We start from the raw sequence: 139,776 nt of genomic DNA on the forward strand, positions 1-139,776 counted from the left end.
TCTGAAGTTCCAAGACAGAAAAAACTAAATGTACCACCATATTGAAACAGGCAACGCTGCCTCTCGGAGGTCAGTGGCAAATGGACAGTCCACTGGTACTCAGTTACATGCCTAGTCACTGCGCAGAACACATGCCGGAGCCCTCGGACGGGGTTGTGGGCAAGCTTCTGTAAAGGGCCAGGTAGTAAACACTGAAAGGCCTCTGTTGCAGCCACTCAGCTCTGCCATCATAGTGCAAAAGCAGCCAGAACCCTATGTAAACAAATAATGTAACAGTGCTCCTATAAAACTTTATTTATGAACCCTGAAATTTGCATTTCATTCATAGTCTTCAGGTATCACAAAATATTATTCCTATTTTGACTTTTTTCAACCGTTGGAAAGTATAAGGACCATTCCTAGCTCGCGGGCCATATGAAAACAGGCAGCTGGTTGGATCCGCCGGGCAGGCTGTGGTTGGCTTACCCCTGCCCTCGGAGATGAGCTCGCTTTAGTCCTGGTACTCGGTGAGGTGGTGGATGGGGGAACACAGCAGGAACCTGAGTCCTCAGGTGCTGGGTGCAGAGGTCAGGCACCCTGGGGATTTGCCCAGCTCTGGCTGGAAGCAAAACTGACAATTCTCAAGTCTCTCAAATAGATGTTTAAAGCATCTAGAAGATTCCTCCAAACTGGTTACACAGTGAGTTGGAAAGATTGCTTTTCCTGAGATGATGGGAGGGGTAGACTTACCCTTTTCTAATCAAGGCTCTAAAAAGCGACATAAGTCAAGGTCTTGCTCGGTTCTTCCTCTGCTGCTTGAAAAGGTATTCGTCCTACCTTTCTTCCACACCTCAGCCTGAGTCTCTACTTCGGAAGTAAGATTTTGTTCCCAGTCTAGACTAGACTGCAAGGGAGCAGGAGGCCAAGGAAAGCCTCAGTGTCTCGCTGGGCAGAAGCTGCCCCTAGGGCAAGTCTGACCTTCTGACAGACAGAGGTCCCCCTGCCACATTGATTTCAGGAGTTGACTCTTCAGATTTTTTAATGTGACATTGTTCTTCTGGAAGCAATCCAATGGAACCGGTTAACATTTTTAAAAAGTGTCTTCCTAAGGAAAAGGGGGAGGTGGGTAGAAGATGAGGGGGTAAAGAATTACACAAAGATTTAGTCTAACGGCGTAAAAATCAAAAAGCTCATTGGACAGATAGATATCGAGCGTAATAGGAAACACGCCGATCCTGGCGAGATGACTTAATATGGGCCCTCCAGCCGCCCTGGAGCTTAAACAATTATCTACGATTTGGAATTACTCTTCAAATTCCCACATCAGTGTGTGTTCTGGATCCACTTCTCAGGATGCAGCCAGCAATCTTGAGTTATCTAAACCAGGCTGAAAATTAGAGGCCATTAATAGCATCTCATAAAATTGCTTCTCAGATTTTCTTAAGCAGAATTTGATGAGGACCACAGGGATTCAATAAGAGGAAGGAGCAAAATGCTGCTAGTTATTTTTCCAAAGCTTAATCTAGGGATCTTTTTGAAGAGCTCCCTACCCAGCAATGAAATGAATGTCAAGACCAATACAGACTGTTTTTCCCACTTAGAAGTGGTGACCAGACACATCATCCATGAAGAAGTTTCTTGGGGTTCCCAGAGGTGAGTCTCTTAGCCACTTTTCATAGCCACCCAGCCCGCCATCTTGTTATATCCTTGTCCAAAAACTTCCCAGGCATCCTAGACTGAAAGCTGAGGGCAATTTGGCCAGTGAAGCTCCAATTTAATACATTTATTTTTCTCATATTCTCTTGTAAACTGTTGGAGTTGTATGACCAAGGACTCTCTCTTTTTGTTTTCTACAAACCAAATTAAAAAACCAAAACCCCGAAAACATATTCCGAATGTTTCTCTGTTCTTCTAGGATCCAAGAGCGTCTGCTTGGGGGCTATAACTGTTTCACATTGAGCAACAGCCACTCCAGGGGCCCAGCAGGCAGGGGTCAATTCATCATGGACTTGCCAGAGGAGACTGGCTAGAGAAGCCTCTGCTCTCAGTTCAACTGAGAAGGATGAACCAACAAGCTGGCACTAATTAAGGGCTAATGGCTTTACAATGGAGCATTGCCAAAGGATATCGACCCTCTGGCTGCAGCATAAATATCAAGGCACTTGGGGTAGAGCCAAGACATATATTTCCAGAGTGCATTAGACACTGCCGCAGCCTTCCTCACCATGGCCCTGCTGAGAAAAAGGGAGGATTTAAGATGGGTGGAAAAAGAGCTAGGTCTTACTAGGGCTGCCTTCTGGTCAGCTGGTCAGAAAGCCTCACAGTGCCTTGTGGGAAAGACTTTGCTTTTCAGGAGATCTCAAACTTTTGTGCATACAAGAATCACCAGAGGAGCAGGTTAAAATGCATGTTCTTTGGGCCCCACCTCCGGAAGGTCTGATTTAGGGAGCTCTGGGGTAAAGCCCAAGATCCTGCATTTTCAACCAGTTCCCCCACGTGGTTCTGATGCTCGTGGTCCTCAGACCACACTTTGAAAAGAAGCTGCTGCTGCTTGCCCATTAGATCCCAGTGAAAACGTCTTTACAGAATGAAGAAGAAAGTGAGGTCAAGATTCTCTTCTCCCTGTGAAAATACCAGTCCATTCTTTCCCTTTAGAACTTGGCACAAGGCTGTTGCAGAAAGGTGGCATTTTGAGCCAACTCCTGCTGGGGTCTTCCCATTCACCAAAAACCCTGTGGTTACAAGGAGCAAGATTCCAGGGAATGAGGAGCCAACTATGAGTCGGGAGGAAAAGAGAAAGCATCCTGTCTACATGGGGTGTACCATTTCTGCTATGCTTTCTTATACCATAATTCATATGATCACACCACAGTCTTTCAGGGTAGTTAAATTAATACATCTGTTCTAAAGTTGAGGAATTGTAGGCCTGGAGCATGTCTTGCTTCCTCTGGTCACTATGGCATCAAGAAGGAGAGAAAAAATCTGCTACAATTGTGATCAGCAGGGCAGGCAAACCAAATCAATAACTTCAGCTTTACCTGTCTTGATCAGGCTTATTATCAGCTGGTAGAACTGAGGTTGGTTGTCAGGATCAGCAAATACTGTCGTAAAAGGATTGATGGATCTGATTATAAAAATAGATGGAAAGTTCAGATGATAAACGCAAGCTGAGTCTGAGAACAGGAGAGAAACAACCCACCATATCATCTGGGAAAATGAAACTCCTTGGCAAGACTTCACAACAGCCTGATTCAAAATTTCATAATGAAATTATGTCTCTGATCAAAGCCTGAATGAGCTCATGGGCTGATTTTTGCCATTCGTGTTTATTCTGGTTTGAACCAAACTGAGGCATCAGAAACACATTATCTTCGTCTTTTCTCCAGGAGTGGGCCATTGCACCCTCGCTTAGGGGACCAAAGGGACAGTGTGAGGCAGAAGGGGATATCTTTGGATCCTCACTGGGCATGAAGTTGTTTCTGACTGGCTTTCAGAGACCCCCTCCGACACCTTGTCAGAGTCAGGGCCTTTCTAGCAAAATTGTGTTAAGTCTCACGATACTTGCCCTTGGGGCAATAAAAGTGAGTCTCAAGGGGGAAAAGATATTTCCCCCTCTTGTCTAGGACATGGCCTGCTTTTGCTCTAGAAAGAATGTTTTTCAGTTTGTTTCCGACTCAGAAAAATAAAGACTCACTCCCCCCCCCCCCGCCCCCCCAATTAGAGTTCCTCACTTTATACCAAGTTGTTTGTTTTTACTGAATGAGCTACACCACAACCTGGATTCCACCTTCTTCCTGCCTAACCACCTCTTCTCTGGACCTAGGCACAGTGATGGGCAACCCCTAACAACCTGAGGTGCCAACAAAAGAGAGAGGGCTTCTTGGTTGAAACACTGGCATCTAGAGAGTTTATTTTGACTAATAGAAACAGAAATCTTTGGGTCTTACCACCCTCGTTTCCCCTCAAGGCAAGAGGTATTCCCATCTACTATTGATTAAATGTTTGTGTTCCCCTAAAATTCATATGTTGAAGCTCTCCTCTCAATGTCATGATGTTTGGAGATGGGTCCTTTGGGAGGTAACGAGGTTTAGATGAGGTCATGAGGGTGGAGCCCCCTGGATGGGATTAGTGCCTTTATAAGAAGAGACCAGGGTCCTCCCCCGTCTCGCTAACATATGAGGACACAGTGAGAAGACGACTATCTGCAAGCCAGGAAGAGAGTTCTCACCAGGAACCCAACTGTGTGGGAACACTGACCTTGGACTTTCCAGTCTCCAGCACTGTGAGAAATAAATATTTGTTGTTTAAGCCACCCAATCTATGGTGTTTTTTTTAGAGCAGGCCGAGCTAAGACACCACCTATTCATCCTTCATTCAATGAATATTTATTGAGTCCTTACTGTCTATGTTTCAAGTGTTGTTCTAAGTCTTGGAGATATAGCAGGGAACAAACTTACAAGGTCCCTGCTCTCAAAAAGTTTATGTTCTAGCTTTGGAGAAGTAGCCAATAAACTTGTAAATAACAAAGTTCAGCTAGTGATAAATGCCATGAAGTAAATAAAACAGAATAATGTAACAGAATAACTGCAGAAGGATGGGAATTGGCTGATTTAGATAGATTAGACAGGAAAGACTTCCCTCAGGAGGAAGAGTCGCCAGATAAAATATAGGATGCCCAGTTAAATTTAAATTTCAGAGAAACAACGAATTTCTAAGTATAAGTAGGCCCCAAATATTGACATATTTATACTAAAAGTTATTCATTGTTTATCTGAAATTCAAATTTAACTGGGCATCCTGTATTTTTATTTGCTAGATCTTGCAACCCTACCAGTAGGTGACATCTGAGCTGAGAACTGAATGAGCAGAAGGAACTAGCCATGCAGATTTAGGGAAAGAGTGATTCAGCCAGAGGGAACATTCAGTGTAAATGTCAAAATAACCAGAGGGAGGGAAGTATGCATGAGGTCAGATAAATAGCAGGGGCCAGATCCTGCAGAATTCTGTAGGCATGGCAAGAAGTTTGAGTTTCTCCCTCTCTGTCTCTGTCTCTCTTGAACTCTAAGAGTGACAATAAATTATTGGAGTTTCAAGGAGATGGGTGACAAGATCTGATTGATGTTTGGCTGCGGTGTGGTCAGCCAGTTTTGGAAGGGCTTAGAGGATAAATTCAGAAGATAATTAAATGGACGCTTGTGCCATTGGCCTGGGAAGAGGTTTCTGCGTTTACGGGTGGGCCCATCTGGGAGCTCTGGGCCGCGCGTCCAGGGTGACCAGGCGGTTGCTATGGACGGGCGGCTTGGCGGTTGCTAGGGAGAGAGAGGGGCGTGGGCCCGACGCAGGGCGACTGCTAGGCTGCCGGGGCGGGGGCGGGGCCAGGAGTGTGGCGGCGCGCCGCGCGCGTGCGCAGGAAGTCGCGCAGGGGAAGGCTGGGGCGCGAGCGGAAGTGACGTAGCTCTGCACACGTGGTCCGGTGTGGTTCGAGCGGGTCCCCTCGGCCGGGCCTGGGGCGTTACGAGCTCTTTCCCTTTACGTAGGCCGGACCTAGAGCTCCGGTCCCCGTCGCGTCGGCAAGATGGTGAAGCCCAACTACAAAGGACGGAGCACCATCAACCCGTCTAAGGCCAGCACAAACCCCGGTACAGGCGGCGGGGCTCGCGGAGGGTGGAGCTTCGAGAAAGCTTGGGGGGAGGGCTCCGGGGAGACCCAGGGGGAGGAGGGACACCCGGGTGGCATTGCTTGGAGTGACCTCAAGCCGAGTGGCTATTGGGGGTGAGAAGGGAGAAGCTGGTTGCTTCATTCGGGGCACTAAGGAGTGCTGACATGTTGCTCGCCAGTCAGGGCCGGGTGCCAGGCACCGGGTCTAAAGTCGGGGAGAGTGAACACTCAGGCCTGGCCGGCATGGGGCGTCTTCGCTTGTGAGATGCAGAGACTGGGAAGCTCTGAGCTGGAAGGGGCAGTTAAACTTGACCTCTTCTTATGTTCCTGTGTGGGTCGTGTCGAAGCCCCTCCCCCAATATATTTCAGTCTTGTGTGATTCCAGCTCTCCAGCTCAAGGATTGCTAGAAGTAAATTAGATAAAGTCAGATTAAAAGTGGTGTAGGCCGACCCACCTGGCCTTCTACACTTGACCACACTTGCTCCCACCTTAGCTTTGACTGTTTAAGTGAGAAAGGGATTGTAAGTTTGGCTCTTGGAGTCATCCCTTCAGTTCAAGTGTATAGAAAACCCTACAGATAAATAAACACGATCATTTCAATAAAGATGTTTTTGGAGATGTTTATGAGTTTTGTCGGGGTTCCACCTACAGGAGGAACAAGATAGCCTTTGGGGGAGTCCCTTCCATTCGGGTTTAGTTAATAAAATTTTGTTTTTAAATATGGTTTAAGTTTTTTGTGACTTTAATTCACGTTGAATGTTTACCCTGGATTGCTGATAAACTATTTGATTTGTGTAGACTGGAATCTTAGAATGTTAGACCTGAAAAGCTCCTTAGAGATCATGATGTTATAGGTGAAGAGACTGAGCCAAAATAGGGGAAGTGGCTTGTCACAGGTGGCACAGTTAGTGCGAGTAGAGCCGCTGGTCCTGTGATTTCAGCCTGTTTTCTGCTGCATCACTTTAAGAGTAGACAGGTGATTTGAAGGGATCCCCAAAGGAGAACCTAGGCTAGTTTTACTGCATTTATTTGTCCTTCTCTTTCTCTCTGAGATGTAAGGCCAGAATTACTGCCTGTCTTGTTATTGACTAAACTAAAGTCAAACATTCGGAAATTAAGAAACTGGTACATCAGAAACACTTAGGTACCAAAACTGTAGTTTCTGTGGTGCCCTGCATGTAGCAGGCCCTCAGAATTTGTTAAAGTGAGACCCAGAGGTAGATGTCTTTGTGGTTAAGAGCACAGGTGGTGATCGAATGCTTTTGTTAGCATTCTGGCTCTGCCATTTGTGACTTAGGGCAAGATGTCTGGCCACTGTGCCTCAGTTTCTTAGCCTGCAGAATGGGGATAATGTATCCCTCTTGATAGGATTATTGTATGGCTTACATGAGACGATACCTATAATGTGGATAGCACATTGCCATAATTAGAGCTCAAAAATATTAGTTCTTATCGTTATCAAACACAGTCCTGTTGAGAATCAAAGGTTAGATCAGCTTTGTCATACCATGTAGCTTCTAGTAGTAATAGTTTTGTTGGAGGAAGTAGAGATTTTGCACTGAGGCGGCAGCTCGCCTACTTTGAGTGAACTAGTTGATGCGTTTGAAGCAATGACCATACTTAGATTTGTTGGTTATCAAATGATGTGCGGTCTGTGTCTGTGTTTCCTAGATCGAGTACAGGGAGCAGGAGGCCAAAACATGAGGGACCGGGCCACGATCCGGCGCCTGAATATGTACAGGCAGAAGGAGCGCAGGTGAGCCCTGGGCACTGGCATCCTCTCTTCTTCCTTCATGCCCTTGACTTGTAGCTGAGACCTATTAAATTTTTGATATTCCCGCTCCTGCTTTCCCCACAAAGGAGTGGTGTATTTTCAAGTATCATTTTATATAGGGGTTGTTATGATAAATTGTGAATTTTTGGTTAAAGACATGAGTAGTGGGTGGTGAAATCGTGATTGTGTCCCAGTACAACAGTTAGAGGTCTTGTTCCTCACAGCCTCAGCCTCCACCAACGACATATTAAATCTCAAGTATCCGTCAGATAGAAATCTGGTTTTCTTTTTTTTTTTAAGATTTTATTGTTCCTTTTTCTCCCCAAAGCCCCCCAGTACATAGTTGTATATTTCTAGTTGTGGGTCCTTCTAGTTGTGGCATGTGGGATGCCACCTCAACATGGCCTGATGAGCGGTGCCATGTCCGCGCCCAGGATTCGAACCGGCAAAACCCTGGGCCCCCGAAGTGGAGCGCGTGAACTTAACCACTCAGCTACAGGGCCAGCCCCGAAATCTGGTTTTCTTTAACAAAACATGTAGGACTGTAGTCCTGAAAGCAGCCGGAAAACTTGTTTTTGAATGCCGGACTTTAGATCATAACATTGGGGCACTTGGAAACTCAACCCCACTCTGAGTTCTGCTGAGGCAGCCTCTGCCACAGGGACTTGCTGAGCGTGGCATTTTGCTGGCTGCCCTTAATTTGTTTGGTAATTAGATTCTCCATCCGTTCTAAAAGATGTGTCTAAAACACGAATGTCGATGAACTTAATGTGCCTTAGTCACCTACCCTGCAGTTTGTTTTAGAGTTTTGAGTTCCAGCCTTACCCACCCTCTACTTAAAATTCATTTAGACCAGCCTTCAAATAGTTACCCAAAAAACTCAAGTATGTGATTTTTTTTTTTTTTAAAGCAAGCGAACAGTAAACACATTTTTGAACATCAGTGTTATTTGTTACTCATCCAGCAGAAATCATTACGTGTGCTGTTGCAAGAGGTTAAATGGCTTTTGGGCAATCTGTTTCAAATGTAGAAGTACTTTTTGTTTACTGAAATCTGTATTTCATGATCATTTAAAAGGAAAAAAAAAAGTCCTTTTGATGGAAAGGGTATTCTGTAAACCAGACTTTGCAGTTGTTGCCTTTCTTCTGTCATCAACCCAGATCCGTTATTTCCTCCATTTAGGAACAGTCGTGGTAAAGTGATTAAGCCTCTGCAGTATCAGTCAACAGTGGCTTCTGGCACAGTGGCGAGAGTGGAGCCAAACATTAAATGGTTTGGTGAGTATTGTCCTCTACTCCTTTTCCTCTACAGAATGTGTGCTGTGTGGAAAAGGGTAGAACGTTCAGGTGTCTAAAGGGCAGGGGTTTTTGAGTGAGTGGAACTGTCAAGGATTCTATGAGGAAGGGATGAGATAAGTACCCGTGGTTGAAAAAGGGCTGAGAAAAGTAGTGGATTTCGTAAATAAGCTCTTTTTAAAAGAGCTCATCATCATTAACTGTAAGAGAACCCTCTTAAACCGATAGGCATCCTTAATGACTAGCATTCGCAGACCTTCCAACTGTCCTCTCTTAATTTCTGGTTGCCTGGAGAGACCACTGTTTGAGAGGTGCCCTGCAGGTGTGTTTGTGCCCTTAGCTTGTGCCTTAGCATTTCCCTGAAGTTCCTCTGAAACACTTTTTCTGAATGGAGTTGTATTTGAATTGAGTGACAGTGAAAGTTTTCTCATTGGTCCTTCCCAGGAGTGATGGACTGTCTCCAGAGTCACAGGGGGTCAGGGCTCTTCCTTTGGAAACTCCCCCTTCATTTCAGTCTGGACTTCCAGCCTTTCCCTTGGCCACCGCTAGTTGTGCGGGCTCATCAGACGGGCAGACCCCAGTGCGTGCCTGGTGTTTGATCTCTGTGCTTGGGGGCAGATGGCAACTGCCTTTGAATCTCTCTTACATCTTTTGATGGGATACCCCCTAGGAAGCTGCAACACAGAAAAGTGTCAAAGAAAACGCCTTAGAGAGGCATTTAGCATGGTGGCTAGGTACTGTGACTAGATTCAGACCTCCTGGGTTTGAATCTTTGTTCTGCCATTTCTGTGACCACGAGCAAGTTAAGTCTGTTCATCCGTTTCCTCACCTCTAAAATGAAGATAAAAATAGTACCTATCTTGGGCCCAGCCCTGTGGCCTAGTGGTTAAGTTCCGCATGCTCTGCTTCTGCGGCCTGGGTTTGCGAGTTCATATCACAGACATGGACCTACACCACTCATCAGCCATGCTGTGGCTGAGACCCACATACAAAATAGAGGAAGACTGGCACAGATGTTAGCTCAGGGCGAATCTTCCTCAAACACACACACACACACACACAAATAGGGCCTATCTGATAGGCCTGTTGTGGTAATTAAATGAATATCTCCATGTAAAGTGCTTAAATAATGCCTAGCTAATGGTGAGTACCATATAAGCATTAACTGCTATCACCATCACCATGGCCGTAGTCATTGTCATCCTGAGTTTTGCATTTGTGCTCAAGTTGCCGTTTAGTTGACTGTGTTCTTCAGGATCTCTCACTTACAAGGTGTTCTCCAGGTAGTGTTACATAGCTTTAATTCGTTCCCTTGCATGCGTTTATCGGTTAATTTAATATTCCCTTCAACCCCTCATAGCCCTAAAAACAGTAACTGTGACCCTGGGGTTCTGTGCTTCAGGATTCTCTGTTTTGCTAACCGATCAGCTGTGATTGGCTCCCAGTTTTCTTTGCCAGATCTGTCAGGAGGTAGGACATTTGTCGGATCTCAGTTCTCTTCGGTGATGTTTATTTTTCAGTTTCATCCAGTCAGGAAATTGGGCTTGGACAGCTATCGAAACCCTTTGTGTGTCTGGGCTGATGGATTAGCTCAGAGCGGATGAGTGCAGGAGAGGCAGTTTTTTTGTTTTTGTTTTTTTTTCCTCTTTTAAGTTTGGAGATGGCTACATGGAATGGATGTATCAGGTGTTTGGTAATTTAAAGTCTTGCCTTTTGCTGTTTCATTGGGAAAATGGATACAGAAGCAAAAAAGAGTTGGTTATTAAATGGGAACATTCTTTTGTAAAACAGGAAACACACGCGTGATTAAGCAGTCATCATTACAAAAATTTCAAGAGGAAATGGATGCAGTTTTGAAGGATCCATACAAAGTTGTCATGAAGCAGAGCAAGTTACCCATGTCTCTTCTGCATGATCGGATCCGGCCTCATGTAAGGTGGAGGACACCCCTGGCCCTGGGATTTCTTTGGCAAACTCCGTCAGATCCCTCCCTGACATATTTGTCTTTTGGTTTTCGGTAGGGAACGGTGGCTGTAATGACATCCCGATGAGCTTTCTGAGACTTCTCTCTCCCCGTTGTTTGGGTCCCACCTTTAGTCTGGACTGGGTTCTGTTGGGGACGCGGGGGAGCCTGGTGGATCAGAGCCCAGGCTTTGGAGGGAGACCTGACTCTTAGTCTTTGCTCTGCCTCTTCCTGTGGCCTTAGTTAGGTTTCTCCCTGACCTTTTCACTTCTGTGACTGTGAAGTCAAGACAACCCCCTCCTTGGGTGATTGGGTGGAGATGAGACGTCTGTGTGGCACCTGGCATGCAGTGAATGCATAGCATGCCACCTATGAGAGCTCCAGAGAGCGTAGCTGCTACTAACATTGTTTTTTGGTAGGCAAACTTGTTTAAGTGGTGATTCCATCAAATTTTGGGGAAATGTAGAATTAGGATTGGGTGGTAGGAGGGAGACCTTTGGTGCTGTGTGCTTTCAGCCTCTATGAGATCCTTGGGGATTGTTTTCAGCTGAAGGAAAGGCGGCTGGTCAGATTCGCTGTTAATGGCTCAGGTTGGAAGTCCAATAAGGACTGAGTCAGCCTCGAGTGGAATATTTCACACAGAACCCAAGAAATGGCCTGATTTTGCCTGCACGTTTTTACTTGCGTTGAATAATAATTCCCAGAAATGTAGCTGGGACATAACCTCCGGTTCCAGTATAAGGAGGGGAAGAAAACATCGACATGCATCCATGGGTTAAACAGTTCAAAGAGAAGTGTTTACTTGCAGAACAAAATAAAAACCAAGGCCTGTCATTGCCTCAGGTTTTGTCAATTATGCTTTGTTCAATGAAGGACGAGAAGAATGGCGCCTATTAGTGGAATGACTGTTTTCTTTCAGGGAAACACATGAGCATAATTCATGAACCACAGACAAGTCGCTCATTTCCCTTGTGCTCTTTGTCTGTTCTCCCTAAAGCCATCTTTTAACAAACGATTGAATCCTGTTTATGAGAAGAACAGAGAGGTTCTATTATGGATTTAATGCCCGTTCCAGTTGTTCAGTGCTTCTAAAATTCAGTGCCTCACCGTCTGATGGGCGGGGAGAAGGGTCTGCAGCGCCAGCCTCGGCTTGTATTTCAGGGCAGATGGGGACTCGGAGTAGCTGAGGAGTTTCTGCTTAGGACTTGAAAAACCTCACCTGTTTGAATTTACTCCCGTCTCTACGCCTTGTTGTAAAATCTCGTTCTGAGATTGCTGCACAGTGGAGTCAACTCAGATAGGCTTTTAATTGTTTACATTCCGCTCTATGTGTTGTGTAATTAGTATGTAATATACTACAGTATAATTCTCTACTACTGTAGCAATACAGTAAACATACTGTAACTTATTCTCTCTGTGCACTTTATTATATACTGCGTATTACCACATTTTATTTACTAATGTATTGGTTTACATACACAAATCCATGTATACTGTACTTCATAGGTTATTTAACAGATTTTTAAGGATCTTTCTTTTTTTTTTGGTGAGGAAGATTTGCCCTGAGCTAACATCTGTGCCAGTTTTCCTCTACTTTGTGTGTGGGACGCCTCCACGGTGTGGCTGACAAGCAGAATAGGTCTGCACCTGGGATTCGAACTCGCGAACCCTGGGCCGCCGAGGCGAAGTGTGTGAAACTTTAACCACCCGGCCACGAGGCCAGCCCCTTTAAGGATCAGTTTGATCATAATTTTCCCAGTGACACTGGAGAACCTAGTTCCCATGTAAAATGTGACCCCTGTTGGAGGGTAGTGAGTAAAACTAAACTAAGGTGGGTTAGAGAATCTGAGAAAATGATACTGCCTTAAGGATCTTTGGGAGTTGGACGGGGGATCTGTTAACGTTCTGAAGCCATGGGGATTGCTGCGTCCGTGTTTAGTAGCTGGTGCTCACAGAGGAGCTGTACTGAGGGCCAGAGGCTGCTCCTCTTTGAGGCGCTTCTCCGCCGCTCTTAACATTCCGTTACGTGATAGATCCTCGCTCAGACTTAGGCTTTGATCCGGCTTCAAAAATTCCTGTGCCCGTAACTCCTTTACAGGCACGTCAAGTTCTCGTTAGTATCAGGTTCCTTTTATCACATCTAAGCTATTATTTTGGACTTTTGCTCGATGTTTTTCATCTGAAGACTTTCCATGTGCATTTAATAAAAACGTTACCTAAATTAGGGAGAATGTTATCTGAAACTAAAATGCATCTTACAAAACAAGCAGTTCCTTTTAGCCATGAAAGAAATTAACTTCCAAGAAAAAGTTGGCATTTACAGTTGGTTTAAAAAAAAACACAAATTTGAGCATGAGGCCTTGACAAAAATCTGTGAATCTGGCGAATTTTATGCACTTGTTTGAAAGCTCAAAAAAAAATGGTCAGAAAAGATAAGTCAGTTTTCATCACTGGAGGCTGAATTACATTTGACTAAAGTTTATGATAAATGAAATAAAGCAGAGTTTTTGGCAAGTCTTAACACAACTGTTCATATTTACTTTGACTCTTTGGATTGCTTTCGCATTTCTCCAAGGAAGCTTACAGAACGTCCGAGTCAGAGAACAAGTGCTTTTGCTATGTACGTCAGCGTCTCTGATTTGAAACCCAGCTGCATCTGTGTTGTAGACTTTGGTACGGTCTGAGCTCTGGAGAAATGAAAGCAGAAAGCCTTCCTCGGGTAGTTATGAACCTTTGCTCGCTCTCAGTGCCGTCCTTAGTCTTACCTGTAATTCCTCTCTTTTCTCTTTAGAACTCAAAAGTTCACATTCTTGATACGGAAAGCTTTGAAACTACATTTGGCCCCAAGTCACAGAGGAAGCGACCAAATTTATTGGCGAGCGATATGCAGTCTCTGCTAGAAAATGCGGAAATGTCCACTGAGAGCTATGACCAAGGCAAGGACCGTGACTTGGTGACCGAAGACACCGGTGTGAGGTACGGTTTTGAAGTTCGTGCAGGTTCCGTCATTTGCGCCTCTGCCAGAAAACCTTTTCTTTGTGCTTATTTTACCTCAGAAGCTCGGGGATCTAACTCATAGATGGAGAGTTACCCTCTTCCCTTAGAGTAGCAAGATTAGTGAAACTGGGACCAGACTGAAAATAATTTAAGGTGGTTTGTTTACTATAGGTCTCTTTCTTTGTCCCCAAAATAGAAAGAAAGAACATTTTCTTCTTCGTAATAGTGGTGTATTCTATCGTACACAAATTAGAAAATATAATTGGAAAAGTTAAATTGGAAATGCAAGAAAAAGAAAACAAGACCTCTTCATCCCACTACCTATGTTAAGCATTGTGACTATCTTGATGACTATCAGGGCTTCCTTAACCGGAAGTCTCTGGACCGCTGGGGAGTTCATGGCTGGCTGTGAGGTCTCTGTGAGCCTCTGAAGATAATATGTGGAAAATTTATGTACCTGCATAAAGGTGATGAGGTTTTTATTTTGTTTTGTTTTGCGGAGAAGAAAAAGGATCCATAACTTTCATCATATTCTCATAAGGGTCCATACCCAAAAGAAGGTTGAGAATCAGTCCCTGATAGATATATTCTTCTAGATCATTCTTATACTCGATTTTTATTTCCAAATATAATGTGTTAAGACTGTATTTTAACTTGCCTTTTAATATATTTTCCTAAATTATCAAGAGTAGATTTCCACGTCAGTAGTTAACAACGATGTGATGTTTAATGTCAGAGTAGTATTTTGTAGTGGCCAGTCCCACTGTTGGCTATTCAGCCTCTTTATAGTTTTTCCCTATGATACACAGCGCTGGAGTAAAACATCATTGTGGCTGAATGTTTCTCATCCTTAATCTCCAAAGACTAATTCCTGTGGGGGAAGTCAAGTGTCAGAGGGTATGCATGCTTTTTGATAGGCAGCTGCCCCATTACCCTCCAGAAAGGGTTTACCAGTTTAGTTTACCCCAGGCAGTACTGGAGGGCCCCCCGTCTCTCCCTAGTGTCCCTTAAATGCTTCCTTGACAAAGAGGCGTTGTCTGTTGGCCGCTGCAGTGCCACCGCGGTGCTGTCGTCAGCCTGTCTCAGGCTCTGGGCGTCCCAGACAGAACGTCAGGCCATTTGAGGCCGAGCAGAAAGGCAGCAAGTTCATTTATTTGTGGAATTATTTGGACTTTCTAGCTGGCTTTGTATTCTACTGATTTAAATTTTTTCCTCTTCCAAAAGGCGAAACTATTTTTGTTTCAAAGACATTGGGTAAATGTCATTGAGGCTTGTAAATAAACAAATTCTCAAGCTTATCAGAAAAATTTCTCTTTACACAGGAACTATGGAATGTAGCTTATGGTTCAGGTCCTGCCGGTTCCTTTTTGTAATTCTCTGTGACATATCGCCTGATTACAGTTGCTTTTTTTTTAATAATTTTTTTATTGTGGTAAAATAGACGTAACATAAAATTTACCATCTTAATCATTTTTAATCACACAATTAAGCGGCATCAAGTACCTTCACCTGGTTATGCAACCATCACCACTACCCACCTCTAGAATATTTTCACATCATTCCAAACTGAAACTCTGTACCGGTTAAACACCAACTCCTCGCCCGCCCCAGCCAACCCCTGGCAACCACGTTCTACTCTCTGCCCCTCGTTTGACTCCTCTTAGGAGCAGTACTTCCTGTAAGTACTGTCATACAGTATTTGTCCTTCTGTGTCTGGCTTGTTCTCTTACATAATGTCTTCAAGGTTGTCCCTGTTGTGGGGTATATCAGTACTTTAGTCCTTTTCGTTGCTGAATGATACTCTATTATGTGTACACCACACTTTGTTCCCTTGATCAGTCAATGGACATTTGGATACAGTCACTTTTTAAATTGTTTGTTTTTTGGTCCATCCGCAACTAGTTTTGATAGTATTTTCCTTTGGTATGGGGTTGATTTTTCCCTAAAACATCCTTTTAATCTTCCTAGTGCTTCACTTGCTCACTTTGGGTGCTTTCTTTTTAGAAACGAAGCCCAGGAAGAGATCTATAAAAAGGGACAATCCAGAAGAATATGGGGTGAGCTCTACAAGGTAAGCCTTTGAATGCTCTCTCGTTGAGTGGTTCCTTTGATTTTCGCCATCTTATAGTGAGAACGTGGATTCTGATGTGTTGAAGCTCTGTCAGACAAAGTCACACTCTGCTGCCCGTTCCATCTCTTTCCCCCACAAAGAAGTGGGGTCGATGTAGTCATGCACGTCCTACCATTGTCGCGGATAACTACATTTTGTAATTGCTCATATAATAGTCACAGCTCCCATGTGTACGTTCATTTATTCTCTGTCAGTGTTTGTTTGGATTACCTGCTAAAATGGCATTCCTGTTTAGATTGATCATACATGGTTAGAGCTCCGTGGGAAGTTTGAGTCCAGGCCTTTCATTTTATAGAGGAGAACACATGTCTGGAAAGGTTGTGCTTACCCAGCACACCCAGCGGGCTAGGGGAGGAGTCCTTGTGCTTCCTGAGTCCTGGTCCAGTGCTCTTCAGCTGGGTCAGGTTCAGCTTCACACGCTAGTAGTATTCTCAGTGGCAAAGACCTTCAAGCCTAGTCACATAAACAGTGACATAATAGGAAAGTAAACTTTGTAAAATATGCAAAACCTATAAGAGTAGAAACTTTTAGAAGTCTGAGAAGTACATGATTCTGCTAAATAACGTGCAGTAGTTATGAAATAAGATGGATTTCGTCTAAGCTAGTTTCCTATTTGAAATTTGACAAGTTTCAGATACCCACAGGATGGAAAAACTTTGAGTTCTGCTCCCTGGGCGTTGGGATTGGCTACAGCCTGCCCTCCTCATAAGACTGCTTTGAAGCTGTCTCCATTGTTACTGTATTTCCTAGCCTCCCTTAAGTGCCACCCCTTTCATCTTGCAGTTGTAGCAAACCTTCCTGCCTCTTTGAATTTGCAGGTGATAGACTCATCAGACGTCGTGGTACAGGTTCTTGATGCTAGAGATCCAATGGGGACCCGTTCCCCTCACATCGAGACTTACTTGAAAAAGGAAAAACCCTGGAAACACCTCATTTTTGTCCTTAACAAATGTGACCTTGTTCCAACCTGGGCAACAGTAAGTATAGCTGCTTATCCAAAGCAGACCACAAGGCCACACAGCTCGTGTGGGCTTTGAGTTCTCCATAAATCGTGGCTTCGAGGATTCGGGGCATCATTAGAGTGTTGCACTCTTGAGGTTGTAGTCATAGACGCGTTCTCATGGAAAACAAAAGTGTGCTTCACTGACTGTGGCCAGAGGTACCGTTTATCCTCTGATGGTTGGTGAGGGGACCCCTGCAGGGCCCACAAGATGAGTGATGTGTGCCCTTCGGAGGGAGACAGGCCACAGCCACTGGCCTGTTTCATATTATGTTGCATTAATTGCATTTAGTAGCAATGAAGTCTTTTGGGGGTTGTTGTTTTGTGAGACAAAGCATTAACTATCATACTTGAAAGAAACACTTCAGAGAATTACGCTTAACCTTTTCCTTAGACAGCTGTGTATGTGAGGCACAGTCCTGTGATTCTCGCTCTGATTGTTCCCGTATTGGAAGTAAACAAGGTGCAGTTGACCGGCCTCTTTTCTTTTCTCCCTGCAGAAACGCTGGGTTGCCGTCCTCTCCCAGGAGTATCCGACCCTGGCTTTCCACGCGAGTCTCACTAACCCCTTTGGCAAAGGAGCATTTATTCAGCTTCTCCGGCAGTTTGGAAAGGTGCTGAGTCCTGATCTCTGTCTCCTGGGGTTGTGTAGCTGTGGGTTTGTGTAAGAATTTCTCTTGCCAGGGTGTCAGAAAGTTACTAGCCTCGCTTCCCACATCTTGGTAATGAGAAATGTGTGTGCTAGAGATGTAGAAACTCACGAAGCCTCAGGATCTCGAGAGATTCTGAAATATTTTTAGCTCAACCATTGCCCCCATCCCTAACCGATGTTGCTTCCCTCTCTGCCATATCCCGGGCATGTGATGGTCCAACCTCTGCTTGAGGATGGACCCCTTCCCCCGTGTTCCCCACTCTGGGCTTTCCAGGCCTGCCAGGCTTCCTCCACCCTCGGGGCCTGTGCGGTTTCTGTCCCCTCTGCCTGGAAGGCGCCCTGCCAGACTCCAGCTTCAGATCCCAGGTAAGATGTCAGTTCTTCGGGGAAGACCTGCAACCAGATCGCCCTGGCAGATGTTCTCAAAGCTTCCTGTTCTGTACCTGCAACTTTGTATTTGTGTATTTTGATTAATTCTACCTGGCTTCTAACAAAAGATACATGTCCTCTGCCCGCCCTTTCCACTTCCCAGAAGTGAACACTTCCAACTGGTAACTTACTTCTGTTACTTCCTCCATATTTTTAATATATGCACATGATTCTGTTTGTTGATTTTTCCCCATCAGTTTTAGATATTTATCAAGGTCCTACCATGGAAAATGAGGATGAGGTTTCCTACAGCCATCCTCCCTCCACGAACGCTACCCTCCCTCTGTTCTTGCCATGGTGTTATACTGCGTTTGGCTAAATTGTTACTCATTCACTGTTTACGTTATTATGACTAAAATACCAGCCACAGCTAATCCACACAATGCTATGAGTATGATTCCTTTCTAGTAGAATCTTCTGTTCTCTCTGATGTTGATAGCTCTATTTTATTTGTCACTAACGTATCACCAAATCTTCTGGTAGAGTGGGAACTTTCACACCATCCGGGGACCTCCCTTCCAGCCGGGCCTGGCTGCTCCCCTGCTGGCTGCAGACTCTTCTTCCTGGGGTTTCCGTTCATCGTCATCTCAAGAATTCCCTCAGCTGTTTCCTGTGTTGGATCCCTTTGTTCATTGGGTCCCTTTTTTTCTTTACTCCTTCCTTGTGATGGAACATATTTTCCAAAAGCTGAGAAGGAGTGCTTAGAAGGAACGTCTTTTGAGACTTGCATCCTGCATCTTGCATCCTGGGAATATCTTTGTTCTACCTTCATACCGTCCTCCTCAGAATGTCAAAGTCCTCGCTGCGTCGTCTTCTGTCTTGTAATATTGCTGCTGAGAAATCTGAGGCCATTCTGACTCCTAATCCTTTGTGGCTGGGATCCCTTAAAGAATTCCTCTTCTAAAATTTCACTGCTATGTGCTTTAAGATGGGTCTTTTATTGTTCAGTGAGCGAGGCATTGTGTGGGACTTTCAGTCTGATTCTGTCCTATTTTTTGGAAATTCTCCCTCCCATCATCTCTGTTCTTGTTCAGGAATTTGGTTTTATCTCCTTTTTTAATTCTTGAATTTTCCTATCTTTTTTTTATTTCAGTGTGTTTCAGACATTTTGGTCTATTTTCTGGACAGTTTCCTTGACTTCATCATCTAGCTGCTCTGTTGCAAAATTTATTTTGCCTCTCACTTTTAATTTTTAAATCCCGAGAGCTCTTGTGTAACTCTGAGTTGTCCTGCCCCCTTTCACAGCCTCTCTTGTTTCACAGATGGAACGTCTTCTGGTTCTCTGAGAATGTGATGATGATAATGGTATTCTGAAATTTCCTCTCTCCCTACATTGACTCTGTTTCCTCTCAGTTTCTTTGTGTTTTCCTGTCTTTTCGGCTAGAGTCACACTTCAAATGTCTGGTTATTCTTGGCTCTCCGTTCATATTTAAGAGGGGGTCCTTTAAAAAAAAGCCAATAGAAGTTTTATGTGGAGGGTGGGCTTGTTGACTGGCAGAGTTCTCTGTAGGGTGAGTGGACAGAGCCCAGCGTTTTTTTGGAGGCCACCCTAGATGGCAGTGTGTGTAGGTCTTTACTCTTGGGCCTGTGAATTTCCCCAGGAAAGAGTCTTCCAGTCTCCAGCTCAGGGCTGCCAGGGTTCTGGGACTGCAGTGGGCATAAGGGCCTGGGGGGGGTCTCACCGTTCAATATTTAGACTTTCAATTAATCACTCTGGGAACACTTGCCTTTAACTCCCGTTATCTCTAGATCTAGGGTCCATTTCAGGTCTGCAAATTGAAGATATTTTCAGACATTTAGGGTTTCAAAAAAATCACTGCCTCCTAAGGCTCTGGGGTGGAGGAGTTGGTGCCCGTGCTGAGTGGAGGAGGGGACAGAGTGTGTGACTTCGTACACACCTTCCACCAGTCTCCTGGATTTCAGTCCCGCCCCTAGAGGCATCTGTCCTGCCCACTCTGGAGGTCTTTTGTGATTCATTGGCAGTGTTTTTGCTGGACTTTTAGGTTTTCTACCTTTGCAGCCACTTAGGTTTCATAATTTGTGGTGGGCCAAGGTCGATACTACCTTTTAGCTGCTAGTATTTTGTTAACATCACATGTTGGTTTTTATTGTCTCGTCTCTAGCTTCTCCTTTGGTTTTATGTATTTGGTTCTATGGGTTGACATTTGTTAATTCTAGTGAGGTTCCCGGAGCGAGTGGGTAGGCATGGATGTTCAGTCCACCATCTCTAATCAGATGCCCCCATCCATTCTAGACTCTTCTAGAGCTCTGCCTCCTTGAGACTTGCACCCAGTGGTCTGACTTTTGAGGTTGCTTTTTTTCTTTTGTTGTTTATTTTTGGCAGTGAAAATGCAGACTGTCTTGTGCAGAGAAGCAGAGGAGTGGGGCATGGGATTGCCAGTTGTTGCATCGGCCAGGGTTGTCTTCCGTGAAGACATTTATCAGTGGATAATGTTCTCCTAAACTGACTAACAAGCTGTTTCTTCCTTTGTTTCTCGACCTACATACTTTTAACCTGAAAACATTCGAGAATAATTTCACGTGGATGACTGAGGAAATGACTCAGCCCTGGTTTATTAAGTATATGTATCCACCCCATGCAGACTGTGTGGGTGGTGTGTGTGGGCTTTAAATCAAGTCGTAGCAGCAGCTTTGCATTGTGTTCTTTATCTTCTCAAAGTCACACAGCCTGTTTGTCCGGAGAGATATTCACGAGTGCATGTGTGTTGTGTATCCTTCTGTGTGAACAGTTGCACACTGACAAGAAGCAGATCAGCGTCGGCTTCATTGGCTACCCAAACGTCGGCAAGAGCTCTGTGATAAACACGTTGCGCTCCAAGAAAGTTTGCAATGTGGCCCCCATTGCAGGTGAAACGAAGGTATGTCTGGCTCGAGGGATCTTATTTACTTCTACGTATTTCCATGGAAGGTGATTGTTTCAGATGTGGAGATTTCTGTCTGCTTCTCTTGAATGCAGACCACCATTGGGAGTGTAGTCTCCATATAATAGTTTGGAATAAACCAGCGTTGTTTCTTTCTCTTTTGATAAGGCTACAAGTACTTTGTATGCCACTGTGTGGCGTTGGCATGATTTGATAAGTGCCATTCATACTTAAGTCTGTCTTAAATTGTGACTCCAACCTTTTCCTTTGATAAACAAAACTAACCCAGGAATATTTGATGCCTGGGTTAAGAAAGCAAGCTCAATGTTAGGGTAGATTCTGACAGTTGGGGGTCATACCCTGGAACACAGGATGTTTGGGGAGGCCAGCATGATTCTGCAGAAAAGCAGGGAGGCCAAACATTATCAATCTTCCAAGAATACTTTTAAAAATCAGGGAAAGATTTGCTGGGTCTTATTGCACAATACTGGATGGAGATCTTGCCTCTGCATTATTTTTAGACTCTTCGCTGCTGGAAACTATAGTTTATACTTAGTGCACATGCCTCATGCATGGCGCAGGGGGAGCAGGGGCTTCCTAAGTTCCTTAGGTAGCAGGTTGCTTCTCTTCGTTTCCCCCGCTTTCTGGCTCACGAGCATCAGGGGTTTGGGAAATTAGACTCTTGATGTTTGACCTGGGAGAGTTTCAGGCTTTTTCTGTCTTCAGGTCTGGCAGTATATTACCTTGATGCGTCGGATATTCCTCATCGACTGCCCTGGCGTGGTTTACCCTTCTGAGGACTCGGAGACGGACATTGTGCTAAAGGGCGTTGTGAGTGTTCTCATCCTGCTGGGCTCTTTGTTTGCCTTTTAGGGGAAGCGTTCTGTGGGAAACACTGGATACCTTTGCGTTTTACTCATCTGGAAGGCAGTTTGGGGTCAGCCTGTCTCACCAAGCTTCAGGAACATGATGCTGTGCAGGGCGGCCTCTCCATTCCACTTAAGCCTGTTTGAGGAGTTAGTGGAACCATGGGCGTATCTGCTCAGTGTCATCCCACAAAAGAGTTTGTAGTTTCAGGATCCAGAGGGAAGCAGGGCTTGTGTATGTTTAGTGACAATTCATCTTCGTGGGTTTCTGGGTTGAGTCGTTTTGGAACACAGTCATTTCCTCACTTGTTTCTGAATACGACCGAAGACTTTCAATGGTTCCACTGAACCTTGGCCAGTGCTGCTGGCTGTGCATCCCGTGTGTGCTCCTCCTCTCCTTTCTTAACTAGCCCACGTTCTCCTTGTGTCCTGGGGTTGGCAGGCTTTTAACCATTTCTGCAAGCGAGTAGCATGAAACATTCCAACTTCCGGCTGCTTACAGAAGCCACACAGTCAGTTTGTGGTGAGCTGGGATTAGAGCTGAGTTCTGGGCCCCACGGCTGTGCTTGGCCTTCACTGGTGCTCCTTTCAGCTGACCATGTCTAGTCGCCTTGGAGACGGGCTCCTGCCAGGCTCCACTTGGTTTGTGGCTTGGAAATCTATTTTCAAATATTGTTAACGAAGAACACTGGGAACTTCACTGCTTCCGTAATGAAATTTGTAAGCAGGAGATTTCCTATTAACACCTAGGTTCAAGTTGAAAAAATTAAGAGTCCTGAAGACCACATTGGTGCTGTCCTTGAAAGAGCGAAGCCAGAATACATCAGCAAGACATACAAGATTGATGCTTGGGAGAATGCTGAGGACTTTCTGGAGAAACTGGCCTTCCGGACGGGGAAGTTACTAAAGGTGAGCCGGGGTTCTTGAGCATCTAGCCTGGGGCATGCCGCAGGTGTGTGCGCACAGAGTGTGGACCTTGTTATGTATGCGTTGTGTGGGCACTATAAACTTGGCGAGTAGATGGTGGTGAACAACAGGGACGGCTGAAATACCTCCAAACTGGGAGGTGGTCTGGTTCTCTGAATTTAACTGGGAGTCTTTCTGTGACATTGCAGGGTGGAGAGCCCGACTTGCAGACTGTGGGTAAGATGGTTCTCAACGACTGGCAGAGGGGCCGGATTCCTTTCTTTGTCAAGCCGCCCAATGCAGAGCTGCCTGCAGCCCCCCAGGTAAGAACAGGTGGACCCACCAGTAAGCATGGTTACTGACCTTTCTAATTGTCTCCCTTTATGGAGCGTCTTTTTTCTTTGGGGTAACTATCTCGGCTGCAGTGTCCCCAGTTCCAGAGTGCCATTGCTGTGACCTTATTGGGAGGTAGCATTTGGAGACCAGGAAGTAGATGTATGATAGAAAGCCAAGTTGAAATACCAGTCGTTAGGGCCTTGCAAAAAGGGGCTCACTAAATGTAAGAGTTCTTCCGGTACTTGAGTCTTCCTCCTGCTTGAGGAGCAGAGGCATTGGCAAAATGCTTTTGCTTAGCAAACACTTATTAGACCCAGCTGTGTGCCAGGCACAGGGAATATGAGAATAAATATCCTAGCCCTTGCCCCCCAGAAGCACGTGATCAGGTGGGAAGGAGAGTGGTACCTGATGCTCAGGGGAAGAAGTCCTCGACTGGGGCCCCAGGCTGGACTGAGATGCTGTCCTCCTGTTCCGATCCCCTCCCCCTGCACCTGCCTGGGGCTCCAATTGGAGCACTTTGTTTTTCCATTTCTGGGGTCTTTTTCAGAGCCCAGCCAAGTTTCTTAAAGAGATGGCTTTAAGGATCACTTCCATGATCATCTTTTGGGTCCGTATAGCTCTGGTTTCCTCTCACCTGAGCTCTATTCCCAGAGTTTCAGTTGTCAGCTAGAAATTTCCAGTTGAAGATTTTCTCCAGTATTTCAAAAGCAACATACGTGAAACTGATGCTAATCAACTTTCTCCCCCCTAAAACCACCAAACAAGCAAACAAAGCAATTCCACTCCCACCTTTGTATGTTAAATTGTTCATTCATTGATTAATTCATTCAGCAAAAATGTATTGAGTCTCTCCCATGTGCCAGGCGCTCTTCTGGGTACTGGAGGTCCTGCCCTCTTGCATTTTTATATATATGTGTATATATGTGCCAATGGAGGAGTGTGTGGGTTTTCTCATATCAGATATGTTTTGGTTTTCAATACCAATTTTGCAATTCTCTGACACCAACTGTGTGTCCAGTAATTCAATTCCATCCTGACACAAACTCCCAGAGTTAGCGCAGACCCCACAGGTCAAGGGCTCAGCCCCACCAGACTACTCCCACTTCAGATGCCAGCTTCAGGTCGCGTTCCCAGGCTGCTCACACTTCTGCCCCACTGACTGCAAGTTCAGGGGTTCCCAGGTTTGATAATCTGCTAGAACTCAGCGAAGTGCTTTGCTTACGATCACCGTTTATTATAAAGGATATGACTCAGGAACAGCCAAGTGGAAGAGAGGCATGGGGCGGGAGTTTCCCTGCCCTCTCTGGGCACACCACCCTCCCAGCATGTCAGTGTGGTCACCAACCCAGAAGCTCCCCAGACCCCATCCTCTAGGGGTCTCTGGAGGTTTCATATTACACGGGCGTGATGGATGACATCATTGGCCGTTGGTGATTACACTCAGTCTCTGGTCCTCTAAGCAAGTGCTTGGGCTTTCTGGTGACCAGCCCCCCTCTGAAGGCCCCACCAGGAGTTGTCTCATTAGCATAAACTGGTGTGGTGGGAAGGGGCTTATTATGAATAACAAAAGAGACCCTTCTCTTTCCTTAGGAAATTGCAGGGGTGTTAGGAACTCTTGTGCCAGAAACTGGGGTCAGAGACCAAATACATACTTTTACTATACTGTAGGGAGACAGACAGTAAACGTGAACATAGAACGTCAGGAAGAATTGATCGCGGTGAGGACGCTAAAGCAGGGGAGGGGCTTGGTGGGAGACAGGAGCGTTTCTGTGTGTGGGCTGGTCAGGGGCAGCCTCTGAGGAAGTGGCATCTCAGAAGAGACTTGAATGACGTGAAGCAGGAGCCGAGCGAATGTCTGGAGAGGAGACCGCTCCCTGAAAAGGGTACAGTGCACACCCCCCCCCCCGCCCCCGCCAAGCACCTGGGGCGGGAGCACGGGCGGTGTGTCCATAGTACGAAACAGGTCATGGGGCTACACCCTGCCGGGCAAGTGGAGGGTGACGTGGTGGGAAGCTGCTGGACGATTTGAGTTAGCAAGCAGCTGGATCTGAGGACGTCCATCCCAGCTCTCTTGGGACCCTGTGAGGAAACGGTGGCGTGATCCTTAACTCCTCCTCCTCATCTGGTCGTTATGTTTAGATAATTACCTCCCCCAGCTCTGTGGTTCTTCTCTTTTCCTTTTCTCTTTCTGGTGGTGGCAGAACCCCCCTTGAGAATCCAGAAGCTGAACTATTTCCCTTACTAGAAAAGTGTCTAAAAACGTACATACAAATTTTGTGTACAATTGCCTGAATTTTATGGATTCCTGATTTTTTTAGCACCTCGCTTAGCCACTCTTGCCTTTGGAAAATCACTTAAGTTCTGTGAGTCTCAGTTGCAAGGATAAAATGATACTACGTATGTGAAGCACCAGTATAAAGCCAGGCACACACTCTCTGCAGCGTCACCTAAAACAGGCCAGTCATTTTGGTGCTCCCGAACTCAGTGCTCCTTCTGAACTCTGCTCACGAGGTTCCCCTCCTCTTACGTTATGCTCTTCCTTCAGGATGCCTGCTCCTTCGGGATGCCTTCTCCATGCCTCTCCTTAGTACTCGGACACTTTCTACACTGGTCCTGCTTCAGTCCCTCATTCCACTTGGCTTCGTTCTCGTGTGGCTGTGTGCTGATTTTGGGTTTTTTTGTTTGCTTGTTTTATGAGGAAGCTTGGCCCTGAGCTAACATCAGTTACCAATCTTCCTCTTTTTGCTTGAGGAGGCTTGTTGCTGAGCCAACATCTGTGCCAGTCTTCCTCTATTTTGTATGTGGGGCGCTGCCACACCATGGTTTGATGAGCAGTGTGTAGGTCTGTGCCAGGGATCCAAACCCACGGACCCCGGGCCACTGAAGCTGTGTGCGTGCACTTAACTGCTATCCCGCCGCGCTGCCCCTGGATGTGTGCTGATTCTGTATGTGCTTATCCCAACAGCCCCCTTCCTACAGTCCTCGGAGAAGGTGGAGGGAATCCCATGTCTCTACAGTAAATAGTTGATTGCTTTTAATGATTAAATCCTCTCGTGGTTGGTGCATCCTTTGGAACTGCAAATAAATTTCTTTGCTCCTTGAATACTGGGTTCTGGATTTAAGGCACCTTGGTTTACGTAGATTAATGACGTAATGCGAATTTGGGTGTTTTCAGCACTTGCCCTTAGTGCTGAGGAGAGGACTGCCTCATGTGAGAGCAAGGTGTAAGTTCAGAAATTCAGTTTTCATTTTCTAATTCCATTTCTCTCCCCCACCCCACCCCTTTTTGGCTTGAACAGCTTCCATCCTCCTCATCTGTGCAAGTTGCCACAGAAACAACCCAGAACAACCCAGAAGAGGAAATCACAGACACTGGAGGTGAAGAGTCACAGTCTGTCACCGAGAAGGAAAAGGAAGAGAAGGGTCCCTGTGACGCCAACTCAGAAATGCAGCAGATCCTAGCACGGGTCCGGCAGAACTTTGGCAAAATCAATGTCGTGCCTCAGTTTTCTGGGGATGACCTGGTTCCTTTGGAGATGTCAGACATCGAGGAGGAGCTCGAGAGCGTTTCCACAGTGGAGGAGGAGGAGCAGAAGGAGGAGGAGCTCCAAGGAGACGAGGAGGAGGAGTCTTACTCAGAGTCCCAGGAGGAGCACGCTGGAAACGACACCAAGGCGGTCATTAAAGCCCTGGATGAAAAGATCGCTAAATATCAGAAGTTTTTAAACAAGGCAAAGGCTAAGAAGTTTTCAGCAGTTCGGTAAGTGCGCTCATCTTCTCACGAATTGCGGTTTGCTCATTCCTTTCCCAGGAACTTGCCACGAGTATGGGAGCAGCACTTTTATTCAGGGAGTCATTGCCATTTTCAAAAAGTGGTCTGTAAATTTTTAACATGGAGCTACAGCCTTTCCCGAAGGCCCAGGAGCTGCAAAGACTGCTGGACGGGGCCCTCCCAGTGGTGAAGGCTGCGTGAGGAGGATGGGGTTTCTGCAACCTGCGAGGCGCCTCGGTGTCCACGCGGCACGGCACGTGGGCAGGCAGGGACTGTGGGCCAGCTTCGTTACGTGACTTTTCTGTTTCAGAATATCTAAGGGACTCACTGAAAAGGTGTTTGCAAAAGCTGAAGAACAAAGGAGAACAGCTGAAGAAGATGTAGAAGATAGAGGTAAAGTTAAATTATTTCAGTCATTTAGATGTGATTGTATCTTCAGAACTTTGGGACATCTGACGTTAATTTCCAGCTTCTCTCTTGTACTATCATCCACATGGGTATTTATCATACTTCGCCGGTTACCCTGGTTCCACATACTATTTATCATACAAACTGGATTATCCACTTTTCATTCTGTACACTTCTTGGGTTTAAATGGGTAATTCAGGAAACTTCCTCTGAAAAGAGTACATTATTAACCTCATAATCCAAGGGTGGATCCACAGACCAATTTTTTGTCGTGGGGAGGGGGGTGGTGGCGAGGTGGTTCTTGTGCTTATTCTTTACCCTGTTGGACTGACAGGTTCTATATCGAGCGTGTTTTCCTGACCTAAATGCACACCCCGCTGTGGCCCACGAGGCCCTGCCTGGTCCAGCGCCCTCCCAGCCCCCTGCTTTACTCGGCGCTTCCCTCGCCGCGCTCCGCCCACGCTCGCTCTCTTCCCCAGCACATAGGCTCATTCACACCGTAGCGTTCATAGACACATTTTAAATAGAAAACATCTCTTTCTCTTCTGTGTGTTCATGTATCGTTTCCAGCACCTACCAAAAAGGGAAAGAAGAGGAAGGCACAGAGGGAAGAGGAACGTTCAAATAAAACTCGCAGGATGCTTACATCGAAGGAAGTATGTGTTTTTGGTCTTAAATGTCACCCGGGTGTAGAACGTAAAGAGGAGAAACGCAGTTCTTAAGACGCGCTCTTTCTGAAACTAATGGTCTGGAGTGGATTCCAGTGACCCCAGTTCTAAGTGACCTGGTTGAGGCCAGTGCAGTAGGATCAGGAGCTGGCCCACTGGAGGAAGTCATGTTGGAGGAGTTCCTGACTGCTGTCCTCGATGTGGCCCCAGGGAAATGACACATGGTGAGCTGAGCTGTTTAGGCGGACAGGTCGCTGCCCTCTGCGAAGTTCAGCTTTGTAACTGTGTCCTTCAGAGCTGGAGTGGCCCTCTCGGGAGGTGAGGAGTCTGTCAGCAGTGTTCAGCCTTAGAACGGAGGACCACTTGTCAGGAATGCTGCAGAAAGGATTCAGGCCATGGATGAGGGTTGGACCAAGTGACGATCTGTAACTTGGAGTGGTCACAGGTCACAGTGGAAGAGCACTTGGGTCTGTCGCTAGCACTGTCTCCAGTAGTTGTGGAAGCAGCCTGAGGAATGCAGCACAGAGAAACGGGGGCCTGGCTTATGACTCTGATTGGTTTTTTGTCTTCTTTTTTCTCCCCCATCTTTTGCAGCGGAGGCGAGCAGCCCGGCAGCAACAGTCTAGAAAAGTTGGTGTACGCTACTATGAGACACACAACGTGAAGAACAGGAACAGGAACAAAAAGAAGACCAATGACTCAGAGGGGCAGAAACACAAACACAAAAAATCCAAACAGAAGCAGTAATGTTTAAAAAGTTTATTAAATTATACAAAAATATGCAGTTAGAAATTGTGTTGTTTCTTCATGCCCAGTTGGCATTTCTAAGGTCATAATGCATTTGTTCTGAGGTTTGACAGTCAAAACTCCTCCCCTGTGCTAGCGAAAATAAAGATAAAGCCCGCTCACCCCCAAGGAGTTCAGTGATGGAGTCCGTTGGCACGTCCAACACTTAAATTAGCTCTTAGTTCCAGTGTTACTGTCCCGTAAATGTCTGACAGAAACAGGGATGAGGTCTATAAAAGGGGAAATCTGGTATTTCTTTTGTACTTGTAGTTAGCAATTTGGAACAGAAGCCATTGGGAACAGAACTGTAAAAAGAAAACTTCAAGGATGTAGTGTACGCGGCCTGGGCTTTAAAATAAGAAGCAGCTCCAGCAGCTTCTGCTATCCTCCCTTGAGTCTGTTCAGTGGAACCATTTAGGATGTAAGTGCTTTACTGTCGAGTCGTGGAACGAGCACATCTCGGGGAACAGAGTTCTTCTCCGTGAAATGACAGCACAGACAGGTCATGTTAGTGGAGTCTCAGAATTTCTCAGGACACCTGGGTGGGGTGAGAGCGCTGCCTTCAAGCTGAGGTTGGAGTGTCGGGCTGTCTGACTCGGTGGAGCACAGCTCTCGTCAGACTGCAGTTCTTCAGGGAGCCTCAAAGCCCCAGCAGGGCAGGTGTCAGGTGAGGTCCCCGCAGAGGGGAACGGAGTCCTTCGTGCCTCCTGGGGGTACTGAGCCCTTGAGGCGTTCCACCTGGTGGGGCTGTTAGAGCCTTCTTCCTAGGTATGTTCTTGTGAGATGTGGCTGAATGATGGACGTCACCCAGCTTGTCGCCCTAGCCCACCCTGGTCTGCCCTGGATTAAAGGTTTATGTCGCTAATTCATATTCTGGGTCTACAAAACCAGAAGAGTCCCGAGCCTCTACACTTTGAGTCTAACCTAAGAGGAACAGTAAAGTGCAGTTGTCCACAGGCCGTAGCCCAACTGCAACCATCGGAACTGCATTTGAGTTTTGGGTGCCTCTGCAGTTGTTGATTAAACATAGCTAGTCGAGGGGTAGTGGTCGGGGTTTGACTTTCTGCAGAATAAGGCGACCACATGAGTGGTGGAAGAGGAGCTGAGGTGCAGGCAGCTCACACTGGACACTGGGACTCCTTTGCAGCAAGCACTGACTTTCTCAAAAGCCAGGGGTTTGCCTCTGCCATTGCTTCCTCACCCAGGCAGTCTGAAACTGAGGAGGGGGTCCGGTTGACTTGGCAGGTGGGGACAAGATGATACAGTATAAAACCAAAGCTCCAAAATGAGTTACTAGAACTGCATTGGAGTGGGGGCGATGAAAAGACAGCAGATAAGGGAAAGACGGGCCTGAGAAGCCCAAGTTAAGGTGCAAGATGAATTGTAGACCAAAAATGCCGGGGAGAGGAGCAGCTTCATTTGGCCAGAAACCAGGGACGGTGTGGAGTGATGCTGAGAGAGCAGCTGCTTCACCTGAGGGATGCGGCAGAAAGGGGTGAATTCTAAGTCTTCCTATCTGAGTTGGCAAATCCCAGGGTGGGCGAGGAAGCCACATACTGAGAGTACCTGGGCAACACCTTCCACTGCCAAACGAGGAGCCTGCCAGCCAGAGCTGAGGTGTTTCAAGGCACTGGGGCAATGGCGTGACTTCTGACAGACAGGTAGGTGGTGATCAGGGGAGGGGGACAGCTTGTTCACTCAGGAAACTAGCTTTTTATTACAGAGGGCTTATGATGGGGCAGTGGTGCTTGCTGAGAACCATGTGGAAATTATCACTTCTTTGGTGCAATAATGCCTTCCAGTTGGGCCTGAAAAACAAAACAAACTCTGTTAATATTTGAAACTTGCAGCCTAATGCAAATAGCTGAGAGGTGATAAAAGCCTCTGGGAAGGATAATCTAAATGCTGCCACTCCAAGTGTTCTTTCCTTTCATTCCCAACTCCATATTTTCTAGATTAGCTGGTTCTGGCTTGGCATACAGTCTTGCTACATTATGAGAAAGCAGAGCTGTCCTGGTTTCCGTACAATAATGGCTCAGTGTATAACATAAAGCACTGAAAAGGAAATTGAATAAAACTTGTTGAAATAGTGGTTTTTCATGGCTCAGATTTCAGGCCTGAACACGTCCGCTGAGTTAAACATTTGGCTCTCTGGTTTGGGATCCCGGGAGCTCTGTGCTGGGACAAGAGGTTTGGGAAACAGCAAATTTGCAGCCACTGAGACAACTTGACGCCCAATTAGAGAAAATTGCTACCGGTGAGTAGGGAGCTGTCCATCTTGTATGTAAAGCTTAAGACGCTTGGGAGTTATTTACTCTGCTCCTCTGACAGCCAGTGAAATAATTTACCATCATGGTGTGTGGACAGATCTTTAAGTAGGTCTATCCTGGGGGTTGCAAACACTGCTTTATTTGCAGTACAGCTTTGAGCCAATAAAAATCACTCACTTCTAAAGAGTCGTTCACCCTGGGGATTACAGGGTTGCTTATAAATGTTTGAAAGATGCCAAGTTGTTCTGCTTTGCTCTTGCTGCCAGTACTATAGGAAGAACTGAGGAACTTGGGCTTGTGATAAAGGAACATGGAAGATAAGGGAGGCAGCTTCAGGGGCTGCTAAGTAAACAGATTCACATCTGGCTGTGAATGTTTCTAGCTTTTCTTTGTTTTTGTTAAACTTCTCAGCAACAAGAAAATCTATGTCATCCTTCACCAGCCGTTAATCCAAGCCCTTCTTTATCTCAAATGCCCGGCCCTCTTGGCTATATAGCGCCAACAAGCCTGCCAATTGCAAGAATGTAAGCGTTCTATGAGACTAGGGAGGAGAGGGAGATAAGACACGTGGCGGGGGGGGGGGGGGGGGGCGCCCCTTCTGGCCAGGGCCATGGGAGAAAGCCACTAAGTGTCAATAGGCCACATATCTAGAGCAGTGGTTCTCAAACTTCAGCAAGCATCAGAATCACCGAGACCTGGTTAGAAACAGACTGTTGGACCCCAGCCCAAACTTTCTGATTTAGCAGATTGGGGTGGGCCCGAGAATTTGTATTTCTAGAAGTTGCCACGTGATGAGGATGATGCACGTCTAGGGCCCAGCCTTTGAGAAGCTTTGGACCAGAGAGCCTGGAGTCTGAGAGGCCCGGCCCTCTGCCCACTGCTTTTGACCTGTCCCCTCCCTCCCTTCAGATCAACTGGATAAAATACCACCAGCAAAAGGGACAAACACCTGTAGCAACTTCCTTTCACCGCACACCTGGGGAAGGTTCCCGATCTGAAATAGTTCTTCCCTCTCAAACGGCCTTCCCTGGGCGCCCCAAAAGCTGTGCCTCGGAGGGACTGCCCGGGGAAAGCACTCCTATGAGGCCCCGCTGAAGAGATCCAGCCCTCTAGGAAGGCTCCAGAACATCAGCCATGACGGGAGAGAAGTTCCGCTTTTTGCCATATCCACCTCTCCTAAAGGATGGGCAACTTTCCTCCAAGAGAAAAAAAAACTCCACTGGAGAGCCGGGCCGCCATGTCACGGGGATTCAGAGCTGAGAATAGAGACCCTCTCCAGAGCCAGATGGATGGAGAATCTGGGTAATGAACTCCCACCTCCCCCCCACCCCCTAAAAGAGTCAGCTTCCTCTACTCCAGTGCATGTGGACACGGTATCTAGAAGTCCTCTGTAGGGAAAGGACCCAAGTGCCGGGCCTGCCTGGCTGGGGGCGGGCGTGTGGAAGCACCTCCACCTGGGCCTGCGCATCAACTACCTTTAGCTGCTGATTCGTCCGCTTTAGGAACTGAATCTCCTCGTTGTGCTTCTTCTCCTCCACCTGCCTCCTCTCAGTCTCCCGCTTCTCGGTGGCCTCACATTTTGCCTTCTGCTCGTTCACTTGCCTCTCCAAATCTCTCTTCTCCGTTTCCAATTCTGTAATCTGAGGACAGAACCCCAAAGTCATCCTGGGATGTCACCAAGTGGCAGAGTGATGCGAGTGCCTGGGTGGAGGGTTCTTGGGACACAGCTGTCCAACCCAAGACATTGCCAGGGTCTGTACTGCCACCCAGTGGGAGATCAGTGACTGGCATGGCATGTCCAAGGGGAGAGAACTTGGCCATGACCAGGGTGGCTGTTAGACTTTGAGCCCTGGGGTCCTCACTGAGGTGGTGGGAGAGCACCCCAGGAGGCCAGACTTGAGTGCTGGAATGACAACCATGTGGCCCCGAGATTGACAGAAGAGTCACAGAGGACCAAAGTCTCGTGATAAACCCCACTCACTTTCCTCTCCATGTCTGACTTCCCCTGTTCGGCCTGCAGCGCCTTCCTCATGCCAAACGCCACGCTGCTCTCATACAAGGTCTGGTAGGCAGCGATGGTCATGCGGATCTCGTCCCGGACCCGCAGCAGCAGCAGCCCCCTCTCCGCGCAGTTGATGGTGACCTCCCGGATCAGCTCATCTTCCAGTTCACATACACACACAGTGAGGTCAGAGAAGACAGACAGGAGGGAAATCCACCATGTCTACTGCAAACCACCCTTCCCACTGGGAAGGGCGTAGGGGGTATCCTCCTCACTTGGAGACAGGCCTCAAGGAGGGGCCTTGAATGGCCCCAGGAGCCTTGCCATACAGCCACTGCTCTGAACTTAACACTTGGGAGAACACGCAGTCGGCAAGCCCGGCATGGCCAGGGCAGAGGCAGGCAAGAGTCCCAGGTCTGCTTGCAGCGGGGGGCCCTTCTCTTCTGTCCTCAGCCAGCAACTGGGTACCATTCAAAGAAATCTGACTTTTTCAACTCGAAGATGGTGGCTGAGAAATCCTATGGGCCCCCTTGGCTGGACTGGTTTGGGGCTGGAAACAGTAGCATCCAGAGCTTGCCCACCCATCTCCTCCATAAATGCTGACCTGGAGGGCCAACCATAATAATACGCAGACTGAAGGGAGCTGCTAGACCCAGCAGCTGCCTCAGGGTTTGGAGGTGATTTGCATGTCGGTGTCCACACCAGCCAGTGAGATTGGGCCGAGGGACAGCCATCTGACACCAGCACTTGCGGAGTGAAACCTTAAATCCCTTGTGTCTGTCGGTTAACAACAAATTACCCTGAAATCTTTTTCTGGACCAAGGGCCGAATGTTGATAGATGGATATAAATATAGAACATTTTTCTAATAAAAAAATTAACACATGCTTATTATAGAAGTCTCTGAAAAAACAAAGATTTACAATGGCAGTTCTCATCTTACTCCAAACAACTGCTAAGGGGTGAGGGACCAGGTTGTCAGAGATACTGGGACTGGTAAGAGAGGGACTGGTAGGAGAGGCGCGGCTGGCGGGGGAAGGGGGTGCAGGGAGCACTTCCTGGGGGGGTAGAGAGGGAGGAACCAGATGATTCCAGGATGGGGTGGGCTGTGGCTCGGGGATACTCAGGGCTTGGGTCTGTGCCGAAGAGGAAGGGAAGGAGGCGGAACTGTACCGTACCCCACCCCCGGGCCACTCACCGAAACACTGCGAGTAGAGCTCCCGGCGGACAGGGCAGATGCCAGTCTCCCGGGCCTGCCGCTGCTGCAGCTTCAGGTCCAGCTGTTCCTGGAGATGCACCACATCCATCCGGGTGCTGGGGGTGCTGGACACCTGCTGGATCCATAGCTGCGTATCTTCCACCCACTCCCTGCGGCACAGACACAGCCAGGCTGAGCGAAACCCATTGACCAGAGAGGGTCCTCGAGACATGAGCAGAGATGGCCCTTTGAGCCCTCTGCCTGAGAGGAGTGAGGGGCAGCTCTGTCCTCAACCCACCAGAATCCTCCATCCTTCTCTCTTCCTTGGGGAGCGTGTGGTTCCAAGGCCACACCCACTATGCTGCCTCCACAGGGCCCCTACCTTGGGGCTGGGCCATCTCCTCTCTCCCACAGCCCTCCATGAAATCATCATCCATGTTCCAGATCTTACCCTCCTAACATGGTGAGGACAGATATATGGTCATTGCTGCTTGATCTGAACAGAAGGGACAGTGGGAATTCCCCCACTGACTTGTTGGGGGGGACACACAAGGCACCACAAATCTTGTGCCAGCCAGAAAGAGGCGAATGCATATACTGGGGAGTACGGAGGTTCTTGAAGGCGTGTGCCTCTATGGGCCTCCCCATAGTGAACCTTGTGTCAGAGGCATGGCCAGGTTCCAGAATCACGAGGAGGGAGTCTGAGGGCAGAACCGCTACGTGGGGAGAGAATTTCCATGCATTGGTGGGAGGGCATCAATTGAAAAATCCCCCCTCCTTCGACCTCCATCTCAGAGGAAATCGCAGTCCCTCTTTTACTGTTTCTCCTTTCCATCATAGCTTTAAAAACTGTGCTATCAGCTTACTACATAAAAACAGAAAAGGCATGCCACATAGTGATGAACGTCACTGCAGAAGAAAGAAGCAGGGGAAGGGGATGGTGAAGAAAGGAGAAGGCGCTCTTTCATATGGCTTCTCAAGGAAGGCCTCCTTGAGGAAATGACATTTGAGCAAGACCTGAGTGAAGAAACGAAGAGAACCAGGTGGCTATCCGGGGAAGAGTATCCTCAGCAGTGAGAACAGCCAGTACCAAGGCCCTGAGATGGAAGAGTGGTGGAAGTGTTTCAGAAACAGCCAGCAGAGGTCCCTGTGGCACTAGCACAGTGAGCAAGGAGGAGAACAACATAAGGTCCCGGGTCTATCAGGGGCCAGATCGTGCCAGGTCTCCTAGGCACTGTAAGGACTTTGGATTTTAGTCTGAGTGAGCTGGGAGGCCGTTAAAGAGTTTCTGGCAGAAGACTGGCATGATCGGACTTATGATTTCAGAGCTGTGTGGAGAATGGATTGAAGGAGCAAAGAGTGGAAGCAGGGTTTTCAGATGGGAGGCCATTGCAGTAATGCCAGTGACAAAGAATGACTAGGAACAAGATGGTGGAGACAGAGGTGGTGAAAAGTGGTTGAATTTGGAATATAATTTGAAGGTGGAGCCAAAAGAATTTGATGAAGGATAGGACATGTGCCATGAGAGACCAAAAGGAATGAAAGGTGGCCTGAGCCAGCCCCAGCAGCCTAGCAGTTAAGTTCAGTGTGCTCCACTTTGGCGGCCCAGGTTCACTTCCTGGGTGCGGACCTACACTGCTCATCTGGTCAGCAGCCATGCTGTGGTGGCGGCTCACATACAAAAAGAGAAAGATTGGCAGTGAATATTAGCTCAGGGCAAATCTTCTTTAGAAAAAAAAAAAGAAAAGAAAGAAAGGTGCCCGAACCCCTCGTAAAAAGGAGAAGATTGGGGATGAGCAGGTTGGAGGAGGAAGAAATTGTGATTTATTGCGGACATGTTGAGTTTGAGATGTCTGTTAGACATCTTCATGAAGGTAATGAGGAAGCAATAGAACATACGGGTCTAGAGTTTAGGGGAGAGGATGGGGCTGGAAATGCACATTTGGGAGCCATCAACATACAGATGGGCTTTAAAGCCATAAGCCTGGGCGTGAGCACTCAGGAAATGAGGATGGATAGAGAGGAGGGCTCCTCCCACCCTCTCAGCATCCAGCCATCTGCACACTCTAGGAGCTCGGGGATGCTGGCAGGAAACCCCAGCCAGGAACAGAGACAGACTGCCTCTCCCCACATTCCCAAGCTGTGGGATGCAAAGGCCTTCTCCCAGCCAGTGTTCCTGCTTTGTTACCTTGGGGGCAGGATGGCATTCAAGATTTCTTCTGCCTGCTTTGTAGGATCCGGGACACAGGAAGCTGCGAGCTTGGTCTTTGGTGGCTGTGGGACTGGACCTGAGGGTCCAGGCTGCTGGGGGCTGACTTTCAGTGGCCGAGCCTGAGAAGAAGGGACAAGTCAGGGCAGGAGGTGATTCAGACATTCAGTTCCACACATTCTGGCCTTCTAGATTGCTCCAAGTCTCCTACACACCCTCACCTATTCCCAGTTCCCTTTCCCCATCCATCTTCTCAGCACAAGTTATGCCTCAGAGCTGAAGGAGGCCATAAAGAGTCTCTGATCCCACAGCAACCCAATGCTTGTATCTCCTTGAACGGATATTTCTGGTACAGGTGCTCAAGCCTCTGCTTTCACACCTCTAGTGATGGAGCAATCACTACCAGATCTATTTGGGACCCATCCACCATGAAAAAGAGCCCCATTCATCTCCCTGTGACTTCCTTCCGCAATCTAACTCTGCCCTCGGGGGTCACCCAACATCTGGGCTTCTTCTAACGCTCTCACACTCTCCTTCCCCCGGCCCAATTCCCTTTACTCCCAGTCTCTGTCCCTCGAGACTCCCGATCCTCAACGAGGGGATCTCTTTCCGCATCGGAGTTTCGCGGCTCCCCCGCCCCTTGAGACCCGTCCTTACTTTGGGACTCCGTTTCTCCGTGTTCCGGCTCACCAACACCGGCGTGTCATACTTGAGCAGTGAGTCCGCGGGGGGGATCATGGCGGCGGCGAGAGGAGTAGCCCAGCTGCTGCCCCTCCGGTCCCGGCCTTGTTTGCCGTCACCATGGAAACCTCCTCTCCCAGCCGCATGGCCTGGGCGGGGCTTCGCGGTGGGGCGGGGCCAGCGGCGCGCGAGTTTCTGCACAGCTTTTCCGGTGCTTAACTTGTCAGGCCTCCTGCTCCCCGGGTCGCCTCCGTAGTCTTGGAAACTGGGAAAACACGGGTTCGAGTCCCTGCGCTGCGTCTAGCTCACAGGTTGAATGAGGCGGCAGATGACCTTCTCTGACCTCTGATTTTGTCACCTGCAAAATGGGAGTCATCTGACTCCTCAGTGAAAGGTTGGGGAAAAGTCCCGGAGGAAGGCATCTGGGATTCCCAGGTTTTAAAAAGTATTTGTTTTGAATTAGATGGAGAAATGACAACATAACAGAAAGTTCAGGAATAGAAGGGAAATACCGATGATCTGCCCACAGGCTACCATCTAGGATTGCATTTGCTTCTCTTCTTTCCTAAACGTATTTCTAAACGTGAATGAAACCAGTTTGCGCACAATTTTGTATCCTGCTTCTTCCGTTTAACAAGTCAGGGTTTTTTCCGTTTGTCATACAGAGTTCGTAAATAGCATTGCGAATGGCGACATAACATCCATCGGTTCGGTAAACAGTTTCCTGCTACTGGGCATTTCGGTTGTCTCAGTGTTTAGTAATTACTAACAACGCGGCAAGAAGCAGCCTAGAGAGTAGCTTTTTCCCAGAAGTTTGCTTTTGAAACCTAAAACTCCCGCCACGGAGACGGCTCCCTACGGCCCCGCCCACTGCTGCGTCATGGTCACGTGTTCAGCCCCTCCGCCGCGAGGGTTTCTGGGAGAGCGCGCACCACGGAAGCGGAAGTCCAGGGGTTAAACGCGTCACTTCCTTCAGCCAGAGGAGTGCAACGGATCTCTTTTTGCTTCGTTCAGCCGATATCTCAGCATGAAGGAGGTGAAGAGCGAGCGGGAACGGGGGAGCCGACGACGGCACCGGGACGGGGACGTGGTGGCGGCGGCGGCGGCAGTGGTGGTGAAGCAGGAGCGCCTGAGCCCGGAAGCCGCGCCTCCCGCCCACCGCCGTCCGGACTCCGCCGGTGGGAGCCCGTCCCCGCCGGCCGGCGAGCCGGGCCGCCCTGGTCACCGCGGGAACCGAGCCCGGGGAGGTAGCCGGTAAGTGGGAAGCAGCCCGGGGTGGACCTTGGGTCGGGCTCGTTGAGAAGGGAGGACAGGGCTAGCGTCAGAAACACGCCTGGATGCTGGGCGCGGCAGCTTGGACTTCATCGGAGGGCGGTGGAAGTGACCCGCTCGTGCTTGGGTGAAAGGTTTCCTCTGGCACCTGTCACTGGTGTTATAGCGGGGCCTTAAGCGCCTAATGGGCAGGATCCGCCCCTTCCTCTCTGTGTGCCCAGCACTTCGCTGAGTATGGCCCAGCGGGTCGCACTGATCATTTTAAGTTGAAATGAAAGATTTTCCCCATCTGCCTGTCTTTTCAATCATCTGCTCCAAAAGATTTTCACATCGAGGGCCTAGGTAATCTACCTGGTAGAAATTCTTGAAAAAGAAAATTGTCTCTTGCTAGACTCGTTCATTTATTCATTCATTCAGCATAGTTTTACTGAGTACTATAATGTGCTGAAGACTAGGGGCCGCAAGCGTGAACAAGGTAGATGGCCTTTACCCTAGCGAAGGTGACGTCCAGCCCTGAGACAAAATGGCAAGCAAAGAAAATCGTTTGCGTTAGTGATAGATATTAGGGATAGGTTAAAACATTCATGTGATAGTGAGAGACTGGAGGGAAGTGGGAGAAGGCCTCTTTGAATAGGAGCCATTTGAGCTGAGACCTGAATGATAAGAATAATCCAGCCTTGTAAAGATCTAGGCATAGGAAACAACACGTGCAGAGAACCTGAAGTGGAATTAATTGTGATCGTTCCAGAAATAGGAAAAAAAAAACTAGTGATCAAGCAGAGTGGTGGGAATGAGGTGGGAGAGGGAGGAGATGGAGCCAGAGAACTTGCTGATGGATTGTATGTGGTTATGGGGGAAAGAGTAGCGGGTGGTTGTTGGTGGTGAGGAAAAAAAGAGTCAAGGGCGACTTACAGGTTTGGCTTGAGGACCAGGGTGGATGGTGATGCCCGTTACCAAGATGGCAGAGACTGAGAGAGGAAAGGTTTTTGAGGGGTGGAAATCAAGCTATGTTCTCTAAGCAAGAAGGTTCAGTAAGCAGTTCTATGTGTGGGTCTGGAACACAAGGGAGCTGGTAGGACTAGGCAAGGGGAGCTCCTGCCCCCTTGGTGTGTCAGCAGAGACCTTCACAAATGTGGTGTTGGTGTTAGCAGGTGAGCCTGATACTTGCAGCTAATTTATAAGGGGGAAGGGAAATTGAGATAAAATCCTGTGTGTCCCATGCTCTGAAAAGGTCCCCAGCCAAAAAGAAAAACAAGTCCTCAGGGAGAAGAAGCAAGTCTCCTCGGAGTAAGAGAAGCCGAAGCCCTCACCACTCAATGGTCAAAGTGAAGCAGGTAAGTGGATTGAGATGTTTTGATACTGGGTCCGAATCTGGAGCCTCTTCCCCTCCTAGCTGGAGTGTCGTGTACCTGTACCTGCAGTGGGCTTTTCTAAAAACTGGTTTTGGGTATTTTTTTTTTCTGCTTGCTTTTTGTTTTGAGGTAGTTGTCAATTCACACGCACTTGTAAGAAATCATACAGAAGTGTACTCTTTACCCTGTTTCTACAATGGTAACATCTTACCGAAGTATAGTACAATATCAAACCAGAATATTGACATCAACACAGAACACTTCCATCGCCACAAGGATCTCTCCTGTTGTCCTTTATAGTCACACCCACTTCCCTCCCACCCGTACCCGTACTCTTGGCAGCTTCTAATCTGTTCTCCATTTCCATAATTTTGTCGCTTCAAGAATGTTATGTAAATGGAATCATACAGTAGGTAACCCTTAGGGTTTGGCTTTTTTTACTCAGCGCAATTCTTTGGAGAGTCTTTCAGGTTGTTGCATCTATCAGTGTTCATTCTTTTTTATTGCTGAGTGGTATTCAATGGTATGGATTTAACAGTTTGTGAATTAACAAACATCTGAGTTGTTGCCCGGATTTCACTGTTATGCATAAGGCTGCTACATAAACATTTGTGTACAGGTTTTTGTGTGAACATAAGTTTTCATTTCTCTGGAATAAATGCCCAGAAGTGCAATTGCTGGATCATCTGGTAGTTGCATATTTAATTTTTTTAAGAACTTGCCAACCTGTTTTCCAGAGAGGCTGTATTAGTTTGCAAGGATTTCCATAACAAATACCGCAGATTGGACGCCTTAAACAACAGAAACTTATTTCTCACAGTTTCAGAGACTGGCAGTCGAAGACCAGGGTGTCAGCAGATTTGGTTCCCCCTGAGGCCTCTCTCCTTCTCCTCTCTCCTCCTGTGTGTCCTCACACGGCCTTCCGTCTGTGTGCTCATGTCCCTGGGGTCTCTTCCTCCTCTTCTAAGGGCACCAGTCACACTGGATTAGGCCCTCACTCTCATTTTAACTTCATCAGTCCTTTAAAGACCTTATCTCCAAACAATGATTATATTCTGAGGTTTGGGGGTTGGGATTCAACATAGGAATTTTGTGGAACATAGGGAATTTGATCCATAACAGTGGCTATACCTTTTACATTCCCACCTGGAATGCATGAATGATCCAATTTCTCTGCATCCTCACTAGCATTAGTATTGGCACTGTTTTTTATTAGCCGTTCTGATAGGTGTGTAGTGCTATCTCATTGTGACTTTAATTTGCATTTCCCTGGTGGTTATTGTTGTTGAACATCTTGTCCTGTGCTTATTTGCCATGTGTATATCCTCTCAGAGGAAATGTGTCTTCGTGTCTTTTGCCTGTTTTCTAGTTGGATTAAGAATTCTTTGTAGAGTCTAGGTACTAGGCCTTTTTGGGTGTGTGGTTTGCAAATATTTTATTCCAGTCTGTACCTTGTCTTTTTATTCTCCTAACAGGGTTTTTCTCAGAGCAAAAGTTTTTTAATTTTGATGAAGTCCAGCTTATCCCTTTTTCCTTTTCTGGACTGTGTTTTTTGGTGTCATGTCTAAGAACTTTTTGCCTCGCTGCCCTAGATCCCGAAGATATGTTTTTTCCTTAAAGTTTTACTTTTAAGTCCATGATCTATTTGAGTCCGTTGGGCTAAACCTCATGAGCCTTAGGTCGAAGTTTATTTTTTGGCTTCTGAATATCCACTTGCTCCAGCACCATTTTTCCTTGCTTGAATTGCTTTTGCTTCTTTGTCAGGAATCATTTGGGCGTGTGTGTGGGTTTATTTCTGGGTTCTCTGTTCTGTTCCATTGATCTGTCTGTCATTCTGCCGATACCACACAGTCTTGATTACTGTGGCTATATAAGTCGTCTTAAATCAGATAGACTGATTTTTCTCACTTTCTTCTTTTTTAAAATTGTTTTAGAGCAATCTTGTCGGTATCTATTTAAAAAAAAAAACCTTGCTAGAATTTTGGTAGGAATTGTGTTAAACCTGAATTTTGGAGAGAATTGGCTTTCTGATTATGTTGAGTCTTCCATTCCGTGAACACTGTGTGTCTCCATTTATTTAGATCTTTGATTTCTTTCATCAGCGTTTGTAGTTTTCCTGGACGTGTTTTCTAAGACTTACACTCGTTTGGTTGGTTTTTTTTGGAATGATTATAATTGATATTTTAAATTTCGCTATCCACATGTTCATTGCTAGTATATAGAAATAGAATTGATTTTCATGTGTTTATCTTATATTCTTTGACCTTACGAACTCATTTATTCTAGGAGGTTTTTTGTAGATTACTCAGGATTTTCTGCTTAGAGTCATATCTGCAAATAGGGACAGTTTTATTTCTTCTTTACAATCCGTATGCATTTTATTTCCTTCCTTGTTGCACTGGCTGGGACTTCCAGCACTGTGTTCAATAAGAGTGGTGAGAGCAGACACCCTTGCCTTGTCCTCAGTCTTGAGAGACAAGCATTCAGACTTCTTTTTAAAGAAACTCTTATGTTACAAATGCCAGCGGGGTCACCCATGGTGCACAGGTTCAGTGGAGCTTCCAGACTAAGACAGACTAGGAAGAAGGACCTGGCCACCCACTTCTGAAAAAAACTGGCTATGGAAACCTACGAATGGCAGTGGAGCATTGTCTGATACAGTGCCGGAAAGTGAGAGGATGGTACAAAAAGACCAAGCAGGGTTACGCTCTGCTGTCCACAGGGTTGCTAGGAGTTGGAATTGACTCTCTGGCACTAACAGCTGTGTTTCAAAATGCCAGTAGAGACACTGGCTTTAAGAAAAGGGATTTTCCTATAAATTTGAGAGACTGTAGGCCAACTTTCTACTACCTTGAAGATGTAAAGCCAGACAGTCTTGAGGGTCTGTCACATGAGTTGGTCAGGCACTGCTTTGGCTATCTCAGAATTCACCCCCTGGAACCACAGCACCCAGATTGAGCATCTCAGACCACTTGGAGTTGTTTGTTTGTTTATGTACAACTTGCAGCTGTTTTCCTCTGGTTTCTAAATCAGCATTGTACAATGACTCCTGGGGCCTTTAGCATGGAACTTTTCTGTGATTATTATTATTTTAAAGTGTTTTGGTTTGCTAACTTCCCTCCTGACCCCAAATTATGTCTTTAAACGCTGATTTCTGTGTATTAATTAGCTAGAAACTTGGAAATGGCTCTCAAGCAAAAGGGCTTGACAGGCAGTTGAAATGAAGTGACTTTCACGTGGATCGTAGGAGTGCACGCAGCCTCTGACTGAAGCATGACTTGTGCTGGCAGGTGTTCTCTTCTCCACCCCTGCATCGCCGCTTAAAAAGATTTATTGATTGCATGCTCATTGTGATAACACGGAAGTATGTAAAATAAAAAGTGAGAGTATGGTGCGTGTAGTATATGGTTACTCCTCTCCTTATCCCCCACATTGCACCCCTACCCCCAAACAAAGAATCACCTCACTCCCCAGAGGTAACCATTTTAATAGTTTGATATTTCTACTTCAAGGCTCTATTATACTTATGTTCTCTTCTTTTCCTTTATGTTTTGGGGTGTGTGTGTGTGTGTGTTTATATGTATTCCATACAAAGATTTTAGTTTAAAAAAAGCCATGTTATATGTAGTATCCCACTTGACTTAGCAATGATTGAGAGAGTATATTGGAATCTTGGTTATTTTGTGTTATCTGATTATTTAGTTTGTCATTTTCTCTCCATAGTTTTTACTCATTTTGCTTGGCATACGCTTATTTAAAATGAAGACTGAGAATTGGCTGTTGGCTTTAGTGATGTAGAAGTCATTGGTGACCTTGACCGGCAATTTTAGTGGAGTAATAAGAGTGAAACCTAACTGGTGGGTTCAAAAGAAGATGGGAGAAGAATTGGAGGCTGGTTTAAAAAAACCTAACTCTTTTGAGGAGTTTTACTGCAAAGAGGAGTGAAGGTATAGAGTAGAGGCTGCCTTGGGAAGTGGAGTCTAGAGAAGAGCAGATTCCTGTGCTGATGGGAATGATCCAGTAGAGAAGGGGAGACTCTCGATGAGAGGGGATGGGATCGAGCTGCCAGTGTAGGAATTAGCTTTAGATAGAAGCACAGTTAGTTCACTCAAGGTGACGGGAAAGGAAGGCAGAGTATAGGGGTGTAGGTACTGGTAGGTGGGGAGGTGTCACTCACTTCTGACTGAGTGAATAAGGAATGGGGAGACCATGTAGGAGATTTGAGGAGAGAGAAGGGGTGAAACTGGGAGAATGAATGGATCGGGGGATGTAGGGTGGTTGCTGGGTGTCATGGGACCAGTCAGAATGGTGTTTCTTTGCTCCAGGCATTTTTATGTGCTTCATTCTCGTTGTGGTTTTGCCAGGAGCCTGCAACAAAATGGCATAGGGGCAAGGGATTTGAATGTGTCTGCAAGGGAGAAGTCATGCCGCTTGACCATGAAACTTAAATTAGACAGGAAGGGAGAGAGGCCTGCAAGAGGGTGAGGGACTGTGCAAAGGTAGTCGGATCAAAGGCTTGGATGTTTTATTGGGTTAAGGATTGTGAGAGCTGGGGAAATGTGGGCTGGAAAGGGGGCCAGAAAGAGGATGGCTTGAGACTGAAATTAGAGAGGGGTTGCAGTTACTAGAAACAAAAAGGTCTGAGCATAAGTGTGGGAGTGAGTGGTTGAGGTGAAGGGAGGAGACAAATAACATCGCTGGAAGAGAGGAATTCAAAGGACAGAGAGGCCAGCACAGTAAGGGCCACCTATGTGTTACTGAAATCACCAAGAGTAATGTTGGAGAGAGTGACTTGAGCTAGAAGTACAATTGGCAAGAAGTGAGGGGACATGATTGAGGGAAATGAAAGTAATGGGTCATAATGGTCTTAGGGGTGATTGAGAGCTGGGGTTTTCTAGGGAGAGAGGAGAGCTTGGGGAGTGTTCTAGAACTGGCAGTGAGAAGCAAGGAGGATGCCTGCCTTATGTCCAGACCCAGAGATGATGGGGGCTGGGGGAGTCTGGGGAAAAAACTGCTCCCGCTGAGAGAGCTGCAGGGCAGCAGTGTGCTAGGGCAGAGAGCATTCTGTCAGAGCACAGGGGAAGGGAACGCACAGAGACAACGTTAAGGATGTAGATTTCACTGAGCTTTCCATTCCAGGGGGCCTCATAAAATGGTTTCAGGAGTTGAAGTAGGGTGGGATTTGGGGACAATAGTGGATGTACAATGCCGTATGGAGATTAGAATACAAAGGAGGTGGGGGTGATGGCTGGAGTCTGTGGCTTCTTATAGTGACTCCTCTAATCAGGGATAAAGGGTATAATGAGATTAGTCCTGGTGAACTCAAGGCAGATGGTGGTGGCAAGCTTGTGAATATCTGACAGTAGGAGGGATGGGGGTCTGAGGCTCCCTCTGGATGCTTGTCTTTGCAGACTAGGAAATCTAGGAAAACTGAGTCCTGCTCCGAGCAAGCAGGCCCCAACTTGACCCCTGGCATGTCAAGGAGAAGGCTTGGTGGGGGAGGGTGTCTCAGTCCCAGTGCTCAGTGTTCCCTCTGTACCCCTTTCCAGAAAGGGCAGCCTTGCGCATAGTGTACTGGGCTCCCTCTTGAACTCTGATGCTTGGGTTATTAAGGATAAATTTATTTCGTGTGTTCATTAGATATTTATTCCTTCTGAAAATTGGTTTTGAAGATCCTTTGCTCATTTTTCTGTTGGATTGTTTTTCTTATTGATATATTAATATATGTTATGTGTTGCAAACATTTTCTACCAGGCTAATTTTCAGTGCTGTCTTTTTCAGTAATGAAACCATGGTCTATTTTTCCATTTTGTCAGATCTTTAAAAAGTAACTATTAGTACATTTTCACAGGTTTCTTCTTATATGTCCTGCATATTTCTTAAGTGTATTTGTAGGTAGTGAATAGTTTTTGTTACTGTCGAGATGAGCTCTTTTAAAACTCCTGTTACACTTTCACTTTGGGCATAAGAGACAGCTAGCTTTTTTCTTTGCATATTGGTCTCATACATGACTGCTTAACTCTCTTTGTTACTTCTGTTTTCTGTCTGTGCTTCCAAGTTTGCCTGTAGGCGCTTGTTTCTAGGGCTCAGCACACGGGCTTGCACAGTCAGAGCTCTGGTTGGGCAGCAGCATGGGGTATCTATACTGCGTGGCCTTGCAAGGGAACATCACCACCACTGATGACCTTGTTTCTGTGGGACGTTTTGCTCTGAATGCCAAAGTCCACATTACAAACGACTTTTTGAACGCAGCTTGTTCATAGATCGTGGACTGCCTTTAGTTGACTGAGTCTCTTTGAATTTCAGGAACGTGAGGATCATCCCCGGAGAGGCCGGGAGGACCGGCCGCACCGGGAACCTTCAGGACAGGAACACAGGCGAGCTAGGAACAGCGACCGAGACAGACACAGGGGCCACTCCCACCAGAGGAGAACCTCGAACGAGAGGCCTGGGAGTGGGCCGGCTCAGGGACGGGATCGAGACCCTCAGAACCTGCAGGCTCAGGAAGCAGAGCGGGAGTTTCATAACGCCCGGCGGCGGGAGCATCGCCAGAAGAATGAAGTCAGTGCTGGTGGTCTTGAGTCTCAGGAGTTGGTTCCTCGACCTAGTGGCAACAACAAAGACAAAGAGGTGCCTGTTAAAGAAAAGCCAAGCTTTGAACTTTCGGGGGCGCTTCTCGAGGACACCAACACTTTCCGGGGCGTAGTCATTAAATATAGCGAGCCCCCAGAAGCACGTATCCCAAAAAAACGGTGGCGTCTCTACCCCTTTAAAAATGATGAGGTGCTTCCAGTCATGTACATCCATCGACAGAGCGCTTACCTCCTGGGCCGACACCGCCGCATCGCAGACATTCCAATCGATCATCCTTCTTGTTCAAAGCAGCACGCGGTCTTTCAGTATCGGTGAGTTACATTTGCAGAAAGAAACTGAAGCGCAAACAGGAAGCTGAATGTCTCAGTTAGGATGACTGAGGTTTGTGTACATGTATGTGCAGAAGAATCCCCTACCCCTCGTGTCTACTATTAGTCTTAAGTATTCTTATTAACCTAACTGCCCCTTGAATAATCACTTACATCTGCATAAGAGCAGTGAACTTGGTGTCAGAAATCCAGATTCTGAATCCCGCCACTGCCACTTACCAGGTGTTTGACCTGGGGCACGAGCCACTCTGGGCCTCAGTTTCTACCCACGTCATGGGGCTCTTATGAGGGTTAAATGGAAATATAACTGAGAATGCCTGGCACGTGTGTTAGCTGAATCTGTATCTTGACAGTTTGCCTAGTACATCTGTTATTGTTTGATCCGTGAGGAGGATAGGACAAGTGTTAACATCCCCATTTGACAGATGAGAAGACTGAAGCTCAGCAAATCAATGATCACCATAGTAGAATTCTGGCTTGAATCCAGCTCCCATGACTCTGAAGTCCAGATCTACTCCTTTATTCCCACTGGGACAGGAGCTAAATTATATTGAAATATAGGTGAAAGAAGCATTATATTGATGATAAACAACACAAAAAATGTATTTTCTTAACCATAGCAAGAGGCCTTTGGATCCTGCATTTTAAGCTTTTGATCTGCCGTGAACTCCCCGCTCCCCCACCAACGACCAGTTCTCACCGTTTCTACTAAGTATATTTAACTTGCTCCCAATTTCCAGGTCATGCCTTACCCTTGATTTCCTAGAGTTTGAACTTGACCTGTGCTCAAGCCAGGTCTGCCTCATGCAGGCTGTGTTGGCAGAGAGGTGGATGCTCTGAGGCAGTTTGCTCAGCTCTCTCTCCCCTTTGTCTCTGCCAGGCTTGTGGAGTACACCCGTGCCGATGGGACGGTCGGCCGCAGAGTGAAGCCCTACATCATCGACCTTGGCTCGGGCAATGGGACGTTTTTGAACAACAAGCGCATTGAGCCGCAGAGATACTACGAACTGAAGGAAAAGGATGTCCTTAAATTTGGGTTCAGCAGCAGAGAGTATGTTCTGCTTCATGAGTCCTCTGACACCTCTGAAGTAGACAGGAAAGAAGATGAAGATGACGAGGAGGAGGAGGAAGTGTCTGACAGCTAGCAAACTAGGAAACAACCCAGACTCTTAGCGACCTTTTCTTTGTGCGAAGGCTTTGGGATTGACTCACGGAGCACCGTGGTGCTCTCCGTAACGCCTCTTATTGCCTTAAGTCTTTCCTCTGTTGCTGCCAGCTTATGTTGCAGTGTAAGAACACTGACTTCTGTTCGACTGACCTTTCTCTCTGGCACATCAGCCACATGCCTCTGGGCATTTGTTTTGAGAATAGTCTCACCAACACACCGTGTTTTAGTAGAAGCGTTGTGGCTTTAGTTGGTGCTTTCAGAACTGCTGCCTAGGAAACTATAAGCCCTTGGTTAAAGGGAAACTGTGGTTTGTTCTCTTTGTACAGTTCCTTTATTTATATAGCTGTTAAGCTTTGTGGACCGGGTTTGTTTGTGTTTTTGTTTTTGGGGCAGACCCCTGAACAGAGAATCTTCCTAAGCTTTGGTTATCGCCAAAACAGCCTCCAGTATATACCAAAGCTTTGACTGGTTGAGCTCTTGAGTCACAGAAGTTGACTTTGCACTTCGTTTTTGGGGGGTGGGAATCTACCACATGACCTCATTGTCGACTGTTGGACTTAAACAGATGCTTTATGGAGCCTGCTTAAGCAAACAACTGTCCGGGAACATCATGGCTACTGCCAGAGGGCGCTGATGTAATGTCACGAGAGGCTGAAGTGGGTCGTGGATCTGTTTCCTGTGGAAGAATTCTGATTTCTCCATGGAGCATGTACATAACAATTTTGTTCATCTTATCTGTTCTTCAACTTTGCATTTTTATTCAAATGTGATCTCCTTTCTGCTTTCTTTAAGAAACACACTGTCCTTTATGTGGCAGGGTCCTTGCTTTATTCTAACAACGTGTGTATGTGTCTAAAGGAGACTGTGTAGTTTACATGTTTCATCCTTTTAAAGAACATTAAGAGAGGTTGTATTTACCTTCTCAAGGCTAGAAAGCATAGAAATTGCCCAGTTTCCTAATTTTCCACCAGAGGAATGTGTGTAAGTAGAAAAGTCGTAACTACTTACATATATCGTGTGTGTGGGTGTGTATATATATGTATATAAAGTGGTGTGTGAAAGAGCTGCATACTGATTTTCATATGAGAATGTTTTGTGATGTCAATGTAATACTACATTATAGGCAAAGGCCTCCCTGCATTTGAAGAGCAGGTTTTCATTTATATGTATTTTTGGGATAAAAAATAATAAAATTTGTAAATATAGCCTCACTTCAAAGAGTAATACTTTCCTAGCATAAAGGACCTTGTGTTGATAAGGCTATTTGCTGCTAACGGAATCTTTGTATCAATATTTTTGAGGTAACAATAGGTAGTTGTGGAGGGTGCCATGGGAGCAAGACGGGAAATAGTGAAGATAGGACCCACACTTGCATTGGAATCCAGATCTTCAAATCCCAGCGAGTGAGTGTTGGTCCTGTTGAAGCTGCAGTGTTTTCTAAATTGGCAGGGATGGGGTTTTTCTTCTCAGGATAGTCAGAGTTGGGGCAGGTTATACGCAGCGGGCCTCATCCCAGGTTACCCCTGTGGCTGTGGTGGTGGGGGCTGGGAGGAGAAGGGAGAGAGGACGCAACGCAGTCAGCGCTGCTGCCAGCTGCTCCTCTTGGGTTGAAACGTATGATGCTGTCATGCTGTCTTCTTTACCGGTGTTTTTCCTTTAAGGTTTCACATACCCACGTGTACTCAGGGCTGAGTGTTGACTAGCGTGGGGAGGGTTCAAAAGAAATGGAAACATCCCCTTTGAAGAGTGAACATGAACGAGGTCAGTTAGATGAAAAGTAAGATGAAGGGAAGCTACAAGGATGTAAGAGCAGTTAGCACTCCCTCCCCCAAGGTGTTCTCCACTGGCCGTGGTAACTGCTGTTTTCCTAATTTTGATGTGAGCCTGGATCACATGCTACATATATGCACATCTGAAAGGTAGGTTTTGTTTTAATGAATTTTCCTCTTAATCCAAACTGATGGTTTTCTCTTTCTGGGATCAGGTGCTAATCTGGCATCTCTCTCCACGGCCTCCTACTGCAGTCCGAGCTCCATCTCCTGCCTGCCAGCCTTGGATTGACTTCACACCCCATCGTGGGGGGCACTGAGCTACATGAGCACTTTTCCCGCGTGTTTCAGTAAGAGGGCCCAATGTGTCGTGCACTTTTGCCACCTGCATTAAGAGATTCTTCATGCCAAATACCTGGGAAAGTGTTCTCCCGCCCCCCCCCCCCCCCCCCCGCCTTTTCTTTTTTGAGAAAGAGTGTCAAAGACATTAACCCATCTCCAAAGCCGGATGTCGCCAGCAGAATTCTCATTTGAAGTTGACATAATCCTAAAGCTTTCTTCTTGAGTTAATTAATTGCTTAGAAACTCAAGTTTATTTTAGCTATTTGCAACTTCTTTTTCCTCCCCCCTGTGCAAATCCTTGCTGTCAAAATCAAGCCACCTGCGAAACCGCCCTTTGCTGCCGAGCCCCTCCCCCAGACCCTCTGGTGGTCTGCAGTTCTGCTGAGGTATGGGACAGAATCTTCCGATTTTCCCAGCAAACCTCTTCCCAGTCATCTTCTAGTTCCCTCTTCCTGACATTGACAAAGGACAGCTCATTCAGTGCAACGGGTGATGTAACTTTCAAATGCTTTTATTGTATTCTGGTGACAAGTGAAAGCAGAGTCAATTTTTTAAATTTTGTATTATTGTATTGAATACGCCAGTATACAATATAGCTTGGTTTTAAAAGGCTTAGAACTGAAAGATATATTGCAGGTTGATTATCATTTGGTGCACAGATGCTTCATATTTTTTAACATCCTTCTCTTTGTGGAAATTAGTTGTGGATGTGAGGAACGAAATGCTATCATGTTAATGAGAGCCTAGGAGTGACAGACACACAACACGCCAGCAATGCCTGCTTGTGTGATGTTCTGAGCCCACGATGTTCCTGGGTGTGTGGGTTTATAGCAAGTGAAGAGGCTTCTTGATTTAAATTAAAGCTTTGGAACTTAAAGCTTCATTTGGTCTCTTGGTAAAGTTTCCATTTATCAAATGTGAAACAGTTGAAAAAGACAGTTGATTTGTTCACATTTACTCTAAAGTTAAAGCAAATTAATCCAATGAGTCAACAGTTGCATAAGCTTATTATGCTAACAATTGGTTTACAATCTCCGGTTGGAAACAGGAACTGGTAATGTGGAGGTGGGCTGCACCTGTGCAAGAGATGGCATTTGAGGAATGCCTCAGAGAATAGGTTGATTCTTAACAGTAGTAGAGGAGGGCATTGTTTCAGACGGAGCAGTCCAGGAGACAGCAGGACTGGAGTGGAGTATGTGGAAAGGATCCTGTAAAATTAAGTTGTTTGCCTGAAGTCCCACAGCAACGCAGTGGTAGAGCTGGGATGAGACATCGCCTCAGTCCTGGTTCAGGGGTCTTTCCCTGGGCTGTTCCCTCCCGCCTCCTGTGCAGAGCTTAGTGGAGAGATCGGAGGAGGGAAAAGAGCTGGTTCATTAAGCTGCCTGATTCATAGTGGGTTCAAAGAAATCACAGTGGATGGGACTTCCGGAGGTAGAGAGTGGCTCAGGCAAATCCTCACCTCACCAAGGCATAGAGCTGCTTGGAAATCATGCTGACTCATAAAAATAGACATTCAATAATCGGGCGCCTAAGAAGTGCTGTGAACCGAGACCTCAATGATAAAACTGGCTGATACTTAGGAGGACTTTCTATGGACAAGGCACAGTTTTAAGCATTTTACATGAGCACTAATGCATACACTAACTTATTTCATCCTCACAACCCTATGAGGCAGGCTTGTATTATCACTCCGCTTTGCAGATGCAAAAACTGAGGCACAGAGAGGTTAAGGTCACAGAGTGGTAGGTCAGACCGGGATTCAAACTCAGTCACTCTGGTTCCAGATGCCACATTCTTAACCACCATGATATACTGCCTCTTACAGTCATGAGATGTACAAGGTCCGGCCCTCCCAGAGCAATAGAGACAGTGCTAGATAGGAGAAGCACTGGGATTGTGGAAGCACGGAGAAATAGGATTTAACAAATCCTACTGAATTTTGTCAAATGCTTTTTCTGCATTAATTAACATGACCATGATTTAATGATTATGAGGGGTCACTGATGAGGAAAGAGGGAATGAGGGAAGAGGAAAGAGGAATGTTCCTAGGCAGAGAGACTAGCCCCTAGAAACGCCAAGGTGATCAACTAATGAGGCTTGGGAAACCCTCGTAGGGGAAAGGGGGTGAGTGAGCCTTCTGGTTTCTCATAATGATGGACAACGTTATTTTTCTGACTCCTCCTGAAAACAGCCAAAACTTCTGGATAAAATATAAGCCAAAAAATTTCTTAAAGCATCCAAGAACGGACAAATTAGTAAAAAAGTTATCAGGCCAAAAGTGAAGATAAATAAGAATCCAGAGAGAAATGGAGCAATGATGTCTGGAAACCACATTTCATCTAAAGGCAAACCGTATTTGATTCTAGCAAATCAGCCCTTACTCTAGGTTGAATGGGACAGAAATCAAAACTCAAAGCCCATAAACAATGGGTAGACTAATAGAAGTGCTTCCCACAAGAAGTGGGCATGCCCAAGGGCTATACTTTTCAGAAGAAAAGAGTGGATCAGAAATCGAATCCTAGGGGCTGGCCCGGTGGCGCAGCGGTTAAGTTTACACGTTCCGCTTCAGCAACCCCGGGGTTCACCGGTTCAGATCCCGGGTGCGGACGTGGCACCACTTGGCACGCCATGCTGTGGTAGGCATCCCATGCATAAAGTAGAGGAGGATGGGCACGGATGTTAGCTCAGGGCCAGTCTTCCTCAGCAAAAAGTGGAGGATTGGCATCAGATGTTAGCTCAGGGCTGATCTTCCTAAAAAAAAAAAAAAGGAAATCGAGTCCTCCCAGGGATTTGCAGCCAGGGCGCTCCAGAAAACTCAAGCCGTGAACTTGGTTTAAGATGACCCTGTACTATTAGTGTCTCCAGGTGTCTCATAGAAATAAACAAAATTTCTCTTTGGAGGAAGGTACTTTTTTTCTCCCCCCCAGTTATTTCCACATTTTTTTCTGCAAAGATACAATTATTTCTTTAAAGCACACAAGAAAAGGCACTGTAGGTGAGAACCAATAGAAATAGATAACAGAAACTGATTCTCAAAGACTTCACATACTTGCATTATAAGATACTATAAAATGTTCGTGGCTCCTATTTTCAAAGAAATAAATGACAAATTTGAAAATACGCACAGGGAACAAGAAATGGCAACAAGTGAAATGGGAGTTATTTAAAAGAACAACTAAAACTTTTAGAAATGAAAAATACAATAACTGTAAACCCATCAATGGATGGCTTTAGCAGAAGCTTCAGGGAGAATTAGTGACCCAGAAGATAGATCAAAAGAAATTATCGGGGCTGGCCCCTTGGCCAAGTGGTTAAGTGCACGCCCTCTGCTTCGGCAGCCCAGGGTTTCCCTGGTTCAGATCCTGGGTGTGGACATGGCACCACTCATCAGGCCATGCTGAGGTGGCATCCCACATGCCACAACTAGAAGAACCCACAACTAAAATATGCAACTATGTACTGGGGGGATTTGGGGAGAAAAAGCAGAAAAAAAAAAAGAAGATTGGCAATAGTTGTTAGCTCAGGTGTCAATCTTTGAAAAAAAAAGGAAATTATCCATGCACATGAATTTAACAACTTAGCTAAAACGATAAAAACCGATTTCTCAAAAAACACAAACTAGGGGCTGGCTCAGTGGCATAGCGGTTAAGTTCACCTGCTCCATTTCTGCAGCCAGGGGTTCGCTGGTTTGGATCCCGGGTGTGGACCTACCCACTGCTTATCAAGCCATCTGTGGCAGGCATCCCACATATAAAGTAGAGGAAGATGGGCACGGATGTTAGCTCAGGGCCAATCTTCCTCAAGAAAACAAGAAAACCATAAACTACCAAAATTCTCCTGATATGAAAAAGATCATCTGAATAGTCCTATAATTATTTAATGTGTCATTAAAAATCTTCCAAAAAGAAATATATAGGCCCAGATGGTGATGGTTTCACTGAAGAATTCCACCAAACATTTCAAGAATTAGCACCATTCTGTACGATCTCTTCCAGAAATCAGAAAAGCAGAGAACACCTCCTAACTCATTTTATGAGACCAGTATCACTTTGATATCAAAACCAGAAAGGAGAGTACAAAAAAAGGGAAACTACAGACCAATATCCCATGAACTTAGCCACAAAAATTCCCAATAAAATATTAGCAATTTGAATCCAGGACTAGATAAAAAGAATTACACAACATGGCCAAGTAGGGTTTATTCTAGATATGCAAGGCTGGTTCAACACTTGGAAATGAATTAATCCACTGTATCAAGAAGGTCGAGAAGAAAAATCATGATCATGTGAATTGATGCAAAAAAAGCACTTGACAAAATTCAATGCCCACTCATGATAAAAATTGTCAGTAAACCAGGAATAGAGGGGAATTTCCACAACTTGATAAAGAACATCTGCAAAAACCCTCCAACTAACATCATACTTAATGGTAAAAGACTGAATACTTTCCTCCTAAGAGAGGCAACAAATCAAAGATGTCCGTTCTGACTACTCTCACTCAACATAGAACTGGAAGTCCTAGCCAGGAGAGTAAGGCAATAAAAGGAAATAAAAAGCATACAGATTAGAAAGGAAAAAATAAACCTCCCTATTTGCAGTTGAAATGATTGTCTACATTAAAAAAACCCAAGGAATCTACAAAATTCCCCCCCCCCCCAGAATTAATAAGGGGGGTCAGCAAGATCCCAGGTTACAAGGTCAACACACAAAATTAATGATCCAGCATGCATGAGAGACAAAAAGATGGAAAAAAGACAATGGATAAAAAAATAAAGGATTACTATGTTTAATCTGGGTTCCAGAAGGAGAGAAAATAAGACAGAGGCATGTCTGAAGAAAAATAGCTGAGAATTTCCCAGAACTGGTGAAAGATACCAGTCCACAGATTGTAGAAAATGAAAGACATCCAAGTGAGGAAGGCAAAAAAAAGGAAAAATGAAAAAAAAACTCCCATTGATGATAGTGAAATTGCAGAACCCCGAAAAATGGAGACAGCTGAGGCTGGAGCAGTAAGCGAGGGCGAAATGAAAATAAAGCTAACGATGATGGACTTAAAGATAAAAGCTAATGCTTAACAGTCCTTATTACTTCCCAAGCCTCTACATTAAGTGATTTACTTCTCATAGCAATTCTATTAGGTGGGTACTATCATTACTTTCATTTTACAGATGAGGAAGTTGAGACAGGTGAAATTTAGTTACCTGCCCAAGGTGGCACAGCTTATCAATGGTAGAGGCAGGATTTTGAACAAGGCAGTTCTGGCTCCAGTTTGTGTCCTTAACCACTACACATGCTTGTCTCTCTAAAGGGCAATGGGAAGCCATTGAAAGTTTTTAACCAGGGAGTGACACCACCTACAGTGCCTTTTCCAAAAGCAAATCGTCTAGCACCACTGTGGATAATGGATTAAACGGAGCTAAGAGTGGAAACAGGAGGCTGTCAGAATAATGTAACCAAAAATGGGGAGGGACAGGATGAACGAGGGGAGTGGCCGACAAAAGCAAATGGATCTGCGGGCTTCTGGAGTCGAGTCCACCGGACTTGGCTTTGGATGGGGTTCAGGGCGTGAGGGGGAGTAAGGATGATACTCAGGTTTCTGACTTGGGCAACTCGGTGGACAGTGAAAGTCATTCACAGAGGCGACTCAGGAGGAGTCTGGTTTTGGACACGGTGAATTCGTGGTGTCTGTAGAGCACAGACTTCCACCCAGGGGCGGAGGTCATCTAGGACCAAGAGCAGAACGCCACCACCGGGGACCCTTCTGCCAGGCGCGCGAACCCGAGGCCCAGCGCGCGGCGCGGCGCGGCCCCGGAAGCCGGCGCGCAGGCGCAGTGCGGCGCGGGCGCCCCCTGGCGGGCGGCGGCGCGCAGGGCCCGCCCCAAGCCCGGCGCGCCGCCGCCTGCCTGAGCCCAACATGGCGATGCACAACAAGGCGGCGCCGCCGCAGATCCCGGACACCCGGCGGGAGCTGGCGGAGCTCGTGAAGCGGAAGCAGGAGCTGGCGGTGAGGCTCTGGCCCTGGAGCGCCCGGGGGCCCGCGCCCGCCCCGCCGCCCGGCCCCGGCCCGCCGCGCAGGGCCGTTACCCCGCGGGCGCAGCGCGGCGGCCCGGAGTCCGGGGCCCGAGGCCGGGCTGCGCATTCCGCGGCCCGCCGGCGCCTCGGCTTCCCGGCGGGGCGGAGCCGGCGCTGGAGCCGGGCGAGCCGGGCGAGCCGGGGCGGGGGCGGGCGCGGAGCCGGGGGGAGGGGCGTGGGGGCGGGATGGCGCCTGGGGTGCGGGTCGGGGTGGGAGCCGGGAAAGGCGAGTGTCCGTGAGCTCTGCGGGGTGGGCGAGAGCGAGCGGGGCGCGATCTCCGCGGGGTGCGGGCGGGCGTGTCGGCGGGCTGCAGGAGATCGGGTCGGGCTTGCGGGTGGGCTTTGGGGAGGGTGGGGCAGCAGGCGTGGGTGGGAGGGGCACCTTGTTATCCAATCTGGCCTTTGGAGGATGGAGGGGCGCATGTCCTTTTGGGGACTAGGAGTAGATCCGTTGGATGGGTGTTTTGATGGGCAGGGATGTGATGCGTTTGGGAGCATCTAGAAGGTGACAGGCGAGGGGAGCGGACTCAGTGTAGGGGATTGTGAATCGTGACATGCAGCCAGGGTCCCAAGCACTCTGGTGGCCAAGCCCTCCCTGCCCCCCGCATTTTGGCTTGGGCGTGGGGAGGCGCGTCTCACCTGAAGCTGCCCTTCCACGTTTCCATGGCAACTGGCAGCCCAGCGCAGGCGGCCTCTCTGAGCCTGCGGGGAGGGGAGTGCGTTGGCGCTGGAGGCTGCGCGCCCTGCCTTCTCCCCGGTGGCGGCACCTTGTATGCGTGGGAGTGGAGACTGCTCACGTTCTGCCTCAGCCGGGGTTCTTGACAGCTGGGTTTCCACGAACCCTCTGAAATGTATGCAAAATTTTGCATGAGTCTACATTTTTCCGGGGATCGGCTCTCTCTATCCCTTTCTGTTCTCAAAGGGATCCAGCAAACAGGGGTAGACTGTCTTCTTCTGGAGCAGCTTGCCCCTCCCCATGTCCTCCATCTCTCCACAACGGTGGTTTAGTGTCGTTGGGCTTGAGTTTTCGGTTTGGTCAGAGTTAATGTTTGTATTTAAAAGGCATTACCCGTTTGCCGTGTTTTTCATCTCTCAGGAAACACTGGCAAACTTGGAGAGACAGATCTATGCTTTTGAAGGAAGCTACCTGGAAGACACTCAGATGTATGGCAACATTATCCGTGGCTGGGATCGGTATCTGACCAACCAGAAGTGAGTGTCAGAAGCCTACAGTGTTTGTGTTGTTCCCTAGTAATATTTGTTTTAAGGACATATATGTTCTTGCTAGCAAGTTTGCAGGGAGGCACCAGTAAAGCGGTGGTGTGGAAAGAGGTCTGGGCTTGAACTTGGCCTCGGGCTCAGCCACTGCCTCACTGAGTGATCCTGGACAAATCTGACATCAGTGAAATAGGGAAAGTCCAGCCTGTGGCTCGGGGTTGCGTGAGACCTAAATGAAGTGCAACGTATAATACTTTACACAGCAGCTCTCTTATTTGAGTCTTTCACATTTTAATCCGTCATGAGTTCCCCCCTCACAATATTTGCCATACCTGTGTGCCACCTGTACCACTGTTTATTTATTAATATCATACTTGAGAACTCGCTAAATTGTTTGAAATTTTCAAATCTGTAGAAAAATCGAAAGAATAGTACAGGAACATTTGATACCCTTAAAGGGCACTCACCAATTGTTAACTTGTTGCCATATTTGCTGTCTCTCTCTCTTTTCTTTTCCTCTCTCTATAATATGCATAAAGACACTCATCTATGTTTACACTTTTTGAAAATTTTGAAATCATTATAGATACATACGAAGTGGCAAAAATAGTAGAGAGAGGTCTCGTGTCCCCTTCACCCCAGTTTTTCCCGATGGTTGGGTTTTATGTAACTATAGTACAGTATCAAACCTGGGAAATTGACATGGATACAATGTGTACATGTAGTTCTGTCATTTTATCGTGTGTGTGGATTCCTGTAACCACCACTGCAGTCAAGACGCAGAGCTATTCCAGCACCACAGAGAGCTCCCTCAGGCCACCCCTTTGTGGTTCTCTCTCCCATTTCCCCACACTTGTTTTTCCCCCTAAACCATGTAAAAGTTTAAAGCAGGTATATCATGACAGTGCCCCTATTATGTCAGCTCTTCCCTCCTAAGAATAAGAACATTTTTCTTACCTAACCACAGTTATCATACCTAGAAAATTATCACTAATACCATCATCTAATACGCAGTCTTTATTCACATTTCCCTAATTGTCCCCAAAAGGCTTTGCTTCCTTATTTTGATCCCTTAGCATTCGTGCATTGCATTTGCCTGTTACGTCTCTTTAGTCTCTTAATCTAGGAGAGTCTCCTACTCTTATTGGTGGTGAAGTTGTTGTTTATGACATTGTCTTGTAGAATGTTCCAGTACCTGATTTTTTCTTTTTTCTTTTTTTTTTTTTTTTAAGATTTTACTTTTCCTTTTTCTCCCAAAGCCCCCTAGGTACATAGGTGTGTATTTTTAGTTGTGGGTCCTTCTAGTGGGTCCTTCTAGGTGGGATGCCGCCTCAGCGTGACTTGATGAGTAGTGCCGTGTCTGCACCCAGGATCTGAGCTGGCGAAACCCTAGGCCACCGAAGCGGAGTGCACGAACCTAACCATTCGGGCCATGGGGCCGGTCCCCCTGAATTTTTCTTATTGTGACCTCATAAGAGATCCTATTTAAATTTTTGGCAAAAATGTCGCATTAGTGACTTGTTTCCCTCTATTTTCTCAGAAGGCACATAATGTTGGATTGTCCCATTATTGGTGCTGTTAAGTTTGAGCCTGTGATTTCTCCATTATAAAAGTTGCTTTTTTTTCCTCTTTGTAACTAAAAAGTAGTTTTGGAGGTTACAGTTTTGGACAGTGTGAACATACTGCTCCCCCGAAATTTTTATCACTGTTTTTAGCATCTATTGTTGATTCTTGTCTGAATCACTTATTTTACTGGAGGTTGCAAAATTGTGATTCTAATTTTACTCTTGCTTTTGCATTTATTACTGGCATTCTGAAAGGAGAGTCTTCCCTTTTGCCCTTCTCTCCCTTTCACTCTCTGTCTCTCTTTACTATCACTGTAGACTCAGGGATTCTTTAAAAAACAGTGTGTTAGGATCTAGGACTGTCACTTTTTTATTGTAGAGGTTTATGTTATTTTTTAGTATAAATTAATTTATTGAAATATATACAGTCATGTGTCGCTTAACAAAAGGGATAAGTTCTGAGAAATGTGTCACTGGGCGATTCCATCATTTTGAGTCATAGAGTGCCCTTGCACCAACCTGGATCGGATAGCTTACTGCACACCCAGGCCACGTGGTGGTAGTCTTATGGGACCACCGTCCTATATGCGGTGTGTCCTTGACGGAAATGTTATGTGGCCCATGACCATTCAGAGAAGTGCGCGAGTCACAAATAAGCAGTTCAGTGACTTTTCACAAAGCAAACACACCCATCATTATCCTTTTTGATGCTTCGTTTGTCCCAAACTTGGCCAAGGGGAGCCTCCTCAAGCTGATTCCTTTGTCCTTTTGACGTGACCCTATGAGTCTGAGCACTTGGTTGCTTTCTGTCACTTTGTCCTTTTCTTGTGCCAGAACTGATAGCAGCAGCTTCTCCAAGGAACCCTGGTTCTTTGTTTAAATTTTAACAGAGACGCTTCCTATCACTAGTCTGCGCTAGTGGTTTTTAATAATGAGCATTAAAATGAATACAATTAAAATGAAAGCAATTGTGAACCAATTAAGGTAATCACTTGTACCCCGGGGGGCACGCATCCTGCGCTGGAGAACGGGGCTGTCTCCATAGGCGTTCAGGGTAAAGGGTGTTTCGGGCAATCCAAGTGGGATGGAGGCATTTCTGTATGGAGCTTGGTAATAAAAAGGAAAAGGAAAAAGAGTTCCTTGCATTTGCCCTGGAGCATCTTCAGCTTGAGCCCTGGACTCAGCTTGGTGCTGATAGTGAGTTTCTTGTGTGTGTTTTAGAAACTCCAATAGCAAAAACGATCGAAGGAACCGGAAGTTCAAGGAGGCTGAGCGGCTCTTCAGTAAATCTTCGGTCACCTCGGCAGCTGTAAGTGACGGGGCGCTCTCTGTGGCCCACTGTCGAGGAGGAGCTCAGATAAATTTCCGTGCGTTTTCTCTTTCTGTTCTGCCTGCGCGTGCTCTCCTGAGGGCTGTGATAACTTTTCTAGTAACTGGTGTTTTTTTTTAGGCAGTAAGTGCGTTGGCAGGAGTTCAAGACCAGCTCATTGAAAAGAGTAAGTTTATTTTTTTCACTTTTCTTCAATTTATTGTTAAGCTACCACAGTCCCTCTATTCCACTCCGGTCCAACTGTGTCTCTGAAGACTACGTCTCCTCTACTCTTGCCTCTTCTGCTAGAAGTTAGGAATCTTTTTGGGTATCCTTAATCATGTCTTTCTTTTGAGGAAGAAACTGCCATGTCCTTTCTGCCTCTTCTATCACGTGAAGGTTGCCTTCAGCGGCTCAAAGACACAAAGATAACGTCTTCACTCCTGAGAAGTCTTAGGGGATTTTTTTAAAGTTAAAAGAATCTTTCAATGTGGAAAATTTCAGAGATATAAATCCCCATGTACCTAAGTTGATAATTCTTAGGAAATTCTGATCCTGTAAACAGAATGTACCTGTGTGTTCTTAAATATAAAATGGAGAGTGGGTAGTATTTACTTTGTAGAGAAATTGTATCATTCTTGGGGCCAGCCCAGTTGCAAAGTGGTTAAGTTCCTGCGCTCTGCTTCGGTGGCCTGGGGTTCACAGGTTCAGATCCCAGTCATGGACCTACATACTGCTCATCCACATACAAAATAGAGGAGGATTGGCACAGATGTTAGCTCGGTGACAATCTTCCTCAAGCAGAAAGAGGAAGATTGGCAACAGATGTTAGCTCAGAGCCAATCTTCCTCACCAAAAAAAAAGAAGAAAGAAATTATATCATTCTCTATGTGTAAGCCATACAGTGTCATTCTGTTCTAATTTCTAGTGATGGGGTGTAGATCTGTACATTTATCTCTCTGAGTCAGACTCTGTGTGGCTGTATTGGGTGCTCTCCCTGTGCACTGGATCACTTTTTGAACTTGCTTTTTATATTGTGGCTGTGTACCTCTTTCAGGTGGCATCGCTTCTTATGGGAGCCAGTTCTTTTGTTTGCATTAAGGCAGTGGTTTGAGGAAAAGGGATTTTGGTAGTTTGGGAATTAGAACTACTCAGTGACTTCAGTTATTATCTCCACGTACAGATTTCTGGATTTTTAGGTCTATCCCTAACCCCTTTCCTGAGCTTTAGTCATGCAGTTCTAGAAAATCCTAGAGGGGCCAGCCCCATGGAGTAGTGGTTAGGTTTGCATGTTCCGCCTCGGTGGCCTGGGCTTCACAGGTTTGGATCCTGGGCATGGACCTACACACCACTTGTCAAGCCATGCTGTGGTGGGGTCCCACATACAAGATAGAGAAAGATTAGCACAGTTGTTAGCTCAGGGATAATCTTCCTTACCCTGCCCCGCCCCGGCCCCAGCCCCCCAAAAAGAAAAGAAAATCCTAGAAAATGTCTTCTAGACATTTCCATTCACGTATTCAAACTCAAACATTTTGTCTAAAACTGAGGTGTTCTATTTCCTCCAAAACATGTCTGCCCACTTTTTCTGTTATAGTGCCCCCATTCTCCCTCATTCCCAACTTTGTAGGCATCTTTGACTCCTTTCTGCCAACCTAATCAGTTGTACCAAGGCCTTCGGACTTTTCTTTTGGTATGACTGCCAGTTAAACCGCATTTCTTTTCGGTTAAAGCCGCTTCTAGATTGTAGAGCCATTTCTTCTGCTTTGTTGAGTAACAAGACTGATTAAAGAACATTCTGGAGCTGAGTCCTTTGAGTTGAGACAGAATGATGTCTGATTTCTCAGTTTTCACAAGTCTGTTATCAGGCCCCTGGCTTAGTGGATCGTTTAGTATGTGGCTCTGTACCTAGTGACCCACACAGAACAGGTGCACCTAGGTTCTTGTCAGCAGACTCTTAAAGCCACTACTTTCAGAAGCTTGACTGAGACAAATACTTGCGTATTAAAGATTTTCTAAAGCGTATGCAGGCCATCCCTTCCCTTAGGAACGTCCCCTTGGGTTGAGCCCCCCCTCTTGACTACATCATATTGGTATTCCTCGGTCTTCCCTCTCAACTTGCATTTGCTAATTATACTTTGGTCCTGTAAAATGTGTCCCTCTATTTATCGTAAGAGGATGTTGCAAATGTTGTTTATTATCATTACTAATTATCATCTCCTTTAGGAGTAGTTGTTTTCCTTGCAAGACTAGTTGGTTTTTACAGAAAATCTGGTTAATTGACTGTTTCCCTTTTTGTGTGGGTGCCGAAATGCTTAATGCCAAATCTGTGGTTCCCCCTAGAAAGCAAAGAGGAATTTATAGCATGCATTTTGGGAATGACTCTTAGTACTGCATCCAGCTTGCTTTCCTCTTCCGTTCCTCTTTGTGTTATTTACGTCACTTTAAATTTATTTTATTGGATTTCATTATATGGATCTTGATAAGCTGCCTTGAATTCTTTTTGGAATAAAGCAGAGTGTAGAGAATTACTTAAATCCTGGAGTTCATTATTTCCAATGGCCAGAGCCCTTTTACAGTAATTCTGTGGGCTTCTGTCTCACCACTTCTGCCATTACCACTTCCCACTGCTATCTTTTAAGGTTTTATTTTTGTCTTGATTTTCTACAGTTAACTGCCATGTGTCTAAGTATGAATTCCTTTTTATTTATCTGGCCTGGGTTTCATTGGACTTGTTGAAACTGTGGTTTGGTATTTTTCATCAGTTCTGGAACATTCCCAGCTCCTACTGGGAATCTCCAGATACTGCGTTTGCTCCCTGCTGTCTCTCCTCTCCTTCTGGTACTCCGGCTAAGTGTTAAACCTTCTCATTTTATCCTTTCTGTCTGTTTTTTTTTTTTTTTAATCTCTTCTGTATCTTCTTTTTGTTTCTGTGCTGCATTATGAGTAATTTTTTTTGACCTACCAGTTCCTCATTCTCTTTTCATTTGAGTCTGATTTGCTCTTAAACCTTCCCTTGGTTTTAAATCTTTTGTTATTACATTTTTAATTTCCAGAAATTCTTTTTTTTTTTTAAAGATTGGCACCTGAGCTAACAACTGTTGCCAATCTTCTTTTTTTTTTTTTCTGCTTTTTCTCCCCAAATTCCTCCAGCATAGTTGTATATTTTTTTAGTTGTGGGTCTTTCTACTTGTGGCATGTGGGACGCCGCCTCAGCATGGCCTGATGAGCAGTGCCATGTCCGCGCCCAGGATCCGAACCAGCGAAACCCTGGGTCACCACAGCGGAGCGTGTGAACTTAACCACTCGGCCCCGGGGCCGGCCCTGATTTCCAGAAATTGTACTTTATTTTTAAAAGCTGCTATGTAATTTTTTGATAGCTTTCTTTGCAGTTATTTTCAAACTAGCCTTTTACTTCTTTAAGTATAGTAAGCATAGTGTTTTTGTAATCTGTGTTTCAATTTCTGAAGTCTCTAAGGACCTATTTCTGTTTGTTGTTTCTGCTGATTATTACTTGTGAAATCTAATTTCCCTGTGTACTGCTCATTAATAATGAAAAGTACAGTCATGTGCCGCTTAACGACCGGGATATGTTCTGAGAAATGCGTTGTTAGGCGATTTCATCGTTGTGCGAACATCATGAAGTGCACTTGCACAAGCCTAGATGGTGTAGCTGCCACACACCTAGGCTGTATGGTACTAATCTTATGGGATGACCGTCGTATAGGTGGTCTGTCATTGACCAACACCTTGTCGTGTGACACATGACTGTATTTGTAGAATAATTTGAGGGCCAGGACGAAGGTGCTGTCTTCCAGAGAAGACTTACGTTTCCTCTTGCTAGGTGCTCGGACCTCTTTAAGCCAAGTTCAAGGCTTGAGGGTCCCTGAAACACCCATGTGATTCAAGGCAAGCTTTAGTTCCGTGAGAGGAATGGTCTACTTTGCCTTTTGCACTTTTTCCTTTGTACAGAGTCTCTCCAGGGTCTCAGAATTTCTGTATAACCAATCTCGTGGAATGATTTCTGTATTTTTGATCTTTGGTGGCAATGAAGTAAACATTCTTTATTTTTAAATTTATTTATTTCTTTGGTGAGGAAGATTGGCCCTAAGCAAATATCTGTGCCAGTCTTTCAGTATTTTGTATGTGGGATGCCGCCACAGCTTGGCTTGATGCATGGAGTGTAGGTCCACACCCGGGATCCAGATCCATAAAGCCTGGGCCGCGAAGCAGAGCGTGCGAACTTAATCACTACGCCTCCAGGCTGGCCCCAAAGTAAACATTCTTTCCTCTTAGAATTTTGACTTGCATATTCTTAGATCTCAACTGTTTTGGAGTTTTATACTTTTATCATTTTATTTTCAAACGATTCTGAAAATTTTCCTCAAAAAATGCATTGCTTTCTGCTTCCTTTGGCTTCTTATGTACCCAGACTGGAAGGAGAGTGGATTCGCATGGTCCCCAAAGGGGAATTGTATGCAAATTAGTGAAGGCTTATATTTTTGTAAAAAGGAATAAAGTGAAAGAAAAACAAAACAGGCAGGTAAAGTTTCCTTTAAGGATCAGCAGCCTCTGCTGTTTATTTTCCTGGGCCCTCTGAAGCTTTCGTCAGCCCAGATCTCCCGGCAGCATTTACATCGCTCAGTGGGTAAGTAAACAGGAGCATGAGGTGTCGTTCTAGGTATCTGCCTTTACTTCCTTTGAACTTTCTGTGCTGATCAGAAGTTTGTTTTTCCCTCTATTTGGTAGCTATCGTTTCTTTTAATAGGTAGTGTCTCATTTGTAGATTTATTAAACTTAATCAAAATCTGATTTTCTTTGCTCTAAAGAATGAGTTGCTCGCTTTGATGTCAGTGAGAAACAACCTTATGTGTCTTTGCACAGTGGCAGCATCAGACGATGGAGTGACCGGCTGCTGCACTTAGAGATGTCGTAACCCACCCTTTTTGTTATCACTCCTCTTCTGCTTCTAGGAGCCAAGGAAGAAAATTGTTACTTTGTGGTCTCACTTTGTATTTTAACAATGTTTAAGCTAGTCTCCCTGTCTCCAGTGTCTTTTCTAAACCTCTTCCAGCCCAATAATCCTAAAACAGGGTTTTGCACAGAGAACTCAGTGTGTATTGTCTGCTGTTACTTTTCTGTTGAGAATTCTTGATGACTTCACCTTATGTCCTACTAGCAATTGTTTCACAGCAAGTAGTCTGTTTGTTTAGAATTTGACGTGCGTGTTTGTAGATCTCAAGGATATTGAGATGTGAACACTGACTATGTTCCAGACACTAAGCGAACACTCTACTTGTGTTACCTCGTTTAATCCTTAAAGCTGCTCCTTGAGGACAGGTATCGATGAAAGCTCCTTGAAAGTAGGAAACATTGCCGTCGCCCCAGCGTCTAGCCCAGTGCCTCGTCCACCTCGTCCATGAGGTACTCAACACGTGAGAGACAGAATTCCTATTCTCCAGATGGGGAACTGGGTTCAGAAAGGTTAGGCACCCTTCAGCCCTCTTGCCCATCCCCTCGTATTGTGCCTGGATGAAATCCCTTCGTTGGGCTTTGTGGCTCCTCCTAAGCTGTGTGTTCCACTTCACCTCTCGTTTCTCAAGCTCTGTTTGAGAGATGTTGTTTGCCTCATTTGTCCCAAATATCCCTTGCGTTTTCTCACCTCTGCACTTTTGCTTGTGTTATTTTTTGTACTTATTTGGGCTTCTAATTTTTCAAGGTCCAGTTTCAGTTCCACCCCTTCAGTGGAGCTTTTCCTGAATCGTTCACTCCTCTCTGACTCCCAGGATACTTGATATCTGTTTCAGCCCTCTGGGACGTTGGTTACTGCCTGGAACGTCACCTCTTCAGAGAGGTAACGCTGGTGCCCTCCCTATTCACAGGGCTTTGATTCGCTTTGCACGCTTGTGTGAGTTTGCACACGTGTGTGTACATGTGTGCTTACCTCATAGAATGTGACCTGCTCATCCCTTTACTTGATACTCTCATAGCAGCTGGCCCCAAATGAGGAGACGGTTGGTTTTGCTCATCAGTGTCTCTCAATAGAATTGAAACATACACAGAATTTGCCAGATCTAACTTGCCTTTCTTACTTGTCTCCCACCTTTTTGGTTAACCCTTCTCTCCCCTGTGCCCAGCCCTTACTCAGTTAGTCCAGTGCCCCTTCTGTCGTCCTATCTGTGATCCAAAGCTTTTGTGACCTCATGCCCTGTCAACCTGTTCCCTCCCCAGCCAGTGCCTCCACCATTTGCATTTTTAGAGATGACATTTTTTACCTAAATAAAAATGGAACCGGATATGGGAGAAGAAGGCTGTCCTGATACTGTTCTATCTAAAACTCATCTTTTTTTATTTCATTAGATGTTTTTTAAGAACTGGAAAAGTAATACATTCTTATTACAAGTCAAGTTGTTGAGAGGTGAGTTTGATAGGTTCATTACCTCCTGTTCTACTTCAGCCCCCCCTTCTGAGGTAGCCAACATTAGCAGCTTGGTATTTTCCTAACACATATTTCTGGATTCACACATGCACACGAACACACAAACACACACATAGAAGAGCTGGAGGTTTTCTAATAGAGAAATTGGACCCTAACTGTGCACATTATCTGCTTTTCCACTCCTTACGGCACATAGACCGTTGCCGGTTCAATGCCAATCAATGTTCAGTCAGTGAGATGCAGGATAGAGTGGTGATCAAGAGCGTGGACTCTGAGCCCAGCTGTCTGAGTTCGAATCCCAAGTCCACAACCTGTTAGCTGTGTGACCGTGGGCAGGCTCCTTAACCTCTCTACCCTTCAGTTCCTTTCTCTGTAAAATGGACATCGTGATTGTAGAGTTTTTGTGAGGGTTGTATGAATATATTTAAAGTCTGTGGAATCATCCCTGGCTTCTAGGAAGGACTATATGTGTTGGCTGTTGTTAGCATCTCACTTTTATTTTTGGTGAGCAAGATTGGCCCTGAGCTACCATCTGTTGCCGATCCTCCTCTTTTTGCTTGAGGAAGATTGTCTCTGAGCTAACATCTAGGCCAGTCTTCCTCCATTTTCTGTGGGATGCTGCCACAGCATGGCTCAACAAGTGGTGCTAGGTCCGTGCCTGGGATCTGAACCCCAGAATCCCAGGCCGTTGAAGCAGAGCTTACGGATTTAACCACTATGCCACTGGGCTAGCCCCTCACGTTCTTTTTTTTTTTTGAGGAAGATTAGCCCTCAGCTAACATCTGCTGCCAATCCTCCTCTTTTTGCTGAGGAAGGCTGGCCCTGAGCTAACATCCATGCCCATCTTCCTCTACTTTATATGTGGGACGCCTGCCACAGCATGGCTTGATAAGCAGTGCCATGTCCACGCCTGGGATCCGAACTGGCGAACCCTGGGCTGCTGAAGCAGAGTGTGTGCACTTAACTGCTGAGCCACTGGGCTGGCCCCTTTTTTTTTTTGAGAATAAAATACTTTATTGGAGTCCAGTGTGTGACTGTTCCATAAGGATATGACCAGTGTTTCTGCCGAAGGTGAGAACGTCACAGACAGTGAGGACACTGACAGAACTCCAGAGACCTTCCAACCATTTGGTACAGAACACGCTTTATTTTTTTCATTTCTTTTATTATTTTTTTTATTGAGGTTATGATAGTTACAATCTTGTGAAGTTTCAGTTGTACATTATTTGTCAGTCGTGTTGTAGGTGCACCACTTTACCCTTTGTGCCCACCCCCAACCCCCCTTCCCCCTGGTAACCACTAATCTGTTCTCTTTGTCCATCTGTTTATCTTCCACATATGAGTGAAATCATACAGAGTTTGTCTTTCTCTATCTGGCTTATTTCACTTAACATAATACCCTCAAGGTCCATTCATGTTGTTGTGAATGGGACGATTTCGTCCTTTTTTATGGCTGAGTAGTATTCCATTGTATATATGTACACCATATCTTCTTTATCCAGTCATCACTTGACGGACAATTAGGTTGCTTCCACATCTTGGTTATAGTGAATAATGCTGCAGTGAACATAGGGGTGCATGAGTCTCTTTGAATTGCTGACTTCAAGCTCTTTGGATAGATACCCAGTAGTGGGATAGCTGGATCGTATGGTAGTTCTCTTTTAATTTTTTGAGGAATCTCCATACTGTTTTCCATAGTGGCTGCACCATTTTGCATTCCCACCAGCAGTGTATGAGGGTTCCTTTTTCTCCACAACCTCTCCAACATTTGTTATTTTTTGTCTTGGTTATTTTAGCCATTCTGACAGGTGTGAGGTGATATCTTAGTATAGTTTTGATTTGGATTTCCCTGATGATCAGTGATGATGAACATCTTTTCATGTGCCTATTGGCCATCTGTATGTCTTCTTTGGAGAAATGTCTGTTTCACATTCTTTTTAAAGGCTGAAAAATAGGGGCCAGCCTGGTGGCATAGCAATTAAGTTCATGTGCTCCGCTTCAGGGGTGTGGGGTTCACTGGTTCAGATCCTGGGCATGGACCTAGCATCGCTTATCAAGCCATGCTGTGTCGGGCATCCCACATATATGATAGAGGAAGATGGGCACGGATGTTAGCTCAGAGCCACTCTTCCTCAGCAAAAAGAGGAGGATTGGCGGCAGATGTTAGCTCAGGGCTAATCTTCCTCAAAAAAAAAAAAAAGCTGAACAATGCCCCACGGTTGGGTTGTGCCGCCTCTGTTGATGAGTATTCACCCTGTCTCCATTTTCCCCACTGTGAACCATGTCACAATAAACATAAGCTTTTTTTTTTAAAGTTCTGTCTGACAGTGTCCCAGAAGTGGCATTACTGTGTCAAAGAGTGATTTTCATAAATACAGCTCAATTATTTTCTGTGGCTTAATGGGAAATGTATATTTGGTCTTTGTCCCCTTTCCTATCCCAGAGCTCATAAAACCCTTGGAATCTCCAGAGTAAGAAGAATGGCTAGTATACAAAAAGATTGGGTGAAAGGGCTAGTGGCTGGGGGCCCCTGGATAGCTTCAGGATGGGGGCTGGTCACCAGAAAGACCTGTCCTCGATGAGAAGCTTAGAACTTTCAGCCTGACCCCCCAAACCTCCAGGGAGGGGAGAGTGGCTAGAGATTGAGTTAATCATTGACGGCTGATGGCTTACTTCCTCATGAACCTCCCTAAAAGCCCCTGAACGCTGGAGTGCCGGTGGTGGACCCAGGTGCTGGGAGGATGCTGCGCCCAGAGCGGCCTGGGGCTTCCCTGCCTTGCCCCGTGCGCCTCTTCCGTTTGGCTCTTCCTGAGTTGACGGCTTTATAATAAACCAGTAACAGTAAGTAAAGTGTGTTCCTGAGTTCTGTGAGCAGTTCTAGCAAATTATCAAACCTGAGGAGGGGGCTGTGGGTACCCCTCATTTATAACTGGTCTGTCAAGTATGGGAAGCCCAGGACTGGCAACCAATGTCTGAAGTGGGGCACTGTCATGGGACTGAGCCCTGAACCTGTGGAGTAGTTAGTGTCGGAATTAAATTGAACTTTTGGTGTCTGTATTATTGGGGAATTGGTTGTTAGTGTTGGAGAGCACTCTAGATTTTCCAAAAAGACTCTTGCCTTCACATTCCTAAAAGCATACCTTGGGAGGGCCTGTTATAGATATCACTGGGATAAAATGAGAGGGGAAAAAAGATTACATTTTTACTTTGTATTTATTTGTTTATTTATTTATTTATTTAAAGATTGGCACCTGAGGTAACATCTGTTGCCAATCTTCTTTTATTTTTTTTTCCTTCTTCTCCCCAAAGCCCCCCAGTACCTAGTTGTATATTCTAGTTGTGGGTCCTTCTAGTTGTGGTATGTGGGACACCGCCTCAACACGGCCTGAGGAGTGGTGCCATGTCCGCACCCAGGATCCGAACCAGCGAAACCCTGGGCTGCCGCAGCGGAGCACATGAACTTAACCACTCGGCCGCAGGGCCGGCCCCACATTTTTACTTTTATTAAAGTGAATTTTGAATCTACACAGAGAGACAATAAAATAATGAACCCCTGTGTACCCATCGCACTGCCCCCAAACCGTCACACCATGGCCGACCCTGCCCTGTCCACGTCCCACCCATGCCCACCTCCACCCCCTGTACTATATTGGAAATCTCAGACATCAGACCGTTTTTTCCTGTATATATATTTCAGTATGTATCTCTAAATGGTAGGGGTTTTTTAAAATTGTGTTAAGAACACTAAACGTGAGATCTGCAGGTTTTTAAGTGCACAATACAATATTATTACTGTCGGCACAGTGTTGTGCTGCAGATCTCTGGAACTTACATTGCGTAACTGCAACGTTATGCTTAGCGAGCAGCAGCTCCCCCTTTCCCCGTCCCCAGCCCCTGGCACCCGCCGCTATACTCTGCTTCTGTGAGCTCGACTGTTCCAGGCGCCTCCTGTGTGTGGAATCATGCAGTGTTTGTCCTGCACCCAGCTTCCTTCACTGAGCACAGTGTCTTCCAGCTTCCTCCCTGTTGTAGCCTGTGACAGGATCTCCTGCCTTTTAGACTGAATAACATATTCCATTGTATGTATTTGCCACGTTTTCTTTATCCATTCATCTGTTGATGGACATTGCTGTTGTTTCCACCTTTGGGCTGTTGTGAATAATGCTGCAGTAAACATGAGAGTCCAGATAGCTCTTTGAGATGCAGATTTCAGTTCTTTTGGATAAATGCTCTTAAGTGGGGTTGCTGGATCATATGGTAGGTATATAAATGTTAGGCTCTTGATACTAATCACACCAAAAAAACTCAAAACAAAACATGTATTAGTACTTCATTTCTTTTTAATACTGAATAATATTCCATTGTATGGATAAACCACATTTTATTTGTACATCCATCGGTCAATGGACATTTGGCTACTATGAATAATACTGCTGTGAACGTTCGTGACAAGTGTTGCGTAAACATGTTATCATTTGTCTTGGGTATATATCTAGGAGTAGAATTACTGGATCATTTGCTAACTTGATGTTTAACCTTTTGAGGAACTCCTAAACTGATTTCTAAGGTGGCTGCACGTTTACATTCCCATCAGGAGTGTGTGAGGGTTCCAGTCTCTCCACATTCTCACCAACTCTTGTTATTGTTTGTCTTTCCATTATAGCCATCCTACTGAATGAGAAGTGTTGACTTTAAACAGAGAGACAGCTAGTTATTTCTCCAGCAAAAATAGGTTATTTGGGATCAGCAAAGAATTGCACTTCAGAGTCTGCAACCATGGGAAGCCATGTACAAGTCCCCCAACAGTGAGGGAGGAGAAACTCTCTTATGGAGGGAGGAGGAAGTCGGCAGGGTCTCTTGGAGGAAGTGGGTGTTCTCTGTGGACTGGCTTTGCATTGGCTGAGTTCTGAGTCTCTCATTGGCTGAGCTCTTGCTGGGCAAGAAGAGGAAGTCCCCTCCTTCCTTTTGGGGTCAGTGTAGAGGTAGGGCATGAGAACTCTCCCTTTTGTCCTCCCAACTCCAATTTTATGATTAGATAGAAGTGATATCTCATTGTGGTTTTAAAAAAATTTATTTTATTGAGGTAACAGTGGCTTATAACATTATATAAATTTCAAGTGTACATCATTATATTTCGATTTCTGTGTATATTCTGACTTCTGATCATGTTTCCCACTCAAAGACTAATTACCATCTGTCACCATAGACATGTGCCCAGATACCCCTTTTGCCCCCCTCCTTTCCTTCTAGTAACCACAATCTAATCTCTGTATCTATCTGTTTGTTTGTTGTTGTTTTTATCTTCTATTTATGAGTGAGATCCTATGGTATTTGACTTTCTCCATCTGACTTATTTCACTTAGCATAATACCCTCAAGGTCCATCCATGTTGTTGCAAATGGCAAGGTTTCATCTTCTTTTATAGCTGAGTAGTATTCCATTGTGTATATACACCACATCTTCTTTATCCATTCCTCTCTTGATGGGCCCTTAGGTTGCTTCCAAGTCTTGGCTATTGTGAATAATGCTGTGATGAACATGGGGGTGCATGTATCTTTATGCATTTGTGTTTTCATGTTCTTTGGATAAATACCCAGCAGTGCAATAGCTACGTCATATGGTAGTTCTATTCTTAATTTTCTGAGGAATCTCCATACTAGTTTCCATAGTGGGTGCACCAGTTTATATTCCCACCAGTAGTGTATGAGAGTTGCCTTTTCTCCACATCCTCTCCAACACTTCTTGTTTCCTGTCTTATTAATTATAGCCATTCTTATGGGTGTGAGGTGATATCTCATTGTAGTTTTGATTTGCATTTCCCTACTAATTCGTGATGTTGAACATCTTTTCATGTGTCTGTTGACCATCTGTAAATCTTTTTTGGAAAAATGTCTATTTGGATCAGTTGCCCATTTTTTAATTGCTTAAACAAATGATGTAATTGCTTCAACAATTCGTTAAACAAAATGCAACTTGAACAGCTATTGGGTCAGTGAAGAAATCAAAAGAGAAATCAAAAATCCCTGGAGATAAATGAAAATGAAAAAACAACATGCCAAAATTTATGGGACACAGCAAAAGCAATACTAAGAGGGAAGTTTATAGCAATACAGGCCTACCTCCACAAACAAGAAAAATCTCAAATAAACGATCTAACAGTGCACCTAAAGGAACTAGAAAAAGAACAACAAACAAAGCCCAAAATCACTAGAAGGAAGGAAATAATAAAAATCAGAGTGAAAATAAATGAAATAGAGACTAAAAAAAAAAATAGAAAAAATTAATGAAACTAAGAACTGGTTCTTTGAAAAGATAAGCAAAATTGACAAACCTTTAGCTAGACTCACCAAAAAAAAAGAGAGAAGCCTCAAATAAATAAAATCAGAAACTAAAGAGGAGAGATTACAACAGACAGTTTAGAAATACAAAAGATTATAAGAGAATACTATGAAAAGCAATATGCCAACAAATTGGATAATCTAGAAGAAATGGATAAATTCTTAGAATCATACAACCTTCCAAAACTGAATCAAGAAGAAATAGAGAATTTGAATAGACCAATCACCAGTAAAGATGTTGAAACAGTAATCGAAAACCTCCCCAAAAATAAAAGTCCAGGACCAGATGGCTTCCCTGATGAATCCTACCAAACATTCAAAGAAGACTTAATACCTATCCTTCTCAAACTCTTCCAAAAACTGAAGAGGAGGGAAGGCTTCCTAACTCCTTCTAGAAGCCAACATCATCCTGATATCAAAGCCAGACAAGGACAACACAAAAAAAGAATTATAGGCCAGTATCACTGATGAACATCGATGCAAAAATCCTCAACAATATCCTAGCAAATCGAATACAACAATACATTAAAAAGATCATACACCATGATCAAGTGGAATTTATTCCAGGGATGCAGGGATGGTTCAACATCCGCAAATCAATCAGTGTGATACACCACATTAACAAAATGAAGAACAAAAATCACATGGTCATCTCAACAGATGCAGAGAAAGCATTTGACAAGATACAGCATCCATTTAGGATAAAAAGCCTCAATAAAATGGGTGTAGAAGGAAAGTACCTCAACATGATAAAGGCCATATATGACAAACCTACAGCTAATATACTTAACGGAGAAAAACTGAAAGCTATCCCTCTAAGAACAGGAGCCAGACAAGGATGCCCACTCTCACCACTCTTATTTAACATAGTATTGGAAGCCCTAGCCAGAGCAATCAGGCAAGAAAAATAAAAGTGATCCAAATTGGAAAGGAAGAAGTGAAACTGTCACTATTTGCAGATGACGTGATTTTATATATATAAACCCTAAAGAATCCACCAAAAACTATTGAAAATAATAAGTGAATACAGGAAAGTTGCAGGATGCAAAAATTACTTGCATTTCTGTATACTAACAATGGAGTAGCAGAAAGAGAAATTAAGAATATAATCCTATTTATGATTGTAACAAAAAGAATGAAATACCTAGGAATAAATTTATCCAAAGAGGTGAAAGACCCATAACACTGAAAACTATAAAACATTGTTGAAAGAAATTGAAAAAGACACAAAGAAATGGAAAGATATTCCATGCTCTTTGATTGGAAGAATTAAAATAGTTAAAATGTCTATCCTTCCTAAAGCAATCTACAAATTCAGTGCAATCCCTATCAAAGTTCCAATACCTATTTCACAGAAGTAGAACAAAGAATCCTAAAATTTATGTGGAACAACAAAAGACCCCAAATAGCCAAAGGAATCCTGAGAAAAAAGAACAAAGCTGGAAGTATCACACTCATTGATTTCAAAATATGCTACAAAGCCATAATAATCAAAACAGCATGGTACCGGCACAAAACCAGACACACTGATCAATGGAACAGAATCGAGAGCTCAGAAATAAACCCACACATCTGTGGACAGCTAATTTTTGACAAAGGAGCCAAGAACATACAATAGAGAAAAGAAAGTCTCTTCATTAAATGGTGTTGGGAAAACTGGACAGCCACAAGCAAAAGAATGAAGGTAGGGGGCCAGCCCTGTGGCCGAGTGGTTGGGTTCATGCACTCCGCTTCAGCAGCCCAGGGTTTCACTGGTTCGGATCCTGGGCGTGGACCTAGCACCGCTGGTCAGGCCATGCTGAGGCAGCATTCCACATGGCTCAACTAGAACGATCTACAGCTGGAATATACAACTATGTACTGGGGGGTTTTTGAGAGAAGAAGAAGGGGGAAAAAAATGGAATGAAAGTAGACCATTATCTTACACCATTAACTCAACTTACAAAAATTAACTCAGAAGGGCTTAAAGACTTGGATGTAAGACCTGAAACCATAAAACTTCTAGGCAAAAACATAGACAGTACACTCTTTGATATCAGTCTTAGCAGCATGTTTTCAAATACTATGCCTGGGCAGGAAAGGGAAACAAAAGAACAAATAAACAAATGGGACTACCTCAGACTAAAAGTCTTCATGAACAAAATGAAAAGACAACCTAACAATTGGGAGAAGATATTTGCAAACCATGTATCTGAAAAGGGGTTAATATCCAAAATATATGAAGAATTCCTACATCTCAACAACAAAAAGCAAACAACTGGGGCCGGCCCTGTAGCCGAGTGGTTAAGTTCTCGCACTCTGCTTCAGCAGCCCAGGGTTTTGCCGGTTCAGATCCTGGGCGCAGACATGGCACTGCTCGTTAGGCCATGTTGAGGCAGCGTCCCACATGCCACAACTAGAAGGACCTATAACTAGCATATACAACTATGTACCAGGGGGCTTTGGGGAGAAGAAGAAAACAACGACAAAAAAGCAAACAACCCAATTGTGGTTTTGATTTGCATTTTTCTAATGACTAATGATGTTAAGCATGGTCATGTGCTTATTGACCATTTGTATATCTTATTTTGAGAAATGTCCATTCAAATCTTTTGCCGATTTTAAAAAATTTGTTCTTTTGTCTTTTTATTATTGAGTTCTAAGATTTCATATATTCTGGGTACAAGTGCTTATCAGATATATGATTTGCAAATAATTTCTCCCATTCTCTGGGTAGTTTTTTTACTTTCTTGGTGATGTCATTTACAGGTCAAGTGTTTTATATAAATGATGTCCACTTTATATGTTTTTTCTTTTTTTCATGCTTGCTTCTGTGGTCATTTCTAAGAAACCATTGCGTAATCCAGTGGATTCTAAGAGTTTTCTAGTTTTAGTTCTTACATTTAGGTCTGCGATCCATTTTGAGTTAATTTTTGTGTATGGAGTGAGATAGGGGTCCAGCTTCATTCTTCTGGACGTGGATGTCCAGTTGTCCCAGCACCATTTGTCAAAAAGACTATTCTTTTTTCACTGAATTGTCTGGTCAACCTTCTTGAGAATCAGTTGACCGGAAATGTAAGGGTTTGTATCTGGACTCTGAATTCTGTTCCCTTGATCTGTGTGTCTGTTCCTACACCATTACCACTGTCTTCTAGCTCTAGCTCTGTGTAGTAAGTTTTGAAGTTCTCTTCCTGATTTTTGTATGAAATCGGTTGTCCTGAACTTTGGGAGGGCAGGACGGGTCAGTGTGCTTTTTCTAGCCTCTTAGTTCCACAGCTCCCTCTTCTGTTGCTTTCGTGAAATATTCAAAAACAGGGTTTCATGATTTGGGAGATGTGGTTCTTTTTCTTTCTCCTGCTGTTTGGGACTGCCTCTTCTACTTCTCATAGCCACGTGCTACTCACTTTGAAATCTCTTCCCAGCAGTTTATGATACAAAGACATAAAAAAGAAGAAAACTGGCCCCTGGTCCTGCTGTCCACAGTTTTTTGACAATTTTTAGAAACAGATAATGTACATATTTACGATCCTTGAAAAGTTCAGTAAAGTGAAAGTCTTCCCGCATCTTTTTCTGTTGAGAGTTTCAAGAAATTCCTGTCAGGGAAGAAAAGTATACATTTACCAAAATATATGTAGTTTTCCCTAAAAATTATATGTATACAAATTGTTCTTGAACTTGCTTATTTAACATATCTAAGGGATGTTTTAAAATTGGGAATATTGTGTCAGCTCAAGAGTATTATCATCACTTTTTAAATATTCTTAAGACTTTTCAGAGTGACGTAGGTAGTAGGCTCTTCTCCTCTCGAGCCCTTTTTCTTGATAGAAAGACAGGATTCCTGTATGGTTTGGGGAAGGAACTGGGGCCCGCTGTAGGATGTTTTCCCAAGGTCATCTCTCACCTCCCCAAGTGTTTTTAGTAACGCTTCTCGTATAATCATTAATCTCATCAGCGTATTCTATGTCTAAACAAGCTGTATGCGGTGAGGTTATCCTGGTTGTATGGTCCCATCTCCCAGCCGTCATTAGATCTCTTGCCTCTGGTTACACTGTTTCAGATTACATGTTTTTCAAGAATTCTGGTAACTTCGATGCTTTGACTGTATATATCTTGGTGTGAATCAGAATATTTGGTCCTCGAGGATAAGAAATAATCCTTTTCCATATATATTAGTGCTCAAAAAGTCTGTCCTCGTTGGTGAACAGATTACCTGAGGAGACTGATGATGTTTCTGGGGACTTGTGTTTCTTTCCTCCAGGGGAGCCAGGAAGTGGCACAGAAAGTGATACTTCTCCAGACTTCCACAATCAGGAAAATGAGCCCAGCCAGGAGGACCCTGAGGATCTGGATGGATCTGTGCAGGGAGTGAAACCTCAGAAGGCTGCGTCTTCTACTTCCTCAGGGAGCCACCACAGCAGCCATAAAAAACGAAAGAACAAAAACCGGCACAGGTCAGTGGCGGGGACCCCCACACTCCCCACCTCACACCACCCCCGCCCACCCGGAGCTTCTGTGACCATGGCTGGGGAGGGACTTTACTAGAAAAAGAATCTTCAGCATCAGTGCAGTCTTCCTATTTCTGATGGGAAGAAATCCCTTTGGTCCCAGTGAAACGGAGGAGTTTTTCTGTCTCTAAGGGGGGAATTGGTGGGCATCAGAGTGACCGTGAAGGAGGCCATCCTTCTCACTGTTTCTAGTGCAGAAGAATTTTATTCCATAGAAACATGTTTAGTGTGGTGGATTTGGCCTGCTTTTAGGAGAGGAAAAGGGGAAATAGAAACGGAATGTGTGTCCTAGCACGTGCTGGGAAGCTGCGGAGTGGGGCAAAGTCTTTTGCTCTCGGTCCTGATCCCTGCCCATTACTCCCTCGTGGATGGAGAGAACTGATCTCACGGGGCTGTTTTTCTTTTTCAATACAAGTGTTTTGATTGTCTGTGATTTCTGTTTTTATATATCTCTGCAATATGCTGGCTTCAGATCTCAGAAGAACAACGTAAAGTCTATCAGATGTGGGAGTGCCTTCCTAGATCATCTTTGCCACTGTGTGTTTTGCAGTACGTAATGAGATAGGAATGACCTCCGTGGACAGAGGGGCAGGTGCCTCCCAGAGAGGATTTTAGCGTTCACGCTGCATGGCATTTGTACGGTAATGCTGAGGCCTGTTAACTGAGACAACTGGAAATCACACAGCTGCCCTCAGAGAGGGTGATGCCTAGTTTCCAGAGTGAGGATCTTGCTCTGGCCTCACACCTTCCTCTGGGAGGCATAAAAAGCGGGTCTCCGTAGGCTGGCTCTTGTCCCGCTCCTCCTGGGAGCCCGAGTGCTGAAAAAATGAGGGGCACGCAGGAGTGGGTGGGGCTCCTGGCCTCCGGTTTGCTTCTGGGCTGGGACGTTTTACACACGGGCAGCACATTCCTTCATGCACCCAAGGTGTGAAGATTGTTAGCTTTGTGGACGTGAGACCCGGGGATAATGGAGAATTAATCTAACTGGTTTAAGCCTCCTTGGCATCAACTGGTTCTTGAATTCTTTTAAGAGTTTTGCTTGTCAGCGGTGGTGGTGGTTTTTAGACTGCAGAAATAGTATTTCCTCCAAACAGCAACAAAGGACTGCTGCTGATGTTTTCTGCAAACCAGGAATCACCATGCCAATCTCATAACTGCACTAAGAAATAGCAAAAATTGCCTATCATCTCCTTTTTTTTTTTACGGCTCTGCGTTATTTGACCACTGTGATGGGACTGATCCCAGCTTATCACAAACAGTAGCAGGGAACCATACTCTTAAAAATATTTTTTTAATTGTCAAGATAATTAAATATCATGCTCTGTGAAGCTTTTATTAAATTTGCTCCCGCATCGTTTTAAAGCAATGATTCTTTTCCTATTTCGGAGTGTCCAGAGCAGGGGGAAAATTCCTTGAAAGTTTCTGGGACATTTTTTCCATCTGTCACCGTAAGCTTTCTCGATAGCTATTGTCTATTTCGGGCAACACCTCATTTGCCTTAATGACGTCATCGGCTGACTGATAAAGGGAACCAGGCCTTGAACTTCACTTCCTTCTTGTAGGTTTCTAGGAGGTTTCCACAGGGACAGCACTTCTTCCTACCCTTCCTTCGTCTCCTGGCCCTAGGAGCTAACTCCCGGAAAAATATGAGGATTTATAAAGATCTTTGATGTTAGTTACTGCTTCCCACAAGTGGGGAAGAACTGTTTGAGAACAGGCTCTGTTTGTCATTCCCTGGTTTGGTATCTGGCTGGGCTTCTCCTTGACCTCAGGCACTCGTCTGCCCCAGGGGAGCGGAGTGGAGCTGATTTGCCTTCTTGCTGGGAAGAGCAGTTCAGTGCACCTGCGATGGCTCCTCATGGCCAGTTACGGTTCTCAGGTTCTCAGGCTCCTGCCGTCTTGAGCCTGGAATTGTGTCTGGCCCCGACCCCTGACCCCTGACTGATGTCTGAGTGGGGCTGACAGATGGGGTGGGCGGTCCACACACACTGGAAGTCTGCCCTCAGCACAGTCCTTGTTTCTCCTCCCACGTGTCACACCCTGTATGGTCAGTAAAGTCAATAGGACATTATTTTAGCAAACGTCTGCGTACCTCCTATGTACCAGGCACTGTTTAGTGGTGAGTAAAGCAAAGTGGAAATAAATATGGTACTTTAGCAAAAAAGAACAGCTTTTGAATTTGTACTCTTCAGGAATATGAAAATTTATCAAATAATTTTTAGCATTCGTAAATGATTACAGTGTTCTGAATTCTTATGTTTTACATGACATCTGAATAAGTCCCAGTGTCTTTTTTTAAAAAAGTTGAAATAATAACTTATAGCTGCTCTTATAGGTTTTTATACTATACCAATGTCTAGAATTCTTCTAGATAGTTTGAAGTTTTTTGAAGATAGTTTTTAAGTAGGTACAGTCTCCTTTAATTTATGAACAAAGTTGAGTTAGGCTGAAAGTTAAATTTTTGATAGTTACTAGTTTGTACACTTACCGTATACTCTCCCAGATGTGTCAGGTGAAGCTATTGCATAAGGGATATTGAAGTTAAGCTTTCTTCCAGCTTCGCTCTTGCAAACATTGGCTAGGAGGGAAAGACAGCTATTCTGCATATTGTTTTACCACATGCCTACAGTCAGAAAGGCGTTGGAGCCACCTAAGGAGCTGGTGTCACAATCTTGGTTACTGTTTGCCTTGGAGGTCTGCCTGGACCACGGTCTGTTAGCAGCAATGGCCCCAAGTGGCCTCCTCCTCTGTGCTGCTCCCCTCCGGGTGCCGGAGGCTCGGGTGCTCGTGGATGGCAACTTTGCTTTGTTTTGATAGGGGCGCTGCAGACCTCGGTGCTCCGCAATTGCGGCCCTGACCTAAGCCGTTCACTGCCGCCACCAGTTCAGGGGGCAGAGTAAGACGGCTCTGCAGTTTCTGGAACAAGACTCTGCATTCGACCCTTGGCTTCTAGGATGAATGCTGTAGAAAAGGAGTGCCACGCTCCCTGGACACGCTGGAACATAGAACTCGAGTTAAAAGTTGCAGAATGTTTTCTTTTTAAAAAATTTGTCATGTTTTTATCTTTGACTTTAGTGAAAGTATATTATGCTGAGTTATTAGTACTGTCTTCAAAGCACCTTTCATTATATGACTAAACCCTCTTTCTCTATTTCTTCTAATGCCCTATTTATATTTTTCATTACAATAGAATATTTTGAAAGCTCTAACTCTGAATCGGGCAGCTAATAGAAGTCCTGCAGGGGTCCAGGTTCCTAATGACGTGACTTTTCCTTTCGTGGTCTGTCCTAATGTGAAATTCACTGAGGGAAGGGACTCTGCCAACCACACTGTCTTTGGTGCCTTGATGTTGAAAACTTTATGGCTTAAGATTCTTAAAGCTGATTTTGTTTCTATAAATCTTGCTAGGGTGGCTAATCAACTAATTTATTCAATTAGTATATTAATTTCTATTGCTTTCTTCCTTTCAAATGCTGCCCTCAGCCCGTCTGGCATGTTTGATTATGACTTTGAGTAAGTTTGATTTGAATTAGTATTTGTGCTGTGTTGTTAGTGTGTAGAGACCAATATGCCTTTTTGAGACCTTTCTAACCCATAGTTTATCTGTTTAATTGTAGGTATGTATATTAGGTTAGGCTGGGAAGTTTTTTTTAAAACAGAAAAACGTGATGGAGGTAACATTTTATTTAATAACTTAAGCAAAATTAAGTAAACTTCACTTTTATGCATTTTAATTTCTTTTAAACTAGATAACCTTTACTTTATATTTAAATTGATTTTCTGGCTTTGCTTCGTAAGGAGATTAATAGTTTAAGATCTTGATATTTGGCTTTGGAAAGATTTAAGAATTGAAATTCGTTTAATTTCTTTTGTGTTTCCTATCCAGAAATACAAAGTCCTAGTTTCCTTCCTGTTCTTAATCACTCTGTGTCTCAGTGACTATCAGGGATGTAGTTAAGAGCTAACACATTAACGTGGAGCATGCCTCTTAATCCAGTCTCTTTAACGTGTAATTTTGGAGTAATTTTAAAAAATGATTTGGCTTTCGTGACTGCTGTCTATTTCTTTCTTGAGTCGTTTAAGTTTGCCTTGTGGCAAGAGTATCTGCTCATGTTTTTAAATACTTGCTTAATAATATCTGGGTAAACAACTAAATATGACATAGTCTAAGGAAGAATGTGGATTTTACTTAACCAAATAGCCTTTGTTATAGCTTGTGCCCTGTACAGTAGCTGATTCTTGGACCCTTTTTCTGTAAAGTAAAATGCAAATATTTTTTATCTTTCCTATCGCAGGATTGATCTGAAGTTAAACAAAAAACCACGAGCTGTAAGTATCAGCCAGACCATTTCAGACAGCCCGGTAATTTTGTAGATGATTAGAAAAATGTCTTCGTCTTCAGAACTTGAGTGTTCCTGATCTGGAGTCACAACGCCCATTCTAAAGTCTGAGGGCCATCTGGGTACACTTCAAGTCTGAGGTGTTATTTACTGTTTTTATATTTTGGAGAGAGAGAGGGGTCACACATTTTTGTGGAAGAAAAATTCCCTTTGATTAAACAATCAATTATTAATACTAGCTTTTTATTCATTTATTTATTCTTAGTGACTGGTGAGCTCAGGAGGTCTCCTGGGGCAGAATTGATTGGGTTTCAGTCCCTTCATGGACTCGACAGGCCATTTTCAGATGTGAAGTATCGTCCATTGCATTTGAAATAGTCTGGGGCTACAGAGCAACCCCCTAGCAGACTTGTTTATGACATTTTTTTTCTTAGCTTCAAACCCATGTTCTGCTGAGAGTAAGCTGGGACTTTGTTTCTCTCTCCTTAGGACTATTAGAAGACTCCTTAGCACAGAAGCTTCCAGGCTGTAGAGCCCTCTCCCCTCCTCCGACCTCACCTGCGTGCGTGGCCGTCCACCTCTGCTTTCCCAGACCCAGTGCCTGTGACTCTGAGTAGTTTGTTCTGAAATGTGGTGACAAACAAGTTGTTTCTGTAAGACCGCATCGGATCGCTCGCCGTGTGTCATTTTTAGTAACAGAACTGCAGGAGGACCAAGACCTGGTCACAGCCCCAGCAAGTCGCCAACTGTGTTTCTCCCTTCCTGGAATGACTGTCCCCCCACTGGCTGGCGCCAGCTTCATCTGTGACACCCATCAAGAAACGCCCTCTGCTTTTGTTTTATGCTGAAAGTAGACGACAGGTCACCCTGCAGTGGGAGGCTGTAAATATCTGGCATTTTCTTATTTTGTTCATGTTTTATTATTTTTCTACTGTTGTTTTTACCATCTTATTTTCTTTTGGGACTTTTTGTCCTGCCGATGTCCAGCTCGTACCTTCCCGCTGACAGAGCTGATCATCTGTTTCGTGCAGTTGCCAAAGTTCTTAACTGAAGATAATCTGGTTCACCATAAATAAAATGGGGAATTTGGCTCTGTTTGTTTGCAGGAGGAAGGTAAAGAGTGTCTATTTAATGATTACCTATCTTAAATCTTTCTGAGTTGGAAGCAGTTTCATGTTCAAGGAACAGGAAAAGCTGAAAAACATAAGTTTAAATCAATCCTTTAAAAATAGATATTTTTATTTTTTTGTATAAATAAATTTTCACGGGCTTTGACTTCTCATGCTTTGCTTTTAAACCTGAGATCATTTTTTCACTTATTTTAAAATAATTTATTCATATCATGCCTTATGGAAATTTCTTTCTTTTTCCATCTTTTCTCTCTTTGCTGGTATTTGCCTGATTAAATGTTGCTCTAAAAATCACTAAGACAAATAGAAAGGCTCAGAATTGCACCCAAAGCTGATACCGTATGGAAGTTCTTGAGCAGAGTGAAAGATAGGATCAAGGAGAGCCAGCGAGGCCCAGCAGACCGCCTCCTCACAGGGCTTGACGGGCTGAGGAACGCGGCGACACTGGCTGCCTGCCTCCCGAGCAGTGGTGAGCTGCCTCGGCTGCACGTTGGAATCACCTGGGAAGCTTAAAAAACACTGATGCCTGGGTCCCACACCCAGAGACTCTGCCCGGGGGCCGTCTAGTTATTGGGATTTCCTTTCGAGGAGTCCCTGGGATTCTGGTCGGAAGCCAAGTTGAGAACCACTGCCCTGGGAGACGGGCTGGTTTCATTTAAATCCTGGGTTGTGAATCAGTCCAGGGGAGAGATTTGGGGCCTCACCCTTCCTTTGACTCTATTTAGTCGTAGTCCTTTACTTATGCCCATATCTTTGTTAGAAAAGCTGTTTCCTTTGTGATAATCTTGGTAGAGCTGAATATGGATGGCATCTATTATCAAAACAAGTCTACTTGTCAAATGTGCAAAAGCTTTCACTCTTTTCTCAAATAAACTTTTTTTTTGACTCTGTGGCTGTTTAGATGTCTTCAGGTGTGTCTTTGGTGGCAGAACTCCAGTGTCAGGGTTTTAAAGGAAATTGTTTCGTATATTTAGACTGTTCCTTAAAAAAACAACAAGAGCAACTAAAACCAATGGGAACCAGAAGCATCTGCGTTCTTCTCTGTTGGTTTGTCTCCTCTGGGAGGGAGGAGTGCCTGCAGTTTCCTGAGCTCTGAGGAAGCACAAAGCAAACCAGGAGACATTGCTGACTCTCATAGTTTATTTCCTAGAGCTATGGTAGGACTGCTCTTGAGAAGACGTATTGTTTACAGGCCTATCTATGTATACCAATACACCCACGTGTGTATGTAATCGTAGTTAGAGACAGGCTGCTGGCTTTATGCTTATTTTCTCTATGAAGTTTAATTACTGATTAGAGGACCTCTCAGTTTTCCTGTACGTCGGCCAGGCGTGCTGGAGATACTCAAGTCCTGAAGGACCGCCTAGGCTCCCTACATCTGGGTGGTCTGGGAAAGGGCGCAAGGCATCCCTGCCCGCGTGCTTGAGATGTTTGTAACTTCTGTTATAAACTAACTGGCTCCACTTTCAAAGAGGATAAGGTAATGACTTTGATTAAGTCATCGATCAAAAGAATAAACGTGCCAACACAGAGAGACATGTTCATTCAGGTGGCACTTGCCCTCGCAGTACCCACCTACAACATTTGGTAGAGGTCTGCTGGGTGGCCTGTGTCCTCCCATCTTTGCAGCCCCCACCAGTGGTCCCTGAGCTGGACCACCCCCAGGGGCACCGAGAAGGCGTTCCTTCTGGGCTGCCTTCACTAGGTTAGCTGGGTTTGGAACAGTACTTGGCTTCAGGTCTTAGGAAAAGAAGATGACTTGGTTTAAAGAACTAGAGCCAAACTGCAAGATGGCTCCTGTGCTGTGTCCTCTTCCCTCTCCAGTAATCCAGGGGACAAGAGGGGATGGGAGGGCTGAGGGCAGTCCTACTGGTTGGTTTCTGCCATCTGGGTAAACCTGGTTTTCTGTGCTTGAGCTTTCTCATCTCCACGATGGGAGCAGGTTGTCCTATTGCTCCTTTTGGTAGTTATAAGATATTAACAAGAAGTCCAGGCACTTTGTAGTTAGGTTTTATGTCTTATTCTGGGAGTTGGCTGCCTGTGTCCTGGGGAGTCTCAAGTATGCTCTTCCAGGGAGCTGGGGAAAGAGGATTCAAACTCAAAATGTTCCAAACACCACAGACCCTACAAATTGAAGATGGAGAGTGGGAACAACCACAAAGTAAAAGATTGGAAGCTGCTCGGGGTCCAGGGGGGTCTGAAGGGCAGCGTCGTGAATGTGGACAGGGCCCCTGTGGGTTGAGAGAGCGTGGACTTGTCAGAGCTGCTGGGCATGTCTGAAGCTGAGGGCCTTCAAAATGCGTTAAAAAAGGACCAAGAAATAGATTAACTGTTCTCTCCGCGATGAGTTTATACTGTTTGCTTAGAAGAAAGCCCCCTGCTTGAGTAGGAAGTAGGCATCAGAATTATTTCCAGCTCCAAGCTTGAGCCTCTGGGTTTTGGGGTCATGTAAGTCCTCTAAACGTCCCAAGGAGGACTCCTGCCATCTTGATCTATACGGTCAGTGAGGGAATGAAAACAAATGCTGAACGGCCTCAGCTTGAAGGCAGTAACATGTATGCCGTTTTGAAACACTCTGTGACTTATTTTTGGCTTTTATTCTGACTTCCCTGCCTCTCCGCCTTATTCCAGATTACTGAGGCCTTGTTACGCTTAAAAACGCGCGCCCAAAGCCGGACCGCAGGGGCTGCGCCGGGTGGGTGCAGCGTGGACACAGAGCAGATGGTGCTGCTTCCCACACGTTCACTGCTCCCAGGCCGCCGGCGTCTGTCGCGCCCGGGAAGGTGAGGTGTGCGGAAGAGGCAGAGACCACGAGAAGAAGGAATTGGGATTCTCGTTCCTGTGTCCATCTAAGTTAATGTTATCCTGTCTGGAATTTATAAGGGGTGAACTTCACGCTTCGAAACAATCTTCACTTTGAAAAACTGCTTCTGTAGAGCGAAAGTTTCGTCGCTGGGATGGGCTTGGATGTTGCCGATTCTGATCCCCACTTCGTGGGGCAGTGGCCCCCAAGCTGGGGAGCGTGGAGGATGGCTCATGGGGGCAGGAGGAACAGTCAGGCCTTCGATTTATATTTACTTTCAGGCTCAGCCTTATTTAGTTCCTCACTTTGAATGTTTATATAATAAATGTAAATATTAGCTCACGAGTACATGTAGGTAACTTATGAATAAATGTTAGGTTGAACCACAAGCAGTTGCTGATATTCAACTGTTTTGATCTTCAAAAATGGCAGTTCTCATGGCTTAACAACTAATGCATGATGGGGGTCGGTATGCTGCAGGTTTTCACTGTTCATGTACAAGAATAAACTTTGGAGACCCCTGGCCAATACAGCCCTCCTTCAGATCCCCACCCCCAACCCTACAACTCATGTCTGACCCCTAGGGGGCTTTACAATATTTAATTTGAGTAAGTAATACCTGCCAGTGGCATCCATTCAAATGTACTGAACGGTCAATGAATAGTCCACCTGCCCCTCAAACACCGGTTGTCCTTCCCAGAGCCAGTTTCTCGTGTGTCCTTCTAGGGGAACTGTGTACATATATGAGCAGTATGCACACATACGTGTGTCTATTACAAAAGTGGTAGCATACTTTTTTCATCTAGTAATACAGCTTGGAAAACCTATAAATGCAGCTGCCTCGTTTCTATTGGCTGCTTCATATTCCCTTCCACGTGTATACCAGAACCGATTTCACCAGCCCCCTGTTGGTGGCGTTGATCTTGTTCCCCATCTTTTGCTGTTTCAGACAGTGTTGGAGTGCGTTGCCCACATCATTTTGCAAGCGTGATTCTTAGCAGTGGGATTGCTGACCCAAAGGGTCACAACCCATGGATCTCATTGTGACTTTATCTTCCAAATCACTTTTTAAATGGGAATGCCTGCATTATTGTCTCCTTTTTCTTTCCTTCTTATTCCTCCAGTTCCTGAGAATTTTTCTTGGGTAATCTGTTACCTGGAACACTTGGAATCTTCTGGAGCTTTAAACTTTGCAGAAGGCATGACTGGGACCTCTGGTGTTGCTTTCCAGGGTGGAGCCGCAAATGCCGTTAAGAATACCCTGTTGGGGCCAGCCCGGTGGTGCAGCAGTATAAGTTTGCATGTTCTGCTTTGGTGGGCTGGGCTTCGCCGGTTCAGGTCCCGGGTGTAGACATGGCACCGCTTGACAAGCCATGCTGTGGTAGGCATCCCACATATAAAGTAGAGGAAGATGGGCACGGATGTTAGCTCAGGGCCAGTCTTCCTCAGCAAAAAAGAGGAGGATTGGCAGCAGATGTTAGCTCAGGGCTAGTCTTCCTCAAAGAAAATAAAGAAGAATCCCGTTTTTGCCTTAGTGCTTACTTCCCGTAAATTCTCTTTAGATTCTCATCTGTGGATCCTGCTGGAGATCCTTGCCTCTAGGCCCTTCCCCAGGCAGGGCGGGTGGCCGTGGGGGCTGAGCCTGCCCCCTGCTCTACAGGCGGTTGTACCAGGAGGCGCCAGCAGGTGGCAGGCAGAGCGCCACCAGCACCTCTGGCTTTGGCAGGCTCTCAGGAGAGCAGCCAGAATCAGAGCCTTTGGACCCCTCCCAGTGACCTGCTTCCCAGCAATGTGCCCAGCTCAGGGTGGGGTGGGGTGGGTTGTCCGATCCTTTTCTCCCACTGAGTTTTGTAGCCATTTCTTAACTGGGTGAGTAGTTGAAGATGCTGGCAGCTGCCTGGAGATGGGCTTCAAGAGGCCACACCCCAGGATGACAGCCTGGGGCCTCCTCCTGCTCCAGGAACTGGCTGGGAAGATTTACATACCGTGGCCCGGGCTGGCTTGGGTTTCCTTAATTGTAGGGCCCTACTTCCTGTCTCTTTCAGCCAAGTCTCCCACACCCATCCCGTGAACTAGGAGGCCCCCAGAACAGGCTCTTACTCACTACCCTTTACTCCACCCATTCTGGAAAAAAAAAAAAAAAAAAAAGAGCCAGGTTTGAGAAGCCCTGGGGCAAATGTGCTAGGATCCTCAGACTGCCTGCCTTCTTGCGGGGCAAGAGCCCCCGGGGAGCAGTTGTGCCCAGCGCTCGGGCTGACAGCACCCCCACCTCCCCCCAGCTCATAGCCTTGTGTCCCACGAATCCCGGTTTCTCTGTTGCTCACTCGCTCGCTGCCTCTGGTGGAGACCCGCCCGGCACCTCCTTCAGGGCGGGGGGCTTGCCCTTCTGTGCAGGCGAGACAGACTCTGGCTTTTCCAGGAGACATGGGGACAGGTGGAGGGCACAGAACTTTGCTGGTGGGAGGAGGGAGGAAGTGGCAGCTAGGTGGTAAGCGTTGGCCTCGTCCCAGCCACTCCCCAACACCACCTTGCAGGTGACAAGTGAGGTTTGGGGTGTTATAGCACTTGGCGGGGGGTGCCTGGGAGAGCCGCTCCGCTGAAGCCCCAAGGCCCTCATGTTCCTAATTTAGGTCCCCAGATCTTTGGAGACTGCTGGGTTTTCCTCAGGCTGGCAAAGTGGGATGGGGACAGAGTGGGCGGGGACATCCAGGGCAGGGAATTTCATCCCGTTTTGGGCGGTTCCGTTTCCACCAGGGATGCCGAGGTTTCCTTAGTCACTGTGCACCCCAAGCCTGGTTAACCCATGTGTGCGAGACAGAACTTGCAAGAAGACTGGGTCAGTGGGGGCCTGTTGGGGTTCAGGGAAGGGCTGGCAGGAGGCCACGCTGGGGAGCTCCAGGATCATTTCCCAACAGTGCAGGAATTTGCATACTCGCTGGTTTCCCCGTCTGCTTCTCAGCTCCTGGAACCAGGAAAACAGAAGGAGGAAAAGGCTCAGGGCGGCTGCCGAGTTTGGTCCCCTCCAGCGCCTCGGTGGCTTGAGCTTGTCTCAGGATCGCGTTCCGGCCCCGCCACCCTCTCCTTCATGAGAACCCGGAACCTCCTGGCTCTCCAGTGGGGGCGGGCTAGGAAGCTGAGATGTGGAGAAGCAGTGAGCTGTTCTAAGCCACATGCCCAGGAAGGGGGGGGTATTGAACCCAAGTTTTCTTTTCTCTCATGCTGCCACCACACAAACTGAGGTGTTCTCTTATCAGATCTAGAGAGATGCAGGAGTCCTTGTGTCTCTTGTATGGGTGGTGACAGTGAGGCCCCTGTGAGTAAAGGTACTTCAGCAGATGAAGCAAAATGTGGCAGGGAAGACTTCACAGTTAAACCCCTAGTCGTGGGAAAGGAACATCCTTGGGTACTGGGCCTGGCAGCCTTTGAGTGGCTCTACCTGGAAGCCAGATTGAGAAAGAGGCCTGGAGGGGAGACTCCAAACCCTGGATGGCCAGGCTTCTGGGGGAAGCAGGGGATGTTTGGGCTGAGTGACAGCGCACTGAAAGGACTCAAGCCGCCCCGGAGCCCAGCCCTCCCCCCGGCACCTGCCACGTGGGCTCTGCTGCCCTTGTCAGGGTGCCTGCCAATGAGGCAGCTGGGCCAGACACGGCCTCTTGACCACAGCCAACCTGGACCGTCTGCCCACTGTCCCCCTGCCTGTGGCATCCGCTCTCTCCCCCACACTCCCCAAAGCAGAAGCAGCAAATGACCAAGAGTTTGGTTCTGGTCAAGGAATGTGAGCCCCGAAGTCTACGGACAGCTGGCTGGTGCGATGGGCAAGAGCACTACTGCTCCTTCCACGCCACCCCCCAGGCCTCGCGGCCTTCACGCTCCACCGTGGGCTTAGACAGAGGGGGCTCAGTGGGTGGGGGCGCGGGGGCGCGGGGGCGCGGGGGCGCGGGGGCGCTGGGGCACCGACCGCTGAGCAGGTGGAAAGGGGGTCATGTCAGCTGTCGTGCCGGAGGGACTCCTACGTGGACGTTGTAAACCTAAGAGGGCTGTGAGGTGTGGGGCTGAGGGCACTCCTGCTCCCAGCCCCTCTTGCCTCCATCCCTCTCCGGAGCCTGAGAGTCCCTGCAAACTAGTGTCTGGGGCCCTCCCTTCCTCAGGTCTGTGGAACCTGGGGACCCACACTCGAGGCCCTGCCCCGATCTGGCCTCCTCCGTGGGACCTTGGACAAGTCACTCGGCATTGCCAGTGGCTGATAATGAACCGGAGAGTCCGGTATTTTAGCTTCCTGTCCCGTAAAAACAAAGGCCCATAAATAGCCTCTTAATCTGGAATACAGTTCTTGATTGGAAAAAATATTTTATAAATAAGGCAATGACGTTTCTTTGGGCAGATAAAAGCTCCCGACGAGGGTGGAAGCAACAGGCACGGGACACCTTGAAGAGCATGTAGTGGGGGCTTCGAGGTAACATTGGCTGACATCATTTCCATCCTGGTCACCCTGAAGAATGTTCAGGGGGAATGGGGCAGGGGCTGACATGCAGGGAGATTGCCAATGTGGCATTTTTCCCCAACGTGCTACACAGCTGTTCTGTGGTAAAGCAGTTTCTAAAAAAAAATACAGACACTATGAAAGCTTCATAAACAATAAATACAAATTAGGTGAGATATTCAAAGACAGAATTATTAAAACGGTATTTTTTCCATTTTCCCCAGCTGATGGTGTTTGTTTGGGGATCATATGACAGCCAAGCTTTTCACTTAAAATATTTTACAGTTTTACCTCATTTTTCCACCTGCAAAAAAACAAAAAAAAGGATGCATATTCTTGCCTGGGCCTCATTCCTTCTAGGGGCAGACGAGAAGGTCGATGGCTGGCTGGAGGTGAACACAGCCCACGGAGAGCCACCCAGAGGCCATTTAATGAGGACTTACTATGTGCCAGGCCCAGGGACTCCTCACAACAACCCTACGAAGTAGGTGCTATCATTATCGCCGCTTCACAGAGGAGGAAACTGAGACCCAGAGTGGGGAGTCACTTGCCCCAGGTGACAATAGGTGGCAGAGCCAGTTCTTGAGTTTGGGACCAGGACCCTTAACCCCCACTTGGAGGTCACCCTGGCGTTGCCTCCCCAGCCTGCTTCTGCTCCAGCACCCCCACTCCACCAGCGATTCTGGGCCTAGGACACAGCCATGTCTGAGAGGACGGGGCCAGAGCCAAGCACCCAAGGGCCCTCCACTCCCGCTCCCTCAGGCTCTCCTGGAGCCTCTGCTCAGCCAGGTGGTTTCCTAGCCCCGGCTTGGGTCACAGGGCAGAAAAGGGGAGCAGCCCAGTCCCTCCAACAGTGCCACCCCATCCCTACGCCGCAGCCTCAGGGCTCCAAGCCCTTTCATACTTCTGCGTCCCAACTGTCCCCCAGCCCCATCCACATGTCCACAGCCTCCTCTCATGGCCTGGCCCAAGGCCTCATATGGATGCCTCGGCCCCACAGGGCCGGAGCACTGCCGGTGGAACTGGGTGGGTCCTGGGTGCCCACCTGCTGACCTTCTATCCCCCAAAGGCCAGCTCAAGCCCAGCACAACAAAGACCATCACCTCTTAGAGGGGCTCATGTTGTACTTTATTGATGTGTTAAGGAGACAAGGACTTTCCACTTAAAATATTTAACATTACACCCGTACACACATAACATGCGTCCCCTCACCCTTGGGGAAGGGCGAGGCTACTCCAAGTACAGAGGAAGGGGGAGGAAGAAAGGGTGGGGGCACAGGGCCCTTGACCCCGGCAGGGGCAACGGGCTAGGCAAACAGAGTGAGACAGAAGGTGGGTTATTAAGAAGCATCTTGCTTACTGACATGAAACCTCGGGCCGAAGAGAGCACGGCCGAGGCCTCATTGGCTTAGAGGAGGGGCCCTTGGAGGGCAGGCACACGGTGCCCAACTAGCCAGCCGAGGCCGGCATCCCAGGGACGGGGCGGAGGTGGGGGGCCTGCACAGGGCCCCCAGCCCAGGCCTCTGTTCCCCCTGCCTCCCTCCCCGCCCTCCGAGAGAAAGGAGGGTTTGGGCTTCAGCCATGGACTGACGGCCGGTACCGGCAGCGTCTCCTTAAACTACAGAGATACAATGTGTATCAACAGGGCGATCGCTCCTGGCCTGCGCAGGCAGCGGTGAGGCGCCACGCGGGCCAGGACCAATCCTACAGTATCTTTGGTTTGTGGGTTCCCTTCCCTACTTTAATTCTCCCTCTGTCAAGCCTCCAGGGTGGGCCCCGGGCCTGCAAATGGGCTGCTTGGTGGCCCAAAGCCCAGCCTGACGACCCTCAGAGGCTGGAATACTGCCCATGAGGGCCGCCAGGGCTGCTTACTCACTGAAGTGCTGGGACTTGTAGGAGAGGATCTCGGCCGCCAGCTGCTGGGGGTCCAGGAGCTGCGGGAAGCGCCCCATCACGGCCTCTACCAGGTGTGGGGGGAAGACGCCACACAGCTTGGTGTACACACTGGCTCGCTCCTTGCCCAGGCTGCCTGCCCCACCCCACGGGCTCCTGTCACTCCCTGGGCCCGGCAGCTGGGGCTCCCGCAGGACTCGGGTGGGTGGGGGCAGCTGGTACGGCTCAGACCAGTACTCTCGAGGTGGGAAGGCAGCTGGCGGGGGGGCGTAGTCAGCAGGGACACTGAAGTGGCCGGCACCCACAGCCCGGCCAAAGGCAGAGAAGGCCGGAGTGGCTGGGAGCTCAGCCCCATAGGGGTTGTAGCCAGCGTAAGGGCCCCGAGGTGGGCCTGGCTCAGCAGGGCCTCCTCCTCGAACCCCCCACAGTTCTGACATCTGGCTCTCCAGGGAGCCAATGCCTGAGTCCAGGCAATCCTGGGAGGTGTATGGCAGTGAATCGAGGGTCTGCGCAAACCAGTCTGTGGGCCCGAAGCTGCCGCCACTGCCCCCACTGGGCGGGAGGCTCCTACCCGCCGGGGCAAAGGTCTGGGTCGGACCCTCCTGGGGAGGCCCCGGGGATGCCTGGGCTCCCAGCTTCTTCCCATCCAGGCTGCACTGCTCCTGCTCTGTTGGCAGAGAGCCGGAATGAGGCGAAGGTGAAGGACGCCTGCCACTTTTGTCCTTGCTCGGGGCCCTCTGGGGTGAGAGGAGGGCATTGGCACGGAGCTCGTCAGCCACAGGGCGCTGCGGGCGGCTCGGCCGCTCGGGGTGGAAGAATCGGCACTTGATCCCATAGGTGCACTTCCTCCCTGGAAGAGAAGTGAGAGGGACCTTAGGGAAGCTGTGACCAGGGGTGGGTGGCGGAAGGGGGAGGCTCAGGAAACTCTGGGTTGGGTGGGACCCAAGAGGAAGAACTTAGGGCCCAGGCCGACTTAGGCGAGAGAGGAAGGGAGAAGAGTGAGGAGGGCCGTGGAGGGTGGACCCGGCTGTCTTACCATAGGGACACGGCTGCTTCCGGTGCTCAGCCGTGAGCGGCTTCTTACGCAGGAAGTTGTCCAGGCTCGGCCCGTGACGGCCCAAGGGATCATCAGGGGGCATGAACCTGCAGAACAGGAGGGAGATATGAATGGAGACTTCTAAGTGCTGGGGGGCACCGAGCCTCACCAGGAAGAATAGGAGGCAGTTCCTAGAAAACTCGTGCCGGGCCAGCAGGACATCCCTGGGCTCTGGGTGGGATCGCCCCAAGGGAGGGGAGGAGGAGGTCCCAGTTCAGAGGGCCACAGCCGTGGGCACCTCTCGTGCTGGGAACTCTCTGAGGCCAGAGGGAGGCCAGCAACCTGAAGATCCGAGGCTCAGTCTGCGTCCACTGGCCTCTGGTCAGAGACTCAGGGCTGGGAACTGGCGAGGCTCTCGGGGAACCACTGACCATATTCCATCACAAAGGCCACTGCTCCATCCCCTAAATGAAAAAACTCCTGCCCTGGCCTGGTCCCAGCCCAACCCTTCTCACGCAGTGCCATGTCTGTCTCTCTCCCAAAGCAGCCTGGATGCAAGGCCGTGGCCCCCAGCAGAGCCCCGCCCCTCCCGAGGGCACCCCTGCTCTCCCCCCAGACACCAAGCCCCCCGGGCGCCCCTCGCGGGAACATACTTGTCGTTGACGAAGGAATACATGAGCAGGCGCTCCTCGATGAAGCGCTTCCACTCCTGCCGCTCGCCCTGCAGGTCCCGGTACGTGTCGTTGGAGACCACGACCCCGTCGGACTCGAAGGCCAGCTTCACGATGAAGCGGTCGTCGTAGCACACCACCCGCTTGCCGCCCACGCGCCGCGATGGTGTGAACACCAGGATCTTCTTCTTCTCTAGATCCCGCAGGATGTGCTGGTCTGGGAGGCGGCAAGGGCCCAGTCAGGGCCCAGCCTGGACCCAGAGCTAGGCCCATGCGGCTCCCCAGCCTCCCGGTGGTCAGTTCATGAGGGCAGGAAGTGGCTCTGCTGAGGCCAGCGCCACCCCTCAGCCCCTCACCTGGGCCAGTCACAGTTTGCTGCCTGGAAACCAGGAACACCTAGGGGGCTTGCAGGTCCCACTCAGCAAGGGCTCCCGAGCACAGAGCCGGGCCTTCTCCTTCCCTCTTCCAGACATCAGGCCTGCTCAGGGCAGAGGGGGTCTTGGCTTGGCTCACCCGGCCTGTTCTGTAGGGGTTTGTGAACAAGCCCCAGGGAGAAGTGTCTTGCTCTATCCATAACCAGGACACAGCTCCCAGAGCCACTTTTCCTGGAGCAGATGACCCCAGCCAGCCTGCCCCCAGATCTCAAGACATCTAGGGAGATAAACTCGGTTCTATCCGCAAAGGCTGGGGGCACTTGTAAGAACGAGGGCAACAGCTAGCATCTACTGAGTACTCACCACGTGCCAGGCCCTCGTCTGAGCATTTACCATGGGTGGACTCACAACGACCCCGTGAGGTTATCACACCCCCAACCCCATGTCTCAGATGAGGAGCAGGTGGCTCAGAACAAGTGAGCCAGAAGGACCCCAGAGGCCACGGGCTCAGCCACTATGTTATGCTGCCCCTGTGCCACGGGGGTGTGGAAAGAGCACCTCACCATTCAGTGAGGGAGGAACCCGGTACTTGGAGGCAGAGGCTGCACAAGGTGACCTCCAGTGACCACTGTTCAGAGCAGAGATGCTGAGGGTAGCAAATGCTGGGAAAAGAAATGCTGCTCCCTGCTTGAGGCCTGGAAGTTGTCAGTCACATCCAAAGGGCCTCCCTTAGGGAGAACCAGGGCTCCTGGGGCAGTGGGATATGCCCCACCCCAAGATGCCACTCACCTGTGATGGGCACATCCGGTCGAGGCTGTTCCTTCCTCCAGGATGGCACAAATACTGTGATGTCTGTATGGCCCCGCTCCAGAAACCAGTTCACTGCCAGCAGGATGCCCCGGCAGGAGAAGACCTCCTTGTTCCCATGGCTGGGAGGGACAGGAGGGACACGGTCAGCCCCTGCCCTGGCCTGGGTGGCAGAGCCGCTGGCTCAGCCTACTGCCTCTGGCTGGGGGCCCAAGGCCTGCATTCCCTGCTGGTTCCCACAGCACCCCGAATGGCTGACCCGGGACTTTCCCTGAGGTCCCATCTCCCGACAGTGAGGAAACGCCCAGGAATCTGGCACCACCCGCTCCCCACGTGGGGGAGGGTCAGGTCGCTTGCAACACACCTGGGGGTGGGGGAAAGGCGGCTGGAGACTTCTGGTTCCTGCCCCACCCCGGGGGGTGCCGGGACCACGGGGACAGACTACACATGCAGACTGAGTCACCAGCCTCTCTCACCCCGCTAGGCAGGGCTGTGGGTGGGGGTGGGGGAGGCACAGCTCCGGCTAACCGAAGAGAAACCAGATTGCTCTGGACTGGAGCTGGAGTAGAGCTGAGTCCTGCATGAACCCCTTGGGGCTGGGACCTGAGGAGGGCGAAGGAGAAGGGGCCAGGATGCCAGCCTCCAACACGGGGGCAGGCAGTGACAGAGCGGAGGCGGCCGCTCAGGGGCCTTTCCTAAGTGGAAAATGAAAGGACACTGCTTTTCCTCCCAAGAGGACCGGTTCCCCCAAACACCTGGACAGCCCATCCTCTCCTCACCCCTCTGGAGAGGGCATGCCTCCCCCGGCCCCCACCCCGAGACAGAAAGATGGTCTGCAGGATGCCGGGGATCCTGTCAGCAGGAGAGCGGGGAGATGGGCCATCCCCTCTGTAGTCTGATGACCAGACCTCACCCACCCAAACGGGGCCAGATCCAGAAGCAAGCCCTGTGATGCTGCTAGCTCAGTTTCTCTATCTGAAAAATGGGCCCAGTCTGCAGCCTCCTTAAGAAGGGCCCATGTCAGTGGGACAACTTTCCTGTTGCTTGAGGCCAAAGGCAGTCCAACCAAGTGAAGCTTCCAACTGCTCGTGGGAGGATGGGAGGGGGATGGGGCTCCCAGGTAACACTGGGGTCATGGGAAGGCTCTGGGTCCGGGCTGGGGAGGTTCCCTCCCCAACAGCCCCCGCCCCTCAGAACCCCTCAGTGAATAACTCAGACTCTCATATTTGGCAAATAAAACAGAATCAACGTTACGCAAAAGAGGCAAGTCCACGGTCGACCACATCCTGTGGGTGGCTTTAGGGGGTGAGAGCTGGAGCCCCAAGAGAAGGCAGAAAGGGAGGTGGGGCAGTGAGGGGGGCACGGGGGCTGCCTGGGGCTCCCGGGTCTGAAGGTCCCTGGAGATTGTAGGGGAGGCAAAGTCCAGCCTGAAGGCAGTGCTTGTCCCTGCCAGGTGGGGCCACCCTGCTGTCCGCCAGCTGCTTATAATAAAAGTTAACATTTACTATGAGCTGCGAGCCAGGCCCTGGACTAAGAGCGTAAGTGAATCATCAGCAAGCCTCTGAGGAGGGTCATATCATTAAAGGCCCCTTTCCCCTTTATTCAGAGGGGAGACTGTGCTCCACAGTGGGCAGTTAGTAGCCAGGGTCAAACAGCAGTAATAGTGGAACAGAGATGCAATGCCAGACCTGTGCTCATAACCACCACAGGTGTGGATGTCGGACAGGTACAAAGACAGGTGCCAAGCCTGACGGCAAGGACAGAGCTCCTACTGGAGACTAGGCGCATCGCACACCTCCTGGCCTCATCCTTACCAGGCTAGCCACAGTGAGGAAACCAAGGCTCCGAGACTCATCTAAGCTCCCCTGGCTAGTGGTAAGAGACAGAACTGGAACCCACGTCTGGGGGCACTGGATTGCCTTGCTGTCCCTAACAGCAAGACCTGAAGTTTATCTAGGAGAAAAAAAAGCTCCCCAACTTGAGCGTGAACAGTGTTAAGAGGGAGGAACAGGCTGGGAACAGGAAAAATGAGGCATCTGGCAAACTCCTGCTCCTCTTTCAGGACACCCGTGTGAGGTGTCATCGCCTCTGAGAAGCCTTCCCTGACCTTCCAGGAAGGGTCAGGGTCCTGGTCTGTCTTTACAAGGTGTACTGCTTCCCTCATCACATCACTCCCTTCCCTGGGCCTCCTGCTCTGCCTGCTTGAGACCGTGGGGAGGTGTGAGCATCTCTACTTGGCTCCCTATCTTAGAGATGCAGACTGCACATGCATCCACCTACTTCCTTCTATACACACGTGTGTGCATGCGTACGCCCCACCCTAGGCCAGCATCTGCAAGTCCTGGGACTTCACTGGACACCAAGGCTTCCAGGATGCCCTCTGGGCATCAAAAACCTTGGCTGGGGACAAGTCTGCTCTCAGCTGCCCTAGCCCCCAGAATATTCCCCAGGCAGGTGGTCAGAGCCTTACTCTTGGCAGAAGGAGAACACACACATATCCAGTCCCTCAAGTGGATCCCGACACCCCCTCCCAGGCCCGGAGTCTCTGCACAGCTAACTTTGGTCCCTCTCTCTGCAGCAGAGGAAGCCCTGCCAGCACAGGAAAACCAGACACCCTCCCGCCCCCACTGCAGTCCGGTCTGTCCCCTAGCCTGGCTAATCAGACACTGGGAAGATGTGTGAGTCTAGGAGACTCCAGCTCAGCTGCTCCCACCCTAGGACAGAGGGCAGGGCAGGACCAGCTGCCCAGGTGAAAAGATCTGCCTGGGCTGGGCCCAGCTAGTGGAGAAAAATTCCCTTAGAAGGAAACAGAGGTGAATTTCCCCACAATTTGCATACGGTGGGGGCTGGCCCGCCTGCCCTCAGGGAGGGGGGAGGGGGCGGCAGGGCAGGAACCCAGTAGCAGCTGAGACAGGAAGTTCGAGGCTGGAATTCCCCTCCGGCTCCTGCCCCAGCTCAGAAAGCCCCGGCGGCTTGGCTTCTCCGGCCACCACCTGCCCCTCCTCCCTCCCAGGCCCCTCCTCCTTCTGCCAGGATACAAACACACACAGCACATGGTTCCCCCGGGGGCTCAGCACGCCAGCCCCCACCCCCACCCCAGGAAGGAGTCCCAGACCCGTCCTGACTCCTTGCCCAGCCGTACAGGGTCGGAGGCTGAAAGGGGACCCCCTAACATTCAAAGCACATGATGCGATCAGCTGCCGCTGGCATGCGGGCCTCAGCTTTCCTCAACCTCCCACCCAGGCTCAGCCCGTTTCAGAGATGAGAAGACTGACCCGAAGGTGGCCAGAGGAAGGCCACCTGCACTCCTGCTGAGCTGGGCTGGGACTAGCCAGACAGCTGATTTGGCCCAGCAGGGCCAGGAGTGGGAGGGGCCAAGGGCATCCAGGCCTCAGGCAGCCCACCTGGGAGATCCCTCAGGGCAGCCAGGAAAGGAGCCCTCCCCACTCCCCACCCCAGGTCTGGGGTCTCCCCAGCCACACCCACAGGAACTTTTCCTTGTGAATGATCCACCCAGCCGTGACTCACCAGCCCGCCCGCCCCGTGGAGGGACTGGAGAAAGCAGGACCAGAGGGCGGGGCCTGGATTGAAGGCCTTTGGGGTCTGTGGCAGCCCCGGCCCCACCCGACCTGCTTCCCGTGAGAACCTGCACAGTGGGGGTGAGCTACTGGAGCTGAGTGCTGACTCTGGCCCCGGGCAAGCCACCAGAGCCCAGTCCAGCCCACGGGGCTCCAGCTGAATCAGACGGGACCCAAGTCACATCTCACACCCCCCAGGTCACACACCCCCCAGGTCACTCCTGGTCACAGCTACAAAGGCCTTGGTTGCTGGGCCTGCTTCCACGGCAGCCCAGATCTGGGACAACAAGGCCTCAGAAGCTCCAGAGCCTGAATAATAATAACAACAACAACAACTTCTCCGACTGTTTACTGAGCACTCGCTTCTCTCGAGGTTTTGTGCATTCACTCCTCATAACCACCAACCACCTCGGGGGGCCGAAGAGGCCCAGGAAGGAGGCTCCTCCACAAGTGAGCTGGAGCCCACAGTCGGATCCCTAACGCTATACTGCCTCATGTCACAGGAGAGGAACTGAGACTAAGAGCGCTGGCCTTCGGGGAGAGGCAAAGAGCACAAGCCAAGCCCCGGAGACAAGACCTGAGTTCCAATCCTTGCTCCACTCCCTGCCAGGAGTGTGACTTTGAGCATGTCCTCGAGCCCCCGTTCTCACCCCTAGAACATCCCCAACTCACTTCCAAGAAGCCACGAGGATTAAGGGAGCCTCCTCACACACAGTAGGGCCTCAGTAAAGGGTCTTCCCTTCCTCTAGCCCAGTCTGCGAGGAGAGGTCCAACTTCTCCTGGAGGCCGCTCGACCAGACGCTCAGACACACAGGGCCACCGTTCCCAGCCGCTGGCCACGGTCTTGGCCACACAAGTGACACGTACCTCATGGCCACATTGCTCCCGTCGATGACCACGGGCCTCAGGTCACTGCCATCCTTGTCCTCCTCTGGGGGAGAAGGCTCCAAGGTGGGAGCCTTGGGGGTGCCCCCGCCCCGGGGAACCAGAGGGAGCTGCGGGCAGGGGTCCGATGGGGCCTGGCGCTCCCTCTCGGCTGCTGACCCATGTTTCACCAGCTCGCCCAGCACTGTGTTGGTGTCGGCCTGGACGCCCAGCTTCTGCAGGACACTGTGGATCTCAGAGGACGAGTAGCCCAGTTTCCGGAAGAAGTCCACTTTCATCTGCAGCTCGGCAGCTGATGCGTCCTCAGCAGGGGGCTCCTGGGCTGGCCTGGGGGCACCCTGGCAGCAGTGGCTGTCTTCAAGTTCCCAGCGACTCATGGCTGGGCTGGCTTCCAGGGTGGGCCTCTCTCAACCGGCCACTCACAGCTCAGGCTCACGGAATGCACCTGTCACAGCTCCTGTGGGACAACCACAAGGGTTAGGCATAGAGAATGGCTCTCTCCCACCCCTCTGCCACCTCCTCCCCACGCAACAGGATGGGCCAATAGGGCCTAGCGGCACTATGCAAAACCACCTTCACGTGTTATCTCTGTCAGTCCTCTCAGAAGCTCTCCCAGCTAGAGATGATCACATCCCATCATACAAAGGATGCAACTGAGCCACAGACATTAAGAACTTGCTCAATGTCATCCAGCTGTTAGCTGGTGGCGCAAGGATTTGAACTTAGGCAATCCGACACCATTTCCCACCCTATCCCCAGCCCCACAGCCAACCCAGGGAACTCAGAAGTCCTGGGAGGCCTCCGAAAACCTGGCCGAGACCCTACAGCTCCGGGGCGGGGCTCTTAGGTGGAAACCCGGGGTTGGAAGTGCGCTGGCGGGTGGGGGGGCCGGGGGCTTCCCCGCAGAGGCCATCGCAGCCGCGAGCTCGGAGTCCAGGCCCAGGAGGCGCAAGGCCCGTAGCTAGACTCCTGGACCGGGGGAGGGGAAGTTTCCGGGGCGACCCATGAGCGAGAAAAGTTGCTGGGAAACTCTGGTTGGCCCTCGCGCTCGGTGACGCGGAGGTTGTCCCGGCCCCGAGCCCCGCGCTCCCCCTCTGGATCTTGGTGCCCCTTCCCCCAGGCTCCCCCAACTTGAGTTAAGTTGAGGAGGAGGGTCCCGAGGACCGGCGAGGCCGAAGGAGACCGGCCCCACGTCCTTCCCGCTCCGGCCGGTCCCAGCCGGAGCCCTCCCCACCCCCTCCTCCGCCCGACCCCGAGGCCCGCGCCCCTCGGCCGCCGCGCGCGCTCACCCCGCCGTGCGTCCGCCGCAGCCGGCGGCGTCTCCATGGGGCCGAGTCCCGGGGGCAAGGCCGGCGGCGTCTTTATACGGGCCGGGTGGGCGGGCAGGTGGTGGTAACGACCATGACGCGGAAGCCGGGCCAGGGCGGGGATAACCGGCCCGGGAGGCAGGAGGCGGAGCGGCCACCGCCCCTTCCTGCTCCGCCCCCGCGCTCCGGCCCCGCCCCCGCAGCCCGAGCGAGCCCGGCCGGGCCCCGCTTCCTCGCTGGGGGCGCGGGGATGCAGTCGCCTCCGCGCGCCCCGACGCCCCGGAGGCTGGGGGACCCGGAGGGCTGGCGTGCACGGCCCGCATGGGGAAGGTAGACACGCCGAAGCGGTTATGCGCACCGAGTCAGGCACTGACTGCCCAGGTGCGTGCTGCGACCCAGGGACAGGTAGAGCCAGGTACGTTCAGACCTAAGAACGCTGGACAGGTACGCCTCCACTGACGGAGGTCCAGTCAGGGGCGCATTGAGTGAATCAGGGCCTCAAAGCCCGGTCCACGCACCGCTGGAGGTAGGTCCATGGTTATAAAGACAGGGACACCCAGACAGGCACTTTTCAGATTGAGACAGGAACACCCAACAGGTACAGCGTGACAGGAGCAGGCGCACAGAGGTGGGGCCGCCCCCAGGGCCAGACACACTTTTTCTGAAATAAGGCCCTTAGCGGAATAGAAAGGCAGGTCCAGCAAGCAGACACACAACGACTGAAGCAGAAAACCAGGCAAAGGAGGTACGTTGACACGAATCCCCACAGAATGCTCTCTTACCCAGCTCAGTATGCACCCACCCGCCCCTTGAGGATGCTTCTAGGTTCCCGGGTCAACCAGGCAGGATCCCTCACTCGAGCACACACCTTACAGTGTCTACCCGTGGACGTGGGTGAGGACGACAGAGGTTATGATGCCATTTTTCCCCTTGAGATGCTCAGATAAAGCTTGATTGTCACAGCTGGCAAGACTTGGAACCAGGACCAGGAGCTCCATTCCAGGGCACCAAGTGCCACCATTGCCACTTTTGAAACCACCAGTGGCCTAGGGCAGAGGGGACACTCTTCTGGTGCAAAGATGAGGCCTAGCACCTGCTCTCAAGTGTATTTGTGTGTGTGTGGGAACAGAGACCCAGAACCACGTGCTAGAGGACAAAGCTTCAGCAGTGCCACCAGCTCACTTTAAGATGGGTAAACTGAGGCCCAGGGAGCCAAAGCACTGAAAACTGAGTGTTTGCTGTGTTGCAATACCTTACTGACATCTCCTCTGCCTCATAGGAATTAGGGTTCTAGCCTCAAATTGTTTATTGTGAAAGATGCCATATGCACTATCTCTATACATTTATGTATTTATATCTATATACAGCTGAAGGGATGCCAGTAATGATAATAAAACCTCCACGTTTCCGCCACCCAACTTAGAAAACAGACCCGTGCCAGTCCTTTTGAGGCCCACCGCAGCCTGCCCCGCGACCTCCGGAAGAACCACTTTCCTGGATTTTGTTCTAATGATGCTAATCAGCTCCTCGATTTTCTGTTAGTTTTACACCTTTGTATGAATCCCTAATATATCGTTTAGTTTTGATTTTTTTTAACGGTGCAAATGGAATCACTCTCTAATTATGTGACTTCCTTTCTTCACACAGCATTATGTTTTTTTAAAAATCCATTTCTATTGCCTGTGTACCTATAACTTATTTCACTATTGAATAGCATTCCATTTTAGGAGTCTACTACTAGCTATTTATCCGTTCCCCTGCTATTGCATGTTATTTCTAGGATTTTTTTTATTTTTTGCTATTACAAAGCCGGGGCATTAAATATTCTTGTAAATATCTTAATGTTAATTGTAGAGTTGAGAAACCGACGCTGAGATTCAGGAAGGTGAGGTCTCTTGCCCAGGGTCCCGGCGCTGGTAGAGCTGGAATTCACACCTTCCTCAGGGTGTCCCTCTCCACATCTACATCTGCTTCTTCCGGGAGGCCACCGAAGTCCCCAGGGAGGAGGGAGCATGTATTTCTAGTCGGTCTCAAAGCTGTTCCTGTGAGCTTGCCCGACCCCACCTAGCCAAGTCCCTGCTTTGTTGCTTGGTCACCATTAAAGACCCCAAAGGGTTCCCTCTTCTGTAGCCCCCAGGCACAGCAACCCCAGGGGCTGGCCACCAAGGAGAGGGGAAAACAAGCCCCCTCCCTGTGCCAGCTCAGATCCAGTGCTGGGGTCGTCCTGCTCACGACCGCTCCCACTGAGCGCTGCGTATGCTGCACCCCTCATCTTTGCAATAGTCCCTTTTATAGTTGAGAAAAGTTCGGTGACGTTAGACATTTATTCACTGTAGTAACTGCCTCTAAGACGGTAACAATATTAAGTAATGAGTGCAGGTTGGTATCGTAAGGATGAGAAGTCAACCACAGCGATAATGCCTCACTTAAGGAGTGCTCACTCGGTGCAGGCACTGCGCCAGCACTGGTGACACTTCCGTGCCTTTGTATCTGCTTCCCCGGCCCGGGAGTGCCACCCCTCCCTCCCACCCCAACGCTGCCTGGCCAATTCCCTTCCTCTTTGTGATGATGTCAACTCCTGGGTGCAGCCCGCCGAGGCTCCCGAGATGCTGAGTTACTTCCTCAGTGCTGCTGTGTCCCTACGTGCCTCACCGTGATCGCCTGCCTGGGACCTCCTCTGGGGCTGGCACTGGGAGAGGGACTCCGCCCGTGCTCCCAGGCCCCGGGCTGCCTAGCACCGTGCCAGCGGGAGCCGGCAGGACTGGGCGATGAGTCACGCAGCTCTGCTCTCCCAGAGTGAGCCGCAGTCTCCCTCTCTTCCGGCTCTGGGAAGCATCTCTTTCCTGGGAAGCTGACTCTCTTCTATAGAACCCAGGGCTCCGGGGAACCCCTGCTCCACTTAAAGCTGGATTTTGCAAACCTTGTCGCCCATTTCCAGGAACCCTCTGGATCTCACGGTGCGCAGGCACCCCCCTCTGCCCCTTGCACGCCCGTCTGGGTGGCTGGGCTTGCCAGCTTCCTTCCTGGAGCCTGCCTGCTCTCCTGTCACCTGCTTTCCTACCTGGGCAGCCTGGGGGTGGTCTGCAGAGCTCCAGGGCTGGTCACCCCCTGGGGGAAGGGTGGGGGGGGGGGTAGGGGGTGGTGGGAAGGCTGGAGAGGGAACGGTCCCAGGAAGTACCTTGGCCTTTCGCTGCTCCATTGGGCAGCTCAGACTGGGGAACACACAGGAGCTAGGTCACCTTCGTAGAAAGGGGGGGCAGGCCACCCCCAAGCTTTGGCAGAGTGGCAGCAGAGGTTAAATTGAACAAGGTCCCCTGGAAGTGAAGAAAAAGTCAGGTGGCTCCCATGTTTTGAGGCTCCTGGTATATTCAAAAAAGACTTGTTCCCATAGAGCCACAAAAATTGAGGTATGTTTTAAACTGTAATGGAGCAAAGGAACTCTTTTCATCACATATTCAAATGCAGTGCGATATATTTGGACTATTGACAAGGTAATTCGAAGATTTGTTTTAAAAATATATGATTTCCTTGGAGAAATGGCTGGTTCTAGGGCTAGGGCAGGGAAAAGGTGAGCCTGGAGCATGTGGTGCCTGCGGTAGGAAGTGCTCCAAACACAAGGATGGATGTGTCAGAGGGACCCAGGAGCCCAATGGCTCCAATGGCCAAAGCTGCAACAATTAGGCAATAAGATAAATAACAGAGTATTCGATTGTATCCCAAAGTACAAACCATGCATTTGTTGAGTCTGTACTCATGGTATAGAAATAAATTGTTGAGTAAATAATGAGCTGGGGAAGAAGAAACAAATCTTCCCTACCAAAGGATTCCAAATAATATATGGAAATTCTCCCCGCTCCAGTTTAATTATCCCCTCCCCTCCCCCTGAAAGTGTGCTGATCTTAGTGACTTGCTTCTAAATAATAGAGTAGGAAATGGGAAAAATAGTAACTTTACGGTGGAGGAACCTGGCAGACACGACCTTGACCAAGTCACTGAGGTCAACATCACCAGTGTAGTCAAGTGGATGTCATGTACCCCGGATATTATGGGATAAGGGGTCACTTCAATTTCTGTGACATCTTCCCCGAAACCCATAACCCCACAGCAGAACATCAGACAAACCCCAACTGAAGGACATTCACAAAATATCTGACCAGGACTCCTCGAAACTGAGAGTCACAAAAAGCACTGAAAGAAAGAGTCACAGACCAGAGGACACTAGGAGTCACGCCGCCTGGATGCCATGTGGTACCCAGGGTTGGCTCCTGGAACAGAGAGAGCATCAATGGAAAAGCTGGTTCAACCCAAATAAGGTCTGGACTGCAGTTAACAGAGATGGGCCAAGGTTGTTTTTTTTAGTTTTGACAAGTGTCCCACAGTCGCGTCAGATGATAACATTAGGGGAAAGTGAAACTGGGGGGAGGGGCAAAAGGGATACACGGGAACTCTCTGTGCTATCTTTGCAACTCTCTGTAAATCTAAAATTAATTCCCAAATTATAAAGTTTATTTAAAAATAAATGTGTAGGGCCGGCCTGGTGGTGCAGCGCTTAAGTTTGCACTTCCGCTTCCATGGCCCGGGGTTCGCTGGTTCAGATCCCGGGTGTGGACATGGCACTGCTTGTTAAGCCATGCTGTGGCAGGCGTCCCACATATAAAGTAGAGGAAGGTGGGCGTGGATGTTAGCTCAGGGCCAGTCCTCCTCAGCAAAAAGAGGAGGATTGGCAGCAGATGTTAGCTCAGGGCTGATCTTCCTCAAAAAAAAAAGGTATAATTTCATGGGCCTTCCAGGCACCATGTTCTGGTAATAGGGCCAGGGATCTGCTAGGTTCTGTTGGTATAGATGGATCCTGTGACCGAGCTTGATCCCACTGGGAGATGGTGTCCAAAGTCTAAACTTGGGGCTTTTGTGTCTCTGGGGCCCTGGCCAGACGGGCCCCCTGTCCCCCGATTCAGCTACCCCTGCTCCCTCGTTTCGGAACCTGGAATGCTCGCAGTCTGCACTGTTAGAGCTGGAAAGCCCCAGGAGATCGATTAACCTTTGTTTTATAGATGGGGAGACTGAAAGAGGAAAAGGGCTTTGCTCCTGGCCACACAGCCCATTAATTTAGGCAAAGCCGAGGAGGGGACCAGCCAGGCTCTCTCCATCCCAGGCATGCCTGGCCCCATTTGCTGCAGACAAGGGGATCAAACCCACAGAGGCTCAGAAGTACTGGTCACTTCCTTGGGCCATGCCTAACTCAGGGGTCTGTTGGAGAGCGTAGTTGCTGGGGACGTTTGCCCTTTGGTCTCACTGTGCACTCCCTTAACCAGTGACCCCATCTGGTTGAAGATCCAGGAAGACCTGGGGTCTGAAGGTAGGCGAAGGGTGAGTGGGCCTGCCCCGCTTCCCTGCCCCAGAGCCCCTGCAGCGAATGACCAGAGACAATTCCGCAGAGCCCTGGGGGTGTGCAAAGGGGCTGGGGCCCCAGCCTTGGGGTTGAACACCCCTCCTCTGTACCGGGGCACACGACCTTGATGATAATCTTGAAGCTGCTAGAGAGGCAGCTGGCCTTTCCTAGGGCCAGGAAGGTACAGGCTGGGCTGAGGTGGCCCTGCTGCTGAGTGTGCTGGGGTGGACATTCACCTCCTCTGGCCTGGGACAGGGAGGGGCCTGCGGCCCAGGGCACCCCTGCAGCCTCCCTCACTGTGTTTCTACAGTGAACTGTAATGGTCTGGGGCATCCCCCTCTCCCCACCTAACTGTGGTGCCGTGGAGATGGGTCCCTGGGACAAGATCTGGCACAGATGCTTGGTGCGTCAACGCACGAGTAAGCAGGAGTCGTTCGGGCTGTGTTTTGTTGTGGCCATTTCTGTTGCATCCTCTTTGCCGAGTCCAGCTCTTGGAGGTCCCCTTGTATCTGAAAAGGGCAGTCACAGGCCTGGGAAGTCACCTTGAGATTTACTCGCAATCTCCAACTGAGCCATCTGGAAGATTCAGACGGGAGCAGAGAACTGGAAGTGGGACAGGGATGAACTTGCATCTAGGCCAGATCTAACCACAGAGTCAGGAGCTTGCTGCCGGCCCGGCTGATGTCAGCTCACGTGATCAGTCTGGCCACCCACAGATGGGGTTGTCATTGCAACTGGCTCAGAAGATCCTGGAGGTCACTCATGTGCAGCTCAGTTGCTGATCAGAAGTTCTGATGAACTGTTCCAGAGATCGTTGGCTAATAAACACGCCACCGGAAACTGCTGGTTGTCTTTTCAGCACCCTTTGCCCCCTTCTCCCTTCCTAATAGTGCCTGGGAATTTCCCAGCCATGTGATCTGGTCAGAAATGACCCCATTCCAGGGGCAGGGCCTAAGTGGCATAGGCAAATGAGACTATCTCGTCCTCCAGGCTATCGAAATTGGTCAAGAAAAGGCATGTGACCTAAATCAGGCCAACCAGAGTTAATGAGTCTCATTCCACATCTTGTCTTTGAGCTAACGGGGAAGCAAGCTCTCTACTTCTTGCTCCCTGATTCTTGTACAGAATCACAAATGAGAAAAGCAAGTAGTGCCAGGAGCTTCTGGAAGCCACCTTGCAACACAGCATAGGAGGCAGAGCCAAGAGACTGAAAGAAGACAGATCCTCGGTAACAGCTGCTGGCTCAAACCTTGCCTGAAGCTATTCCTAGTTGTAGACTTTTTGGCTATGTAAGTCCATCAATTCTGTCACTCACAACCAAAAATATCCTTTATAATGATAACAATAATTAATAATTATTAAGTACATATATATAAAGTAATCTAAGTACAGCTTAGGGAATAAAATCTTACAAAATATGAGGTCTGTGGAGATGGCACATAATGGCATAAGGAATGGCAATAATCCTCTGCATTTTGCAAATAGGGAGGCAGAAGCCCAGAGAGGCTTGAAGACTTGCCAAAGGTCCCACAGAAAGGCAGAGTAGAGCTGGTCCTGGAGGCCTAATGTCCTGAGAGTCACTGAAGGTCCAGCCCCCTCCACCCAGCTCCTTGTGCTAGCTGCCTCTGCCTCCGTTAGTGTAGGAGCAGAGATGAGGGCATGACAGAGTCCCCTCTTCTGGTCTTCCTTCCCAGCTGCCGAGTGACTGAAGAAGACTGTGAGTTGCACAGGCCAAGGAAGTGACTATGGGCCCTGGCGGATGGTCCTTCCTCCCCGACCTTAGGAAAATCAAGGTTATGAGGCTCAGAGAAAACTTAGGTTATTTCTTTTGCCAGAGCCTCCAAAATCAAGGCCAACCGGAGGTTGCATGAGGTCACAATCCATGTAACCCGAGCTCTGACACCTACCCTCCCCTATCCAAAAGCCTTTCACAGCTCCCCAGTATTTTCAGTAGCCCCAGGGTTGATATGCACAGCTGCACAGTCGGTGCACTGCACAATTTGAATTATGATCTGAATGGTCCCCCCTGGAGTTGTGCTCTTCGCAACTTGTACAACCATACACGGTGAGCCTCGGGAGCACTTCTCAACGTGTTTGGACCCTCAGATTGTACGCACAGCAATTGATGACCTCGCAAACTCTTTTTTGAATAAAAAAAAATCATTTCATCCTTTTTGCAAGGTATTTTGAATAAATTTATTTTATTTTAGATCAGTCTGATCCCAAAGATTGTATTAAAAAGTTCATATTTCATCAGAAGCCTTATTTTTAAAGGTGACTTTTGACCCTTTTCTATTTAGTAAGTCAGGCCTACTCTTCGATAGAATTTAGATTAATTTTAGGAGGAAAAGCAAGATTTATAGGCAAATGAATTAAAAATATTTTGTCAGGCTTGGTTTAGGGCCTGCGTATCTGCTGAAACGATCGTTGTCGACTGAAATTTACATGCTAGGGATTAAAAAACAGATATGCTTGCTTTCAATCCATGAAAGCGTTAGAATTCTTGCATCTTATGCTTCATTTTTATGATTTATTTAGGTATTTTAAAAACAAATTTTGTGCTTTGTTTCGAAACGAAGAGATAAGAGAGAAGGTATCATCTCCTGAAATAACCTATTTCAGGTATGAAGAGCTGTTATGTCCAAAAGATGAAAAGCCAAAACGCCTGTATTTTCTCTTTTCAGTGTTGGGTTTTGAAGTACGAGAAACATCTTGATGTTCCCCATAAGACTTTTTTTTCTGAACAGGTAATACATAAACAGTGTAAAAGGTTCAAAAGGGACAGGTGTGTTTATAGTGGAAGCAGAAATCTTTCTGTGAGCCTCAAAGAGATTCTGCAGGCCGGGAACGAGTGAATTCAGCAGCTTCGCCTCTATCTTTCCAATAGAATGTATGCAGCTACAAGCAAATATTTGCACATTTATTTTCTGCTTTGTTTCTCTGTATTTTCCTGCAGATGAGGCCCTCTCTCTCACCACTGCATCTTGCTTTTCTCACTTCATAATCAACCTTTGAGATAATTCCCATCTGCACATGCTACGCTGCCTCCTCGCTGAAAATATCCCCCCGTCAGGATGTCCCATCACGTATTGAGGCAGCTGCTGACTGACGGAGATTTGGGTTGCTCCAGTCTTTAGCGATGACAAACAATCCTGCCGTGTAGACCCCGGTCTCTGCCCCACTTTGCAGCTGTGCACAGACGCAGTACGATAAATCCACCTCACTGCATCGCAGCGGCTAAGTCACTCGGGCTGCCATCACCAAGTACCACACGGCGGGTGGGGAAGCAACAGAAATGTATTATTTCACAGGGAATTATTTCAGTTCCAACAGAAATGGATGCAGTTCTGAGGCTGGAAGTCCAAGATCGAGATGTGGGGCCGCGTGGGCTCCTTCTGAGCGCTGTGAGGGAGAATCTGTTCCAGGCCTCTCCCCGCGCTTCTGGTGGGTCGCCGGCCCCTTTGGGGGGTTCCTTGGCTGGTAGACGCATCAGCCCATCTCTGCCTTGGTGTACACGTGGCCTTCCCCCTGTGTGTGTCTGCGTCCCAATTTCCCCTTTTGATAAGGATAACAGTCATAGTGGATACGGGGCCCACCCTATGCCAGTGTGACTTCATCTTAACTGACTACATCTCCAATCAAGGTCACATTCCAAGGTCCTGGGGGTTCACACGTCAGCATAGGAATCTTAGGGGACATAACTCAACCCACAACAAAGGGTAGATGAGCATTTACCTTTAGGAAGATATTGCTAAAGTGCTCTTCACAGAAATGGTACCCTACCTTCCCATCAGCGGTGATGAAAACGGCCTGTGACACCGCAACCTCGCCAGCACCGTGGGTCATCAGACATTGTGATCTTCGCCCGTCTAGTCTCATCGTAGTCCAGCTTCTATCTCCCTCAGACGTGAGGCGGAGGGTTGTTTTTTCAAATATTTAAGACCGATTTGCCTTGTTTTCGTGACCAGCTGTTTACATCCTTTGCCTATTTTTCTATTGAATTATTGGTCTTTTATCTTTATTGATTCATCGGAGCTCTTTAAAGATAAGGGAAATGAGCTCTTTGTGATCTGTTTCAAATATTTTCTTTTCCTATTAGTCAATTGTTATTTGACTTCGTCCATGAGTTTCTGTTTTCCTTACCCAGGAAAGAATTTTCAATTTGATTTAGACAAACAGACCCTTTCCTTCCTGGTTTGGAGGTTTTCTGTGAGACTTAAGAAAGCCCTCTCCACTCTAAGCTTATGGCACAAATTCTCCCATTTTTTTCTAACTCATTTATGGTTTCTCTTTTAATGTGTAGTTTTTTAATCTATTGGAATTAATTTTGGCGTAGGCGTAAGGTAGGAACCCAACTTACTGATTTTGGGGGACACTTGGTCCCAACGGCATTTATCAAATCACGTGTGAGAACTGTGATCAGATGTAAGGAGTGTTCAGATAGGAGGAATTTGCAGAAATATTCTTGCGAAAATTTTTTCCCTATTAATTTGTATTTCAGCATTAATTTTTTTTTTTTAGAATTTTTGTTTTTAAACAGTGATCCATTATAGGTATAGACTCTAAATTTGTTATTCTAATAAAAAATAATTTAAAACTGTTTCATAGCACAGCTAAGCCAGGGGCTGGCAGTGTTCAGCCAAGGGATAAAAAGACAGTAGGGGCTGGCCCTGTGGCCTAGTGGTTAAGTTTGGCATGCTCCAATTTGGCAGCCCAGGTCCAGTTTCCAGGCATGGACTTACGCCACTCGTCAGCAGTCATGCTGTGGCAGCAACCCACATACAAAATAAAGGAAGACTGGCACAGATGTTAGCTCAGGTCGAATCTTTCTCAGCAAAAAAAAAAAAAAAAAAGACTGAGTAACTATGAATCGTCATTTGATACATACTTAGTGTCTCAAACAATTTCCTTTAAAAAATTAATAAATAAGGATTTAGTCATGGGTTAAAATGTAAAAATAGAAGCAGAGGCTACTGTTGCATTTCAAGACACGAATCCCCTGGGAAAATCCCTCGGTCACTCAGGGTTCATCTGAGTGCGTTAAGAGTTTGAATCCTGACTTCAGCACCTCCCAGCCCTGCCTCCTCGAGTAACCTCCCTGACCTCTCTGTGCCATATTTTTCTTTATCTATAAAATAGGGCTAATAACAGGAGAAGGTTTTGGGGGGCCTGAAGCGTATGCAATTTGAGGGGCTCTCTGAAGAATTACAGGTGTGAAGTTAAGCACGTCCCCTGCGGGATCTGGGAAAGGGCCTCTTAGTTGGGAACCCAGAATGAGCCCATGCGTCTAACTCCTTGGCGCCGGGGCGTTGGGGGGCTGGCTCCCAGACTCCAACTCAGGTGTGTAAGAAACACCACTTTCTTTACGTTCCACAGCCTACCTGAAGTTCTGACGCCAAAGTGCCGGGTCCACTGAGCTGGCCAACACCTTCGCCACAGCCCTCTTGAAGTTCTGCATCCTCCGCGTTCTGGAGCAGAATCAAGGCGTGGGCTGAGGGGAGGGCCCGTTTTTCTGGGATCATCCTTCTCACATGTGCTGATCCTCGTGGCTGAGGATCTGTCATGCCATTCTCATGTCCTCTTAACCCTCCAGCTCTCCGCTGCTTCCGATCCACGAGTGGGACTTGGGGGTGCTCGAGGGCCCCCAAGGAGCGCTGGTGAGCAGCTCGTGAGAAGTCACTATTGGTGGGCCTCAGGGCTCTCTTCCAGGCCGTGTACCAGAGATCCTGCTCCGGGGCGGGGCCATGAACCACGGTGGCTAAAAGCATTGGAGTGGGTGCCAGACAGCTGGGTTCAAATCCTGCAAAGCCTGTTTTCCTCATCTGCAGATACCAGAGGATGATAATAACACCTCCCTGGGAGAATTGGTGTGAGGAGTTAGAGGTCATGCTGTTTGCAAAGGGCTTGGCAGAGCGTCTGACACATAATACGCAAACTCTATTAATAGACTCCTCACTTCCCTTTTGTTTGTAATTGGATGAGGAAACTGAGGTCCCAGAGACACGGGCTGGCTGGGTCAGGATCATCATGCGACAGGTCTATAAACAGCTGGGGGAAAGGCACAGAAAGCGTATTCAATGTGCTAGACTCAGTGGCTGGCATTTTCAAGGCCCAAACTAGCGTTCAAAAGCACCTAAAGTGGATGAAATGATAGCCTAAACCCCCTGAAGTAAAGTGGAATAGGGATGGATGTAAAAGGAAAAGATTTTGCACGAAAAAGGTTTGGGCTGAAGGTTCAATATAATCCCGTGTTAAGATGACTGCCCCATACTAATGTGATCTCAGGTTGCATCTGTAGAGGTATAGGGTTGAGAATGAGGGAGGTGATAGCTGGAGGGTTGTGTTCAATTGTAGTTGCCATACTTTTGAGGGGACAGGGAGAGACCACAGTCCAATTTGTAGAGGGCCAAGGATAGTGAAGAACTGGGGATACTAACCTTGGAGAAAAGAGACTCAGGCACACAGGGAGGAGTAGTAATATAATCCTGCCTGGCTCCAGGGGCAGAACTGGGACCCGTGGAGATAACGAGGGGCTGAGAACAACCTCTGTGTCTGTCAGAAGTGTCCCACAATGAAAAGGATTGTGTTCAGAGGTAGTGAAAACCCCATCTCCAGGGGTGTGCAAGGAGAGTGAGGACAGACTCCTGCTTTGAGCTCTCAGGTAGTTTCAACACAAATACTAGATCGTGCTGATAAAAATCTTTGTCGGCGGGCTGCCCTGATGGCATAGTTGTTAAGTTCGTGTGCTTTGGCAGCCTGGGGTTCATGAGTTGGGATCATGGGCACCGACCCATGATCATCACTGCTCATCAAGCCACACTGTGGCAGGGTCCACGTACAAAATAGAGGAAGATGGGCACAGATGTTAGCTTAGTGACAATCTTTCTCAAGCAAAAAGAGGAGGATTGGCAACAGATGTTAGCTCAGGGCCAATCTTCTTCACCAAAAGAAAAAAAAAAACTGGTTGGCTATATATATACACATATTATAGTCAACAAATATGTAATCCACATTTCTTCCATTTTAAAGCACACTTTAAAAAATGAATATGACTGAAATTGGGACTGACTTACAATCAATCGTTCTTTCCTGAAAAGTTGTTATTCAGGCATTTTTGAATCAGCAGTGTATGAGTGGGGAGGTTTTTTGACAATCTGTGTCTCATCTTACAATTGTCCCGTTTGAATGAATGTCCTGAATTAAAAGAAATGAATCAAAATAAAGAACATATTTTAAAAATCCAACCTTCTCTTCTAAGTGGCACCATACTCAATCTATTGAATCCATCAGCGGGTGACATTCCACCTTGTCACCGCCATCCTGTCATCTGAAATGGAACCGAGACAGGCTATTAAACCGGTTTTAACAAATTCAGAGCAGCAGGTTCTTGGCCGGAGGGGAAAAAAAAATTCCACTTACCAAGAGATGTTATTCCTTCAAAGGATGAGAACCTACTTGATAAAGAGAATTTGGAGGGAGCTTTTCGAGCTGCGGGGACCACATCTGGATTTGAATACGTCCCTCCTCAAAAGGAGATTTCTCATAATGGACCGAACTCAAAACACTCAGAACTCAAGGACCCATGTGTTTTCAAAAGGGGACACTTCGGAGACGCGGGGCCCCAGGCTTACCATCATCTTCCGCCTCCCCCCCCACCCCCGGGGAATTTGGGACCTGAATTCATTTGAAAACATCTGTGGTTTCAGAGGCTCCTTTTTATTATAAAGCTGCCAAGGAGATCTTACCGTGAAAGACCATTTTAGAGACAAGAAAGGAGGAAGCTAGGCCAAGGCCGTTCGGGCTCCAGCTGTGGGTTCGCCAGGGCGGCACGTGGAGCGCCGCCACCTGCACCCTGTGCCGGCCGGCAGGCGCGGGGCCCGCGTGGCAGGCGCCCAGCCACCCGGGTTCAAATCCCCGCCCCGCCGGTGACTTCCACCGCGACCTTGGGGAAGTTGTGTAACCTCTGCGCCCCGCGACGCCCTTTCCTGGAGCCCGCAGCTGGAACGAAGCCCCTTGAAGGCCTGACATCAGAGGTGACGCGCGCCTTTGCAGGCGATGACTAGGCAGAACGCGATGCCGCTCCCTTTCCCGTGTCTGGGCGCGCGCGGGGCGCGTCGCCTGCGCCCGGGGGCTCCCGGCTCCTCCGACGGCTCCGCCTGCTGCCCCGCGCCCGGCGCCCCCAGCGCCCCCGACCCTCGCTCCTGCCCGGCGCGCGGCCCGGTCCTCAGATGGCGCGGCTGACGGCTGGCCTGCGGCGCCCTCTCCTGGGGACCGCAGGGAGCGGGGCACCGGCGCGCCCTTGCCACAGCTCTGAACAGGAGGAAGCCCTTTCTGGGGTCGAGCCTCGACCTCTCCTGGGGCTGTTTGAAGCATGAGAATCATGTCCTATGGAGTCCAAGCAGTTCTTTTTCTAGGTTGGGCTGGGCCATCCTGAGGTCCCAGGGGAGGGGACCACTGGAGGGGGACCCATGCGGAGTAAGGCAGTGCTGTGGCGCAGGTGGGTGCCAGAGGGGGCCTCTCACCTGGGCGTGGGAAGGGCAGAGGCACCCCCAAAGGAAGGATTGTAGGTTAGGGCTTGTGAGAAAAAAATAAGGATGGGGGTGGGGGTGGGGGTGGGGGTGGGGGGGAGGAGTGAGAGGGAGGCCTCTGCCTGAGGGACTGTATAGGTGCAGCCCCCAACCCACTGACCTGGGCGGCTTCTTCCCACGCCTCCTCCAGGACAGATTTTGTCAGTGTTTCAGCCATATTGGTGAAGGGGCTCAGTTAGCCATTTCTCTTAAGAACAGAGAAAGCAGGGGCTGGCGGGGTGGTGTAGTGGTTAAGTCCAGGGTGTGCTCTGCTCCCGTGGCCTGCGGCCTGGGTTCCCGGGTTGGGACCCCAGGTGCAGACATACACCACTGCTCAGCCATGCTATGGAGGAGACTCACATACAAAATAGAGGAAGACTGGCAATAGGTGTTAGCTCAGGGCTGATCTTCCTCAGCAAAAAAAAAAAAAGAAAAGAAAAGAAAAGAAAAATAAATAAATAGAAAGCAGGAGGGGTCAGAGTTAAACTCCAGGCAGAACTTCTCAATTATGAGGGATGTCAGACCTCAGAGAGAAAAGCAGAGGGAGGAGCCTTGCATGGAGGGAGCCCCCAGAGGAAGTGAGGTCTGCCCAGAGAAGTGAGATGGCCCCCTGAAGCTGCCTGACCATCCCGGGGATGAGCAGGTGAGGATGGGCAGGGGGAGAAACTGAGGTCCAGGCTCATTGCCACCCCTGGCCTGCCGCCCTTCTGCCAACTCATCTTCCTTCACCTCTTAGCTTGTCTCCTCTCTGCGTGGTTCCTGAGCCCCCGTGAGAGGCCACGCAGCCCCCCGCCATGTGCTCCCATGGCTCCCACTCTGTACTGCTGGGCTCCATGTCTGTCCACCTGCCGGGCTATGTGCTCCCTCCCAACTCTCTCCCCAGCACTGAGCAGGCTGCCTGGCACATCACTGGTGCTCAGGGAACACTCGATGACTTGAGTGTCTTCCTTGGCTTCGGAAAGGACTTGGGCAGGTGGAAAAGAGGCAGAGGCCTGAGACTGTGCTGATGGGTGATCTGGGCAGTCCCTCCTCTCTCTGTTCCACCCCCTCTCAGGCTCTGACCCCCCAGACAGGGTCACCCCCTCCCTCCATTTAGATACCCTGCCTCCTCCCTCTCCCAGCCTGGGCCCCCTGTGGACCCCTCCTCATCCAGCTCAGCCTCTGATTTCCCCCATTGGGCCCAGCCCCCCACATGGCTGCCCTGCTAACTCTGATTGGGGTCTGACACCTACACCGGGCTGACCCATGTGTGGCTGCCCCCTCAGCCCATTTGTACTCGGACAACCCCCAGCCAGGCTGCCCTTAGATGAGAGACGCTCTCCTCACGAGGTCGGGGCTCTGAGCCTGTGCCTGGCTGCCTCCCCCCGGACCCCTCCCCACCCTGCTCTGGACCGCCACGCAGGTGTCTGCCTTGCTGTGCAGCAGCTGAGGGCTTCAGGACTGAATGGTTAGGGTTGGGGCTAGGGTACTGGATGGTTCAGGAAGGGAGGAAGGAAGAGAAGACGAGGAGCAGAACAGCGTTTTTGAAAAAATCTTTTAACGGTGGAAATTTTTGTGCAAGCAGAATCTTGGGGAGAATATATAAAATAGAGCTGCTCTGGTTGGAGAGAGAGCAAAGGGAGAGAGGAGGGAGAGAGAGGAAGGGAGGGAGGAGAAGAGAGGGAGAGAGAGAGTGTGCCTGGAGCCCCACCACTTGGTCCCACTGTCTCAGAACTGTCCTTAAGTCCAAGGGGTTCCTTGGTGCACAATTTGGGAACCGCTGGCAAAGAATTCTGCCTAGAAAAAAGGGTGCTGCTTTCAGCCACTGAAACATCATCTCTGAGCTTCGCTGAGAAGCAGCCCAGGAGGCAGCTGGCTCATCATCTGCCCTGAGGTAGTTCTAGCAAACGGTGGGATAGAGTTTGGGGGCAGCGGTGGCTCCTGCTTGGACGAGGGATCTCTGAGGGGGTGCAGAGGGTCCTGGGCAGGTGTTGGGGGCCTATGGGAAGTGGGTCAGAGTCTGCAGGACACTGTGTGTTGTAGAACTTACATGTGCCGAGGCACGGGGCTGACCGTCTCTACCCCATCCGTGCCCCTTTGTGACTCTCTGTGTGCCCATCTCTGGTCACGTCCAGGAACGGAACCTGGGAATTCTGCTTGAGTGGCTGGAGCAGCGGTCACTGACCTCATCATGGTCCTCGTCAGCCAGTGAGCAACGCTTTGCAGTTTACAAAACACTTTCACGTCCATTCGCTAGTTCGATTTGGTCTTCGCAACCCTTGGTAAGATCATCCCATTACCAATTCCACCCCCGGAGAGAAGAGGAAGTTAGGATCCGAGGTGGAGGTTGCGTAAATTGCCCTCAGCGCCAAGAGGAGGCCGGGAATCCCACCACCTTCCCGGCACCTAGGCTTTCCGCCGGGCCTCTCCCCACCCCGACTCTTTATCATGCTAATTGAGAGGAGTGAGCTGCTTCAGTCGGAGCCAAGCTGGAGCTTAGGGCCGGAGGTTAGGACTGAGTAGGCAATCAGAAAACAGGTCAAGGGGCGGGATCCTGTCCCACCTCCCCCGGGGCGAGCTCTGAGGCCCCCCCCCCCCCCCCCGCCTCGCTGGTGTGGGGGATTTGAATAGCATGACCATATGATTGCTCATCCAGATTAGGACATTTTTGAGAATGAAAGGGAGCGCCCATAGTAACTACCCCACGGCAAGAGCCGAGAATGGGAGGCGAGGTCGCCCTATTATGGAACCACCTGCCTTGCCCCTTCTCCACCTCTGCAGTCACTCGGCGGCCACTCGCTGGGCATTTAGTTGTGCTGGGCACTCTGCAGAGCTGGTGTTATTGGATCTTCAGGATAACGAGTGGCCGATCCAGTTATTGTTCCCATTTTATTGGTGGAGAGACTGAGGCCCAGTAGACTCTTGCCCACGAACTCACAGCTGGTAAGTGGTGGAGCTGAGATTTGAACCCAGGGAGGCCAGCTTTCCTTGGAAGGATTATACATTTTTTTTTTTTTTTTTTTGCTGAGTAAGATTTGCCCTGAGCTAACATCTGTTGCCAATCTTCATCTTTTTGCTGAGTAAGATTCACACTGAGCTAACATTTGTGCTCATCTTCCGCTTTTCGTGTGTGACCCATGGCACAGCATGGCCACTGACAGATGAGTGGTGTAGGTCTGTGCCAGGGAACCAAACCCGGGCGACCAAAGCCGAGTGTGCCAAACTTAACCATTTTTAATGAATTGGTTTAGGAGTGGGGGTTCCCCAAGCCTCTCCTCAGACCTTCCCCCAGCGTCTCCTAGCTCTGTTTTGCTCAGGGGCATCATTAAAAGGACCTTTGAGTGGGGAAGCACTGTGTAGATGAGGGAGGGAGGCAGGTGCACTCAGCAGAGGGGAACGTGTTAGAAGCAGCCAGCTGGGTGAGAATAACAGAGAGACCATTTATTAAGCACTTACTGCATACCAGGCTCAGTTCTAAGTATTTTCAAGGTATTAACCTACTTAATCCTCACAACAACCCTATAAACTAGGTAACATTGTTATTCCCATTTTGCAGATGACAAAACTGAGCCACGTGCCCTCCGTTATGCACCTGTTAGAGCCAGGGCCACCAGTTGGTTTAACCATCATGCAGTTTGTCCTTGAGGAAGAGGATGCTGCTGGCCCGGGGGTGGCGTCCCTCTAGCCTGCTTCCTCTAGGGCACCCAGTGGGCCAATTTTCGGGAGGGGAGATAGTCCCTGGTCCAGCCTTTTGGGGGTGCCAGCCAAGAGCATCCACTGGCTCCCCTCCGTCTCGCTGTCTCCCTGCAGGAGGCGCAGGCCAGCGAGGTGCAGCCGATCCCAGCCGCTCTCTGCGGCGGCTCATTTTCATTCATTTTCTTTAAATGCTTCTTGCTCTGTTTTTAAATCTAATTTTTCAGCTTCTTTTTTATCTTGACTCAAGTTGCTTTAATGAAACGAAAATGTGTCTGTTTCCCTCTGCTGGAGCTGCCCGGGGAATTTCAATATAAAACAAACAAGTTGGCTTTTAAAATTAAAATTTTATGGGTGGCATTTCCTCATTTAATGGGAGGCACAAAAGGCTGGAGTAAAACCAATTAACACGGGGTTGGGACTCGGTGTTCAGCAAAATTAAAGAACAGGAGCGCGGTGCGTTGGGAGCCACTAGTGTTGGGGGGGGCGGGGCCGGGGCTGGGGGAGGGGCAAGGACGGGAGCGCCTGGAGGGTCCAGGAGGGCGGTGGTGGTCCGGCCTGGGGTCACTTGCAGGCTTCACCTTCCCGGCCGCGCTCCAGGGCCCCCATGCCCAGGTGTCCGTGTGCACACCTGCTCTGCACGTTCCGATGGCAGGCGATTGTGGGGGAGGAGCAAATAGGGTCGGCTGCTTCGGATTTCTGGGGTCCTGGACGCTGGAGTCCAGAGAGGCATCCGGGAAAAGTTGCCAAGAGCCAGAATTCACTTGGTACTTATCTTCTGGGACAGTGTGAGTCCCATCCATGAAGGTGGGGGCCTCGCCCTGATCACAGCTGTGCCCCGGGGCCCAGACAGTGCCCGGAGCGTGGTAGGCGCTCCCCAAAAGTCATTGAGTGAACAAATGACTTCATCCCAGCAAACAATATTAATGGAACTCGGGCGTGAATTCATGGAACTCAGCAGTGAGTCACTCAGAGTGTTTATCGCCCAGTGCAGGGGTTTTTTGTTTTTTGGGTTTTTTTTGTAGAAATGGTGAAAATAGCACTTGAAATGCAAGGAGGGAGGGGCAGACCTCGTGGGATCCCAACGGGAGAGCAGCTGTGTGAAACCCGCAAGGGCAGAGCAAATAGCACCAGTAGAGGAGGCAGGCCAGGTGGGGGGTCTGGCAGGAGAAAGGGGTGGAGATGAGAAGTGGATGTGGCTGAATCTGGCTGCAAAGAAGCATGCGTGCCAGCAGATGAATTTGGAGAGGTCCATGGGAGCCTGGTTGTGAAGCACTGGACAAGGAGCTTCATTCGAGTTTATCTCATGGGCAGTGGGGAGCCATCGAAGGTTCTGAAGCCATCGATACAGGCAGAGGTGGTTTCTGGGAGACTGATTCTGGAGGCTGGTGGGAAGACAGAGTCTAGCTCAGCATGGTGGCATGAATCCAGCCTGAGTTGAGGACCTCAGGCTGGGCAGTCAAGGTGACCTGTGGGTGCTGGGGGAGGGGAGAGAAGGCTGGGCAATGGTGGGCCCTCCTCTGAACCGGCTGGGAAGTGGAGGCATTCAGTGTGGCAACACCAGCCAACCTCCAGATGTGGACCCAACTGTGCTGCAGACACGGGAAGTCGGCTTCACCCTGACAGTTACAGCCAGACCCTGTGACCTGCGCCATGGTGTCCCAGGCCCCAGGCAGCCCAAGGGAAACAGGCCTCACAGCTTCGGTGAGAGGGCTGGGCTGCCTCTTCTGATCCCTCCACCTCCCTCCTCCCCTTAGTGACTCTTTCTGTCTCCCCCTGGGGCAGCTTTCTTCCCACGCTTTCTGCCCTCTGACCCCTGAGTTCACGGAGAGGTCACTCTGGTTCCTGGAATCCCCAGACTGTCAATAAGATGGGGCAGGCAAGGCTCCCCCGCCCCCAGGCTCTGAGTCAGGAAATCGAGCTGGAAGTCACGGCCACCACCAGCGTCCTTAGTCCTCCCCAGTCAGGCCTTCCGACCCACAAAGACACTCCCAGACGGAGCCCTGCAGGCCCCAGACAGGCCTCCAGCAGGGTCGCCGACAGTGGGTGCCAGGCGCTGGCTCTCTCGGGAGGGTGTCTCTGAGGCAGCGTCTGGGGTCGGAGGGGGGGCCTGCTGTGCAGGGCTGTGTTCTGACTCAAGCCCGTGGAAGGGTCCCTCCGAGGGACCTCTGGGCATCCAGGTGAGGGTCTCTTTGAGACCAATTTGAGAACCTATCTGAGCCTTATTTCTAAGTCTCTTTGAGGCCTGTTTGAAGGCCTAATGACTGGTTGGGTTGGCCTGAGGGCCAGTAACATAAAACCAATAAGAAGGGCCCGAGGCCAAGGCTGACATTGGCCCTTCTCCTTCCATCCAACAAAGAGAGCAAGTGTGGCCAAGCCTGAAGTAGGTTCTTGTGTCCAGGGGGCTGGAAGCAGCTGGTATCTTCCCTTTGGTGGTGGATGGAGTTTGCTGGAAACCACAAAACAGGCAGAGCCCCCCCTCCACACCAACAACCAGCTGGCTGACCTTGACAAATCTGGCAAAGGCAACACACTTCTTGAGGACCACACCACCTGCCCACCTTCCTGGGGAGAGAGACATGATGTGCCCTATCTGAAGTGGGGTTTTTTTTTTTTTTTTTTGGTGAGGAAGATTGGCCCTGAGCTAACATCTGTTGCCATTCCTCCTCTTTTTGCTTGAGGAAGATTGTCCCTGAGATAACATCTGTGCCCATCTTCCTCTAATTTTGTATGTGGGATGCTGCCACAGCATGGCTTGATGAGCAGTGTGTAGGTCCATACCCAGGATCTAAACTGGTGAACCCCAGGTCGCAAAAGTGGAGCCCATGAACCTAACCACTATGCCACCAGGCTGGCCTCTGAAGTGGGTTTTTAAGTATGAATAGGAGTTCACCTGGTGAACAAGGTAGGAAGGACAGTGTTCACTGACATAAGTGAAGACACAGAAATGTGGAACAGTTCTCTGTGGGCCAAGAGGACTACACATACTTCAGTTTTCCTGGACTCCAGAATTTGCAAGAGCTAGGTACATGAGTATCACACAAAATGATGTACAAGAAAGAGGCTTGCAAACTGTCAAGTGCTGTTCAAAATGAGGCTCTGCTGTTACCACACCATCTCTCTTGTTTGTGGTGGGAACCAAATGAGTTGAGATGTGTGAAGCTGTATTGTCAACTGGAAAAGTGTTTACAAAATGTTAATTAATATATTTAGAGAAGAGGTAGATTAAATGTGAGAATGTGGAAATGGAGTAGACAATTAAAATATTTGTGAATTTGATTCTTGAATTTACATTTTAGGAAATGTTTGTAAACTGAGAATTCTAATTACTTTTTTCCCTCACACCTCTTTTCAGATAAATATGCTGTAAGAGAGTTATAGTATCTATTAAAATTATTGTTAATTTCTTGGTGTATCAGTTGGGACTCTATATAGCGAGTAAGAGAACCCCCACTGCAAACTGGCTTAACGAGTAAAAGGAATGTGTAGGTTATGGGATTTGAAAGTCCAAAGGTGGCATGGACTTCAGGATGGGTTTGATCTAGAGAGCCTTACCTCTGATGCTCGGGCCAGCTTCTCCATGTTTGGTGCCTGTAGCTCCTAGGTTTCTTCCTCTAAATCCTGGGAGAGAGGGGGCTTCCCTTTGGCCAACCATCCCACAAAATTTCTGAGCTTCGCTTATCATTGTGCAGCTGGGTACCTGAGGGCTATTGTAGATCTTCAAAAAGGACAAGATTGCCTTTCAACCCTGTTCCCAACGCAGACGTAGATAGATCTTGTCCATTTGCTGTTTTCTTGTTTAACCTGAGGGGTGACTCGGGCATCTCCAGGATTTGTGAGCTTGTTTTGCAGAAGAAAGAGAATGCCTTGGGGGAGGTTTCCATCCCTGGATGACCAGCCCCCAGCTGCTGTTGACGCCCAGAAGTCAGGTTGCCCAGGGGCTTCTCTGGAGCGAAAGAAACACGATGACTCCTGTTTCTCTGAAAGTCCTCCTGCCAAGCCCCTTAGCTCTATGAACCCCCTGCTTTCTTCTCTTGTGAAGGCAGATTTGAGAGAACCCATCCTCCTGCCTTCTTGTTTTGGCCAATTCGAATAAAACCTTTCTCCTATCGCCGAGGGCTCAGGGATTGGTTACCGCACATCGGACACACGAACTTGAGATTAAGAGGTTGAGTATCAATCCGACCAACTTGGGTCACGTGGCTGGGGACTGCCAGGGCCTGTTTGGTGTGGGTCTGGATCAGGTGCCCACCCCTGAAACAATCGCTATGGTACAGGAGTGGGTGGAACGGGTGCCCACCATACCTGGTCACTCAGGGGACCGCTGGGCTGGAGTCATGTTCCATCTCTGCCCCTCATTGCTGACTCATCGTCTGAACTCTCTCTTCCCTGTTGCTCTTCCTTTGCAGGCATGATTCTGGTCCACGCCTCCCCCCATCACCCCATCACCTCACACTCAAACGATGACGATCCGTTTTTTGGGGCTGCTTACTCAGTCACTCTCCTCTTTGCTCACCAATAAATTTTTCTCTATAGCTGCTCAAAAGCACAACACATTTAATCATAGCTAAGAACACATACTCCAGTTGATGCGATAAGACAGAAAACATGATTACAAAATTTAGCTATGGGAAAATTATCATCATTTGCCAAAGACAGTTTTATCACTAGAAAACCCAATAAAATTAACTCAAAACAATTAATTATGGCAAATAAAAGAGTTTAGGAGGATGTCAGATACAAAATTAAAAAAAGAAACAAAAGCTTTTTTCTGTAACAACACTAATCAGTTTTAAGATATTGTAGCAGGTTTATCCAGAGAAAAGGGTTTTTACTATTTTTTTTAATACTTAATGAGGATGCTCCCCTGGGGATAGCTGGGTTCTGGGAACCATGTTGTTTCTGGAAACACGTGACCTTGAGTTAGACCCCTCCCCCACCCTTCTAAAGGAAATCAACCAAATGGGTCCTTTATACAAGGCAAATACCACCTGTTTTTCTAGGAAGAGGCCTGGGAGAAGAAATCTGAATGCAGGAAAGGCAAACGGAGATGGTAAATATTCTGTTTCGTAATGACTACATTTCAAGCCAAGTTTGCTGTGGATGTGACCTGGTTTTATTGCCTGAGGTGGGAGCAGAGGAGAACAGGGATTTTCAGGTGTGGGGAGAGAGAGAGAAGGAGGGAGAGCGAACGGGGGGTGGGGGGGGGGAGGAGTAGGGGGGAGGGAGGCAGACAAGAGGAAGGGGACCAGGAGAAGGAACAGCGAGACAGTCAGGGGCCAAACAGCCCCCCACGACTATGTGTGGAACATACGAGTGCCTATCCTGGTTCTCCAGATGCCAAAGTATAGTTGTCCAAATGTGAAAAACCTAATTCTCCTGCAGCACATAGTGAGCACAATCAAAATGTTATTTAACTCCATGAGAGAGAATCTTTGAACAAAGCCAGTTCAAAGGAGGATATGAGAAACTCCTATGGAACACAATGACTGAATAAGATTTTGACGTTAAATACAAAATTGGTTAATATCCCATAGGGCCGTGAAACCACAACCTTTGGGGTTATTTTCTCTGCTGGATGGGACTCATTTGCACCTTATCAGTTTTCTACGAAAGAACTTCTAACTTTACACAGCGTGGACCCCAATCAATAGGAATTAGAACACCAGACCAGACCGTGTGCCTGGAGAGTCAGCTGACTCTGGACGGGCTTGTTGGTTGGTGCACGGAACGTGGGACGGGACGGGCAGAGGACTCACAGCCACCTTGTTGCCTTTTTCCAAGCTTTGAATAGGACCAGGGGAAAGGAGCCTTCTAGAGGAACATGCTCTGTGTGGTTTGAGTTTCAGGGGTTCAGAATCATTAGATGGACCCTGAAAAGAAATATGAGCCAAACTTGGATCCCAACATGGTGAAGAGGGGCATATAAAATCGGGGTTAGTCGGTGCCAGTGGCTTGGTGGGCTCCACATGGGGTGGGCAGATGGCCCGTCCCTGTCCCTGTGCCATGCTTTGAAGCATTACTCCTTGGACTCAGAGTCACACCAACCTTTTATTTTCTGCAGTTTTGTTTTTGCTTTTTTTTATTTAAAAATTTTTTATTGTCATAAATTATACATATATCTAACATAAAAATCACCACTGCAATAATTTTAAAGTGTAGAGTTCAGTAGCATTAAGTATATACACATTGTCATACAACCATCACCACCCACTGTCTCCAGAACTTTTGTTTTGTTTTGTTTTTTGCTGAGGAAGATTTGCCCTGAGCTAACATCCGCTGCCAATCTTCTTCTTTTTGGATGTGGACCACTGCCACGGCATGGCCACTGACAGACGAATGGTGTAGGTCCACGTCCAGGAACCACGTTTGGGCTGCTGAAGTGGAGCATGCTGAACTTAACCACTAGGCCACTGGGGCTGGTCCTCTAGAAATTTTTTATCATTCCAAACTGAAACTCTGCACCTATAAAACACCAAAGCCGCATTCCCCCCTCTGCCCACTGCCTGGCAACCACCCTTCTGCTTTTTGTCTCTCTGCATTTGACTAGGAACCTTATATGAGTGACACCATATAGTATTTGCTCTTTCGTGACTGGCTTATTTCACTTAGCATAACGTCTTCAAGGTTCATCCACATTGTAGCATGTATCAGGATTCCATTCCTTTTTAAGGCTGAGTAATATTCCCTGTTTCTATGTACCATATTCTGCTTATTCTTTTGTTTATTGACGGGCACTGGGGTCACTTCTAGCTTTTGGCTGTTGCGAATAATGCTGCTATGAATGTTGATGCACAAATATCTGTTTAAATCCCTGTTTTCAGTTCTTTGGGCAATATACCTAGAAGTGGAATTGTTGGCTCATATGATAATTCTGTTTGAGTTTTTTAGGGACCATCATACTATTTTTCATAGCAGCTGCACCATTGTACCTTCTCACCAGCAGTGCACAAGGGTTCCATTTTTCCACATCCTTGCTAACAATTGCTATTTTGTTGTTTCTAAGTAATAGCCATTGTAACGGAGGTGAAGTGAAAACTTTTGGTTTTTAAAACAATTGCTGAGGAGGCCGGCCCCATGGCCAAGTTGTTAATTTGCTCGCTCCGCCTTCAGCGGCCCAGAGTTTCGCCGGTTCGGATCCTGGGCGTGGACATGGCACCGTTCATCAGGCCACATTGAGATGGTCTCCCACATGCCACAATTAGGAAGACCCACAACTAAAAATATACAACTATATAATGGAATTGGGGGAGAAAAAGCAGGGGAAAAAAAATAATAATTGCTGAGGTGCAGGCCCGGGTGTCAAGGCAGTTAAGTTCGCACGTTCCGCTTCCGGCGGCCCGAGGTTCGCCAGTTCGGATCCCGGGTGCAGACATGGCACCGCTTGGCAAGCCATGCTGTGGTAGGCATCCCACATATAAAGTAGAGGAAGATGGGCATGGATGTTAGCTCAGGGCCAGTCTTCCTCAGCAAAAAGAGGAGGATTGGCAGCAGTTAGCTCAGGGCTAATCTTCCTCAAAAATAAACAAATAAATAAATAAAATAATTGCTGAGAGCCACTCATTATTAGAAGAAAGTCCGATTGAGAATCTCTCCCCTTGTCTTGATTGGCCAAGAATCTCTGTGGCCGATGCAGTCAAAATGAGGTCAGTCCTCCTTCCAGGACCACTCCGGGAAGAAACAAGAAAGCCCACGGCGGCTGTTGCTTCTTCCTGCCATATGGTGTCGCTGTTGGAGGCTAGTCCTGCACGGTCTGATGGACATGGCTTGTCCATGGCTGTGCTGGCCTCTCTGTTGCTTCAGGTCCTTGGGCGCCGCTAGACCGTCCAGAGGAAACAATATGCCTTGGCGTCATTGGGAAGACCTTGAATAGGGTCTGGAAAGAGGTGAGTTGAGATGGGCCAGCCCTAAGGCAGGAATCTGTTGGATATGTTTGAGGTCAGAGGGAGTGGGAGGGATGGGGAGCAGGAGAGGAAGTGGCCCTGGAGACCATCATGAGGCTTTCGGCTTTCGCTCTGAGTGAGATGGGGATCCATTGCAGGATTCTAAGCAGAGAAGTGACATGATCAGACTTTTTTTTTAAAAAAGTATTTATTATTTTTTAAGGGGCATTTTAAAGACTCTTTTTTAGAGCAGTTTTAGGTTCACAGCAAAATTGAGAGGAAGGTGCAGAGATTCCCCATATACCTCTTGTCCCCACACATGCACAGCCTCCCCCATTATCAGCAGCCCCCGCTCCTCCCAGAGTGCTACATTTGTTACAACTGATGAGCCTAGATCGACACGTTGTTATCACCCACAGTCTATAGTTTACATTAGGGTTCACTTTTGCTGTTGCACATTCTGTGGTTTTGGACAAATGTATAACGACCTGCATCCATCATTATAGCATCATACGGAGTATTTTCACTGTTCTAGAAATTCTCTGTGCCCTGAGATTAATGTTTTGAAGCTTCACTTCGGCTTGCGCGCTGAGAGTAAATGGAAGGGTGGGGGCAGGGACAGAGGTGGGAGACCCGTTGGGGGGCACAGGCAGCACGGTTCACGAGAGCCCCACAGCCTGGAGGGGGCCCCTCCGCAGCCTCCTCAGCAGAGCCTCCTGCTGCACCCCATGCCTCTTCTGCTTCAGTCGAGCACGGAAGGGAACCCCTGGTGCTTGAGGGCCTACTAGGTGCGGGGCTTGCTTTAGGTGCTTCCTGTTGCTCACGTCATTTAACCTTCAGACGCGTTCCTGAGGGAGGGATTGTTCCACAGATGTTTCAAAGCCCATGTTCCGGGTTGAATGGTGTCCTCCAATTCGGTGGCGTTTGGAGGCAGGACCTTTGGAAGGTAATCAGGTTTAGATGTGGACATGAGGGTGGAGCCCCCGTGATGGGATTAGTGCCCTTGTAGGAAGAGACCCAGACAGGATGCTTCCTTTCTCTCCTCTCTCTTCCCCTCCTCGCCCCCCGACCATGTGCATGGAGGAGGAAAGGCACATGAGCGCACAGTAGGAGATGGCCTCTGCAGCCAGGAAGAGAGCTCACACCCGGAGCGGAATCTGTTGGCCCCTTGACCTTGGACCTCTCAGCCTCGAGAACTGTGAGAAAAGAACGTTTGGTGTTTAAGCCACCTAGCCTAGCCTGTGGTACTTTATTGTGGCAGCCCCAGCTGATTAAGCTAGCCCATTTTACAGACAAGGAAACTGAAACTCTGAGGTTGAGGTGACAAGTCACCCAGCTGGGGTGTGGCAGTGCCGTTACCCTGGGCTGTGATGGGAGATTCGGCTTGGAGGAGCCCTGCCTGGGGGCTGGGGAACCTGGCACTGAGGAGTCACAGAGGGACAAGTCTCAGGGTGATTGGGCCTGCTGGGCTCCTGCCTGGAGGCAGCACTGTCTCTGTGCAGGTTCTCAGAGGCCTGGCTCCAGCTTTTCCAGGCAAGCAGGGGGTCTGTCCGGGGTCCCACTGAGGCTTCCTCGTGGCCTCCCAGCCTTGCTGGCGCCTTGAGCTGTCCAGGCTGGTGCTCCCGGAGGCGGCAGGTGGTGGTGGTGGTGGTGGCGGCGGGGGTGGGGGTGGGGGGTGGGGTGGGGGGGGAGTGCAAGATGAGGAGAGAAGGCACTCGGGGTCCAATCACGATGCCCCAGGGCCTGTTCGCTGCTCACTCTCAGCGAAGGTGGTGAAGAGGGCAGAGTGTTAATGACAGTAATTGCTTTAATTATTTTTTTGGTTTGGAGAGTCGTAAAATGCGCAGCTTGCTCAATGCTAATCATGGTAATGAGGAGGGGCTGGGGCCCGAATGGCCGGCAATTAACTGGTGAAGCATCAGGCTGCAGGCGGAGAGGAACAGGCGATCAAACCCGCTTCTCTTCTCCCCTCCCCTCCCTTCCCTCTGCCTCCTTTGGCCTTTATCCCCCTCCACCACCTCACTTCCCCCCTCCTCCCTCTGCACCACCCCCTCTGAGGGAGGCCTCTGTGATGGTGATGGCGGTGATAGCAGGGATGGGGGAGTCGCCGTGGCTGGTCTCAGGGATTGGTCTCCGGCCTGGGGGGCGTGGCTGTCCTGGGGGAAACAGGAGCAGGGAGAGCCCAGCCACAAGCAGAGGTCTGTGCCTGCTCTGGGCACGCGCCTGTGGAGCTCCTCCAGGGCTGGGCAGCTGCACACAGTCTGCTCTGGACCAAGCACCTTGACCCTTACAGATGAGCCAGGAGACAGAGGGCAGAGCTGCATCCTTAAATGAAGCTGGGGGAAGCCTCAGGGAATAGACATTGACCACCTTCTAGCCAACCTAGCATCACAGGGTCAACCAACATTTTCCGAGCGCTCGCTGTGTGCCGGGCTGGAGACCCTGGGGAATCGGGCTCTGCTTGTTCTCAAGATGCTCCCGGCCAGGTGGGGAGCTGGACATGGAAGGAGTAATGACCCTCCTGGGGGCGGGGAGCATCTGAACGCAGCATTCAGGCCGAAGGTGCCAACTCTTGAAGAATCAGGGAAGGCTTCCTGGAAGAGATGGCAGGGCCATCGCGGAGGACTTCCTGGAGGAAGCAATGTTTTCTGAGTCTTGCAAGGTGAGTAGCAGTTTCCAGGACGTGAGAGGAGGGCAGATTCCTGGCTGAGGAAAGGAAAGACAGGAGACATAGTTGGAGAAATCACTTTGGGCCAGATTACAAGGGGCCTCAAAGACCCCACTTCGGAATGAAGAATAGATGAAACCACATAGGTAAAACATGTGGCACAAAGTGAGGACTCGATGGGTGATAGCAACGCTGGTCCTGGCAGTGATAACAAAGTGTGCAGCCAGGGACAGTGTCCCAGGGACACAGATGCACTCATGTGGGTACCTAGAGACACTGTCATACACGTGAGCTCCAATTACACGAATCACAGAGACACAAACGCACAGTCACCCTGTCCCCTACCCCAGATACGTCCAGACACACACGGTCATACACACTCAGATAGACACACTGACAAAGTGCACCTCTGGACACACTCAACACACCAGATCCACAGGTGGCTTCATCTCTGAGGGGCTTGCTAAGGCCAGAGCTGTGCCTGACCCCTCACCTTGGTACCTGCTCCCTGGGACCGTGGGCAGGGGTGGAGTCAGGGAAAACGGCCTCTGCAGACCACCCAGCAGCCTCTCTGCTTGGCCAGCATGTGATCCTTGGCACTGCAGCTGGAGAGCCTGAGGCCAGCTGCCAGGAAGAACTGTCCAGCTGGGAAGCCAGCTTACTGCAGTCAGGGGTGCCACATACTGCCTGGGCCTGAGGGATTGGTGAGGTGCATATACCTGGCTTGGGGCAGGGAGCCGTTTCACCCCAAGCCAAACTCCAACCCTCTTCCAAGATCAGGTCTCAGGGCCTCTGGAGACCCTCCCCCTGTGGGCTTAGGCAGAGGACATGTGAGTTCAGCGGGGAGCACACTGTGCATGGTACATGCAGGTGTCTGCTGTGATGATCAGAAGAGACTTGCAGCTGGAAGCATGGTGGTTAGACCCTGACACTTCTGGAGGTGAGGGGGTGTGAGGGACGACAGAGGAGCAGAGGAGCTCCCAGGATTTGGTGAGGAGCCACTATTCTAGGATGTGGATGTGGGCAGAAGGAGCTTGCTGTGTGCCAGGCACTGTAACCAAATGAGTTCCACGTGCGAACGTGTTTAATCTGTCTAACACCCAACCGAGCGGGTGTCCTTAGCATCCCATTTTACAGCCGTGGGGCTTAAGGGCCTTGTGCGATTCACAGCTGGAAGTGGTGGAGACTGATGGGGACCAGGCAGCCGGGCCTCGGAGTCCTGCTCCATCAGAGCATCTCATGCCAGGGTCCCTGCCGATTCCCCAGACTGTCCTTCTGGAGGATGCTGGTGACTACTTCGTCCTTGTGTCCTAGTAGCCGGCAGAGGCCCAGCACATGGTAGTCGCTCATCAAGTCTGGATGGAAGGAAGGGAGGGAGGGAGGGAGGGCAGACTAGAGGCTGGGGCTCGTCCCGAGGGTATCTGGGCATCCTGGAACTCCCCCTGCACCCCCACTCCCTGTCAAGAGTCCTCCTGCTCCTGGCACCACCCCAGGAGTCTCCAGGTCCCCCAAAGCTCAGCTGCCTCCTTGTCTGATTCCATTTTCTCACCAGACAAACAAGGGCTGGATCCGCCTTCCCTGTCACACCGGCAGGCTGCTTGTCAGCTGCGGCGGCATCTGTTCTCGTCAGAAAAATGAAGAAGGAAGTGAAAGAGCCACAGCCCAGGACTGCCGGCTGGGGAGAGAGTCTGGGCCTGGCCTCTCCTGGGAAGACCCCTTCCAGTATCCCACGGGAGGCACCTGGGGGCAGGCCGGGGCTGGAGGGGCATGGGTGCTCCACCGACATCCTCTCCCCTTAAGAGGGAAGTGTGGTGAACAGCGTGGTCTCTGGCGCTGACTCCTGGGCTGCATCCTAGCTCTGGACTGCCAAGCTGTGTGTTTGGGCAAGTTAGTAAACCTCTCTGTGCCTTAGTTTTCCCATCTGTAAAATGGGGATAATCCTGTTGTTGTGAGAGTTAAGTGAATTAATAGAAGGAAAGCACTTGGAACCAAATACACAGCTGGCATTAGTAAGCATTTTGTTGGTGTTGGTATTATTGTCTCTTCCTTGTCTTAAGGATTGCTCCTGAGTGAGGGGCTCAGCCCATAGGTGTGAGGGAGCCAGAGCTGCCTATGGACCAAGCAGGTGGGAGAAAGCTTCGTTCATTCTACAAACCTTTATTGACCCCAAGACTCTGACTCCTGCCCTTAGGGACCCCCCAGTCTGGTGGAGGAAGGCAGGCGTGTAAACAGAATTATTATAAGAGGTGGTATGTACTGTTCAGGAAAAAGAGGAGGAAGCAACTAACGGGTGTGGGGAGTGGTGGGGCCAGGAGGCCAGGGAAGGCTTCCCAGAGGAGGTGGCATGAGCAGAATGTGGAAGAGTGAGTAAGAGTTTGCCAGGCAGCCCAGGGTGGAAGACCTTCCAGGGAGACTAGGCAGCAGGAGCCAGGCTGTGAGGGGCCTGGTCAGCCGCGTCCCCGAGCCTGGGCTTTATGGGAAGGGCGGTGGGAGAACTGGGGGATGTTGGGGAGACAAGGATGCCTTGGGCTGGAGGGAGGCGGTTCAGGCAGCTGTTGGAGGACGGGTGGGTGTCGGGGGGACTGGAGGCGCCTCCTCACTTGGTCCCTTTCCTTATTCATCTCCGTAGCCCCAGCTGCCACAGCCGGCCTGGGTCATGGGCATTACTGGCTACCACTGAGTGAAGGTGATCACCCAGGCCTGAGATGGTCGGGACCACAGAGGTGCTGGGCCTCGGCAGGAGGGCGCAGAGCTGCGGGTCTAGGGGCTTCTCTCCAGGGCCCTGCCCTCCTGCGTCCCCTCGCATCTCAGCCCGGCATCTTAGGCCGGAGTCAGCCCTGGCGTGGAGGGAAAGCGGGTCAGGAGGCGGCCGGGTGGCAGGGCCACTCCGTCCAGCAGGGGGCAGCCGCAGCGCGTGGATGGCTGCGCCCCCCAACACGGCTCGCTCTGTGCCACCGGCACTTCGGAAAGGGCCTTTCGGAAGATGGGGGTCAGACCCAGGGTGTCAAGGGCTTCCTGGGCGAGCTGAAGGGCAGGTGAGGGACCCGTCCGCACCCTCCAGATCTCATTTATTAGGGCAGTCCTGCTGGAAAACGAGGATGCCGGCAGGACCCTGGAGGCCAGATGGGTCGCTCCAGGAATTTCCAACCCTGGAAGTGCACTGGGATCACCTGGGGACTGTGGGAGCCACACGCACCCCTGGGGCCCTCCCCAGAGCAGGTGCATCAGAGCCTCTGGGGCTGAGGCCCAGGCATCAGTAACTTACAAAGCCACCCTGGTGGCTCTAATGCACCCTGAATTACTGGGTTGCAGGGCTTTGAGAGTGAGCTGATCAATGCCAGGATGGTCTTTGCCCTCCTGGGGTAGGTCTGCATCATTTACATTTCGAGACCATGACAGTCACAGGAGTGGGTCCAAGGGCCCTGGGTTCCTGACATCTGGAGGCTGAGAGAAGGTGGGCAGGACACACTGTGAGAGTTACGCGCTCCCACCCGCCCCAGGACGAGGCGTTCAGAGCGGGTTGCAGTGTGTGTGTCCATGAATGTGTACGAGCATCTTTGTGTGTGTGTACACAGGCACATTCTTGTGTGAAGACACTGGGCAGCTATATGCATGGGCACACGCCTGTACTTTTGGGCTTGTTCTGTCTGCACAGAAACGTGTACTTTTGTGTCTGTGCTACACATATGTGTCAGCACATGTGAGTATTGCTCTATGCCTGGGGCTGTGGGCTGTCTCCGTGTGTCTCTGCGTACACACATGTGTCTCTGCATCCCTGTGTCTCATGTGTGAGGCTGTCTCAGGCTTGCCTGTGTGTGCTCATGTTTTTGGGTCTTTAGAAACCAGAGGTGGATTTAAAGCTCTGCTATTTGAAGGTATTTTTCCTCTTTCTCTCTCTCCTTCCAGCCTGATCGATATGCGGCTCCCAGGCAGCCTCCCCAAAGACCACACACAGGCGAGTTCTGTGTGGACAGAGTCAAGTGTGGGCTTAGAAAAATCCACCACAGCCCCTCCAGGCGGAACGTCTCCAGCCGGCCTCCAGGTGGGCAGCCGGTCTTGCTGGCGAGGACCTCCTCAGAGCTGATGCGGCCAGCAGCAGGCACTATGTGCCCCTGAGTGTGCCGGGCCCAGCGCCCCTCCCTGCCCAGCATCTCGGAAAGCAGGGAATGAGTTAAGCAGGGCCAGGTGGGAGCACGAGGGCCTCCCGGGCAGGCTAATTCTTCAACACCACTTTCTATCAATATTCCTTATGTATCTGTTCAGCATTTATTTGGTGGAGCGGGTACAAGTGATTCTGTTAGTAAAGATGGTGATCTGCTCATGGTAAAAAATGAGATTTATTGCACACAGCGAGCATAACATACATTTTAATTTATTTGGAGTTGCCTTTGATATTGGAGTTTTCTCGTCATTTATAATTGGAGGGGCATGGTCCCTCCCTCTAAGGAGGGAGGCGACTTACCCAGATATGGTTACAAAGTTTGTTCCCGTAGACAGGACTCCATCAGGCATTGTTTGGTTTGAGAATTTCAGCTGGTTCTGCCAGGCCATGTGTAACCTAAGTAAACACTGCCTTTTGTGAGTTAAAGAAAGGAGCCTTAATCGGGCTGCCCCAGCTCTGTGGACACACAACTTTGCGGGCGGAGGTTGGGTGGGACTTCAGCCCCGCTCACCCCCTGGGCCTCACTCAGTGCTGAGTTGGGTGATGTGGGGGGTACCTGCAGGTGCGTGTGTGGCAGGGCAGGCCGGGCTTACACGTGTGAAGGTGGTGGTGTGTGCTGGATTTGTGTGTGTTAGTGGTATATCTGATGTTTGTGTGATGCAGTGTACGTTGTGTTTTGTGTGGTGGGTGTGTGAGGTGTGAGTCTGAGTGGAGTGTGGGATGGATTGAACGTATGATGTCTGGGTGTGGGGGAGGATGGGTGTGGTGGAGGTGGTGGTCCTTGCTGGAGGATGGAGGTGGCTCTTATATACTGAGTATTGAGCTGGGTGGGCTGGTTGGGGGTGGGGGGGTGAGGCAGGGGCTCTGCGTGTGTTTGTGGTATGCACCTTCCATTGGATTGGGTGAAGTGGGTGTGCCTGTATGTGTGGGGGTGTGTAGTGTGTGGTGTGCATGTCCATGAGTGGGGTTCCTGGGGACAGGGTCAAGATCTCAGCCCCAAGCCTAGCTCTGGAGCTGGCCCAACCTTGGGCAGGCCTCCCCAGGACCCCTCCCCAGCCTCAGGCTGCAGTTGAAGGTCGGGGAGGGTTGGGGGGGTTTCCATTCTGCTGGTGTCCCAACTATGCTGCCGTTGGGGGACCAACAGGGTCCTGTCTGTGGGCTTGAAGGAAATAGTCCTTCAGGTAGGAGGGACAGTGGGGGGCAGTTTGCGTAGAAACTTTGCCCTGGCCCAAGTCCGCCCATCTGGAGTCTTCTTCCCCTAGCCCCACCCCCGGCCCCAGTTTGGGCCCCTATCATCTGACGTCTCTGAGCTATTGCAGTGGCTTCTTATTTGGCCTCCCTGCCCCCACCCCAGTCATTCCCCACACTGCAGCCAGAATGTTTTTCCAAAACTCAAATCTGGGCACATCCCTCCTTACCTCAGACCCCTCACTGCCTGCAGGAGGAAGGCCAAGCTGCTTGGCCCAGGACCCCAGACCCCTGACTACTTATCTGCCTCTCTTCCCGCCCCCCTGCCCTGCCTCCGTGCTCACTACCACACTGGTTCCTTGGCACCAGTGCAAGGTCAAGCCTCCAGCTCTTCTCTCTGCTGGACCTCTCACCCCTCCAGGCGGGTGCCCTCTCCTCACCCAGCCCGGCCAAGCTCACAGCTCCCCTCCCTGGAAGACTTCTCTGCCCTTTTCGTGCAGAATTGATGGCTCCTCACTCAGCAATAGCGTCAAATTCCCGTTAGAGCTCCCTGCTCTGCATAGTGATGGTCAGCTGGGGGGTGTGTCCCCACGAAACTGTGGCCTCCTTTGGGGCTATTTCAGGGATGCTCCTGGGCCAGCCTGGTACCTCAGGGCCAGACTCCAACTTCTAGGGGATCCATCCTGAGCAGGGTTCCAGTGCCCGCCCCTACTCTGGTGGAGGTGACAGTTGGGGCTAGTGATGTTTTCTGTGTCTTTCATCCACTTAGGTGGGCAGCGGTCTGAGCGTCCTCAGCTCTGGGGAGATTAGTGGTTTGTGACTGGGAAGGAAGACACATCTGAATGACCCTTCTCTGTGGGGTTATGGGTCCCCAAAGCTGGAGTCTCTTCAGGGGATTCAGTTGGGTGTCCTGGTGGGAGAGGGGAAAGAAAATTGAAAAGAGAGGGAAGAATTCCTCCCGACTAAAGGAGAATCTTTATGGACAGGAGACAGGGAGGTGAGGAAATCTGGGGTCATCCAGGCAGAGGGGACTCGTGTCTGTTCCCTGGCAGGGCCTTGGAGAAAGTAGGATCTCCGGGGGGCTGGGTGGTTCCAGCCTTGCCACGTGTGTTGGTGGGGGAGCTGAAGGAGTCCTGGGGGCCAGGACGGTGGTGTCTCCACAGCAATCCTTGTTGAGTAACGGCCATGATGAGCGAGGCCTCTTTGGATCCTCAGCACGACACCACCAATTCCTAGACCCTGGCGAGCAGCGGCGATGGCAGGATCACGAGCAAGTCATTGTGCCTCGTCTGTGAAATGGAGATAAGAACAGCATCTCCCTCTTGAGGACAAGATTAAGTGAGATAATAATGATAACAATAATAATAATAGTCAACTCTGAAAAGATTCTATCTATCAAGTACTGTTTAGTCCTCAAAACAACCCTGTGGATCAGATACTATTATAATTCCCATTTTATAGACGAGGAAACAGGGAGTGATGTGCTCAGGGTCTGGAACTGCGGATTGGATACAGGTGGTCTGGCACCTGAGCCTGAACTTGTCCCCACTGCCCCTCCTGCAGAGGCTGCCATGTCCTTAGGACACGGACGTGAGCAGTAAGTGTTGGCATCACACAGGGGACACGTCCACTTGAGCAGCGCTGGTCTAGGAGGTATCAGAGCTGAAGGCTGTTGTCATACGTGACACATGCCAGACCCTTGTTGGACCAAGCTGGAGATTTGCTGGACCTGTGAGCCAGTCCTCGGTGGAGTATTGGTTCTCATCCTTAAGTAACAGAGCCACCATTGGCTGCCACTCCCTTTTCTGGTAGAGAAAACCCTGAATTTTCCCCTTCAGCAGACTGCTCAGGGAATATCTTCCCTAGGGTACGGACCCTTGTCTGGCACGTTAAAACTCTCAGGTTTGGTTTTGTTTATTTGTTATTTAACTTAGTTCTGCTGGCTTTTGTTCTGCTCCTCGATGGTTCTCAGTAGATGTGAGCTGTGATATAGGAATCTCAGTCCACAGACTTAAGTGTACGAGAAATACCACATTTTCCCCTTCAGATCAATTTCACCACGTAAGATCGAGCCCCCATTTTTTCCTCGGGGGATCTGGGAAATTCAGCCTCAGCCACTTTTGGGGCTAAATTGGAGGGGTGTGTGTGTGTGTGTGTGTGTGTAAGAGGGGGTGGTGGTGGGGGTTCCTGCACCATGGTAGTGTGCAGCAGTAGGCCCAGCGGGAGCAGGTAGGGACCAAGGGGGCATCATGAGGTGCCCCACTGGGAGGGCAGAGCAGCCAGGAGGCAGAGAGCTGGTGCAAGGAGTGCTGTTTGGAAGAAGGCGCCTGTGCTGCCCTGCTCATGTGCCCCTGGGGTTCTTCCTTGGGGATGCATCCTGGACGCCTGTCCTGCCTTATCCATCAGAAGCATCCTGCTCTCTCTGACCAACCAGAGCCCTTTATTTGGGCTCTGACCACAGCCTGTCTTGGACTATGGTGTTGATTCTATTTGGTTCAATTCAGTTGGAGTCTACTCAGTTCAACATGGCTGGACTCGGTGCTGGATGCAGAAGGTGAAAGAACGAGCAAATTAGACTCACCTCCTGCCGGTAGTCTAGTGGGACCACAGAGAGCAAGACCCCTGATGAAAATCCATGCTGCCGTGACAGTGGGGGACGGGGGACTTCAAGTGAAGATTTCTAACCCAGGCTGGGGTCAATGGGCCTTCCCAGAAAGATGTGATGCTGAAGCCAAAACTGAAGGAGGAAGGGGGAAGGCCACGGGTGGAGAAGGTGTTTCAGGCGTGGATGGCGTGTGGTGGTGGAGACTGGAGGCCAGAGAGTGTGGAGCCTGGAGATGACTTCTCCGGGGCACAGAGACATCTGGAAGGACATGGGGAGACGGTAAGGATGGAGCCCAGAGTGGTGGGCTGGGGCTGGCTGGGAGGCCTCACACTGAAGAGTTTGGACTTCACCTGTGGGTAGCATAGAGCCGTTGAAGGAGAGTGACACCATTCAATATCAGCCTTAAAAGAACATCTGGTCTGGAGTGTGGAGGGTGGGTTTGAGGGTGTGCTGCTAAATGTTTAACAGCCCTTCTGCCAGTCTCGTCTCCCAGCACTGAGCACAGGCTCTGCACGGTTAGCACCGAGGCCCAGAAATGTTCTGGGAGGAGAAGCAAAGCAGGAGAGCCTTCAGGAGCATCCTGTCCCATTCTGAAGGACCCCTGAGAACCAGCTCTCGGGAGGAAGTCAGAGGCAGGAGAGGGTGCCCCACATGATCGGGTTTCAGGGCCAGGCATGGGAGGCGAGCATGCCAGGATGGGAGGCTGATGAGCTGATGATAATAATTATGACAATTATGCAAAATACACAAATAATAATTATAGAAAATCATGATCATTATTTGTGGGTGTGAGATGTCTCCAGCTTTTTGGAACCGTGCAGAAACATCAGATGCCCCTTTTCTCGTGGGTGTGTGGGTGTCACAGCCAAGCTCAGGGCTGTGGGAGCTGGGGTTTACACCCCTCTCTAGACAGCTGTCTCCTGCCCTGGGTCTTGGTGGGATCCAGCCTTCCTCAGCCAGTACCACTCCTTGTGGGCCAGACAACAAGGTCAGGAAGGCAGGTTGCCCACTTCTGGCTCCCATCTCAGAACATCACTGAGGACACAGCCCTGGGTGGGGGTGACCCGGGAGAGGGCGATGATTAACGTAGGGGAAGAATTCCAAGGCTTGTGTCTCTCCCAGGAGCTGGTTCCCTGGTGCATGGCCAGTTGGCTACCTGACCCAAATGGGGTCAATCAGATTCTCTTTTCTGGAAATTTAGAACTGGGCCTCGGAGAAGGCAGGACTAGGATCTCTAACTGGGAAGCTGGGAGTTGGCCCAGTGACAGCAGAGGGAGAGAGACAAAGGACTGACTGATTCCTGGTGGCCTTCTGCATTCCAGTTCTGGTCCTCTTCCACGAAATTCCCTGGATCTTTGTAATAAAAGCCCCAACCCTGCCAGCTTGAGGGGGTTTCTGTTGCTTGCAGCCAGGATTCTGAGCAGGGCTGTATCGCGAAGAGCCTTGAATGTGTTGGTTTTATGGATCAGAGATCCACTCAAGCCAGCTCACACAAGACCCTCGTGGCATAATAGGGGCCTTCTTATGGAAATCCCACAAGAGGAGCTGTCACAGGGCTGAGAAACTGAGGCAGACTGGTTTAAGATGGCGCCAGGAAGTCGGCAGCTGGAGGGAGTTCATTAGCTCTGTTAACACCATTCAGATTCAGTTCCCTGTGTCGGCTTTTTCTGTCCCGCTATCAGTTAGGCAATTCTTCTCCTTTTTCTTCTAGTTCCAACTCCTGAGAGAAGAAATCTGATTGGCTCAGCTGATGATCATTGTCTCTTCGTAGAGCTTTTTGTGTCGGGCCGTGGGATAGGCTATTAGGAAATCTATGAATGGGCCTCTCTTGTGTCAGGTGCTCATGCATCGTCCAATCAGATGGCAGCTCTGGGCTGGCAGCCTTGGCAGGGTAGATTCAAGCAGAAGTTTGTTGCCTGGTAGCTGAGTTGTCCTGTGGGAATGCAAGGCTTGGTACTTAATTCAATAGATGATGGCAAGTCCGGGAACATTCTTGAGGATGTGATTTGGTCAAAGCTGGGATTTGGGAAGATTAATCTGGCCACAGGGAAGAGGATGATTGGAGGTAGAGAGGGGATCAGGGAGGCTGGGTAACTGCTGCTGCCTTAGCCCAGGGAGATGATGCTGAGCTGGCCTCATCCAGGGGGCGGGGCTGGCCTGGATGAGGGTGGGCTGGTGAGGCTCCTAGGGTGCCAGATTTAAGGAGGCGCTCCCTCTCAGGGTCCGCATTTGCAGGGGCCTGAGAGAGGCTCCTTAAATTCTGCCTCACTCCCCTCCCCCTAGTCCTGCCCTGTGTGAGGGGATGGAGAAGGCGGCTGGATTTATAAGGCTTGGTAACTGGCGGGTTGCAGGTGGTGAGGGAGTGGGACCTTCCTTGCTCAGGTGATGCTCAGGCTTGTGATGTTATGGCCTAGAGGAAGCCAGGAGGAGGAGGGGCCTATTTGTGGAGGGGGCTGCTAAGGTCATTTTGGGGTGTGCTGAGTTTCAGGTGCCTGCAGGACATTGAGGGTGAGATTTCTAGTGAACAGATGGGAATGTGGGTCTGCAGCATGGAGGAGAGTCCAAGCTGGAGAGGTAGCCTTTGATAGTGCCAAGCACAGAGTTGACCATGAGGTACCGCGTGTGCCAGGCACAGTGCCTGGTACCAAGCACGTGCTCAGAAAGAGTTTGGTAAATAATGCTGGGTGTCCTGGAACTGGACCTGGTCCCCCGGGTAGTGTCACAGGGTGTGGCTGTCTAATGGTGAAATTTTGCATCTAACAATATCCTCTGGGTTAGGGGACATTTGTGGATAGCAGGAGATTCTTTTGGGGCCATTTGGATGACCCCATGCGCGTATTCATGTTTCTCCCTTGTCCTCAGGGATGCCTGGAGCATGAATGCCAGGTTGAAGGGTTGAGGACCGAGCGTGAGGGGACCTCCTCCCTCTTCTCTGACTGTGAAGGTCCCTTTTCTCCTAAGAAGTGGCTTCTTGTTAATCACATAGGCATCACGCCTGGTCATGGGCGGAACTGAGAGCATCGTCGTCCCTACCCACACGGGGTCTTCCACATTCACGAATTTGTTTGAGTTCTATTATTTCCTCATGAAGGAGAACATGTGGGGCTCACCCTCCCCATTTGTAGATGAAGCAACTGAGGCTCTGAGAGGCTGAATGACCAGCTGAGAGCCACGCAGATGGTCAGGGAAGGCTGGATTGCAATCCAGGTCTGCTTTAGAAAAATACAGTC

At 48.8% G+C, this 139,776-nt stretch overlaps 6 protein-coding genes across 13 annotated transcripts in view; 4 read left to right on the forward strand and 2 right to left on the reverse strand.

Moving 5' to 3' along the window:
* RSPO1 (R-spondin 1) overlaps positions 1-310 on the forward strand; it is a 27,299-nt gene extending 26,989 nt beyond the window's left edge. For all 3 annotated transcript variants that reach the window (XM_070594234.1, XM_070594241.1, XM_070594245.1), the window contains one exon: positions 1-310. This exon is cut by the window's left edge and continues 759 nt beyond it. The gene's annotated coding sequence lies outside the window, so the exon portion shown is untranslated.
* Positions 311-5,357: 5,047 nt separating this feature from the next.
* Positions 5,358-28,497, forward strand: GNL2 (G protein nucleolar 2). The gene is made up of 16 exons (XM_008517883.2): positions 5,358-5,618; positions 7,310-7,394; positions 8,595-8,689; positions 10,499-10,638; positions 13,462-13,646; positions 15,672-15,738; positions 16,617-16,775; positions 17,299-17,412; positions 20,630-20,758; positions 21,488-21,592; positions 22,378-22,536; positions 22,743-22,856; positions 26,169-26,629; positions 26,952-27,034; positions 27,620-27,705; positions 28,312-28,497. Exons 1-16 carry the CDS (start codon positions 5,555-5,557, stop codon positions 28,462-28,464), a joined length of 2,199 nt encoding a protein of 732 aa, XP_008516105.2. The 5' UTR covers positions 5,358-5,554; the 3' UTR covers positions 28,465-28,497.
* Positions 28,462-37,779, reverse strand: DNALI1 (dynein axonemal light intermediate chain 1). Its single transcript, XM_008517882.2, has 6 exons — positions 36,839-37,779; positions 36,161-36,303; positions 33,973-34,142; positions 32,755-32,933; positions 32,249-32,413; positions 28,462-30,311 (listed from the first exon to the last, which is right to left on the reverse strand). The coding sequence occupies exons 1-6, from the start codon at positions 36,917-36,919 to the stop codon at positions 30,276-30,278; spliced, it is 774 nt and encodes a 257-aa protein (XP_008516104.2). The 5' UTR covers positions 36,920-37,779; the 3' UTR covers positions 28,462-30,275.
* Positions 37,509-48,788, forward strand: SNIP1 (Smad nuclear interacting protein 1). Its single transcript, XM_008517881.2, has 4 exons — positions 37,509-38,116; positions 39,366-39,468; positions 45,793-46,391; positions 47,290-48,788. The coding sequence occupies exons 1-4, from the start codon at positions 37,890-37,892 to the stop codon at positions 47,552-47,554; spliced, it is 1,194 nt and encodes a 397-aa protein (XP_008516103.1). The 5' UTR covers positions 37,509-37,889; the 3' UTR covers positions 47,555-48,788.
* A 6,709-nt stretch (positions 48,789-55,497) lies between these two features.
* Positions 55,498-83,469, forward strand: MEAF6 (MYST/Esa1 associated factor 6). 5 transcript variants are annotated; one of them, XR_011533054.1, is made up of 9 exons: positions 55,511-55,691; positions 56,856-56,971; positions 59,764-59,851; positions 59,993-60,038; positions 76,863-77,055; positions 80,593-80,622; positions 80,727-80,783; positions 81,405-81,438; positions 81,939-83,469. XR_011533054.1 is itself a non-coding variant. In XM_070594281.1 (8 exons), the coding sequence occupies exons 1-8, from the start codon at positions 55,602-55,604 to the stop codon at positions 81,945-81,947; spliced, it is 606 nt and encodes a 201-aa protein (XP_070450382.1). In that variant the 5' UTR covers positions 55,511-55,601; the 3' UTR covers positions 81,948-83,469. The 5 variants fall into 5 exon arrangements, 3 of the variants coding, with proteins under 3 accessions (XP_070450397.1, XP_070450382.1, XP_070450391.1); XR_011533058.1 differs by lacking the exon at positions 80,593-80,622 and having other exon boundaries at positions 55,498-55,691; XM_070594281.1 differs by lacking the exon at positions 80,727-80,783.
* A 7,499-nt stretch (positions 83,470-90,968) lies between these two features.
* On the reverse strand, positions 90,969-100,554 carry ZC3H12A (zinc finger CCCH-type containing 12A). Of its 2 annotated transcripts, none has more exons than XM_070594303.1 (6): positions 100,395-100,554; positions 99,088-99,562; positions 94,625-94,764; positions 93,444-93,678; positions 92,791-92,897; positions 90,969-92,604 (listed from the first exon to the last, which is right to left on the reverse strand). In XM_070594303.1, the coding sequence occupies exons 2-6, from the start codon at positions 99,480-99,482 to the stop codon at positions 91,730-91,732; spliced, it is 1,752 nt and encodes a 583-aa protein (XP_070450404.1). In that variant the 5' UTR covers positions 99,483-99,562; positions 100,395-100,554; the 3' UTR covers positions 90,969-91,729. The 2 variants fall into 2 exon arrangements, with proteins under 2 accessions (XP_070450404.1, XP_070450407.1); XM_070594306.1 differs by lacking the exon at positions 100,395-100,554 and adding an exon at positions 99,679-100,392.
* Between the last annotated feature and the right edge of the window lie 39,222 nt (positions 100,555-139,776).

This window comes from Equus przewalskii, chromosome 2 (genome assembly GCF_037783145.1).
Source record: "Equus przewalskii isolate Varuska chromosome 2, EquPr2, whole genome shotgun sequence".
Classification (NCBI taxonomy): Eukaryota; Metazoa; Chordata; class Mammalia; order Perissodactyla; family Equidae; genus Equus; species Equus przewalskii.

Bases quoted from the DNA above. Each gene is read 5' to 3' on its own strand.
- GNL2 (XM_008517883.2), top strand. From the start codon at position 5,555: ATGGTGAAGCCCAACTACAAAGGACGGAGCACCATCAACCCGTCTAAG. The intron at 16,776-17,298 runs GTAAGTATAGCT...TTCTCCCTGCAG, and splicing joins TTGTTCCAACCTGGGCAACA to AAACGCTGGGTTGCCGTCCT. The intron at 22,537-22,742 runs GTGAGCCGGGGT...GTGACATTGCAG, and splicing joins GGACGGGGAAGTTACTAAAG to GGTGGAGAGCCCGACTTGCA.
- DNALI1 (XM_008517882.2), bottom strand. From the start codon at position 36,919: ATGATCCCCCCCGCGGACTCACTGCTCAAGTATGACACGCCGGTGTTG. The intron at 36,304-36,838 runs GTAAGGACGGGT...CCTTCTTCTCAG, and splicing joins CGGAGAAACGGAGTCCCAAA to GCTCGGCCACTGAAAGTCAG. The intron at 30,312-32,248 runs GTAGTTGATGCG...TTTGTTTTTCAG, and splicing joins GGACGAATCAGCAGCTAAAG to GCCCAACTGGAAGGCATTAT.
- SNIP1 (XM_008517881.2), top strand. From the start codon at position 37,890: ATGAAGGAGGTGAAGAGCGAGCGGGAACGGGGGAGCCGACGACGGCAC. The intron at 38,117-39,365 runs GTAAGTGGGAAG...TGCTCTGAAAAG, and splicing joins CGAGCCCGGGGAGGTAGCCG to GTCCCCAGCCAAAAAGAAAA. The intron at 39,469-45,792 runs GTAAGTGGATTG...TTTGAATTTCAG, and splicing joins CAATGGTCAAAGTGAAGCAG to GAACGTGAGGATCATCCCCG.
- MEAF6 (XM_070594296.1), top strand. From the start codon at position 55,602: ATGGCGATGCACAACAAGGCGGCGCCGCCGCAGATCCCGGACACCCGG. The intron at 59,852-59,992 runs GTAAGTGACGGG...GTTTTTTTTTAG, and splicing joins CTTCGGTCACCTCGGCAGCT to GCAGTAAGTGCGTTGGCAGG. The intron at 60,039-76,862 runs GTAAGTTTATTT...TCTTTCCTCCAG, and splicing joins AGACCAGCTCATTGAAAAGA to GGGAGCCAGGAAGTGGCACA.
- ZC3H12A (XM_070594303.1), bottom strand. From the start codon at position 99,482: ATGAGTCGCTGGGAACTTGAAGACAGCCACTGCTGCCAGGGTGCCCCC. The intron at 93,679-94,624 runs GTGAGTGGCATC...GCCGCCTCCCAG, and splicing joins ACCGGATGTGCCCATCACAG to ACCAGCACATCCTGCGGGAT. The intron at 92,898-93,443 runs GTATGTTCCCGC...CCTGTTCTGCAG, and splicing joins TATTCCTTCGTCAACGACAA to GTTCATGCCCCCTGATGATC.